At 35.3% G+C, this 116334-nt stretch overlaps 8 protein-coding genes across 25 annotated transcripts; 4 read left to right on the top strand and 4 right to left on the bottom strand.

Annotated features, from left to right (window-relative positions):
* Positions 1-1704: 1704 nt before the first annotated feature.
* LOC112515616 (cyclin-dependent protein kinase inhibitor SMR6-like) lies at positions 1705-2028 on the bottom strand. Its single transcript, XM_025122517.1, has one exon. The coding sequence runs from the start codon at positions 2026-2028 to the stop codon at positions 1705-1707; it is 324 nt and encodes a 107-aa protein (XP_024978285.1).
* A 13183-nt stretch (positions 2029-15211) lies between these two features.
* On the top strand, positions 15212-38609 carry LOC112515368 (titin). The gene is made up of 25 exons (XM_025122147.1): positions 15212-15331; positions 17386-18408; positions 19072-19908; positions 21367-21993; positions 22759-23289; positions 23408-23569; positions 26528-26917; positions 27035-27382; positions 27518-27910; positions 28017-28406; positions 28524-28916; positions 29034-29486; positions 29573-30070; positions 30167-30247; positions 30556-30831; positions 30920-31045; positions 31125-31640; positions 32442-32591; positions 33996-34268; positions 34371-34484; positions 34569-35702; positions 35805-35984; positions 36064-36243; positions 36467-36736; positions 37531-38609. The coding sequence occupies exons 1-25, from the start codon at positions 15290-15292 to the stop codon at positions 38350-38352; spliced, it is 10209 nt and encodes a 3402-aa protein (XP_024977915.1). The 5' UTR covers positions 15212-15289; the 3' UTR covers positions 38353-38609.
* Positions 38610-42821: 4212 nt separating this feature from the next.
* LOC112515914 (oleosin 16.4 kDa-like) lies at positions 42822-43498 on the top strand. Its single transcript, XM_025122888.1, has one exon. It carries the CDS (start codon positions 42833-42835, stop codon positions 43370-43372), a length of 540 nt encoding a protein of 179 aa, XP_024978656.1. The 5' UTR covers positions 42822-42832; the 3' UTR covers positions 43373-43498.
* Positions 43499-44761: 1263 nt separating this feature from the next.
* LOC112515519 (protein ANTHESIS POMOTING FACTOR 1) lies at positions 44762-56161 on the bottom strand. The gene is made up of 10 exons (XM_025122392.1): positions 55993-56161; positions 53034-53134; positions 51918-52027; positions 51770-51836; positions 50420-50519; positions 48611-48727; positions 48056-48193; positions 47827-47908; positions 47135-47184; positions 44762-45106 (listed from the first exon to the last, which is right to left on the bottom strand). Exons 1-10 carry the CDS (start codon positions 56068-56070, stop codon positions 44945-44947), a joined length of 1005 nt encoding a protein of 334 aa, XP_024978160.1. The 5' UTR covers positions 56071-56161; the 3' UTR covers positions 44762-44944.
* Positions 56162-57711: 1550 nt separating this feature from the next.
* Positions 57712-73942, top strand: LOC112515247 (protein RST1). Of its 8 annotated transcripts, none has more exons than XM_025121938.1 (26): positions 57712-58142; positions 58533-58814; positions 59022-59105; positions 59257-59524; positions 59976-60211; positions 60661-60844; positions 60956-61149; positions 61245-61345; positions 61732-61807; positions 62101-62232; positions 62313-62394; positions 62609-62681; positions 63050-63218; positions 63387-63517; positions 63614-63705; positions 64347-64438; positions 64517-64732; positions 64838-64915; positions 66196-66378; positions 66983-67876; positions 67980-68258; positions 69789-70451; positions 70950-71100; positions 72021-72139; positions 73299-73339; positions 73417-73463. In XM_025121938.1, the coding sequence occupies exons 1-26, from the start codon at positions 57750-57752 to the stop codon at positions 73418-73420; spliced, it is 5217 nt and encodes a 1738-aa protein (XP_024977706.1). In that variant the 5' UTR covers positions 57712-57749; the 3' UTR covers positions 73421-73463. The 8 variants fall into 8 exon arrangements, with proteins under 8 accessions (XP_024977706.1, XP_024977705.1, XP_024977709.1 ...); XM_025121943.1 differs by having other exon boundaries at positions 58130-58142; positions 58533-58577; positions 58703-58814; positions 73299-73942; XM_025121937.1 differs by having other exon boundaries at positions 73299-73942.
* Positions 73943-76224: 2282 nt separating this feature from the next.
* On the bottom strand, positions 76225-90742 carry LOC112515249 (zinc finger CCCH domain-containing protein 41-like). 9 transcript variants are annotated; one of them, XR_003069501.1, is made up of 6 exons: positions 90568-90736; positions 85660-86565; positions 82232-83431; positions 81659-82009; positions 76801-77232; positions 76225-76488 (listed from the first exon to the last, which is right to left on the bottom strand). XR_003069501.1 is itself a non-coding variant. In XM_025121949.1 (6 exons), the coding sequence occupies exons 2-6, from the start codon at positions 86440-86442 to the stop codon at positions 76861-76863; spliced, it is 2628 nt and encodes an 875-aa protein (XP_024977717.1). In that variant the 5' UTR covers positions 86443-86565; positions 90568-90736; the 3' UTR covers positions 76495-76860. The 9 variants fall into 9 exon arrangements, 7 of the variants coding, with proteins under 7 accessions (XP_024977717.1, XP_024977718.1, XP_024977716.1 ...); XR_003069500.1 differs by lacking the exon at positions 76225-76488 and adding an exon at positions 76495-76701; XM_025121949.1 differs by lacking the exon at positions 76225-76488 and having other exon boundaries at positions 76495-77232; positions 82232-83055; positions 83134-83431.
* A 2975-nt stretch (positions 90743-93717) lies between these two features.
* LOC112515906 lies at positions 93718-99535 on the top strand. 3 transcript variants are annotated; one of them, XM_025122876.1, is made up of 6 exons: positions 93718-93958; positions 94084-94221; positions 96753-96842; positions 96954-97183; positions 97996-98043; positions 99210-99535. In XM_025122876.1, exons 1-6 carry the CDS (start codon positions 93871-93873, stop codon positions 99411-99413), a joined length of 798 nt encoding a protein of 265 aa, XP_024978644.1. In that variant the 5' UTR covers positions 93718-93870; the 3' UTR covers positions 99414-99535. The 3 variants fall into 3 exon arrangements, with proteins under 3 accessions (XP_024978644.1, XP_024978645.1, XP_024978643.1); XM_025122877.1 differs by having other exon boundaries at positions 93736-93958; positions 94090-94221; XM_025122875.1 differs by having other exon boundaries at positions 93742-93991.
* Positions 99536-105540: 6005 nt separating this feature from the next.
* Positions 105541-112551, bottom strand: LOC112515444 (cysteine-rich receptor-like protein kinase 42). Its single transcript, XM_025122273.1, has 6 exons — positions 111654-112551; positions 108969-109082; positions 108073-108423; positions 107177-107411; positions 106728-106872; positions 105541-106151 (listed from the first exon to the last, which is right to left on the bottom strand). The coding sequence occupies exons 1-6, from the start codon at positions 112486-112488 to the stop codon at positions 105780-105782; spliced, it is 2052 nt and encodes a 683-aa protein (XP_024978041.1). The 5' UTR covers positions 112489-112551; the 3' UTR covers positions 105541-105779.
* Positions 112552-116334: the final 3783 nt, after the last annotated feature.

The following is a 116334-nucleotide window of genomic DNA, read 5'->3' on the forward strand; positions in this document are numbered from 1 at the left end:
TATATTATAATTTAATTTAAGTTTAATAATAAAACAATTTATTTTTGGTTTAATATTATAAATTTTACAAAAATAATAATTAAGTATTCTGTTAGAATTTAATGATTATACTAATTATATTTTAGATTTTTATATTTAAAATGAGATGTTTATCCTGTATTTGATTGTGTTTATCTACAGTTAGTTACATGAATTCAGATATGGGATGAAATCGGATAGGAATGAAATCGTTTAGGGATGAACAGGTTTAAGAGTTTTTAAGAGTTTTAGCCAAATGTTTTATAAGATAGTATAGATATAACCCCTGAATTGTTAAAAGTTGAAAGAAATCTTGTTTGATAATTTTTTTTTGTATCTTAATGGTTCTAAAACATTTTGAATGATTTTGTATCATAGGTCTCCCTTAACCTTTCAGCACCCTAATTCAATTGTAAATAATTACCGAACAATTATATTTCATTTTATACTATATCATGAGAGTCTCTTAATCATTTTGACCACTTAATTTCTCTGCACCAAACCATTCAGTAATTGCAAACAACCCCTAAAACTTTTTTATTGAGAACCAAAAAAAATTATAAAAACTTTTAAAAATAATGATCATATGCGATTTCGTATGATTTTTTTCCATATAAAACTATGATTTTTAATATTGATAAATATATATATATATATATATATTTGTTTCACATGTATTTATTTCATAATATTTAATCTTTTAAATCTGTTTGTCCAACAAAAAATACCCATAATTTTTTTTTATAGTGTGAATTGGATACATATGAAGTAAACATAGTGTGAAACAAATATACATTTATTAAATACATTTAATGTTAGTCTTAAATGATAAAAAACTATATCAAACAATATTTCAAGATAAAAATTCGTACAATATATTATAATATATTAATTATACCGTACGATATAATTAATTTTTTAAAAATATTATTAGAATATTATATGTGTCGTCAATAACACTCCATGAACATAATTTCAACGATTGTTTATTTCTATCTATATCATTCTGGAACTTTCAAATTAAGAAGTGTTTTCAAATAAAGATGTCATAAAATATACAATTTTACTCAACAATTATTTTCATTAAAAATAATTTGACACATTCAACAAAAACGTTCAAATAGTTTTAAATAAAACATAGGATAAATCAAATAGTAAAGATTTAGAGGGTGTTTGGGATTGATTATTTGCAACGAAAACTTATGTTTTTCTACCAAAGTGTTTATCAATTTATTATAAGTTAGAATGGTTTAACTTTTTAAAAAAAAATTTATTACCAGTTTGACACAGGCTTATTGTTTATCTAAATACTCAAAAATGCTTATTATCAATGATCCACGAAAATAAGTCAATAAGTTGTTTTTATAAGCAATCCCAAACATCTCAAATTGATGGAAGCATAAATTCAAAAATTAAAAGAACATATACAACTAAAATTACTGGAGCATGAATCGTGAATCACAAAGCATATAAGATTTCAATGACTATTGGATTGAAGCAAAAAAACCCTAAACTACGATACCTATTTCATCGGTAATCATATATATGTATTTGTACAACTCTAAATCTAGACTATTAAACCCTAAAATGAAAATCAAAATCGAGAAGAAACTAATCTAAGTAATCGAAATATGAAATTTAAGAAATCAGAATAACAAGAGAAATTATAGAATAATGTAAACAAACTCAATTAGCTTTTCCAGTATTAGGAAAGATTTTAAAAAACGAATCAATATCAGGCGAAGTGAAAAACTCCCTGTTTCCATTATTGTGACACGTAGACACCGGCCGGCGTTTCCTCGGCGGCGGCGGACACGGCAATACTTCCGGTATCCTCGATTGATTCGACGTCGGAGTTGTTGAACCGGAGTTGGACGTTTCATCATCTTCTTCATTAGAAATTTTGGTAGATATAGGTTTCAGAGGAGCACGTAAGGTGATTCCAGCAATCATCCATTTTTTACCTTCCATAGATTCTGAATCTGCTTGATGCTTTTTCGAGAATCCCATAACTAGAAACAGAATCAATGAAACTTTGGAATCTAAATCAAGTGAAGGAATCAGACTTTTGGGAGGAGATTAGAAGCCAGATAGGGAAAGGAACACAGGAATATGAGGATATACGCTCAATTTGATGCTTTGAATGGAGGCGGCAAAAGATGGAAGAGAGAGAAAGATGATGAATGTATATATATATATATATTATATGAGAAATCAGCGAATCGCTTTGGATGCTTTCTGGGTGTATAATTGGGGGCAGAATTTTGGGCTGCCCGTTAAAATTCGGGCAGGGGGCAGCATGAAATTCGAGTAAAATTTTTAGTTTTCGCGCCAATATTTGATAACGGCTCTTTTTCCCGCCATCAAGTTTTGCAGTTTGGGCTTTCTAATTGGGCTGAGCCACTAAAAGTATTTGGGCCCATTAGTACTCCATCGAATCTATCGTACGTCATTTCGAATATAAAACAAAAAGTAAATTATAATTTTAGTTTATCTGGTTTAAAGGCTGTTTGGTAGTTATTGAATGATTTGGGGCAAAATGATTAAGTTGTCAGGATGATTAAGAGGCTCTCATGATAGTACAAAATGAAATATAATTGTTTGGTAATTATTCCCAATGAAATTAGAGCACTGAATTGTTAAGGGATACCTTTATCCAAATCATTCAAAGAATTATAGAACATTAAGAGACAAAAAGTTTTTTTTTTGTTAAAACAAGATTCACCTCTTAACAATTCAGAAGTTGCATGTTAATGGAACTATTAAGATGTAAACAAACAACTTAGGGGTTGTTTGGCAGTTACTGAATGGTTTGGTACAGAATAATTAGGTGGTCAGAATGATTAAGAGGCTCTCATGATGTGCAAAATGAAATATAATTTAATAATTGTTTACAATGAAATTAAGGCGCTGAATGGTTAAGGGAAACCCATGATGCAAAATCATTCAGAGAATTTTAGAACCATTAAGAGATAGATTTTTTTTGCCAAACAAGATTCACCATTTAACGATTCAGAGACTATTTCTTAATGAAACTATTAAAAGGTAAACAAATAACTTAGTCTATGATTACGATTTTTGTCTCCTGTGGTTTATAATTTTTTATTATTTTCATCCTTATCATTTAAATCTTCTTGTTGTTTTTGTTATTATGGTTTACTGTTCATTTCTATTTTAGTCCATCGTATTTAAAACGAAAATCGATATTTGTTGCAAACTGTAGGCACAAAAACGTAAATTCAAAACAACAAGGACAAAGTTTGCAACTTTTAACAAATCATAGTGACGAAAAACGTAATTTAGTCAAAACTAGAAGTAAATTACGATTTCCGTCCATGTAGGATTAACATTTCTATTCTCGTCCATATGGTTTAAAAATCACAATTTTCATTCATATAGTTTGTAATTTATCGTTATTTTCGTTCATAGACTGATTTTCTACCTATAAGTACAAGGCACCAGAACAACCAAGAAGTGTAAGTCATAGGAACTGAAACTATAATAAATTGTAATTATAATAACAAAAATAGCAATTAATTACAAAACATACGAACAAAAACTGTAATTTATAAACCATATGGACAAAAATCGAAATTATTAACAGATCACATGGATTAAAGCTAATAGTTCTAAATTTTCTCATGTTTTTTTTTTTTTGGTGAATATCACTTGCATCTCTCTTCCAAACAAGGTATAAATATTTCATTGAAATATGACCTTTTTTACTCTAATTTATACGTTTTTTCTATCAGTAATTATTAGAACAGCTGATAACATCGATTTTGAACACAGAGGGTTTTCAAATTTATCTTAGAGTATTACATGTTTCGGCCTCTGGTTATATGTTTTCAACAGTCTTTGTTTCTTTTTGAAAATTCAACTGATCGTATCCATGTGGTTGCATTAAGAACTCAACTCATTATAAAAATGCAACCATATAGACACGATCTGTTGAAATTTTAAAAAGCGAAAATGACCGTAAAAAACATATGCATTTTTGCAATGAGTTGAGTTCTTAAAAAGTATAATTTTTTTTATGTATGAAAGATGCACCTAAACCTTGAGGGATGCTTCGGAGTATTAGAAAATACTAGGAACATCAACAAAAAAAAACTTAAAAACTCTTTGAGACGATGGAATTCAGCTAAAAACACATCAAACTACTGTACCGACCTTTAATCCACTTTAAAGGTGCACCCGCTGGATAAAAATTATGAGTCCATCACTGTCTGGTACGTCTTGAGATGATATATATTTGCACAAATACACGAGGGTTTGAGTTTGATAGAGGTAGTGTAGAGTTATAATGCCTTAGGAGTCTTTATGGACTAGGGAAGGACTAAGAAATTTTTAAACAGTGGCGCCATTTGACTATAAGAAAAAAATATAAGAAATCTTTTTTCAAATCGTGACACCATTTGACTATAAGAAACAAATATACATAATTTTTTTTCAAATGATGGTATCATTTGACTAAGAAAATGACACTAACACGATTCAAACTTAGGTCTTGAGTGGAACAAAAGTCTTGCAAACCAACTCTACCAAGTAAAACTTGTTCTCATTGTGATTTTAAAATACATACAATAAATTAATACAGTTGCACCTTTCATGAACCTAATCTTTTTTACCCTTCGATAGAGAAATAATACGGTGCCACGTGCCACCATGACCACTATATTAAGTCCGTCCCTGTTATAAACACTAGGCTATTAATCAACAACATAATGGGTCATTATTGTAACTGTTACGTCTCTCTCACACGATGCTTTTGAGACAAGAAAATGAGGACGATTCGATAGTTGTTGATTACAAACCATTTTGCACAAACACGTTATAACAAATAAATTTATAAGTAATTTTGGGTTTCGATAAATCATAAATATAATTATTATTAAAACAAGGATCCAAAAAGGGGGTCATATGGCATGTGAATTGGTTGGGTTGTTTAAACCAAGGAGCATGGAGAGGCTATGGGATGTTAGTATCCAAATGGTAACATGTGGATCCTTTGCCTATCTCCATCACATGCATGGTTTTTGTCTTCTTATACGATCATCAACCAAAGGCTAGTTTAAATACACAGACAGAGCACATAGGTGGCTTTACCATTTAGCTTAGGGAAATTGACAAAAATAGTTAATGGAGTTGTTTGTTTACCTCTTAATAGTTTCATTAAGAGATAATATTTGAATATTTAAGAGGTGAATTTTGTTTGACAAAAAAAAAAGCCAGTCTCTTAATGGTTCCAAAACCTTCTGAATGATTTTGTATCATGTGCCTCTCTTAACCATTCAACACCATAATTTAATGGTAAACAATTACCGAATAATTATATTTCATTTTACACTATATCATGAGAGTCTCTCAATCATTCTGACAACTTAATTATTTTGTACCAAATCATTTAACAATTGTCAAATAACCCCTAAATCAAGTCGTTTATAGTCATTTTAGGACCGAATTTCACTTTATAGGCAATCTTGTTGATCTACATGAGCTGCAGAAAGAGAAAAACGCACTTCTTTTGTAGCTTGCATATGGTCATTAGCTGACGAACATACAAGCGTTATATACCAAAAAAGCAAGCTACAAGAACCAAAAAGACTAAGGGGTTGTTTGTTTATCTCTTAATAATTTCCTTATGAGACAACGTCTAAATCGTTAAGAGGTGAATCTTGTTTGAAAAAAAAAAATCTACGTCTTAATAGTTTTAAAACTCTCTGTATCCTGAATCTCTCTTAACCATTAAACTCCCTAATTTCATTGTAAACAATTATCAAACAATTATATTTCATTTTTCATTATATCATGAGAGTCTCTTAATCATTCTACACCAAATCATTCAGCAACTGTCAAACAACCCCTAAGACATCCATGACGTCCAAGTGCGCATTTATTGTCGTAATAATGAAGAACATGAAATAAAGTTGAAAACTACAATTCACAGTTGCTTCTTAGCTCTACAAAGAGAGTATATGTGTGACTTTCAGTCATAAGTGAGTGAAGATATTGATGATCCTACTAAATCATATTCGATTCATACATAAAACTTAGAGTAGATTTAGCTAATGATCTATAGAGACAGGGAGACGAGTAATTTGGGTTCGAGCAAAGACGAAGCTGAGGGCAGTGTTCGGGCGTGGGGTAGAGAGAAGAGAGGGAGGAGATCGACGGTTGGCTATTCTAAATAGGCATGAGAATGGCACGGGGACCTCAAATCTCAATCCCCATCCCCGATGACTTATCTCTATCCCCGTCTCCGTCTCATCCCTGCCGGGGAATATAATCACATCCTCATCCCAACGGGGAAACAAAATTTTTTTTCCCCGTTTATGTAAGTTATTTTAAATGAAATATGTGAGAGACCATACATGTTTTAATCTCAAACATTTTCAATAAACCTAAAACCAAAATAAATTTAATTTAATACAAAAAAAACTACAACATCATATAATTAATAATGTAAAACCAAAAAAAAAAATCAATTTAATCCAAAAAAAACCTAAAGTCACATGTACCAAAATATATTAAGTAATATAAAACCATATCGAGTAATACACAAAACTTATCGAATAATTGTATTTTGACTTAACATCCAAAATATTACCTATAAATGTCCAAAAAATAACAATTTTAGATTATAAACCTAGTTAGTAAATAGAAAATTATAAATTACCGCTATTAGTTGAAATAAATAATATACATATACAAATATATAATTTATTAATTAATATATATACGGATAAGGGGCGGAGCGGTGAGTACGATACCCATCCCTGGTTTGAGATAAACGGGGATCCCCATCCTCGTCTCCGACCGGGGTGGATGAACCGGGTTCCCGACGAATCGGGGTCCATTCCTGCCTAATTCCAAGGCTGATAAACACAAGGGTAAGAGCAATAATGGTATATTTTGGCTCCAATGGTGAAGGGGGAAGCGATAACAATACCTAAACCTAAAGACTAACATACCTAACATTCATATTGGTAATGATACCTAATTCCTAAACCTAACTCATAAACCAAATAATAGGCTTACAAGTATCATACGGATTCCCATTCCACCTTATTATCAACTACATACTCATCGTGATTTCAAACAACACACCACCAAATGCCACAAAGTATTTTCGTTATGTAAATTAGAGTACTGGAAAAGATGGATTCTAAACTCATCAACAAGTTTTAACGATAGACATTAAAATAATTGAATGGTTTTTGTATATCTGATTAATCGATATCAATAACTGTTTCATTCAGTTCTTTTTGTTATTTCAGCTTTTGAATGCAAAAATGAACGTAAAACCACAATACAAAGAATGGGGTTTCAAGTGTAACATACGACTCAATGACATGAACAAAAGCCATTGGGACACATCATAAACAATTAACCTTTTTGACTGTCGGGTTTAACTTAATTTTGAATGCAACTTTTTTTTTTTCCTTTCAAAAATGCAATATTTCTATCTTGATTTGTCAAACCCAATTTTGTTTTGTTCGTTAAGTAAACGTCACATAAAGATCTATAACATTATCTTTAGTCAGTAAGTTTTCTTATGTTATTTAGATTAACGAATATTTGAAACATTTGATGAAATGTTTTTACTAAATTATACATCTAATCAGCTAAAACACCCGAGGGATAAGACTTGAGATCACGTGAGAACAACCTGTTTTCGTAAAATCCGTGAGAGTTGAGACCACTTTTTTACACTTGAAACTTCACAGTAAAAAGCTGTTAAGGCAATCTTCACAGTGTTTTTGTTGTGAATGTTCGACTTTCTTTTACCTTCACAGTGTTTCACTATGAAGTTTCAAGTGTAAAAAAAATGATCTCACGGATCTCATGAAAACAAGTTCGTCTAAACTGAACCCAACCCTTAAAGATAAAGTAATATAAGATTTTTACTTTTCTTAAAGAATAAATATATCAGATTAATCAAAGTACTGACTTTATGGTATCCTAAACAAAGTTTGAAAATATCCCGTTTTCTAAAGAAGAAAAGGGTATTTATAATATTGGGGTTTCAGGAGTTGCTATACCTACGTCATTTTCACTTACATACCACTTATTTTTTATCCTGTATCTTACTCACATACCCTCATAACAAAGTATGAATCAAATACACTTTATCATTCTATGTTAAATAACTAAAATCCAAATAACAGTAAGTGATTAGAAACCTGTTTGTTTTGAATTGTATACTGCAAAATCCAAATCAATACGTTAAGTCAGAGATTAGCCTCCCAAACCACGACTCTCTATATGCATTATTGATTGTACATATAATGCTTAAACATCAACATCAAAAATGACATATTATCTGTTCTCCGTCCAATTTGAAATTTATATTTTGCTTTTCTAGGTTGTAAATTGTAATTAGTACCTAAAAATAATTTTTTTCTTAAAAAAAAAAGACTTGTAAACCTAGATTTAATAGAATAAAACTTTTGTCCTATCTCAGTAACTCACTAATGCATATTTAGGGGTTGTTTACTAAATATTTATCCGAGTAAATGCTTATCAAGTAACATTACTTTGCCGGATAAATATGGTAAGTACGAAGAATCTTATCTGATAAGAGTAAAGGAAAGTACCAAGAGTCTTACCCGGTAAGTGAGAACGATAATTCTTACAACGGTTAGCGCTTACCCAGTAAATTGTTGCATTTGATATCATTTTGGTGAATTAAAATCTTACCCTGTAAGTAAGTGATAATGTTGAATTTTACCGATAAACACTTACTGGGATAAGTGTTTGGTAAACAACTCTTTAGTATCTCCATGAGATTTTTAATTTTACTTTAGAAAAAGAAATCAAAATTCAACGAAGCATATAGTTGGGTCCCTAATTGAAAGGATAAATTGTTTTGGTAATATCAACATATTTATGCTTATTCATTAAGACAACGAGGTTCAAACTAAATCTTGATGATATGGGACCTAAGAGCAGCCGTCCAATATCCACCCAACCCAATTCTGCTTTTCATTTTGTATTTTTCTCAACAAAACAAAATGGGATGATGCATCTACAACTTTAAGATTTGTAATTCCAAATCTATTAATATAAAACTTATCCTAAAAGAATATAAATTAATTGGACAAATTACATGAAAAAATAACGTATTTTAACTTAATTCCTATTTTGGTAACGTACTCTCAAAACTTTCATTTTGGTATCTAAGATGTAAAGTTGTAACCATTTAAGTACCCGGGTAAATGGTTGAAGATTAATTTTAGATTAAAAAATCCATGTTATTAACCACGTCATAAAATAATACTGAATTGGATACCATATCACTCGCCATATCATCATGATAACCGGTTAATGCTTCAACCGATTACCCGAGTACTTAAATGTTTAAAACTTTATATCTTAGATGCCAAAATGAAAGTTTTAAAAGTTCTTTACTTAAAATAGAAATCAAATTAAAATCCGTTACTTTTTCATGCAATTTATTCAAATTAATTAAAAAAAATTATATTTATTTATTGTTTTCAAGAATCTATGACATGGTTGTATACGCTTGTCCTTTACAACGAATGATATAAATACATGTATATTGATATTTAGTTTAAACCATCACAACAAAATCTATAGCACATGAGGTTTACTGGCATCACTTATTAGACTCTTAGAAATTAGAATGGTTTATTTCATACAATAAGTGCTCTTAAATAAGAGAACATGCCATCGTTATTATTTTTTTTTTGTAACTGTGAGTGTTTAGACCAGTTTATCTATTTGTACATTGGCTAATTTTATAAGATCCTTATAAAGACTTGAAGTGGTCTGTGAAGGAACCTCAAATGTCCAAACTTTATTGTCAGTTGAGCTAATTCATCAGGGTTAAAAGTTTTTTTCTTAGATCAAACTAAGAAGTCGTTTACTAAATGTTCACCCGGTAAATGCTTAACTGATGATCTTAACCAATAAAAGTGATGATAAGGATGAAGAGTCATACCCAGTAAATGAAAGTGACGACTTTTACCTAGTAAGCGATTACTAGCTAAATTGTTGTATACAATACGGATTGATGGACTATAATCTTATTCAATAAAGTAAATTACAGCGTCGGATCTTACCGGTAAACGTTTGGGTAACGGCCCAAAAGTTGGATCAATCTAAAGCAAGAAAGGAAGAGTCAAATGCAAAGCATAACATGAGGTTCTTATGAGACCAACCATTTTTTGTGAAACCATAAGACATATCATAATGGTTTTATGTGTTTTTCCTATGAATATTATGTTTTTCATATGAAAGTTCGGTGAATTTTTTTACTACAAATGTCAAACATTTTGTTGTAACGTTTGATGAGATAAAAAGGCTTATAATGCGTCTTATAAATCTCATGGGAACTATCTTATCTCACATAATTCCAAGAGGCTATTTGGTTGAGTTTTCATTAAGTTCTATATGAATAAAGTTGTTTGTGTAGATTAATCTGTTTATATAGATTGATAAAGTTCTTTTGTTAGATGGAAATAACGTGTTTCTTAATTGGAGGGATAGGTTTGGAAAAAAAAACTTGTCTTTCTATATAAAATTCTCTCTTAGAAGCTTACTGAATAAACTACTTTCTATATCATTAAGCAACTACCAAACAATCATATATAACTAACCGAATAAGCTGTAAGTCCCATTAAACTCATTAACCTGCTAACAAACGAGTCCTAAGTCTATTTATATATAAATGACACACCTTCGTTACTCTCTAGGAGGCATCCATCTCAAATAAACTACCCACCTTGCGGTCTATATGTGTGTGTGTATAAATTGAGATCCGATGAGAAGAGAAGTTATTATGAGAAACGTAAGAAGAAATCTCCACAATTGGATCAATCATAATTAAGAGTTAACACTAATAAAGTGCACTAAGATACACCCGATTAATTACCTTCTAAAATGTCATTTATGGGTGGACATAAGATTAAAAAGATCAAGGATTCAATTTTTTTATATTTTTCACCATAACTTCATTTCTCACCGATCCATGGCCAATATGCATATTAGAATGAGATGCACCAAAATACACCAAATCAATCTCCGTATCAAAATTTTATTAATAGATGAATTTAAAATTAAAAACAATCAATGATAGATCGTTTCTTATACGTCTCACCTTAATTCTCCTTCCCACACAATCCTATACCTATAAATTAATATTCTGAAGGGCATATAATAAAACACAATAATACTAGGAACAGAATGTTTGACACTGTGTAACGTGTCTCAATCGTTGAAAGGATTTGGTGGAGGCCACGTCATTCAAAAGTGGGCCATATGGACCATCCAATCAACAGAAGGGGCGGCGAACAAGGACAATAAAACTTTAGCCTTGGGTCGGTCTACGTATGCATCCATGTGTGCCTACATTATTGACCCCATCATCTCAATTTCATGGCCTTTCGCACCTCTTTTCCATCCTAATTTCATAAATCTTCATCGTATTTAATAACTTAAATAATGTTTTCTTTCATTATGTTTAGGGACATTCCAATTTTTTTATACTTTATTAATGATTTGAACCTAAATATGATAATAATAGAGAATATATGTTAAAAACAAAAATGGGCTAAACCTAAAACAATTAACAATCTGAAATTAAACCTAAACCATTAATGATTTGAACCTAAATATGATAATAATAGAGAATATATGTTAAAAACAAAAATGGGCTAAACCTAAAACAATTAACAATCTGAAATTAAACCTAAACCATTAATGATTTGAACCTAAAACCAAACAATTAATTGTTTAAATCTAAATAATTTCGGTTATAGTTTTACACAGGTTGATAAAATGACCCTAAACACATGTAAATTTGACTTATCCAAAATATCACATTTAACATGCTAAAGGATGACCTATGCTTAATCATTTAGTTCCTTAATACATCCAATCAAACACCCTTAAACCCTAATATTGAGACGATACAACCATTTTCTAATGTTTTTATTAAGATTTTAAATATACATATTGTTTAAGAATAAAAAACTGATTAATGATTTAAGGGGTTGTTTGGTTGAGTTTCTATTAAATCTTATGTGGATAAAGCTATCTGTATAAACTTAGATGATTTTTGTTTGGTAAAGTTTTTCATAAATGAAAGAAACATTTTTTTAATAGAAGGGACATATTTCAAAAAAAAATAGTTTTCTACGTAAAGTTTTTTTTTTAAAGCTTACCGAATAAGTCATTTTATATATTATTAAGTCACTAACAAATAGTTACATATAACTAACCAAATAAGTTATGAATCATATTAAACACATTAAATTACTAATAAAGAGAGCTTATTGTAATAGAACTAAACGTTGTATTAATTTTGAAAAAGAACAAAAATACAAAGTTATACTATTCCATTCATCAATCTCTTAATTTCGTGACTCAGAAAAAGCATCTGCCACCTCTTGAAATGAATAACAAATACCAATTAATCACCTACCACCTGTATTCTTTAATGTTAAACCAATGAGAACTTGATCTCCCCCTACCCCACCCACATAAAAATAAGCATAGAAATGGGCTTGGATTAAATCCATATTGTACAATAGTATACGGTGTCGTTTTAAATCCATAATTGTACAATAGTATACAGGCCCCCCCACACAAAAAAGCATGGAAACGAGCTTGAATTAAATTCATACTATACAACACGACGTGTTGTAAATGCATATAGGACAACCTCAAATCTTAATAAAAAAGCGTGTAAATGGGCCTGGATTAAATTGATGCTACGACGATCATTTAAAAATTTATAGTACAAAAAACCCCATGATGTTGGTGTTCTTTTAAAGGTCGTTATGTCCACCATTAAGTTACGCCCCTACAACCAATTCATATCGTCATGCTCTTAAGGTTTCGACAACTTTTAGGAACCATAGGTAGGGGCGAACCTATGAAGACCCCAACAGGGTCTTGTACATCTGCTCAACCAATTTTTGCAAGTAGAATTTTTTTGGGGATTGAAAATTGCACATGCTAAATTTTAAGGGGTGTTATGGGATATTAGAGTATTCAAGGGACATCAACCAAATTCCTTTAAAATCAACCAAAAAACAGAAAAAATCATTTGAAATTAACCAAAAAACAAAAAAAAAAAAAAATCCTTTGACATTAACCAAAAAACTCTAAAAAGATCTCTTGTTATCAACCAAAAATCTTTCAAAGTTGTGCAATGCGGCTAAAAATACATTGGACGACTTTGCAGGCCTTTGATCGATCTTAAAGGTGCAATGCCTCAACAAAAATCACATATCAGCACCAAAGGGCCTTTGGCCTAACGGCATCGTAGTCTTTAGCCTCTTAGGAAGTCAAGGATTCAAACCTCACCGAATGTGATGATTTGTTGCATTTGTCGTATATAAATATTATATAGTTAAAAAAAATCACATATCCGCTGCTAACTGTGGGTGTTTGGACTAACTTGTACGTGTCTCAACTGATCTCACAGGGGCCTAACGATAACAATCAAGAAAATCTCTAATGACCTAACGACCTATGGAAAGGATCCCCAATACCTACCATTTAACATTTATTTATCGGTTAAGTAAACTACTATGCTATTATTCTAAGAAAAGTTCAGATAGCAAGTTACTTTATGTAGTCTTATTTCTATCATACTCTTCCGACACTAAGTTTCAATCTATAGTAATAAAAATTATGTTTATCCTAAAAAAAAATCCTAAATATCATTATGGTTGTTTTTTGACCAATTAGGCAGCTGATCAATGGCACACCCAACCACAATAATTCGATAATTCTTTTTATAGATAAGATGATGTTATGGACCACGGAAAGCAACTTTATGTTGACATTTCACTAACTTTGTATCATTGACAATAATACCCAAGTGCCACTAGTGATTAGCTACAAATTTTGCTCATGGAGAATTGTGGCAAAAATGTGCTAGATGCCACGATAAGCAGCACGTGATGAGGGTTTAAATCTGTTTGTTAGTAGAAACGAAGAAAATCTGATGATCGATAAAACTGAACAAATGGTCTTAAAAATTACCTCTAAGAGATGAAGCTGTAGTAATATCTGTTAGAGTCCTACATCAGCTAGATTTTGATCTTTCTATTTTAATATATTTGAACCTTCCTTCTCCTTAAGGGCTCCTATTTAGAAAGTAATTCGATATGGTCAACATATTTTCACATGGTATTAGAGTTAAGTTCTAACATTGAGACATTTTTGCCTGTTTGGCCTCCGTTGGAGGGCATCTGTTATAGTCCCAAATTGACTAGAGGACCTTCCTACTTTAAAATATTTGAATCTTCCTTCTATGTAAGGACTCCTATTAAGCATAAATTTGATGGAGGTCCACAATATTTTCACATGGTATTAAAGCAAGGTCTAATTTTGGGACATTTACGTGTGTCTAGCCTCCTTTGGAGGGCATATATTAAAGTCCTACATCGGCTAGACTTTAAGTTTTCTACTTCAATATATGTGAGAACTTCCTCTCTCTTCTCAAAATGCACATTTGTAGAGGAATCTGATGGGGTTAAACATATTTTCACAATATCCATGCATTCTTGAGGAAGTTCCAAATACTTTCACATGGTATCAGAACCAAGATCTATCAGAACCAATATCTAGCTCTAGTCCTATGGACATTTGTCCCCCCCCCCCCCCCCCTCCCCTCTTTCATTGAAGGGTGCTTGCTAAAGCCTGATACCGATTGTCGGCTAGACTTTCAAGGGCTCTTTTGGAGAGAAATCTGATGGGGTTCCACATACTCTCACAATCTCCGTGCATTTCAGATCGAGTTCCAAATATTCACACATGATATCAGATTCAAGGTCTACCTCTGAACAAAGTCTCATTTCATCTAAACTTAGATTTTTCTACTTAAATATATGTTAAGACTTCCCTTCTTTCTGCACCGGCGCATTTGGAGAGAAAAATCCGATGAGTGACGGGGTTCCACATATTTTCATAATCTCCATAGATTTTATGATCAAACAATATGAATTATTAACCACTTGAATTAAAAATCTGAGAGGGTTGTATTAGCCTGTCTGAGCATGTGAGCACCATGGGGTACCAGGCCTACTCAAAAAATGTACTAAAAGCAATGTCCAAGTGGCATTTTTGTCATTTACTTCCCACTTTAACATCATGTTCAATCAAGGGACCATATTGTGTTAGATATATATAGCATCCAGTTTTGAAAGTTGAAGGCATCTCAAAAACTAAAGTTTACCAAAACTTTCAAGTCATCATCTCACAGAATTAACTGTGAGACTCTATATGAGCTATGGCAACCGAAATCGATATTCCAGTGTCTGTATCCTCAAAGGTAATTGATCATCCCCTCTATATACTAATTAATTTGTTTTATTTGGTGTGTGCATGTTTTATTTGGTGTGTGCATCACTAGTGATAATTCTCGAGCTTGATCTTAATAATTCTCAACTCGATCTCGAACATAAAATTAAAACTCGTTTAACTTAAAAAGCCGAGCTTCATAACACCAATGTTCGACTCGGCTCGTTCTAAAACTTGATTAGATTTTTTGATTCAAGTCAAGCAGAGCAATTAGAGCACACTTTTTTTTCGAGCCAACACATGCCCATATGTTCATAAATCATACTATAAAAATATAAAAATCATTGACCTCGAGCCAATAAATGAGTTAATCGATCGCGATTGCGAGCCCATAAACGAAGATCAAGTTCGAGCTCGATAATTTAGAAGATATTCAAGCTCCAGGTTGATCCCTACTTTGAAAAAGTTATTCGAGCTCGATAATTTAGAAGATATTCAAGCTTCAAGTCGATCCCTACTTTGAAAAAGTTATTCGAGCTCGAGCCAGAGCCTAGTATTATATTTTTGAGCTGAGCTTGAATAACCTACTACTCGACTCGACTTGGATCGTTTACACCCCTATGCATAACTAGTTATATATCTATGGTTTAGCTTCATCATTAAAGAAAACAAAACTTTAGCATAATGAGGTATAATTTGGGGATTTGATTTACCTAAATTTGCCAGAGACTGATCATAGCAAAGTAACATGGAGATTTCATATCTACTGAAAGCCTCCATGATAGAGAGGTCAGGTCTGCGTACATCTCACCCTCCCAGATCACATCTTCTGGTGGGATATACTGGGCTTGTTTGGTTTGAAAGCCTACATGATATAATTCGATTCCATAGAAAGATCGGGAATTTCTTTAGGAAGAAACTTTTAGAGTTACAATTAATATGTGGCATGATAAGACTGATAGTGAAGTACATAAGTTTAAATTGCTTCAAAGGGGAACTGAAGCTGAAAATATTGACTCTGGAGTCCGGATTTCCATATCTAAGAAGACACCAACTAATTTCAACATATGTACCTACCTACGGGAAAAAGTTCACTTAAAAACGGTAAATATTTTGAGAGCCGTGAGAACCAACTATTCATAATAAATATACATAGAATATCATGCATAATATTCATCATGAATATTGATCAATGATATTCATCATGAAACACAAAAGCAGCAGGATCTACGCGATCTTACCCCTACAAGCTTAGATGACTTTTTGTGGCTTAAAGGACTTGGTTGTTGTCACGCATTGTGATTACCTTATGCATGCAAACCAAACCAAACCAGTAAATCTCACTCAAAAGTAAGGTCCCAGCCACACACGCCCCGGGGGGCGGTGGATGTATGGAGACCTGACCTCTACCCCAAAGAGTAGAGCGGTTGTTTCTGTGAAGAACACGGCTTATGCAAGAGGGTGATATAACAGGTACAATGGAGAAAGACTAGCACATGGTGAATATAGAACGAGAAAATATAGAAAAAAGATTGTTTTCCGGGAAAGTTGATTCCTCAAGTATTCCTATCTAAGTTTTAGGTATGCAAAGTGACATTTGAACCGCCAAACGCACCACATCTAGTAACATACTAATTCAAAAAGTTTACTCAGCAACAAATTCATTGCAAAGCATGACTGCTTCTCTAAGTTCAGAATAAAAGCCTCTCAAAACACTAATATTCTCCATATGATTTATGAGTTCATGATTGGTACATATGCAGAAATGGCTCTATATTGATTTCCTTGTTATAGAAACATAGGGTCGCAAATGAAAAACTGAGGAACATCCTGGGAACGTTTCATCAGGACAGTATGCACTTATGCATACAAGTAATTTGTATGCAATTTTCCCGGTATGCACATGTGCATAAAAACCAAGAAACAACTTTAATTACTTGTATGTAAATGTGCATACCGTCCACATGAATCGTTTTAGGTGCTCCTCAGTTTTTCATTTTTTTGGGGTTTTCCCTTGAACCTCCCTTCAGAAACATATATGCATTATAGTTTATTCTGATGTAAGCATGCTTGATTTTCCTGCAGAAAGGTGAAAGGGAAGATGATGCATTTTCAAGTGAATTTTTGGACGGAAAAGTTACCGAACATCCTGGAAACAGAGTGAAGCAACTTGAATCTGGGCCTAATCAACCCTTAGAAACTAGCAGCCATGTGGCAGAAACTGTAAATACACAACTAGGATCTGATAAACGGACCGATGATGAGGGTGGAATTTTTTTCCAAGCACTCTCAGTTCCCATGGTCAACACACCAGACAGTTGCGAGACTACCACAACGGAAGATCAGGAAGACATAAGGACGACTAAGATTGAAACCTTCACAGAAGAGAACCCAAATGATGATGAACGAGTTGCAGTTATTGCCTCTGAAGAGACAGAAGATCACAATGTGGTGGAAGCAGTTTCTGCTCAAACCGAAGGGTCTATTGATCATATTCATGGTTTGATCAAGGGCTCGGACAAGGATATAGAAGAAGTAACGGAGTTCTGCAATAAAGATGAAAGCACGGGTGGTTCCTCAAATGCAAAAACAGATGCAGGTAAAGAAGAGAAGGAAGGTAAGGAACCTGAAATTGTTAAAACTAAAGAAAATGTTGAGAAAGATGATGAAGAAATTAGACCAAGCGTTGAAACAGTGGAAAAAACAGAGTATGAGGGGTTGCAGGATGGCATTATCTCTGATGTTTGTGTCTCGACACAAACAAAGCCCAAACACGGGATTACAGAAGATGAAAAAAAGAATGATGATGGTCAAATGAAGAGTGAAAAAAAGGGCTCAGAGAAGGCTGAATCTGAAGGATTAGAAGTTTCGTACAGCATGGCACCAAGTAAGAAAGAAATAGCAAGCGAAGATGAAGATCAAGAAAAGGAATATGTTCTCAACGTGTTAGAACACGAACAAGGTAATGGGGATGATGTTACAGGCTCACACGATGCAACCGGTGAGGATATAAAAGAAACAGCAGTCAGTCAACATGCAACCACAGTGGCCTATGTCAAGGAGCAGGATCTGAATGAAACAGATAACAAATCAGTTGATGCTCAAGAGGTAATTCTTGTTCAGTTTAACTATTCCAAAAGCCTTTACCGAGTACATCATTTGAGCTAAAAGTTGCAATGCTAAATTATCAAGCAACTGTTCTTTGCTACAGAATCTCTGAACTCTTTATAGTGTTTGATAAATTAGAAAGTGCATAAACCACAAGGGTTATGGCGTAGTGGTTGAGGTCCTAGGGGATGTTGAGTATCCCATCTGCCCAGGGTTCGATTCCAGGTGTACACAACAATTGTGGTCACTGAGTTTAGCAATGCTGATTTCTTGCAGTTACAGTTTGCCGGGATTAGTCCAAGCATAGCCTGGGACACCCTTCCAAAAGAAATTAGGAAGTGCATAGACGGCTCACTCCCTAACAGTTGGGAAAATCTCAAATAACAGAAAATAAAATGCCCCACAAGAGATCCAAACAAGATAGATTACAAGATCTATAGGACATAGCAAAAGAGCATCCTCAAATAGAGACACAACTTGATATAATGAAGAAGAAACCATTTATAACAATTGCTGCTAACAATTCTTAGATGAAGAACAAAAGAGTGAAGCTGCCACAAAGATTGTTATCAGAAACTTTGAGCCTATTTGGCTATTCATACTAGTTATAATATATTTTCTTTCATTCTTTCCCTTACACTGAAGATATATTTTTCCATATAGGCAAGTGAGCAGAGTGAGAATGAAGGAAGAGACAGAAGTGAACAAAAGCCCATGGAAAGTATCAACAAAATTGTACCCTCCTGTTCAGAAACTGAGCAAGAAGAACAAACTGAAGTGATCAGGCCAATTGTTGAAATAGATGAGGAAGCAATAACAATTTTAAACAAAGATGATGATCAAGAAAAGGGACAAGAGGTCAACATGTCAGAAAAAAGCCAATATGAGGATACCATTACAAGTTCACAAGACGTGACATTTGGAGGCTTACAAAGAAAGAACCACTATAGTGAAAGCATTGAACCTGAACTTGTTGAAACTAAGGAAATTATAGAGAAGGATACTCAAGAAATCGAAGATAATGTCGAGACACTAGAGAAAACAGAGAGGTTGATACATGCCATCCCCACTGATGTTTTCATCTCAACACAAACAGAACCAGAAGAAAAAACTCCCAAAAATGAAGAGAAAAATGATGAAGAGGTTATTGGGAGTGATGATGATAAAAAAAAGAAGTCTGAAAGCCTCATGGTTATGGAACTATGTGAAGAACTTGAATCTGAAGAAGTGTCCAACCTTTCGGATAATTCTTGTATGGTGTCGAATGAGAATGTAATAGCGAGCAAAGAAGATCAAGATAAACTTTACGTGTCAGGAAAAGGCCAAGGTGGCAGTGATGATGTTACAAGTTCACAAAATGCATCCAGCGAGTATATAAAAGAAACAACAACCGGTCAGCATGCTACCACACCAGCTTATTTCGAGGAGGGGCGGGATCTGAATGTAACGCCTAAAGATATCGTCAAGGAAGGAGACGATAGAACAATTGATCCTCAAGAGGTAATCCATGTCCAACCTAAGTAATCTCTTAATTACTCCAAAAGGTTTTACTTGTACATCATTCTAGCTGAACCTGCAATGCTTTAAATCATTAAGCAATGCGAAAATATTGTTCTCTACTACAGAATCCCCCAACATTTGATGCTTATGAGAAATTAGTAAGTGCATATGTGGTCGCACTTTATCATCATTGGAAAATCTTGAACAACTGTATACATGGAAATTAACAAAAATTGTTGTTTCAGCCTTTTACATTTACCTCTTAGCTATTTCTCTCCCAAAATTTCCAAAAAGTCACTATCTCCACAAGTAGCAACTCAACTTGCGGAGGGGTCAAAATGTAAAATAAAATAAAATCTGAACATGGTCCGCAAGTACAGGGACCAAATCTGTAAATTAGTTCAAATACTTCCACAAGTAGCGGAAGTGCTACTTGTGGACCCTGAAATAATTTACAGATTTGGTCCCTGTACTTGCGGACCATGTTTCAGATTTTTTTTACATTTTGACCCCTCCACAAGTTGAGTTGCTACTTGCGGAGGTAGTGACTTTTTGGAAATTTTGGGAGAGAAATAGCTAAGAGGTAAATTTGTCCGGCCAAAACGGCTATTTTTGTTAAACAAAATAATATCTGGACATACTAAAAGGATCTAAACAAAATAAAATACACAATATCTAGACATGCTAAAAGGATCTACAAATAGAAAAGCAACTTGGTTTATTCCCTTGAACATGTAGTAGAGATGGTAAAAACTTCAAATTTTTCTATTCACAACTTTTGTTTCTGGTGGTTGGGAAGGGGAAGGAGATATAAGATGGCAAGAGCAAGGTTTAGAATGTCAATCTAGGGGTAGTGAAGTGAGTTCAAAAGTTCCATACAAAACAAATTATTCTATTTTCACTTTTTATTGGTAATTTACTAGTTCTATGTTTAATCTATAAGACCATATTGTGATTCTCATGCAAAGTTTGACATCAAATCCTCTTGTTCAACATTTAGTTCCCATTATTGAGGGAAAAAAATGCCTGATGCACATGTGATACCAATCTAAAATAGGGGTTGGGTAACGGTGAGAATGGAAAGTTACGGTGAGAGGGGTAAGAAGGGATGTGGTGCACCAAGATGCACTGGACCAATTTCCGTATCAAGCACAATTCATGGGATGGGGGTGAGATTAAAAGTGATCAAGGGTCCAGATCTCTTCTTACGCTACTCACCTTAACTCTTATTCTCACACGATCCTTCGTCTCTAAAATAATGTTCATAAAAGTGTATATGCTTAAAAAAAGCCAAGTTATTTAGAAGAATAATTGCAACTGACAATTTTTGAAGAAAAAAGAATGAAAAAAAGCTACCACAAATATTGTTTTCACAAGCTTTAAGCTTATTCATATATGTTATTGTTTCTTTTATTTCGTTATTCCCATATACTGAAAATATATGCTTTTTAAATATAGGAAAGCGAGCAATGCGAAAATGAAGCAAAGGACAAAACAGAACAAAAACAGGGAGAAAGTGTCAACAAAATTGTACACTCAAGTTCAGAAATTGAGCAAAAGGATGATACCGAAGAAATCAAACCAAGTGACAAAAAACTGGAGCAACAAGGATTGTTGCATGTTATCACTGCTGATACTAGCAACTCAACACAAACAGAATCTCATGTAGGAAGTGCAGAACATGAAGAAAATAATGGAGAGACTATTGAATGTGATGATGGTCAAACAAAGAAGTCTAGAAGCCCCATGGTTGAAGCATGTATAGAGACTGTCCCAGAAAAGGCGAATGAATATGAAGAAGGGCTACTACATTCAAACAGTTCCAGTATGGTGCTGAATGAGAATGAAATAGTGAGCAAAGATGAATATCAAGAAAAGGAACAAGAGTTTTACGTGTCAGAAAAAGGACAACATGGTGGGGATGATGTTACAAGCTCACAGAATGCATCCAGTGAGGATATAAAAGAAATGGTTGGTCGACATGGTACCAAAGTGGCTTATCTCGAGGAGGTGCAGGGTCTGAATGCAATGGCTAAAGATATCCTTAAGGAAGAAGCAAAGGATAGAACAATTAATCCTCAAGAGGTAATTCATATCCGACCTAAGTAATCTCTAACTACTCCAAATGGTTCTACTTGTGCATCATTCCAGCTAAAACTTGCAATGCTTTAATCAAGTTATGTGGAAATAACGGTATCTACTACGGAATCCTTCAACATCTAATGTGTATGAGAAATTAGTAATTGTATAAGTAATCACATTCCAATATAGTTGAATAGGGTTAGGTTTAGGGGAAAACAGTAAAAAAAATGTAAAACTGAGGACACCCTGGTAACGATTCATTTGGACATTAAGTAATTTGTAAGTAATTTTTCCGGTATCCACATGTGCATAACATGCACACGTGCATAAAAACCAAGAACCAACTTCAATTACTTGTATGCACATGTGAATACCATCCAAATAAATGGTTACTAGGGTGTTCCTCAATTTTTCATTTTTTTGGGGTTTTCCCCTGAACCTCCCTCTAGTTGAATAATATTGGAACAACCATATGTCCTTTACTTTATAAGGGCTCTAAACAAGCCAAAATACACAATATCTAGACCTAATTAAAGCATCTATGAATAGAGATAACTTCCATGGTAAGCAATATGTTATATTGAGTTCTAATCCTTGCTAGTTCTTTGTTTAATTCATTAGAGTATAAGTTATGCACAATTTTAATCTCAAATGCTCTTCTTGTCCAATATTTGGTTTCCACTGTTGAGAAAATAAATGGCCAAAGCACATGCCATGTCTATCTACAATGATTGTTCACCCATACACTCAAATAATACTTTTTCATAGGCAAGTGAGCAATATGAGAATGAAGCAAGTGGCGAAAGAGAACAAAAGCCCGAGAAAAACTCTTGTTTAGAAACTGAGCAAGAGGAATATGCCAAAGAAATCAAACCAAGTGTCGAGACAGAGGTAAAAGAGGAACAAGAGGGATTGATGCAAATAGAAACTCAGGTAGAATCTCAACAAGAGGCTACAGAGCATGAAGAAAAGAATGACGAAGAGGTTATAGAGAGTGATGATGGTCCAAAGAAGAAGTCCAACAATCCCTCGACCGAGGAAGTATGTAAAGAGATTGATGCTGGGAAGGTTGAATATGAAGGGGTAGAACTTTTTGATAATTCCAGTGTGAAGCTAAAGGCAATAGCAACTTTAAGCAAAGACGAGGATCGAGAAAAGGAACAAGAGCTCAACATTGAACAAGAAAAGAGCATTTCTGGTGAATTACAGGCACAAGTTGAAAAGGAACTGCAAGAAGATTTAGGAGGCCATCAATTAGAGGACTCAAAATCTGAGAATCCATGTACTACTGAACAAAATGTAAGAACACATCAACTAATACACATCAAGTTACTTAGGAAGCATTAGTTTTCCTATTTGAAATAATTTGATTAAACAAGATCATTTAGCTTATTTGCTAAATTTGTTTCACTCGTAGATTTTGGAGGAAGTTGGGGAGAAGACAACTATGAAGTCGGAGGAGATCACCAAACAAGCTTTTCAAGAAAGCCAAATCGACACAAACAAGGAAATAGAGGCAAAATTAGATGTTGAAAATCAAACCGACGAAAGAGAAAATGCAAGTGAGATGAAAGATGAGGTCATCCTCACTGAAAAGGTTAGTTGGAAATACAAACTAACTTGAATCCACATTTTTTTTCCTTTAATAAGAAATAGCTTGAATTTCTTGTACTTTAGATTATTCATTAATATACTTAAGAATAATGTTAACCAGATATCATTGGAGCTTGGACAACCTATGGAACAAAATACCGAGGCATGTCAAACTACAACCATGAGTGAAAAGATAGAAGAAGAGATCGCAGAAAAGGTTGAAGATTTGTCCCTTGGCAGTAAAGATGATACATATGACAATACTATTACAGAAGAAAAAAGCTTTCTGGATGGAAGAACAACGGAGATTGAAATCTCTACATTTGAGCATGAGCTTGTAGCGGAGAAGACCACTATAAAGCCAGAGGAGATCACCGTACAAGCTTTTCAAGATAGCCAAAGCGGGGCAAACAAAGAAATTAAAGCTAAATTAGAGGCCGAAAATCAAGTTGACAAAAGAGAAGATGGAAGTGAAATGAAAGATGAGGTCGTTGTGGCTGAAAAGGTTAGTTGGAAATGCAAACCAACTTAAATCGACTTTCTTTTTCCTTTAACAATAAATAGCTTGAATTTCTTGTACATTAGGTTATTCATTAATATACTCTAAGAAACATGTTAACCAGATGTCATCTGAGCTTGGACAACCTATGGAACAAAATGTTGAAGAGATCCAAGCGTGTCAAACTCCAACCATGAGTGAAAAGACAGAAGAATTGATCGCAAAAAATGATGAAGATTTGTCCCATGGTAATATCGAGGATACAAATGCCAATACTACTATAGAAGAAAAAGGCTTTCTCGATGGAAGTACAAGGGAGATTGAAATCTCCACATTAGAGCACGAGCCTGTCGGAGAAAAAAACGGTGGTCTGGATGAAGCATCGAAGAAAAAATACACAGATCTAAATGAAGCAACAGCAGCAGAACTTCAAGAAGATTTCATACCCTCCAAATCACCAAGAACTTCAACAGAAGACACTCCAAATCCAGTGAAGTCAAAAGCAGAAAGTGAAAATTTGCCAATAGATCTTGACTCTGACTCTGAAGTAGAAATCCCTAGAGTGGTTCCCAAGTCAGAAGATTCAAACCTGAAAGAAGAGTGCGTTATTTCAGCAACAGAAACATCTGTGGATGAAGAAAAAGGAACTGTAACGAAAGAAATTTCAAGTGATGAGGTCAGACAGAAAATGCCCTTACAGTTCACATCTTTTTCTTGCATTTCTTTTGTCTATATGAGTTAACATGGACTTTTTTGAAGCAGATATCATATCCAGATCCAATAGCTGAAAACCCTGAGGTGACAGAAGTAAGAGTAGATGCCCAGATAGGTCAAGATGATTTACAAGCTGCAGAAGATTTCGATTGCGATTCAAAAACATCTTCCACTATACAAGCATTAAAAATGGACATGAAGGAAAGTGCTGAGAAGAGTGTCAGAATCAGTGAAGAGGTAAAAAATGATGGTGTAGATGAAGCTCCAAAGCAAGAGAGAATTCCATCTCAAGAAGATGCTACAACATTAGAACCTCAAGTTAACTTGTCAAACATAGAATCTACTTATCCATCAGAAAGTGACAAAAAAGTTGACGAGGATGATTTCTATGCAACTCATGAGCGGAAGAGCATAGATGCATTAGGACAGGAAAAGAGCATTTATGGTGCATTGCAGGCACGAGTTGAAAAGGAACTGCAAGAAGATTTAGGAGACCATGAATCGGAGGACTCCAAATCTGAGCATCCATGTACTACCGAACAAGATGTGAGAATACATCAACTCATACACATCAAGTTACTTGGGAAGCATCAGTTTTCCTACTTGAAATAATTTGATTAAACACAATCATTTAGTCATTCGCTAAATTTATTTCACTTGTAGATTTTGGAGGAAGTTGGGGAGAAGACACCTACGAAGCCGGAGGAGATCACCAAGCAAGTTTTTCAAAAAAGTCAAAGTGAGATAAACAAGGAACTAGAAGCCAAATTGGATGCCGAAAATCAAGATGATGGAAGAGAATATAGAAGTGAGATTAAAGATGACATCGTCCTGTCTGAAAGGGTCAGTTGGAAAAACAAGCTAACTTAAATCAACTTTCTTTTTTGTTTAATAATAAATAGAAGGAGGATCAAACGAGAACAATAACTAAATACGAGAATACGAAAACGATCAAATCGCGTGCAAAATCACATGTGATTTTATATTAACGGGCAAAAGGTGTGCGGGGGACTTTGGCCGCGACTTCATATCGCGGGGCAAAGTCGCGTGAATAACATGTGAATTTGTACGTGATACTAGTGTAAAATCACATGTGATTCGACCGTTTTCTTATTCTCTTATTTAGGTACCGTTCTCGTTTGAACATGAGTCATAATAAATATAGCTCAACTTTCTAGTACATTTGATCTTTTTAATTAATATACTCGATAAAACATGTTGACCAGATGTCATCGGAACTTGGACAGCCTATGGAACAAAATGTTGAGGAGATCCAAGCATGTCGAACTACAACAATGAGTGAAAAGACAAAAGATGAGATCATAGAAAAGGATGAAGATTTGTCCCTTGGCAGTATAGATGATACAGATGACAATATTATTATTAAAGAAAAAAGCTTTCTCGATGGAAGAACAAGGGAGATTGAAATCTCTACATTAGAGCATGAGCCTGTTGAGGAGAAGACCACTATAAAGCCGGAGGAGATCACCATACAAGCTTTTCAAGAAATCCGAAGCGAGACAAACAAGGAAATCGAAGCCAAAATAGATGCCGAAAATCAAGCTGACGAAAGGGAAGATAGAAGTGAGATGAAAGATGAGGTTGTCCCGACTGAAAATGTTAGTTGGAAATACAAACTAACTTTAATGGAATTCCTTTTCCTTTAATAATAAATAGCTTGAATTGTACTTTAGATTATTCATTAATATACTCAAGAAACTTGTTAACCAGATGTCATCGGAGCTTGGACAACCTATGGAACAAGATATTGAGGAGATCCAGGCATGTCGAACTACAACCATTAGTGAAAAGATAGCAGATGAGATCGCAAAAACGGATGAAGATTTTTCCCTTGGCAGTAAAGATGATAAAGATGACAATACTATTAAAGAAGAAAAAATATTTCTCGATGGAAGAACAAGGGAGATTGAAATCTCTGCATTAGAGCATGAGCCTGTTGAGGAGAAGACCACTATAAATTCAGAGATCACCAAGCAAGCTTTTCATGAAAGCAAAAGTGAGACAACCAACGAAATAGAAGCCAAATTAGATGTTGAAAATCAAGCTGACAAAAGAGAAGATAGAAGTGAGATGAAAGATGAGGTCGTCCTAACGAAAAAGGTTAGTTGGAAATACAATCTAACTTAAATTGAATCTCTTTTTCCTTTAATAATAAATAGCTTGAATTTCTTGTACTTTAGATTATTCATTAATATACTCAAGAAACACGTTAACCAGATGTCATCAGAGCTTGGACAACCTATGGAACAAAATGTTGAGATCCAGGCATGTCAAACTACAACCATGAGTGAAAAGGTAGAAGATGAGATCGCACAAAAGGTTGAAGATTTGTCCCTAGGCAGTGTAGAGGATACAAATGACAATGCTATTAAAGAAGAAAAAATCTTTCTTGATGGAAGAACAAGGGAGATTGAAATCTTTGCATTAGAACATGAGCCTATTGGGGAGAAGACCACTATAAAGCCAGAGGAGATCACCAAACATGTTTTTCAAGAAAACCAAAGCGAGACAAACAAGGATATAGAAGACAAATTAGAGACCGAAAGAAGTGAGATGAAAGATGAGGTTGTCTTGACGGAAAAGGATAGTTGGAAATACAAACTAATTTATATCGACTTTATTTTTCCTTTAATAGTAAATAGCTTGAATTTCTTGTACTTTAGATTATTCATTAATATACTCAAGAATCGTGTTTACCAGGTGTCATCGGAGTATGGACAACCTATGGAACAAAATGTTGAAGAGATCCAGGCATGTCAAACGACAACCATGAGTGAAAGGATAGAAGATGAGATTGCAAAGAAGGATGCAGATTTGTCCCAAGGCAGTATAGATGATACAAATGACAATACTATTAAAGAAGAAGAAAAAATTCTCAATGGAAGAACAAAGGAAATTGAAATCTCTGCATTAGAGCATGAGCCTGTTGGGGAAAAGACCACTATAAAGTCAGAGGAGATCAGCAAACAAGCTTTTCAAGAAAGCCAAAGCGCGACAAACAAGGTAATAGAAGTCAAATTAGACGTTGAAAATCAAGCTGACGAAAGAGAAGATAGAAGTGAGATGAAAGATGAGATCGTCCTACCTGAAAAGGTTTGTAGAAAATATAAATCAACTTTCTTTTTCCTTTAATAATAAATAGCTTGAAATTCTTGTACTTTAGATTATAATTAATATACTCAAGAAACATGTTAACCAGATGTCATCGGAGCTTGGACAACCTATGGAACAAAATGTTGAGATCCATGAATGTCAAACTACAACCATTAGTGAAAAGATAGCAGATGAGATCGCAGAAAAGGATGAAGATTTGTCCCTTGGCGGTAAAGATGATAAAGATGACAATGCTATTAAAGAAGAAAAAAGCTTTCTCGATGAAAGAACAAAAGAGATTGAAATCTCAACATTAGAGCATGAGCCTGTTGGGGAGAAGACCACTATAAAGCCGGAGGAGATCGCCATACAAGCTTTTCATGAAAGCCAAAGCGAGACAAACAAGGGAGTAGAAGCCAAATTAGATGCCGAAAATCAAACTGATGGAAGAGAAGATAGAAGTTGGATGAAAGATGAGGTCGTCCTGATTGAAAAGGTTAGTTGGAAATACAAAGTAAATTAAAGCGACTTTCATTTTCCTTTAATAATAAATAGCTTGAATTACTGGTACTTTACATTATTCATTAATATACTCAACAAACATGTTAACCAGATGTCATCGGAGCTTGGACAACCTACGGTACAAAATATTCAGGAGATCGAGGCATGTCGAACTACAACCATGAGTGAAAAGATAGAAGATGAGATCGTAGAAAAGGATGAAGATTTGTCCCTTGGCAGTACAGAGGATACAAATGACAATACTATTAAAGAAGAAAAAAACTTCCTCAATGGAAGAACAAGGGAGATTGAAATCTTTGTATTAGACCAAAAGCCTGTTGGGGAGAAAACCAAGATGAAGCCGGAGGAGATCACCAAACTAGCTTTTCAAGAAAGCCAAAGCGAGACAAACAAAGAAATAGAAGCCCAATTAGATGCTGAAAATCAAGCCGACGAAAGAGAAGATGCAAGTGAGGTGAAAGATGAGGTCGTCTTGACTGAAAAGGTTAGTTGGATATACAAACTAACTTAAATCGACTTTCTTTTTCCTTTAATAAAAAATAGCTTGAATTTATTGTACATTAAATTATTCATTAATATGCTCAAGAAACATGTTAACCAGATGTCATTGGAGTTTGGACAACCTATGGAACAAAATGTTGAAGATTTGTCCCATGGTAGTATAGAGGATACAAATGACAATACTACTATAGAAGAAAAAAGCTTTCTCGATGGAAGAGCAAGGGAGATTGAAATCTCCGCATTAGAGCACGAGCCAGTCGAAGAAAAAAACGGTGGTCTTGATGAAGTATCAAAACAAAAATACACAGATCTAAATGAAGCAACAACAGCAGAACTTCAAGAAGATTTCATACCCTCCAGATCACCAAGAACTTCCACAGAAAGTGAAAATTTGCCAATAGAAGATCTTGACTCTGTCTCTGAAGTAGAAATCCCTAGAGTGGTTCCCAAGTCAGAAGATTCAGACCTGAAAGAAGAGTGTGTTATTTCAGCAACAGCAACATCTATGGATGAAGAAAAAGGAACTGTAACGAAAGAAATTTCTAGTGACGAGGTCAGACAGAAACTGTCGTTACAGTTCACATCTTTTTTCTTGCATTTCTTTTGTCTATATATGTTAACATGAACTTTTTGAAGCAGATATCATATTCAGATCCAGTAGCTGTTGAAAACTCTGAGGTGACCGAAGTAAGAGTAGATGCCCAGATAGCAAAAGAAGATCTACGGGCTGCAGAAGATATCAATTGTGAGTCAAAAGCTTCTTCCAGTATACAAGCATTAAAAATGGAACTGAAAGAAGGTGTTGAAAAGAGTGTTAGAATCAGTGGAGAGATAAAGAAGGATGGTGTAGATGAAGCCCCAAAGCAAGAAAGTATTCCAACTTTAGAAGATGCTGCAACATTAGAACCTCAAGTTAACTTGTCAAACATAGAATCTACTTATCCATCAGAAAGTGACAAGTCACCCACGTGGGCTCTTGAATTTGTTTGTGATGTACAAACCCCTGAAGTAGTTACTGATTCAAAAGAGTCAAAAGTGGCAGAAGAGCGCATTGTCTTAGCAACAGCCGAGCATACGGATGAAAACAATGGAGAGGAAGAACAGGAAATCAAAACTAATGAAATTTCAAGTGCAGAGGTCAGGAGAAATTCGAGTGTTTGAAGTTAACACGTCTTCTTTATCTTGTATATCTCGCCTAACGAACTGAACATACTTTTACATTGTTGCAAACAGAAAAAGGAACAGATAACGGAAAGCAATCAAGTTGTAGAACACCCTTCAATGATGTGTCCTAGTGCAATTCTTATTGAAGAGGTCTATAAGCAAATAAAGAACTATCGTCATTCCTTTAAGCTACCAACGAAATGACTCTTTCTAATTTAATGCAGAGCCTTTAGGAAGGTTCAGGGGGAAACCCCCAAAAAAACGAAAAATTAAGGAACGCCCCGATGACCATCTATCTGGACGGTATGCACATGTGCATACCGGACAAGTTGTTTACAAATTACTTTTATGCACATGTGAATACTGTCCAGATGAACAGTTACCAGGGTGTTCCTCAGTTTTTCATTTTTTTGCGATTTTCCTCTGGTTATCTAATTCGTTGTTTTTTCGCAATATAGAGTCTTGAACTATATGGAGAGCTCAAACCCACATCTGAATTGATGATTGATGAAGACCAAGTTGATGAAACAAAGCCTCAACCAGAACAATCAGTCATCACCTCTGAAAACATCATGAAGTACCAGACTTTGGAATCCAAGTTGGAGCATACGAGTGAAAAAGATTTGAATAGAAGCTGGGATATGGAAGAGAATGTTACACTCACACCTGAAAATCAGATTAACAGCACAGAAGATCAAAATGAGACAATGAAGAATGTCATCTTGAAGGAAAATGTAAGTCAAAAATAGCACTCAACTATGACTTATGTTCACCAGGTAATCCAAAACTTCTGCTTACATACCAATATTATGAGTTGAACAGGTTGTTGTGGAGAGAGAAAAAGAAGAGGGAAGAACTGAAGTCAAAGAACAGGATTCTGAGGAAGATGATTGTCCGAAAGAAATCGAGAATACATCAACGTCAAATCTAAAGGAATTAGCCAATGAGGTCAGAGATCACAAGAAGAATATTAATATCAAATCATCTTCATTATTCATATATTAAGATGAAAATTATTGTCTGACAGATAGAAGATTCAAAGCCGATACCAATTGAAGTAAAAGCAGAAAGCCAAAGAGAACTCAAAAATATACCAGAAAATCTCAGTTGTCTGTCAAAAGCATCTTCCACCATAGAAGAAGTAAAAGATGACAGCATAGATGAAGCATCAAGGTCCGAAAGAGTTCCAATTCTGGAAGATGCCAAGGCATTAGAACTTCAAGTCAACTTACCAGAAATAGAATCTATCATTACTCCCTCAAATGACCAAGATGGCATGAAACTAAGAGAAGGCATAGAAACTATTGAACAACAAGGTGTACTCGTTTCTCAGTTAACAGACAGAGAGATCTTAGAAGAAGAAGCCACTGAGAACAGGAAAGAAGCACCTAATCATGAGTTTGAGAAAGAAGAAAAGGATGATGAACAGATATCTGAAATACAAACTCCTGAAGCAATTTCCAAAATGGAGGTGAAGGAAGAGTATCTAGGAGCAACAAACGACTCATGCAAAACACTTACAGGTGGATTATCAAGTGAGAAGGTAAAAGGTTGACACCCGTGAACAAACAATTCTTTAAGCCTAATTCTCTCTTTTATTAATTCGATTTGATATCATTAAAGAAGATATAACTCAGATTCAGGTGGACAAGGGCACTCACAAGGACTTTATCGTAACCAAAGTTGTTAAAGGCTCAAGGCGCACTTAGGCGCAAAGGGCTCCCGGGGCCTAGGCGCAAGGCGCGGGCCTCAGGAATGCGAGGCGCATCTTATCAGTATATATACACACACAGTTACACACAACTCAAATATGTAGCAAGTACAAGCCTCCAATGCAGCTACCAACAAAACTTTGATAGATTAGAGGCTGAAGGGTTTAAAGCATGAGCCATGAAGGAGAAGTTTTAAGGTCTGGGTATTTATAGAGAAGGAGGCTTGAAGTTCTAAGGAATGGGTATTTAATAATAGGGTTTGACTTATGTCATCTATTTGATAACTCTTCTATTAAGAAGTCTAGGAGATGAGAACATGAGAAAACTTATTTAATCTTAGGGTTTAACTAGGTATTTATTAACTCTTTATGAGGTGCCCTTAGGCCCACAAGGCGCCTCAAGCAAGGCACAGTGGATTAGTGAGCCTCGTGAATACACCGAGCCTCGACTTGAAAAAAGTCCAAGACCTTGAGCCTCAGAGCCTAGGCGCACCTCAGGCGCACTTTTAACAACTATGATTGTAACAGACTCCATTTGCATAGGGGAGGTTCATGATGATAAAGTCTTTGATGAATACTCTTCTATAATTACTCCTGATGAAGTCAGAAAGCTAAGTCTTGTTTATAATGCAGTTATTGGATGAACTTAAAGAGATTGATGCCAAAGAAGATACTGAATTAATAGTTAGCGGAGAAGAGAAGGCTGCTGAAGATTCTTACCAAGATGCAGTTGCAGAAGTGACAGCAATCTCGCAAACAGAAGAGGTAAGAGCAGTAATTGAGGTACAGATTCAAGGAAAGACATGCATTAATTGTCAAATAAACTTAATTTTATCCTTTTTGAATCCGCACTCAATAGAAGGGGAAGGGAAATTGCATTTAATCTGACATGTATCTAGCATGAGGGTATTGAGTAAGGTATACAGAGAAAGGAAAAACTATAAACAAGAAATCTGTAAAGTAAAGGTTGCTCTCATTATATACAAAACTGCTGTATTTTGCCAGAAGCCAAAAAGTTTAAGCAAATAACATCATTTCTGGGACTAACAGAGATGGAGAAAATGTCATCTCTGATGTCGATTATAAATTGATCTGTGGACCCCCACTGATGCATCATTACTCGTCCTACCACCACTATAAATTTCAAGTCATTGTCAACTGATATGATTATCAGGTTAGAACATATTAACCGTCTCAACAAGCCACCAATTTAACATAGATTTTTCTTAGAGCATAAGAAGAGAAAAAAATGGGTAGCCATATTAAAGGACATCAAAATTTACAGAACTGTAACTTCATTTATGATCATAGTTGTTAAACGCCCAAGGCGCACTTAGGCGTAAAGGGTCCCGGGGCCTAGGCGTGAGGCATGAAGCGCATGCCTCAGGAATGTGAGGCACGTCATGAAAAAAGTATATATATATATATACACACACACAGTTATACACAACTCAAATATGTAGCAAGTACTCCAGTGCAACCAACAGTACTTTGATAGAGGCAGAAAGGGAGAGGGGTTTAGCGTGAGCCATGAGGGAGAAGTTTTAGAGGCCCGGGTATTTATTGAGAAAGAGCCTTGAAGTTATAAGAACTGGGTATTTAATATCAGGGTTTGACTTATGTCATCAATTTAATAACTTCCTTTAAGAAGTCTACAAGGCAAGAAGATGAGAAAACTTATTTAATATTGGGGCTTGACTTGGTATTTAATAACTCTGTATGAGGCGCGCATAGGCCCTCAACCAAAGCGTAAGGCTTTAGTGAGCCTCGTGAATATGCCTAGCCTCGACTTTAAAAAAGCCCAAGACCTTGAGCCTTATGAGCTTCAGAACCTAGGCACGCCTCATGCGCACTTTTAACAACTACGTTTATGATATGAAGTGTATCTTTTCTTTAACAAATTTTCTGGTATGGGGGACGTGCACAGAAGTTACACTTTAATCAAGGAAATAAGGGGAGATGAACAGAACTAGATCATGACATAATTTACCACCACCATTATTCTGTGATTAAGGACTCCCTATGCTGATAAGAAAATGTTAAGACCCAACCTAATTTAATGCAGCTTTATCACATAAGTTTTCAGCTCTGTCCTTTATAATGACATTTAGATTATTACATGCAAATGGACATTCTGCCTTCATCGATTGATCATCTAGATTTTGGTGATTGTGTTCCATGTGATAGAAACTTGTGTCCATGGTACCACCTGAAGAACTTACATCTCCAACAACTGAAGACCGAACAAATGACCTAGTAGCGGGAACGGATAAGACAAAGGTTGAGCACAGCAGCATAAGCAACAAGGATTGGAATCCGGAAGAGTTTACCGAAACTTTATTAGAAGACCAAAGAAGTGTAGAAAAATATATCGAGGAAGAAGGGCAAGATAACTTTGGTGTTGAAAATAAGGAAGCAAAAAGTGGAAATGAGGTAGTGGAAGATGTTCTTGTTAACGAGGTCAGCCACAAATAAATCAGTCGTACAAGTGATTTTTTCTTATATTAGCTTAGAACAATTTTGGTCCTAAGTTGGCATATTAAATCATCCCCTAATTTACAGGTTCTTCTGGAAGCTGAGAAGGCCAAGGAAAGTAAAAGCATCAAAGATAACATCAACAAGGAAGTTAGCTGCATACCAAACCAATTGACATCAGCCACAGATGAAGTTTGCCAGGTTCAGATTGAACTTTAAAAGATTATACCACTCAATAATCTGCTTTTCCCTAGAATTTACTCACAAAAAGTTCTCATTGAACAGATTAAAAGGTTAAATTCAATTCCCAATGAACTTCTTGAGGCAAAAGGTTCGGTTGAAGATATTGGAGATCCAAAATTAATGGCTGAAAACCACAACTTAAAGGCTGAAACATTCACCATCATGAAAGAACCAACTGAAGATATGAAGCAAGATGTTGAGAACACCAGCGAAACTGTTGCCTCAGAATTTGAAAGATTGGAGAATATGGTGACAGAAGAAAAGTTGATAGAAGCAAATGCAAACAAGGAAAAAGAAACACTAGATGAGCCACAGGCAGATGACCCTGCAAAAATCATGTCTGATTCAATATCGAGTTCGACAGAGCAAGACAAAGAAGTTAGATCTGAGGAGAGCAGTGGCCATGGTGATATGCACAAACTTGAAGTAGAGCCAACTGAAGTTGATGAAATAGTTGCTGACGGTAAAGAAGTTTCTGCAATGTTGACAGAAAATCTTCAGGAAGCTTCCCCCGAGATGATTCCAGTGAAACATGACCCAGAAACTGCAACCATCATTGAGAAGATTGAAGAGATCAAAGATAAAGATGAAACTCTTGTGGACATGGATTTTTCGACAAGTACTAAAGAGGTAGCATGTCTGTCAAATGAAAAGACAAGAGAGCTTCAAGTTTCCACATTGAATACTGAAATAGACGGAGGCAAACAGGATGGTACTGGTGATATGCTGAACAAGGAAAGAGAAGCAGTACAAACACACGAACATATATCCGATATTAAATTTGTTGATCCTCCATTGAATGTTGAGATCAGGGAGCAAGAAGAACTCATGCACTGTGGTTCACAAGAACCATCAGAAGACAATGCTTTGCTATCACAGAATGACAAGAAAATTGTAGATTTGCTTGTTCAACCATCAGTACAGACAGAAATCATACAAAGCGTAGATAAAAGATTTGAGGAGGCTCCTGCAATAGATGAACAAAAGCATGAGAACGATCTCGATACAGCCAAAGCAAGAATTGTTGACGTAGTGAGCAGTGCAGAAAGTCCAAGAATTGAACAACAGCATCTCGACACAAAAGAAGCAACAGTGGAACCCATTAACCAGGAAAATCAAAGTGAGCAGAAAAAAGAAGCAGATGAAAACATACAGAGCGATATTCCAATTGAAAAGGTCTGATAGAAGAAAATATCTTCTCATGCACCTTATTCACCTTGGTAACCCATTAACTCTTTATTCCTATATTTTCATTCTTTTCTGGTTTCCTAAATGTAGGTGCCAAAGCAGACTACAGCAGACACAGAAATTGCAGATGAATTTCTGGTAATGCCAGTGGCTAAAGAAGAAGAAGAAAAGTCGAACCACCTGCAAAATTATTCGAGGGAAGAAGAGCATTATGGAAAGAGGACATATCAAGATCTTGAAGCTGTAACGGAACCATCCCAAACCGATAAGGTCAGGACCACAACCAAACACACACACATTTATTTTTTTTATTCCTCTTTCTCTTAACAAAATATTATCAATCATACAGTTGTCTGATAAAGTGAAAAAGGCTGAATCAATAGACATCCAAGAAGAGACCATGGCTGGAGGCAATCTTCATAAGGAAGAGACAGAGAAAAGAACAAACATCACAGAGGCAACACTCGATTTACATCATGGAGAACAGGGTGATGAAACATGTTCAGAAGCTGCAATTCCAATTGAAGATGTAAGCACTTTTCTTCCACATCATGCTGTATGCTCAGTTCTGCTTTCAATTTATTTATCCTGAAAAGTCCTGGGGGATGTGGTGAAATATCTCATCTGCCCAGGGTTCGATTCCAGGTGTACACAACAATTGTGGCCACTGAGTTTATGAAGGCTGATTTCTTGCAGTCATAATTTGCCAGGACACTTCCAAAAAAAATTCATATATGTTACTCTTCAAACAGGTGAAAAATTCAGGTGTGGAGTTGAAAGGTGACATGGATGTGCCAGTTCCTAAGTGTGCTTCAACAAGGAATCCTGAAGTTAGAAGTGCAATCCTTGAGGTTCTATCTGTCATGGATGCAACAGCTGACAAAGCAGGTTATAACAGAGATCCAAATGATAAGACAGCTGAAGCACATGTGGCAGAAAAAGGAGTTCTAAAGGAAGACGTTCATCTCGATTCGACATGTAACAGAAGCAAAACCACAGACAAGATTTCTGTAATGAATCAGGTAACATCACCACCAACGGAATATTCAAAAAAAACAAGACTAATAAGATAGACAAGGGCATAGAATATGAGAATCAACCTCTAGAGTATAATATCCCACATTGGTTGGGAGGGGAACAAAGGTTTCTTTATAAGAAATTTGATACCTCCTCTATCAGACGCGTTTTAAAAACTATGAGTCCAGGTGTGTGGACAAAGAGGACAATATCTGGTATGGGAACCGGACTGGTGTGCCAGCGAGGAGGTTGGGCTCCCAAAGGGGGTGGATTGTAATATCCCACATTGGTTGGGAAGGGGAACAAAGGTTGCCTTATAAGAAACTTTATACCTCCTCTATCAGACGCGTTTTAAAAACCGTGAGCCCAAGTGTGTGGACAATGTGTGTGGACAAAGCAGACAATATCTGGTATGGTTGGCTTGGGATGTTACACGGAGGTTGGCCTAGCGATTCACAGAGCTACTTAATGAGCCATGAAGTACTAGGTCTCATGTTCTAATCCGTCTAGGTGCTACCAACTCCAGTCTGTGCCACACACCTCAGCCAGAAGATCAGAAAGTTGCCCGATTCATGTGGAGGGGATGCTTCATATGGCTCCCATGAAGTAGTTGACAAAGATCAGTAGAAGAATCGGCAGCATAAGCAAAAACAAAAGGAAGTTAACATGCAAAAAGAAAAAAAAAAGAGTAACATTAAAATTGAAGAAGAGCAGATACAGGAATGCAAGCAAAAATACATTGTTACAACAAAAATAGAAATTATCCATTAGCACAACTAATACTGATAATGTTTCGCAGGAACCTGTCAATCTCCCTCTAACAAAGGAAAGAAGTATGGAACTTGATGCACCTGTGACGCCTGCTACTGCAGCTAGAGAGGACATGGAGATTTCAAAAGAATATGTAACAGATGACCTTGTGAAAATAAGCCAGATTCAACCGGAACTACAAAAATATGAAGTTTCAGCTAGTGCTGTGGATAAGCAGTTACCAGATAAACCATATCAAAATGAGAGCATGGAGAGCAAGCTCTTAACTGGAAATATAGATGCATCACATGAGCAAAGGGAACCAAATGCAAAATCACTGACTGCTAAGGCAAAAAACTTGAAAGCCACCGACGCTTCGGGTACTGAACCACAATGCAGCATTGAAATTGTCAAAGAAGAGAAGAAAATAAGTGATGAAAAAGAGAAGTCTGAGACACCAGAGGCAGCTAGGATTGTGTTCACTGACATATTGCATGAATCAACACAAGGGAACTCACAAGTGGCTGAAAACTTAATGTTAAGAACCAGATCAAGAACAGACAAAGAGGATGAAGCTTTGACAAAAGATCAGCAAGTAGACAAAGAAGAAACTGGTGACAACAGAGAAAAAACGGAGGACGAGGATGAAGCTGAAGAAGATGACGAAGATAATCAAAAGATGGGCTCATGCTCTGATGCTCCGGTTATGATAGAAGCATCAAAAGACATGGATGTTAAGGTTCATAAGAAATCTCATAATATACTTTCAGGTGTTGGCTCAAAGGTCAAGCATTCAATTGCCAAGGTGAAGAAAGCAATAACCGGTAAGTCTTCTCATCCAAAACCACCGTCACCAAAAGAGAGAGATTAAGTGATTACTCGGCGAAACAGATCAGTGTGTAAATTTCTCAAGGAAGAATAACGCAAATGTGATAAATGGTTCAGAAGGAACTCGCCAACTAGTTATATCACGTAGTTGAGAAATGTGAGCAAAAGCTAGATGCAGTATTATTTTGCATGTATTAATTGTGTGTTTGAGTGAAATGTATGAAATAACTCAGTTACATCTATTTAGTATTTTGTTAATTAGGTTTCCATAGAACTTATGAAATGGCATTCTTTCTCACTCTCTCTCTCTCTCTCTTTAATGCAAACATACACCTTCATGCGCAGTTCAATTTGAACAACAATATAATTTTCCTTCACTAAAATACTAGCATTCTTTGAGTTGATCTCAATAAGAAAATAAAGTTCACCCTGCATATCATAAGAGCAACTCCCTCCATCCCAATTAGAGTTCACTTTTGATTTCAAAAATTCATCTATTCAAAGTAAAAATCTGACCATTGATGTGGTTGTCTTTTAGCTCTGTAAATCGTTCTACCTCAATATTCTGTATAGTTTGTATAATTATGGTTCTTTCTGTATAAGACTATAAGTCTATAACCACATAATTATACATATTTTTTGAAGTATGTTTGACACTTTAAGTCAAGAATCAAAACCAGACTCTAGTTTTGCAATGGAGTTAGCATAATTCACTAGGTAGTAAACCGTTAAACTAGCTGAATCGTATATAATACTTTTTGAACTTCATACCAATTCAATGCAGACATGATAACTCACAGATCAAGAAGGACAGCAAAATGATAATCTAAACACTGCCATTACAAAATCTTCAGTGACTATTGCTGATTGCTGAGAGAGAATCAAGTATGAATTGAACATTTTGAAACTAACCAACTTAAACATCAAACACAACGAATTATATCCTTGCATGGATCATTTCCTAAGAGGATTTGAAGATTCACACTCGAAACAAACACAATTGTAACGGATTATGATTAAGATACTGATTTTCGACTCTGATACTAATATTTAAAATCTAGATGTGTAGTAGATCAACGTTAAAACATGGAGATAACTGTATGTAATTATGTGGTACGGGAGAAACTTACAGAGAGATTGATCAGAGGAATGTCAGATTTCTGAGGAATCAATATACGATTGATAGCTTAGGGTTGATCAGATCACAAACCAACTTCATCAAATTTATGTATGAGAGCTTGATGGGAAGTTCGCGTTTTGCTATTTAAGCCCAAAATCGTCTGCCTCCAAAAAGTTCTTTGGTTTACGGTTGTGTTTGGATATTTGCTAAAACGATTTTCTGTTTTCATTTTTTGAAATTTTTTGTATTAAACCAATCAAATTTAAATAACCAGGTTCTGTTTACTAAATGCTTACCCGAGTAAGTATTTACCAGGTCATTTTATTTTACCGGATGAATATGACAAGGGCTAATAATCATACCCAGTAAGAGCGAAGACAATAATCGAGAGTCTTATCGGGTAAGTGAGGACGATGACCCTTATCATGGTTAGCGTTTATCCGAATAAATTGTTGCATATGATGCGTTTTTAGTAAATAAAATCTAACCCGATAAATAAACGATAGTGTTGAATTTTACCGGTAAGTGCTTACCGGGTAAGTGTTTAGGTAATCAGCCACTTAGTATTAAGGGGCTGTTTATCAACACTTACCGGGTCACTAACCATACTGGATAAGCATGGCTATAACCGATAATCTTACCCAATAAGAGGTATGACAATAACCGAGATTCTTACCCGGTTAAGGCTTACCGGGTAAGAAACGCTTACAAACAATACATTTTGATGACAAAGAATGTTACCCAATAAGATAAGAGTGCGTGACGACTCTTGCCGGTGAGCATCCGGTAAAAAGCCCTTAAGATATTGTTTAAATTCTATTTATATAAGATTAGAAATCAAAACTAAAGTAAATTACGTTTTACTCTTTCGATTTTATTAAAAACTGTGATTTTTCGTTCCTATAGTTTAAAATTTATTATTTTCATTCCTACAATTTATAATTCATTGACAATTTATTGTTTTTGAAGAATTGATCCTTTTTAAGGCATCTCCAAAGCAAACACTAAAAAATAACACTAGAAACACCAAAAACACTAAAAATGGTGGGAAAAACTAAAAAAATATACTTCAACCATTTATTAAAAATCATTTTTAATATTATAATAATAATAATAAACATATTAATATATTAAACTTTTAATGTATATAATATATAGAGAGAGGGAAAAGATCAAACGAGAACGGTACATATTTAAAAGAACACAAAAGACGGTTGAATCACATGTAATTTTACACTAACCTCACATAAAAAATCATATGTGGTTCAGGCGACCTTACTCGTCGACATGAAAACACAGTTACAAGTCGTCCGGACACTTTTTTTTATATATAATCACACGTGATTTATACATTTTTCGTATTTTCTTAAATATGTATTTTTCTCGTTTGACACTACCTCTATATATATATATATATATATATATATATATATATATAATATTATAGAAACATAAGATTATGTTAATACATATTTAAAGTGGCCTATTTTATTAACCTAAATATAGAGATCAATATTTTTTACTTTTATTTTTTTATAGTATTTTAATGTTAAGTTAAAGATAATTATAATTTACATGTTTAATAAATTCTTTAGAATTTCTTCTACAATATGAAAAGTTAAAAATATCAAAAAAATTATATTTAACTTCAATAATATTTGTTTCATTATAAAATTTTAAATTATTAATTATATAATTAAATATTCAACACATTAATAAAATATATTTTTCTAAAATATTATATCAACAAAATATAAAATATTTAATGTCAAAGTGTCAATTAAAAAAAACCTTGTATAAATAGTATACATTATTTAATAGAAAAAATAATTATATTTTACAATTTTGACGGGTCATTTTCGTCATAAATCCATAATTATAGGGCCAAGTGCGAATTCAATTACATCGACTTAAATGTCATGTATACCCCGAGAAAAAAAAAAACCAGCACACTGGTCTAAAGACTAAAGGGATGGCAAAACAGTCCAAACACTGCGAAACTTGGACTCCAAGAGCATCATGCTGAGTCACTGAGTGATAAGACGCGTGTCATCACTAGCTTTAGTCTCATATATTTGGAGTAAATTACGGTTTTAGTCCATATGGATTTAAATTTTTGCCAATTTTATCCTTATATTCTAAAAATGACAAATTGCATGAAAAAATAACGTGTTTTAACTTGATTCATATTTTGGGTAACATACTTTCAAAACTTTCATTTTGGTACATAATTTAAACATTTAAGTATCCGAGTAACCGGTTGAAACATTAACCGATTATCATAATGATGTGGCGAGTGATGTGGTATGCAACACAAGATTATTTGCTAACGTGATATGAATTTTTTTAAATCTAAAATTAGTCTTTAATCGGTTACCCGAGTACTTAATGTTTAAAATTTTACATCTTAGCTATCAAAATGAAAGTTTTAAAAATATGTTATACAAAATATTAATCAAGTTAAATTACGTTGTTTTTCATGCAATTTACCCTTGCAGAAATTATAATATTTGTGCTCATATTTTACAATTCATTGCATTTTCATCTTTATAATTTATTATTTATTTATTGTTTCTGTTTTTATAGTTTGCAAAATTTTACTACTTTAATCCCTTATACTAGGGGTGTTCAAAAACCTGACCAACTCGATCAACCCGAAGCAACCCAATGTCTAATCAAGTTGTAAAATTGTCAAACCGTATGTATCGGGTTGATATTGGGTTAATATTATTTGAACTCAACCCAACCCAATGAACTCGATATCCTTTTATTTATTGGATTCAATATTATTGTTGAATTTCTATTAATATATATATTAGACAATTACACTATCATGTATGCTCTTCATATACACATATTTTCAATTTATTCGCATCTCGTATATATGTTCAGTAACTGTGAACATATATATATAAATTGAGAAAATTAACTGAATGTGTGATGTACGTAAATGGATAAGTTGTATCAAATATTTGATGATAAAAAAAGAAATTACGAGTAAAGAAATTACATATTTAAAGTTATAATAATATTTTGATGTACCAAAATATCAACCCGACCAACCCGTCAATCCGTACGGGTTGGGTTGGGTTGCACTTTGGTTTGGTTTGAGTTGGGCTAAGATTTTTTAAACCGCAAACATTGAGTTGGGTTGTTCAAATATCTTCAACACGATCAACCCAACCCATGAGCAACCCTTACATTATACCATAAAAAATAGTTTAAGGACGAAAAATAACATAAACTGGAAACCATAGGGATAAAAATGACAATTTCTAAAATATAGTGACGAAAGTCGTAATTTTTAATAAACCATGAAGGACTAAAATCGTAATCTACTCAAATATTTATAACCATCACCACCCCTTTGACCTTCCTCGCTAAGCTTTCACCATTTTCATCAATGGCGACTCACGAACGTCCAGCGAACCTGGTCCAAATCCACACCACCCAACTCCGCCATGATCAGGGCGGCGCTAGGTCCCTCATCCTTTCGCAAGGTCCATCCAAGGGAAAAATCTTGACCGTGATGGCCTTGTTGCCTGTTGGTGGGATCTTACTTGGACTTGCCGGAATAACCCTCGCCGGCACCATGATCGGGCTTGCTTTGGCCACCCCAGTGTTCGTAATCTTAAGTCCGGTGATTATTCCGGCTGCACTCACCGTCGGTCTTGCAGTCGCCGGATTTCTGACCTCCGGGACGTTCTGGTTGACGGGGCTGAGCTCGTTATCGTTCTTGGTGAATTGTGTGCGTCAGGCGACCGGGCGGCTGCCGGAAAAAATGGAGAATGTGAAGGGTCGGATGCAGGATATGGCGGTTTTTACGGGGAAGAAGACGAAGGAGGTGGGTCAAAAGATCAAGAACAAGGCTCATGAGGTGGGACCAGAAGGTCAAGGTCAAAGTCAAAGTCAAAGTCAAGGTAGTGGAAAACTTGAGAAGTAAAAGGGGTTTAATTATGGTGATAATAGAGTGAGGGTAGAATGGTACTTTGCACTTTGATGCTTTAAAAATAGTACTATATTTGAAACAAATATTTCTCACAAAATTGTTGTTAGTATTTTTGTTAATTTATTAGTCATGTTTTCAAAGTCTTTCATTATAAAAAAATTCAAAAACACAATAAACCTGAAATTAAAAGCTAAAAACTAATAAAAATGACAGTAACAAGATTCAATTGAGTCCGAAGGAAAGAAAAGTCTTGCAAAACAGCTTTGGAAACTTATGTTTTCATTATAATTTAAAAATATATATGATGACATGTAACAAATTGATACAGTGATACTTTTCACAACCATATATTTTTACACTATGACAATAGAGCGAAATGGTGGCACAGGCCATCGTATGGTTTGAATTGGGTCCGTCCCTGCTGGATGGGCCAAAATCGGTTTTGTTCCAAAATTTTCCTTTTGTAATCGGTCCCGGTTTTATTAAAAACACTCCACTGTTCTTCATATGCTAAGTGGGTCCCTAGAACCGGTCCCAGCCACCTCTAATGGGCCGTCCATTTTTTTCAAAAATCAATTTTAAATACATAAAAAAATGTTTGTTTAAAGATTTTTTAGACGAATTATCATGGGTTCAACGCATCAGCTACTGTGATATTGGTGTATCATATGAGGGTGACATTAACATAGATTACGCATTACCTTAGTGAAACATTAATCAGTTATCATGCTGATGTGACGAATTATGTGGTGTCTAACTTAGTACTAAGATATCAATGTTGATATCACTTGCCACATCAACATGATAACCGGTTAATACTTCAACAGATTACCCGAGTACTTAAATGTTTAAAATTTTACATCTTAGGTACCAAAATAAAGGGTTGTTTGGATCATGGAAATTGAAAGGAATTGAAATGTCCAATCATTTGACCAAATTCCAAATAGAGTGTTTGGTTCATGGAATAAGACTATTGAATCCTTTCAATTCCAGTCGATTCCTTCACGCACAGATTTTTCAATTCCATGGCAATATGCTAGGATTTCAATTATTTCCTACAGATTCCTTCCCTAATCCAATTTCATGCAACCAAACACAATCACAAGACATGGTCAAATTCCATCAGATTCCATTCCATTCCCTTAAAGTCAAATTCATTTGATGAATTCCAATTCCATCGAATTCCATTCTACGAACCAAACGTCCCCTAATAGTTTTGAAAGTAAGTTACTCAAAATAAGAATCAAGTTATAAATACGTTACTTTTTCATGCAATTTGCACATTATTGTCTTGACCTGTCCTGACTTTGACTCTTTCACAGTGTATGATAGTTTGACCATCTCCAAGTTCAATGATGGAAATGGCCAAAATTATTTTTCTTTGCTGAAAGGAAAATGCAGAACAATGATATATGTTTGAATATACATACAAAATGGCAAAAAGATGTGGCAAATTCCCCTAAAATGCATCCTCCACTTTTAATTCTGCAGTTGTTATATTGGGTTCAAATGGAAGTGGATCAGGGGGAGAAAACGATCCAAAACTGCCGTAAAAAATGTAACTTCTCAGAATTTGTCTTTGGTGAATTCCATATTTCCAGCAGCTGAATTTGGATCTTTGGGTATCCAGAATGTGAGGATCCCCATAGAAGCAGCAGCAAACATGACACGACGAGGCGCCCATTTCAAGCACGACGCGACGCCTATGTGGCTGTCCCAACTCGCAACCTGTCACAAGCATATTTCAATAACAAGATTAAATATAGTAACATCTAAACCAAACCAAAGCAAAGCAAAGCAACACGGAGGTGGGGTTTGGGAACGATAAGATGAATCAGAGGTGGACCTAGAAAAAATTTCAAATGGTGGCACCATTTGACCATAAAAAAAAGATAGAATTTTTTAACAAAATTATGATGGCTTAGTTGTTTGTATTTTCAAGGAAAAGGCCCGGGTTCGGTTCTTGTATATCTGTCTTGGTCCAAATTTATTTTTAAAACAAAAGGTATAAGAAAGAAACCCAATTAAAAGCTAAAAACATTTATTTTGACACCAAAGAGATTCGAACCTCATGCTCCATTGAAAGCAAGACTTTAATCATGCTTCACAAACCAATTTAGGGGTTGTTTGGTTGGCTTTCCATCAAGTCTTGTATGGATAAATTGTCTCTGTATATTAATGTCTACAGAGATTGGGAGGGTTTTCTCATAATAGATGGAAGAAGCACGTTTTTTTTATTGGGAGGGACATGTCTGGAAAAAAACTTGGTTTTATGCATAAAGTTCTCCCTAAAAGCTTACTAGTAAGTCTATTTCTATATCATTAAGCCACTACCAAACAATTATATATAGCTGACCGAATAAGCGGAGTCTCATTAAACTCATGCCCTTAACTAGCTTAAATTTGTGTCATAAATTTAGTTTTATGAAAAAAATAAGGGCACGCAACGGAACATTACGGTGGCACCCTTTAGGACCATAATTTTCTTTTCACTAAGACGGAGCCAAAGACGAAGCCATTAAGCGGTTGCCCGTGCCACCGTATGGCTTTAAGTAGGTTCACCCCTAAGATGTATGTAGACCTGACCTCTACTCCCAAAAGTAGACCGGTTGTTTTCGTGAAAATCCAGGGCTTATAAAAAGTGTAAGAAAGTGAGATATGATAAAGTTTTTAATGCAGTTTAAGAATGAGCAATAACATACAAATAGAAATGGGGACAAGACGAGCAAAACCAATTTATGGAAACTACACACCCAGGGTCTAACTTACTAACCCCTTACATCCCCCACCCCTCTCCAGCTACCTACCTCCCGTCTACAGTTTGGTGATACAAAAACCCACTTGTATGTCATTTTTAACTAAACCGTACTCTTTATGATTAATTTTTGTTTTATTTTATATTATGCTAATTATTGTGTCCCGCTTGGAAATTTTTCTGGATCCGCCTCTAGTAGGGCAGCGAGGTTTGAGTGAATAGAATTTACCCAAGGAGTTTGTCTTACATAGTAGTGTCTAGAACCCTATGGGCTCGCAATACAGGCGGATCCAAAAAAAAAATCAAGTAGGGGCACAATTTGACTAATAAAAAATATCTATCTTTTTCCATAACGATATTAGTATAGATCTATTGATTGTTTCCTTGTCCTTACATAGAAAAGACCCATGTTCAAGTCCGGTTTACATACATTTTTAAAAACACGAGGTATATAAATCTAATAACAAATTTTAAGCTAAAAAACAACAAACTTGAGAATTGGGGGACTCAAACCTAGGCCTTTTGTACAAAGGCAGGAGCATTTACCATCTTAGCCATTAAAGTCTTGTGTTAACATTTCAGTTTAAAAAACTATATGGTGGCATCCTTCAGAAATGTAATTTTTTTCCCTTACGACAGAACCATGAAGATGTGGCCCGTGCCACCGTATCTATCCATGTGGGTCCGCCCTTGGCTCGCAATCATTTGTTCTATATTGGCTTTTGCTACTCTAATCTCATTCAGGTTCAACTTAGCATCCCCAAGGCCCAACTAGGTTTGCACATAAGGTTGTTATATGCAATTTGGTAACAACCTCCATTTGAGATGGATTGTGCGACCTCTGGGAAATATATTACCCCTCTAGTTATTGACCATAACATGGGTCAATAATCCTCAGAAAAACAGTGGGCAGGGTGGCATGTGTAAACCGTAAGTGGGCAGTCGTGTTACTAATGGAAGATTATTTGAAAATCAAATTGGAATTTGAAATTTTGTAATACCTTACTCCTGGTGGGGATGCTCCAAGCATTCAACGTTCCATCTCCAGAGCCTGAAAGGTAATATAAGCAGAGAAATCAATTTTGATATTAAGCTGTAATTACAAATATAACCTTATAAGATTCTTCTTCCTTTCACTGCCTCAAGAACCAAATATGAAGCAGATGCAAGACCATATGGGGAAATAAGGGAAACAGAAAACTTCTGTCTACCCTAGAGACAGTATGACATGCAATGGTTTCCAAGATAATGAAGTCATTATTAGTTCCACTCGTGTTCACTTGTGGGTTTGGTACACGAACTGTACAGGATGGGTGAGAGTGAAGTAGACGGTCCGTGGGTGAAAGAATTTAAAAAGGTTTTAGGGTTTTAATTTGACATGGGTGGTATAGTAATTTACCAATTCTGTCCAAGCTCCCAGATTTTTGTTCCACCTATTTTGGTGGGTCAGAAAAAATGCATTTTTGTCCCACTCAGGTCCTGTCATGTGCCCATCTAATGTCGTGCCAAACATGGAACAAGTTTTTGTATTGTCTTACCAAAGGGTCATTGGCACGACGGTACCCGCATTACAGTACAGCCCAACCTCTAAGGAGCTCAAGGGTTCAACCCTCACAAAAAGTACGGAGTGTGAGTGAGTATTTGCCGTATATAAATATTATATACTTCGAAAAACTAATGCAAGAGAATATACCTGAAACCACGTATTGGCCATCAGGCGTAAATGTAGCCTCAATTGTTGTGTTTGGAGAAGCGTCCACACTAAATCCACATCTCTGCCAAAAAAAAGTTGATAAATAAAGATGCATAAATGACAACCTAGAAAAAGCAGCAAATGAAGTGCTGAGGTCCAGCATTGCCAGATCTAAAATGACGGCCAAAGTTAACATCAGATAAGTGGGCAGGTCACAGCCACAACTAACCTTCTCACCATTATATGCATCTAGAACATAGATGTTGTTACTTTTGGTGGTTAGAAGCATCGATTTACCATCATTGCTGAACTTTATGTCCCAAATCTCAGCCATATCTCCCCCTACCAAAAAGGTGTCAAATGGGCCCTATACGAATCACAGGGATCATATTCAGTGGTAAGAATGAAAAGTATGAGGAGCCGTTTACCAAATGCTTAACCGGTAAGTGCTTACCGGGTCACTTACCTTATGGATGAACATGGAAACTATCAAGAATCTTACCCGGTAAGAGAGATGGCAAAGAACAAAGAGGTCTTACCCGGTAAGTGAGTATGACGATTCTTACCCAGTTAGCGCTACCGGGTAAATTATTGCATACGTTGTCATTTTGATTGACTAGAATTTTAACCGTTAAGGCAAGCAAGAATGTTAAATCCTACTGGTAAGCGCTTACCTGCGTAAGCGTTTGGGTAAACGGCCCCTTAATGTATGCTTTTTTATAAGTTTATTACAAGAGTGTTCTTTTTTCTCGCTTTTGTTTCCTTCAAGAATTTAGATCAGAACCTTATCATACGAACGTGAATCAAATAATTTGATAGCACCTCCTTCCATTGATACTGCAAAGACAAGACCTTGTTGGTCATAAGCAACTGTAGGCCTACCTCGTAGACGTAAAATTCCCTGAAAAGTGAAGCGGTAAGCATAGATCTATTTCAGAAAGATATATGATTAATCACTGGAAAAATGTAGATATTGCCTAATATTCTTCAGTCTGCACACTGGTTACCATGTTCATCATAATTTTGTATTCGACTATACATCTTCTACAATGCATATATTTTGAGAAATAGTGAGCTTTGAGTAAGAAATAAACGAAAAACAGGACCAACAAATTTAAATTTGCTTTGAAATGGACCTGCAAACAGGTCAAGCTGACATGACTTCACTTAATTGTCCGTTAAATGGAAGAGCAGGCTTTTCTAATAAAGCTAACAGGTACCAAGCTCATATACTAGCAATGGCGTAACTAGAGGCGTAAACGAGTCAAGCTTTTAACGAGCTACTCGAGCTCGAGATCGTTTATCTCGAGCTCGAGTCGATCTTGAACACGAAATAGAACTCGTTTAAAGCTTCATAAAACAGATGTTCAACTCGACTCTTTTAAAAGCTCGATTAAATTTTTCGAGCCGAGCCATTCGAGCGTATACTTTTTCGAGTCAAACATACTCATATATTCATAAATAATAGAATAAAAATATAAAAATAATCAACCTTGAGCCAATAAACGAGTCAATCGATCACGAGACGAGCCCACAAACGAGCATCGGGCTCGATAACTCAAAAAATATTTGAGCTCAAGCTTGAGCCCTACATTGAAAAAGTTATTCGAGCTCGAGCTCGAGCCTGGTGTAACTTTTTCGAGCCGAGCTCAAATAATCTACTACTCGACTCGGCTCGTCTAGGCGTGACTTGGTTCCAGTTGTCACCAGAACACATGTAAGAATCTCGGCCAACAATATGTGAGTTGAATAAGTCAAAAACCTTATTCATTCAATCATGAAATACCTATAGGTAACAACTTGTTTAGAAAGGGTTACAGCTCAAGATGCCCATTGATCATAGATACTGATCATAATAAACTATGATATAATCTAATCTATAACACCTTATTTAGCAAATATTCGGAAATCAATTACATGCCAACACCCCCCCCCCCTCTTCAAGTTGGATCATAGATATTCATCATGTTAACAGAGTTGCACAAGAACCGGTCTAGTTATAGCCTGGTCAATGCAGTGAAAAGCCCGGTCAACAAGGTCAAAACTGAACCCGGACCGGTGGTCTGGCCTGGTCGGCTTAGAATCAACCACATCTGAACATGACACGGGAAAAGGCTAGATGATTGATCATAATGGTCATGCACGCTCTAATACCATGTGAGTAAAATAAGTTAAATCTTATTATTCAATTATAAAAAAAAAACCTATTGGCTACAACTTGTTTATAAAGGCAGCAGAAGGCTATCCAGGAGAATCCCTAAGAATAAGAAAAACATTCGTTACAGAATGATGAGTAGACCAAGATAGCAGATTATGATCTAATTTAATTGCAACAGCTTATTCAGCAAATGAGCAAATATTCAGACATTAATTACGCACCAACAAATAATGAAAAAGAAAATATAATAAAATAAACAAGATGAATCATCTATGTGGTGAATTATCCTTGCTTTGCATCTCACAACTCCATCTTTTTGTTTTCTGTTTTTTTAATGACCATAGTATATGGCGCCTTTTGTCCAACTCTCCACAAGGCCCATGTGAAGTGCCCCTCCATGACTTCATTTTAATCTATAGAAGTTTAAACACCAACCTGACAGGCATTCACACGAAGATCCCATATCCTAACAGTGTGATCAAGAGAACCGGACATGAAACTGTCATCTACCGGAGACGTACACAGGGAGACAACCCTACAGACAAAGCAAGACAAGAATTAAAAGGTTATGCTTGACATCACACTTTTACAAGTCAACAAAGAGAAGGTTCAGATAACGGAAAGCTGTGATCAACACTGATCATGATTTGCTTGAGCAGAACTAATTTACACCATGCAAGACTATGAGATGACAAGTTGAGGAAAGAGAATTTTCTTTAGGGTGCGTTTGGAACAGTGCACAGACAAGACAGAATAGGATCGCTGTTCCATGATTGGTAATACTTTTATGTGGAACGGACAAGAATAGAATCCCCACCCCCACCCCGTGGAACAAGGTGGAACAAGATGGAAGAGACCTATATTTTACCAATATAACCTCAAAATAAAACCTAATTCTCTTCTAAAACATCAAATACGCCTCACTCTTTACATTTTACTCATTTTGTCTTTAATTTTATTTATTGTATTTTATGCTATTTAAAATTTCACTTTATTGTCCTCAAAATATATTTTTATACGGTTTCTATATTTTGATTAACTTATTTAATTTATTTAATATTAATAAAAAATAATATAGAGAAGATATATACTAAAAATTGGAAACTACATGAGCTTTTTATTTTGGTGTCATTTTAATCGTCTTGACGAAAATTTTCTAATGTTCATTTTATTATAACTTAATAAATTACATAACAACTAATCAAAACATATAAAAGATATAAACAACTCATTAGGGGTAATTGGTCATTTTATCTGGTATGTCTTGTCCAATTTTATCTTACCAAAGGTTGAGCAGTTGTTCTGTCTTGTTCTCCTATCTTGTCTGGATACCAAACGCACCCTTATGGAACAACCTCGTATTTGAAATCATCGAGATTTGTAGCCTAGAGGATCATTGATAATACAAGCTCAGTTTAAAGTATAAAACAATGACATATGCTATCACAAGACTCTAGCTTTGACAGCAGTTGTTCCTAGGCCTTCCCAATTACCATGATGCACTAGCTTGTCATCACGATAAAGCAATCACTGTCAGATATCATGAAAGATTAGCTCATTCTTCCATGAGGATAAATGTATGATGAAACTAGAGTTAATCATTCATCTAGTTCCAACATGCTCCAAGCCAGAAGTAGAAGCCATATACTGAGAAGAATGCAAATTTGTAAAACCCTTCTTCATAATCTAATTCACTAATTTGACCATCAAGATCTGACCCGTCAAACCGTATACATTTTCAGACTATCATGTGCCTGTAATAACATCAAGTTGATAAAGTCTAACCTTTCTTTATGCCCCTTGAAGTAACGAAGGCAACGATTGTCATACATGGACAGATAACGCAGAGACTCTGTAAAGAAAAACGGAATATTGTAATTTTCATCATTGCAAATTAGAAAAATTGCAAGTAACTTCATAACAGGACGCTTACCTGCACCTGAATCCAAATTGTGTGTTGAAGAGCATATGACAGAACTAGGGTGGTGGGTAAAGCATATACGATCAGCACCATGTTTCTTATGATGTGTAGTTTTCAGTAACCTGAAGTTCAGATGATGAGTAGATGGAAGAAAATTCTAGCAATCAACTAGTCAGATTTTTACAAGCAGCATCTTTTATAACCTAATCTTAAGTAAAACAGACGGACTCATCAAATTAGTCATTGCAAACAACCAAGAAAGAGATTAATACAACTATACATTACTAAGATAAGGTTTATAAGGATGAGATGATTCCATACAGTCTCTATGAACATATCATAATATACTGAACCAATTTATAGATGATAAAGACAAACTATGCATCATGTAAACCACATTGGTACTTGAAGCCTACTTTGGAGAGTAAGGGTAACAACCAATAGAGTAGACGCCTAGTATACCTAAAAGATGTATTTAAAATTTATAAACATGTATTTTTTAAAAATTTAAGCCCTTTTAGCTGTATGTAGTATAACCTTAATATATTTTGTGACCTCTCCAATCAAGTGTGAGAGCTCAATGCTTAAAGTTCATGATTACGGTTATTAAGGTCCTTCAAGCCAGAATTACACAAGTACTATCAAGGAACTGACCGACTATACTAAATTTTTAAAAGAATCTGCAGGAAGGACGATCATAAACCAAATATAACAGAGAGACAAGGGTTACAGCTCAGGACAAGATTTACTACCATATGCTGCAGATATACTCTCAGAAAGTCAGAAGGCAATCCCAGAAAAGAGGAGCAAACAGATTCGGTATCCTAGAAAATTAGTACAGGCTGCAGGTGACTTTTAAGGCTTTAAATGCAAGGTAATTCTGGACTCCTGATGCACAAAGGATGGCACAAAACTCTAAAACATATTTCATTAAGGTGATTCACAAATAAAATTAAAGGCTCACATTTCTATGTTGGTAAAACATAATATCACACCATGCCAATGACCAGAAAAGAACATGGTTGTAAGTAAACAAATAAACAAGAAGGCCATATACTGACTACATTATGCTTTACTTCAAGATATTCAATAAGCAATCTGCCAAAAATCTCGATGAAGAATACGCACTTGCCATTTGCTATGTCATATAGCCGTACAAAATCATCCTCCCCCGATGTTACCAATAAATCCGCAGTACGATGGAAATCAAGCGCATTTATCTTTCCTACCTGAAACAGTTCTATGTGTCATAATAAAAGCAAAAGAGAAAATTAGCATTTTAAATCATGAAAATGCACAAAGTAACAAATTCTTCAAGTAAATTGCTAAAGATTCTCATCATGGCGCCAGGTCTCACATGTAAAACTCCCTACAATACAATGACATCTTCCTTGTACATCACTACACAAGCAAAGTATAACAGCATGTTTGGTTGCTAATGTATGACAACAAATAGCCATTCTCTGCCTTCTTTTATGCCTCTTCTAATAAAAGTCATTCCTTCTTTTTTTGAATCCAAAGGTCCACATGAATAACCAATCTACATTCATTCAATTTTCACAATTTTTTTCTTCATTTGAAATGTCCCATATTCTTCGAATTACATTTATTCTTGTGTGGATAGTAACCAAACCATCTCAACTACAAACATCTCAGGCACATGTTGCCTCTTGGCAACTTAATAATATTTGGGTTAACGAAGTATATCTAGCCCCAAATTTAGCTAATAAACCTGCTATTTGACTTGGTAGAATTTCATTGACACATGTATGACAGTTTCATCCCCTTGTATGTCAAGCATCAGTCTTTCCACATGGTATGATTCTACCAAGACATAAACAAGCAGCATCCTTCAACACTAAACATTCAGATATATCAGAACACCTTCATGCCCTCCTTCCGTCACGAAATCATCCATATGCATCACTTCGCTTAAAATATCCTTTAGATTTACGTATTTCTCTGTGGTCTTAACATGGAGACAACATAACCTTTGGCCCATACATCCATGAGTAGCATATCCGAATGTACTTTTGACCATATACTCAACTAAGACCAAGATGAAAAGGCCTAAGGCCTATCTTTCATGTATACCAATAATCCCTACTCATGCAGACTCTTCTTTGAAAGGTCATCTTAAATTGCATCATGCATGGACATTGAATAAAATTTCTCTTGTTCATGTGAAACCCCAACATTTGGACGAAATATCATCCTTTCTATTTTAAATTACTTACCTGTGTGCTCTAGAACTTTCAAAATAATGTTATCTAATTATACGCTTGTAAGTCCAATTTTAACATCACCCTCATATGATACACCGATATCACAGTAGCTGATGCGTTGAACCCATGATAATTCATTCATTATTTAAGTTTAAAATAGCATTGTTGTTCCGACAAGTTATCAATTTTCATCTCCCACTGTGTGTTCTCTTAGAGTTAGGAATATAAAAGGTAAATCATAAGTTTGAGTTCCTATGCGATTAAAAGTCTTTCGCTAGTTGGCTGATTGTCGGCTGCTGTGCAAACATGTCCTTGGCAACCAATACAAGGATCGAGTATTGCTTATCCTATGATAAGAGAGTACAAGCCTTGCGCTTTTATGCTTTAATCCTTCATGGAGGAACGATTTAGATATGACAGAAGACAAGTTCTTGAGACCAACATTGCTATATGGGGCCGAGTGTTGGGCGGTAAAGAAGTCGCTTGAAAGGAAGTTAGAGTGACATAAATGAGGATGCTCAGGTGGACTTGTGGCCAAACATACAAATGAGGTCTTCCAAAGGAAGTTGGAGGTAGCGTCTACCACAAATAGTTGAGAAAAGGAATATTGTTGTCCTTTGGGCATGTTTGTAGACGATATTTGTTGTCACCGGTAAGGATGATAAAGAGTGTTATGATTGAGGGGGTGACGGGGGCAGGCCGAGTAGGATGTGGATGAACAACTAAGACCGGACATGGCAACTATAGCCATTTATGAAGACATGACCTTAGATAGGAGTTTATGGAGGCATAGAATTAGGGTAGCAGATTTTATGCAAGGACCTATGGTTATTGTGGTAGCAGTAGGGTGGGGGGAAGGTTAAAGGCAAGTTTGCCGGAAATGTCAGTCCTATGGTAGGTAGGTGGGTAACCATGAGCAGTGGTTGTCCTGAATGAAAGTTTTGTCAGGAAGAGGTCGTTTGGGTCACTTATGTGTTCTTAGGTTGCTTGTGTTGAGCGTGCTCGTTCTAAGCATATTTCATGGTATTGGACTGTCGTACCTGCTCTGTTTGATTAATCTTATGGCATGACATTGACTTGGTCTACTTGTTTAAGCATGCCACATGTTGTTTAAGGTGTACTTCGCTTCCCCGGATTGCTACCATGCTTTTTTTCAGTTCTCCTTAGGTTTTTCTCGTTTTTTATTAGTCCCTCTCTTCACACAAAATTCTTTCTCACAAAATTTTTCACGCACAGGGGTCTTTATGGATACAGCCTATTTACTCTCAGCTTAGAGGATAGGCTGCTTATATCTTACCCTCCCCATACTACACTTCGTGTGGGACTTATTGGGTTAGTTTGGTTTTGTTACTATTCCCTTGTGTACATCAAATACAGGTATAAACCACTTCAAGATAAACAGGTATTTTAGGGTAAAGCAAAGCTCCGTTATAGAGATGATACTACATTCTAACGTTTGAGGATTGAACTAAATAAGGATTGTATAGCAATTATCAAGGTACGTTTGAAAGTGGGATCTCATGGCGTGGAAATGCAATATAACAAAAATAACTTAGAGAATTGAACTAAATAAGGTCCACTTCTCCAATTCCATGTTCCCAACAGCAACCTCAATGGCAGTCTTATACGACTTCACTGAATACGTCAACTGTTTGCGCCTAAACAGAAGCAAGATCACCATCATTCCAACGGCTGCTCACATTGCGATCATAACATGGACTTACATTATAACATTCCATCAATGTTTTTAATTCCGTGCTTGTTTATTCTCAATTATCTTTACATGCAATAAACTGTACCGATAATCTTCTGTTCATGTATACATATATTAAATAGGGAACAATGAAATTGTGAGCACTCACGAAATCTGAAAACAGTGCCCCAATTGACATACTGCGGATGATTTCATCATCGAGCTCCGACACCGATGTGTTCCTCATCGTAAAATCAACGGAGAAATCGTAGAGAAATCCTTCAATGTTCGGTCTTCCTTGAGGTGAACATGCTAGGTTTTTGGCTCAGGGTTTAGAGAATTTTTGCTCGAGGTGTAAATATGGTATATATGCCGGGTATCTGGATCCGGGTCTAGTTTCAATTGGGCTGTAAATTTAAAATTTCCTCCAAATTTTGAGATTTCAACAACTTTTATTTTGGGTTGTTCATACACTAACTAAATCTCCATTCGTCCAGAGTAAATATCCACAATGAAAATGATATACAGTTTTAGAAATATGTAATTATTACATCTTTTAAATAAATAACTGACATTTTTATCTTTGATAATAAATAGACAGACTTTTTTCATCTCATGATTATGGGTTAAATAGAAAAGTAAAAACTTGTGTAGTGAAAGTGGATATGTATTTTGGGATAGTAGAAGTAGGACGTTCTTTGATGTTATTTCTACTTTGATCATTTGACTCGTAGTCTTTACTTTTGTACAACATTGTATTTTAGAGGTTCTAATGTTATCTTATCGTAAAACAACGACCATCATAATACGACCAAAGGTTCCACTTAATGGGTCACATTCAAGTAATTTTCAATGTGTATCGAAAGTACTCTATAAGGGTGTTTTCAGGTATTTAGGCTCCATGTTGCAAATAGGGTGAGGTCGAGGAAACACGTCACATGAAGATATTGATCGCTAAATTAGGGGATTGTCGTGGGAGTGCTCCATGACAAGGAGGTCCTTCTAAACTTGAAGTAATTATTTTTACAAGATAGTCATTAAAACTGATTATATTGTATTAGTCGAAGTGTTGGACAATAAGAAAAACCCTATGAGAGGAAAATGCAAGAACAAGGATGATTAACTTGATAAGTGGTCATGTTAGGTTTGATAGGATACCAAACAAGGCATATCGGGAGGTGTTAGGAGTTGCACACATCACATATAAGCCGAAAGAGATGAGACAGTGGTTTGGTTACGTTCGTAAGAATCAAATTTGCGATTCCAGTGAGGAAAAGAAAATGTGTGATGCCCAATGGGGGCCATGGGATGATGAACTGAAGTTGAACATGTCAACTCTAGACATTTATGATGACATGAGTTATGATACGATTTACCGCATACGCATGACTAGGATAGAATACCACAAACGGAAATTATTGTGAACTAACCACCTGAATTAAACATTAAATGTTGAAATAGTCTGAAAGAAAACTTTAGTAAAAAACAAAAAGACTAAGAGGAAATGTTTTCAAAGTACAAGGACCAAAAGTGTGCATGACTGAAAGGACTAAAAGGAAATGTTTTAAAAGTATAAGGACCAAAAGCGTGCATAACTGAAAAAGGACTAAAAGGAAATGTTTTCAAAGTATAAGGACCAAAAGCGTGCATAACTGAAAAAGGACCAAAAGGAAATGTTTTCAAAGTATAAGGACCAAAAGTGTGCATAACTGAAAAAGGACTAAAAGGAAATGTTTTAAAAGTATAAGGACCAAAAGTGTGCATATCTGTATGTTTAAGGACGATTAGTGAAATTTACTGGTCTTAGCCGGGTCTTTGTTTTTCCGGATCCTTCTACCCCATAAATTTATCCACTTTCAAGTATGTTTACCGTCGTTTTCCATCAACGCCACCTTTGTTTCACCGGTGAACTCTCGATCAAGAACGATGGATTCGTTTCATCATCTCCTAGAGAGGACTCGGCTACCTCAGCCATCACTCCAGAAACTTGCGGTTGTCTCCATATTCGAAAAGCTCCGATTACCAACTACACTCAATGGACCCGAATTCGACCCGGGAATGCAGGCCGTTGCTCAATGTCTGAACTCAAATTCGCCGGCGGTTGTCGACCAATCGGTCCGAGAGCTTTGCCTTTTTGTAAAGGACTCCAAATTGGAGGTTTCTCGGGGGTTGTTGGAACTCCAGTCAGCCCTCGAAGGCTCTGATTCGCGCTTTGTTAACGTGTTCGTCAAAGCTATAGGGTTTATTGTTCAATTAGGGTTCCAGAATGACAATGTTTCATTTCGCTTCCATTCTTCTGAGGCTCATCCGTTTGTTAAGGTGACGTTGAACAAATTATACAATATGTGTCTGGGAACTCAATTTTAGCTTTCTAATTTGAACAACAGCTCACCATGTTCAAATTAAACACATATCTGAAGTCCAGAGTATACCTCATGCATTCGCAGAGCGTTAACTAATGAGGTGTCATAGGCAGGTGATCAATTGGTGTAAAAAATTTCATACCTGGAGTGTGTAGCTAAATTTCAATACCAACTTAATTGTTAAAGTTTGTACTGCCTTTTTGTCGATTAACTAGAACAATTGGAATACCATCATTAAAAGGGGCAATATCATAACCGATTTCCATTAATGAGGTGTCATAAAAGTTCACACATATTGCTTTTAAACTGTAAACTCATATAATGTGTTGACATTGATGGTTGGCAGGTTCTTTCTTGCGGAACAGAGGTTCAATCCGAGCTAGTGCGACAGGTGCTTATATTTATTATGCAGAACAGGCCGTTGGGAATGGAGGGAATTTGTGAATTCTTAAGACCCTTCTTAAATTTTTTGGTTATACAAACGTCATCTTCAGCGACAATGTCTTCATTGGCAAGGAACCTTTTATCCTCGATATCATCGCTATGTTGTTCATTTCCTTTGGATGCAATTCCTGTTTTCAAGTTGTTGATGGGATGCTGTAAATATATGCAATGCAACAGTGCAGAAGTAAGTGAATATGGAAGCTTATAGAAAACTTTTCTGTAATTTTTGACTCATCAATTTCCAAGCCATGGAAATGGTTATGAAGTCTCCAAATGTATCTTTACTATTGGAGAGAGATATCTTCTTCAACTTATTAGGTTTTCTCTTTTGTCCATTTATATAACCACCCAGTGTGCATGCTAACTTTCTCCATGATGGTGCCTTTTCTAGGATCTGACTAATGTTTCTTATCTCATGGAGACTATCGTGGATGCATTTATTGCGGTTTTGAGCCACCTGGCTAGTACAGGGATGGTATGTCGATTGATTGTATTACGATATATACATGTGTGTGTTTGTGTTTGCATCTTAAAATGTTATTATTACTTAAAGAGGGATTATTGAGTTTGGTTACCAGTGAAAGTTATATAACATTTTTTTTGTTTGGCTTAATCTCGACTGGCAGCGGATTCATGATGCACAATTATGCGGAGCAGAACTTTTAGAGATGATCGTTTCCACTATTCACAAGTATTCTGGTGGGGAAGAGTGCATATTTGACATGTCAAGGCGCTTAATAGTTGTGCAGTCAGAGCTTGGCTTGAAATTTATACCTGAAGCATCATCTGTGATGTTGTCTTTGTTTTTTAGCCTCATTCAGTCAGAGATGGAACACATACAGTTATCAATATTGAAATTGGTTCTCATTCTTATGAAGTGGAAAAACAGCAACGGTAAATTCGTTCAGCTCTCCTTGATTTACTCATAGCTTCTTTCTAATTTCATTTTTGCGTCATATTGTGACTTCAGTACCTCTTTTTATTTGCCAAAAGAGACACAGTAGGCTGGATCATTGTCTGTTTTGATATTTGATGTGTTCTTCATCATAAATACTCTTAACACCTCTAGAAGAATTCATATATATATATATATATATATATATATGATATGGCCATATCTGCATATATGCACACAAATAAGTAGAAATTATAATGACATACCTGTTTGTGAGTATTTTAGAACTCACAGAAGTTGTATTATGCACGTGATTGGAAAAAAAGTGATTGTCAATGGACATCCTGATCTTGTTTATGTTCTTTAGGCTTCCCCTGAATCACCTCAGCTACACAATACATCATCATTGACTAGTTCTTTCTTTGGCTGATATTGATTCTGCACCTGCAGAGAATATCGTCGATGTGCATGAAGAGATTTTATTTGTTTTTCCCACCATCAACCTCATGTCATCTCCGTCCAGATATGTTAAAGAAGCAGCATCTGAGTTGCTTATTATGTTACGAAGGCTCTCTGCGTATTTATTGGTTAATCCAATAAATGAGTTGCTCATGGAAGAGAGATTTCCACGAATCGGCAGATTGGAAGACATCATATTTCGGGTCTTCCATCATTTGTGGTTTCAGGTGGAGTTTCGAGTGTCTTATTACTGAAAACTACATCTTCTTTCCAACATATTTAGAGTGCTCTTATATATTTGGAAAGTGGCTAGCATATTTCTGTTAACTTGTTATTTCTACTGGTACAGTTTTTTTTTGGTAGTGTGAAGTTGAGTTATTCTTAACAACTATCTGGCTGATTCAATAAGTTAGCTAAAATCAAGAGAGTCGGTGTTTTTAACTTGAAAGTATGGTCAACTTATTGGATCACTAAATTAGCTACATCAGCATCTGTGTCAGTGAAACAAAGTGGGACATTGTTATTGTTAAAATTGCTGCATGCATTCATACTTTGTTAGTGATAATTTTACTTTCTTCAAACACAATATCTTAATTTCCCATGCTGCAGTTCTCCTCCATCATGCTGGCATGGGTAAAACATGCGAGTATGTAACCATGAACTTCTATATTTTCAGGATCAAACTTCTTCTTCTGGTTCTTTCTATCTACATTGGGTATCCAATGGCAATAAAAATGTCAAAGAAAAGCAGCATCCACTGAAAAGTTGGACGACCTTAGTAACAGGGTATTGTCAAAGGATGGTTGAAATACAAAAGTCAAGCCTTCCTAGGTCTCAGTCCCAGGAGATATTTCTACGTGGTAAACAATTGCTTTTCCCTGTCTTTGATAGCTACTCGTACATGATGCAATGTATCAACCATGAGCAGTTAGATATCTTCCTCTAAGTAACAAGCTGTTCCTCTACTGCAGAAATTCCGCCTTTACTTGCTGCAATTGCCAGTGTTCTCATTTTGCATCCTACATTAGGGAATTCTGCAGTAGATCTCCTGGCTCTTATTGGCAATATGGATCCCAAACTTGGTGTTCCACTATTTCTAGTAATTTTATTTTACCTTAACATATTCTCTGGTAAATCTGAAGAAACCGACTTCCAAGACATATTGGTAAGCCACTAAAGCTCTATCAGGTGCAGATCTTATTAGCCTTTCTCCTTTATGCTCAGTTGTTACTGTTTCTAATCTTATAGCAATTGCTGCAGCTAAAACTTTTAAGAATGCTTCCCTTACTTGTGTCACATCCTGCAATGGTACCGCTCATAGTCCAGACAATCTTGCCAATGCTTCAGAAGGATGCAAATCCGTAAGTTGTCCATGCATTTGTTCTTTCTTTATTCTATTCATGTACATGAATCTACATGATTGTTGCATTGTAATTATATAAAATTCATATATAAATTTTGTGTCACTATCTGTACACAGAATCTCAGTCAAATCCGTATTTGCCTATATGCAATACTTGAAACTCACCGATGGTTGCCAATGCATGAATGATATTGCTGCTTTCTTCCAATCTGCTTGCACAACCACAATTAGATATATAACTCTTGGGGAAAAGATAATCTTTTCAAAATTAAGTCGAGACCTGTGGCTCCAATGGTCCAACCCGAATGGCTGTCAATTTTTCTGACATCATTTATTACTGTCTTCTGGTTTAATAAATATTTTACTTGACTTGTTGTGTTCCAGAGTGTTATATGCTACTGCTTTGCGTCTGCTTTGCAAGACCTGGGAGATCAATGACCGAATTTTTGGAAGTTTGCAGGTATGAATTTTGTTGTGCTTATTTCCGGTACCTGTTTTGATGTAGCTCTTATCGAAATTTGGCGGTCATAGTCTCATATGGTGAAAAGCTCTTTCATCTATTTTTTCCTTCACCATTCGATTTATATGTTTAGTCCTTAATTTTTCAGATGGCATATTAAAGCACAATTCATGCATGTAGAATATCATAATTTTGGTTGAAGTTTGTGAAATAATTAAATTCAAATACTCCATTTCGCTTACATTGTTTGACCATATCATTTCACTATTTACTTTCTTCTATCTATTTGGAAGGGTTTATTACTTCCAGAAGCTTTCACCCAGTTCAAATGGGAGAGAAGTATTAGTATAAGCATGGCTGTTAGCATCTGGGATGTTTGCAAAAAGAATCCTGACAGGGGTGTAGACATTATCTTGTCTGTTGAGGTATGAATTTGTATGAAATAATTTCTCCCTGATTTTTCCAAAGCATCTTATGCTCTCTATATTTCTCATCTAACTAACAGGCATGCATTAAGAGCACAGATGCTACAATTAAAGCTCTTGGTGTTCAAAGCCTTGCCCTTCTTTGTGAAGCTGATGTGATTGGTAAGACCTAGTTGATGCATGAATGGATATCTTGCGTCCATGATGTAATAATGCTTAGATGTAATCGAGTATCAGTAATGCAATTGATGATGTGTTTTTCTTAGAAGTAGCATTTTGATCATTGTTGCTGATAACAGAAGTAATGTTGATATTCAAATTTGTGATGATTTTAAATTGCCCGATTATTGAATTTTTTTGTCAAAACATTATTCAGATTTTTATACTGCTTGGAGTGTTATAGCAAAGCATGTTCGGAGCTACTCCACTGACCCGGTTATTGCAAATAGGTAAGTCCTAATGACTTTGTTTGCATCATGTGTTCAGATTCTGTTTTCAACTATAATGATATAAAACTAACATCTTCTAAGGTGCTGGAAAATCTGATACTTGCACATTTAGTAAAAAGAATCTGGCACGATTCTCAATTGCACAAGCATAATCCGAAATTATCTTAAAAGAACATACGTTCCTGATATGGCAATGTTATCACATTGCTCGTTTTTTTAGTTAATTATGTCATGAGCTAAGACAACCATAATGATTCATAATGCCCTTCTTTGCAAAAATCTAGACCTGTCACAGAAATTAGAAGTATGACTAACTGTGTAATATTATAAAACTGCTCTAATATTTCTCAATATTGATCTTTGGACAGCGCATGCCTGATTTTAAGATGGGGTGCAATGGATGCTGAGTCATATTCAGAAAATGCCACGGGTGTGTTGCAGATACTATGGGAAGTTGCCACATCAAGACATCCTTGTCATGGGTTATCATGGGCAAATGCTAGAGCATCTGCTTTTGAGGCATTAACTCAATATCAGGTATGATTTTTATTTGGTCTTGAAGACGTCAATGTTGCACTTTTATGCCAGAATGCCTCATTTACCCTATTTGACTACCTCTTAAGGATAAAGCAGTCCTTTACTACTCTAGATCTAGTGTTGTCTGAGTTGTTGCTCTTTTCCTTTGAACCATGTGGGATCTCTTAGGTACCTCATATCCACCAATTCATTCCAGATTTCAGGGAGAAGAACATAGAGATGCTTGTTTCTGAGACCGACCCCAAAGTTCTTGAGGCCATGGAGAGATTTGAAGCAAAGATGATAACACACGAACACATGTTAGGAAACTTTTTCCTTTGAGTTTCTTTCACACCCAACTGTTTGCGACTACATATCATGTTTTGAGATATATTCTTTGTGTGGTTTTTTCCCAGTACGAGGCGGAGACTGGTGAAGGAGAAAAGAGTGCCTGCCAACAAGATTGAGAAATTACTAGATGTCTTTCCTCGGGTTATTGGCATTTCAGGTACAATCCTTTAGTTCAGTGCTCATATTTTATGAGGTAGTGATAGCTTCTTTGGCTTCCATTGGCCATTGTGTTAAGGATATATGCAATACTAACTTGTCTTTTGGTTTATATAACTGACTGCTTAATTGCTTGATGCCCAAGTTTGGTGGTGATTCAGATGCCGTTATTATCCAGAAGGGTCCATGCATTGTACAAATATTTATAACATAAGTTCAGAATAGACAAAGCATGGGTGTAATGGAGTGCCCCTGATAAAATTAAGACAATCTTTATATAGAGAATTGTCCTGGAAATATGTTTCTGGTGTGGGAATGTGTCTATGTTAGATTTATCTGTTCCCCTGTTATATACAGGGTATGGAAAGTGTAATTCTCAAATCTCATGCCATCTAAGACATGATCGTAGCTTATTCTACAACAATTCATTGTCAAACAATTTTGAACTATTGCATCTCTAGGTGCATATTTATTGATTAAATATCTAGTCCATATCCATACCATGTCTAACTTTGGTATGTTCATGCATCTTGGAGAGTCCATATAACAAGATTCATAATTATGTTCATGAATAAAATGAGCACACTGTGTGGGTGTGTATGCATGCAGCCTGTATGCTTGAGCATATCTTTCCATTTGCAGGAATTAATAGTAAAGCAGGAGAACTACCAGGTGCAGCTCTATTTCACCTTTCTTTTAGTGTGAAAGATGAAAATAACCAAGGAGCATCAAAGGTAAAGCATGTAGTACAGTCTTGTGTCCTGTCATCATTAGAGCTTTACCATGTTACATCTGAAATCTTTAGTTTACAGGTTTTGCACGATCTACATGCCAGATACGAGAATGCGTTAGTGGAGATAGCTGGGTCACTACAGCTCTCAAGGAATATTATTGTTGCACTTCTTTCACTGCAATCCTGGAAACCATTCATGCAACGTTGGCTGCGGGCTTGCATACCGTTATTAGATGTTAAGGCATCCACCACTTTGATGGATACAACTTCCAAGGCAGCGGATGATATTCTGAAGGTTCAGTATCTCTTTTGTTTTTGGGTCACAGTGGTGCTTTGTTACCCTAGTTTTCAAATGGTATTTCTGTATGTTTTAATTCCAGTTGTAACAATTTTTATGCAGTGTATGAGACAAAAGGCTGATAAATCTATCCCTAGATCTGCTGAGAATATTGGGCTAGCTGTGGGTGCACTTTGTTTGGTAAGTACTACCATGCTTTGCTCATAATTGAAGATGCCACTTCCTTTTATTTTCTTGAAATGGTAAAAGAATTATATTAATACTGAAATTTTAGTACATACTAAGACAGTATGAAACAACCAATCCCCATACAACGGATAACATTGACAATCAACATGACTAGCAATTGTCTAACTAGAAATACATTGGACAACTGAGAAACAAGTGATTGGGGCTAACTGAAGCTAAAACTATTCACTGAAAACTGAATGCACCTTAGACCAGTTAAAAGTTCTAAAATTCTACCTGACTAAACAAGACAAATGAACATAAAAAACACAAAAAAAAAATCCTAGCCAACCAACTCCACCCACTGCTCCACCAAACATGGGAACTGCAAACCTGACACCCAACTGGAAATTAGTCTGCAAAGACAAACCCGATCGCTGCAAAACCATCAACTTGCCACCAGTGTTTCTGCCTAAGTCTAACCATCAACTCATGAAGCACATCAGAACCAAACTGCATAGCAAAAAACCTTACTGAGATTAAAATGAAATCTATCTCTGAAACCTCACAAAAAACTGAACTTATTCCGATGACTCTAAACAGCAGCGGGCGAATTTTGACAGCGGATGAGGTGGCCGATGCTGATGATAAAAGCCTGAAAAATGTTGTGGCAACGAAATGACTGGAGAAATGACCTGTGGTGATTAGCCGATGAACACTACCTGAAATGACTCTGATATAACAGTAGCCTGAACAACCTGAAAACACCAAAAACTTTAGATCCACTGCATGAAAACCATTCACCAGAAACCCATTGCCTGGCTGGAGGAATGAATATTCAGTGATGGAACCACCGTCCCATGGACTGGAGAAAATTCTCCTGGCAAAAACACTGCCTGTCCTGAAGCACTGCTTGATGTGAACAAAAATCTTAAAATAACTTTGATCTGAAGGAGCAAAAATGGGGGATCTGAAAGAAATAGGTGAGAAAATGGAAGGCCCTCAATACTGCTACCTGAAGGCTGTTGGCCAAAGGCAATTATGCACCAAGAATACGAAGAGTCTTTTTTAATGTGGATTTTAGAGAGGGAAGGGAGAAAGAGATATAAGAGTATGTTGGTTTCCTGTTGTGCCACTTTGTTTTTGGTCTTTGCCACAATTAGGCGTACTGCTCTGCCTATCTGAACAAAATTACTATCTTTCTACCCAACCTTGGCTCTCCTTACTAGGTAGTTCTTAATAAGCATATTATTACTGCTGGTCATTATTTGTTCGGCATTGTGTTTTGCCAGGTCCTTCCCCCATCTGCTCATGCTACAAAAGCAAGTGCCTCAAAGTTTCTGCTGAGTTGGTTATTCCAGCATGAACATGAATATCGCCAGTGGTCAGCTGCAATTTCTCTTGGAGTCATCTCAAGTTGCTTGCACGTGACTGATCACAAACAAAAATTCCAAAACATCAATGCACTCATTGAGGTACTAATACCCGCATTTGTTTCTATTTACGAGGATTTGTCTAGAGTAACCCCTGTTTGGTTGAGTTTCAGATGTTCCCATATGATGTAGGCCATATAACTATCCTGTAGTACCGACTACATCTTTTCGATATACACCTCCCAGAAAAACTGCTCTGTTAATTACATGTCAAGCAGTTATTGAACCACAAACATACACACTTGATATTATTTTGTACACATTTATATTGCTTACACATGTGTTTGAAATGTTATTGTGAACATAGCTTGAAATATTCTATAGATGTTTCTACACCAAAATATGGTGAGAAATTAAGGTCCTACCTTTAGTCCCTGGTGTGCTATAAGCCTCTTCTTTGTTATACTTATCATCTAGTCCAGTGTATCTATATATGAAAGTTGACTTGTATAAAGCCAATCTTCTTGAGCCAATACTTTCATCTAGTGAAGTGAAATTCTCTATATGGTTGAGAGAATATTTTAAATGATAAGTTATCAACGTTCATGTTTTTAATTTGAGTTTCCGTTGTAAAATGCCTACAGAAAAAGCCTTAGCGAGCATGACATGTTATTGGCTACATTTCTGACCTGATTTCTTTTTTGAGGTTGCATGTACGAGCAGAAGCACTCTTGTAAGAGGGGCTTGTGGAGTTGCTTTAGGTTATTCATGTCAAGATCTTCTCACACGTTTTACGGTTGGAGATGACTCCCATTTGGACAAAGAAGTTCACGAGATGCAGGAAACTGACTTACTTGGAAAGGTTGTTAGGACCTTATGTCGGTTAATAGATCAATATGCTCAATCTTCGACAACCACTCTCCAAAGTCTATCTGAATACTTCCCACAGCTACCAAATACTACTGATCCAGATATTGCTTTAAGCTCTTCTGGTAAAAGTTCTGATTACTTGGAGGAAGATATATGGGGTGTTTCAGGACTTGTCATGGGTTTAGGAAGTTCTGTTACCGCAATATACAGATCTGGGTGTATCGATGCGATTAAGAAGATAAAACACCTAATTCTATCATGGATTCCTCTTGAGAATCCCTTGGAAGAAAACTCTGGTATGAATGGGAACTTGGAACTAGTTTTATCCATGGGGGCTTGTCTTGCGCTTCCATTTGTAGTGTCTTTTTCCCAGAAAGCAGAACTGATTGTTGGTGCTGAACTCGAATATCTTGTGAGTGGCTATTGTGAACTTATCAACAAACTGCTTTCTACAAAAAGTTCCGGGGCTTTCTGCCAGAGCTTGTTGATGGCATCTTGCGTTGGAGCAGGAAACCTTCTTGGCTGCATTTTAAATGAAGGGGTGCATTCATTGGATGCTAAGTCTGTTAAGGATTTACTAGATATGTTCAAGAAAATCTACTCTAATCCTCATCCTCCTCTTATGCATTTGGGTGCAATGCTTGGAGTTGTAAATGCACTAGGAGCAGGGGCTGGGACCTTGTTTCTGCACTGCCCCTTAGCCTTCTCTCGGTCTATTTCTGAACAGAAGGTAATTCTGCACTTATAATTGGTTATTCAGCATTGATGGTGTATGAGTTGCATGTTTGTAGTTCTGTATAACTGAACTCTATTGCTAACTTGTTTCCCAACAGGAATCTTCTTACATTACCGGTCCTCTATTCTCTAGTGCTGTTATGGAGCTCAGTTTGACATCATTAATACAAGAAATCTTTCTTGTTGCCCAATATTCTGATGATGACCAACTGCAACAGTATGCAGCTTGGGCAGTTTCATTTCTTAGACATTACATCTGGTCCAGTGATCTCCACAATGAGGACAGAGCAAAACCAAATTCTGCATCTCAAAGCTTCCCCGATGATAGCATAGTCATGAAACTGAGCCTGTGGTTGATGAATCTAAACTACTCTGGGGTGCGTGACTCACTACTATATTACTTTAAAGCACTCTTTCTGTTCCTAAAGTATTTGTATACTGTAGCCAGTAAGCGAATGATGACTAACCATGACAATCTTATCAGAAACCTGCTAAACACAACTGTTTTTACCTAGGTTATTTGCATTCTGAACTTCTTTTTTTCTATATTATACAGTTGTTAACCTACAACTAGTTTGGGACCTCATAATTGTTGAGGAATAAACTCAAAACTGTCATATTTTCTAGGTGACTTATAAATGAGAAGTTGAAGGGACAAACGTTGGTCAATCTGAGTGTATCACCTATGAAGTAAAAGGTTTTAAGTCTAGTTTCCAATGGTGAAGGTTTGAAGTAATTTGTAGTTTTCCATAATAAGTTATGAGAGTTTTAGTAACCAAGGTTGTTAAAGGCTCAAGGTGCACTTAGGCGCAAAGGGGTCCAGGGGCCTAGGCGCAAGGCACAGGCGTGAGGCGCATCTTACAAAAAATATATACATATATATATACACACACACAGAGTTATGCACAACTCAAATGTGTAGCAAGTACTCCAGTACAACAACCAACAATACTTCAATAGAGGCAAAAGGGAGAAGGGTCTAAGCATGGGTATTTATAGAGAAAGAGGCTTGAAGTTATAAGAACTTGGTATATAATATTAGGGTTTGACTTATGTCATCTATAACTCTTTTTTAAGAAGCCTAGGAGATAAGAAAGATGAGAAAACTTATTTAATATTGGGGTTTGACTTGGTATTTAATAACTCTTTATGAGACGCGCCTAGACCTACAAGGCGCCTCAGCCAAGGTGCAGGGCCTTAGTGAGCCTCGTGAATACGCCTAGCCTCGACTTTAAAAAATCCCTAGACCTTGAGCCTTATGAGCCTCATAGCCTAGGCGCACTTTTAACAACTATAGTCAGGACCAAATGCTGCTGCTAGAATTCTGTTTTTATATTATATTATGCTTAATACGTAAGAGAGAAGAATATATGTTCAAGAACTAAAAGAAAGACTTCTCTTCTATGGAAATCACTCTGGTTTGTCATAAACTCAATTTAAGCCATAACTGTTCTTGTTATCAAGATTAGTGAAGTAATTAGCTTTATTTGACATTGAAGAAGTATTTACCTTCCTCAATGTCTTCCCTATTTAATAGTGTTACTACTCCCTCTGTGCCACAATAAGTCTCAACATTTCTATTTTAGTTTGTCCCAAAATAAATGTCACTTTTCAGTTTTACCCTTAATTATGAGATGCAAAAAAAATTCCAATACTCTATTATTAAGGGTAAATTTATCATATAGTTAATTAAAAAGTGTAAAGTTGCACATTTCTAAATCTGTGTCTTTTCCATAGTGAATATGGACGGAGGGAGTATTTAGTTGACATATGTTTGTCTTTGGGATAAGGTAATAAGGTTTGAACATATATTAATGCTCAAAACATTAGTTTCAACAGTTCGCTTGACAGACTAACACTTTCTAATCGACATTTAGTTTTTCCTTTTAACGCATGTTCGTCATCAGGCTGCTGCCAGTTCACATGTTAACACAGTTGCCGCTGTTTTGCGATGCCTCACCCATGCTCCAAGGCTGCCACAGCTTGATTGGGGGTCAATCATTAGAAGGTGCATGAGATATGAGGATCAAGTTGCTCATATGTTACAAGAAGATTCTGATCATAAGAAAGGAAAACTGAGGGAGGAATGTTTAGTATTCTCTTTGGTCCATGGCAGCAACTTCAATGCTTTGCTCACCTTCCTTGATGAACTGTTCGACCTCTCCAGGTTCAAGATGCTTGAAATGAATCTGCAGTTGTGCATCCTTTCTCACCTGCCACAGATGTTAAAAATATTCTCGGGGTCTAGGCTTGAAAAGATATTTGATGACGTTGCCACCTTCATACAGTCACCAGTTTCGTTTGACCAAATTTATAATCCAGAACAGAAAAGCCTACTACGAACATCATGCTGGAAGGGTCTTCATATGTGTTTCGATGAAGCTTCTCTCGATTCTGAAAAACTTATACCCAACTTCGAGAATTGCATGGAGGTGCTCTTTTCTTTGTTGCCACAAGTTTCAGGGTTAAAGTCGTTAGAAATGAACAGGAATTATGAAGGGGAGGAGTGGTCTGAGGCAGTAAGATGTCTAGGGAAGGTTCGTTGGGATTGGTTATCACATTGTTTGCAGGTAATGCATCTTTCCTTCTTGGATATTCACATGGAATCTTGGCTCGTATTGAATCTTTATCATATCTGCCTTTCTCTCTTCATCACACTTTTCCCAATTTGGGGGTCTGCATGCCAGCTGCTCCACTCTTTGGGTAGAAGTGTTGTCTTCCTACATCTCATCCTCCCCATACCCCACAACAGGTGGGATATATTGGGTTCGTTTGGATTCGTTTATTTGATGGATTGCCTAGTAAGCCTAACATTGTAGACGTTGGTAATAATTGCTATTCTTTTTTTTCTTTTTTTGACGAAAGTTCAGCTTAATTAAGTTGGGGAAAAACTGTTCAATTTTTAGATTTCCCTTAGCATCGACAACAATGGTGTGTTATTAATCATTATCTTTTGCTGAAGATCACATGCACTAGTCTGTCTTGTTGTTGGTACTTGTACTAACATTGTTGCACATCTAAACAGCTTCACTATCTTAACTTTGTCCAGTAACTGTTACCATCCACAGATTTCAGAGAGTAGTTTCAATCAGGGAAGCCATCAGTTTTTGGAAGCAAAGAAAAAGGTCATAGCTAGAGCAAGACTGGTGCAGACTGGTTCTATTCCATTGCTTGAACTGTCAAAACTGAAACCTTACATACTGAACACCAGATCTGAAGGTCAGTACGTTATTTTAATGTGTATATATGTATGGTATAATCTCTCTCTCTCTCTGTATATATATATATATATATATAGACATGGTATAACCTGTGAAATCTCACATGAAGAATAAATCCTGTTGGCGCTTTCTTCCATAGGCTATAGGGTGATTTTGTACAGGGAGAAGACTTGGACAAACTCTATTTGTGTAGTATTATATATATGTGTGTGTGTGTATATATATATACCCCTGCCTTCCAAAAATAAAAATAAATGTCCATATTTTTATTTTAGTTTATCCTAAAATAAGTGGTCATCTCCTCCTTGACCCTACTTTCCATTGGGATTTACCGGGTCCGTTTGGTTTTGTCCCAAAATAGGTGTCCACTTTCAAAAGTGTCTACCTTTCAATTCTACCCTTAATTATAAGATTGAGAAATTCATTACTCCCTCTATTATTAAGGGTAAAATGGTCATTTAGTTGATGAAAAAGTGTAATAGTTACACATCTCTAAAACTGTGCCTTTTTCATTGTGGATATTTATTTTGGGACAGAGGGAGTATGTGGATACCAGAATTTGTGGAATCCCATGCGGTGAGTAGTGCTCATGGAAGAGGTCCATGTAGGTCCCATACACGGAGATCATCTGTGGACACTATTGATCTTGTGGAATTTTGCAAATACTATTTTCCCTATTATATTTGTTTTAATGTGGTACTAAAGAGAAGGTACCAAAGGGTCAATGCCCAACGGTAACCGGGTTTCACTAGTAGATCTCAACCTCCTTGGAAGACAAGGGTTAAAGCCTCATTAAAGATGAGTGTGAGTGAGTTTTGCCATATATAAATATTATATACTTAAGAAATTAGGAGCGGATGGTGTTACTTATCAATAAATGGAGTTGGTCTTGTCAGTAATTTTTCTATAAAATTGCAGGTATATGGGACGTTCTGGTGGAAGTAGTAATGGCTTTGCAAGATGCTGAAGGAAGTATCAAACGACAATGGCTTGTGGATGCAGCAGAAATTAGCTGTGTGACTAGTTACCYTTCAACGGTAATTACATGTTTCCTTATCATGAGCAGTTTGATAGCACAAACAAAACCGAACCCCTTTTTAGGTTTGTTGGGTAAACCTTCCATCTCTCCTTTTGCCATTGACTGTTTTAGGTCACAAAGATAAAGACGTTATTCAGGAAATTTCTTGAGAGTGTAGATTTTAAGAGATCAAATCACTTTAAAAGTTGTATAGACATGAGAAAAATGAGTTTCAAATGGACATTTACCTTTTCTTGCTCTTGACGCTTGATATGGAGGCATTGGTTCTTTCCAATGGCATGATCTTGGATAGGAGTTCTTGGAAGCGGCAGATTAGGGTAGTTGATTGCAAGCAAGAATGCCGTTGGGTGGGAGTGGGTTGGGGCAAGGGTCGAGAGGGTCTTCAGAAAAGTTGCTGGTTTTTGTTGTTAGAAATAGGCAATTTTCTTCCATGTGTTTTTTAGCTTTGATAGGTTCTTTGCGTTTATTCTTTTTACATATATATATGGCCTATATTTGTGCAATATAGTAATTTTTCTTATTCTTTTTCGTAAGTTGGGGTTCTTTTCGGGTGCGTTTGGTACGCAGGCAGGACTCGACATGCGAGAGTGAGGTAGGCGGATGAGAGATTTGTGGAAGGTTTTAATTCGACTTAGGTAGCTTAGTAATTTACCAAGCTTGTCTCATATCCCTGATTTTTGTTCCACCTACTGTACTTGGGACATAAAAAATGCATTTTTATGTCTCATTCACTCCTTTCCAGTGCAGTCTAATTGTCGCATTCAACAATAATTTTTTGTTCTATCATGTTCTGTCTGCATAAGGCCCGGGATTTTCGGGCCTGGGCCTTCCAAGGCCGTTTTCAATGAGAAAAATAAGGCCCGGGTTTTTTAGGCCTGAACCGGGCTTTGGGGTTGAAACAGGGCCTGATCGGGCTTTTGCATGTCTGCCCCTAAATTTTCGGTAGGCCTGGGTTTCGGGTTTGGGCTTTTTTGTGCATCTTTGATCTCATGTACCAAAGACATCTTTTGGAAACAAACTCTGTCAGGACAAATGTAAGTTCTGTGTACATCTTATGCCTCATCCTTACCTCCGGGGAGGTATATACTGTGTTTGTGTGGTTTTGTTTGGTTTTTAGAGTATGTCATCTATTTTCTGAGCTGCATTTTCATTTGCAGGCTATGCAGTTTATGAGTTTGCTATGTGGTTGCTCGTCCAAGTATATGCCTTTTTTGATCGTTAACCCTCATACTATATTGAGTGACCTACCCGTAACCCTTAGTTCTCTACTGTTAGATGACGGTAACTGGGGTGTAGTGGCTGAACCGGTGGTTTCGCTCATGTGGACTTCAACCAACCGTATTCACGATTGGGTTACAAACAACGTGAACGGCTTTTCTAACCAACAGTTGTTTGATGAATCAGAGAGAGAAATCAATGTGTTTCTGTTGAAAGTGATGCATCATACTTGTGTTGCTTTGAAACACCATTTGCCTCCTGAAAAGCAGCTTTTGCTTGCCAATATGATTCTTCCCTAAAACTTGTGCTGCTGCTGGATCAAGGCTTCAGAGTAGAAAATTCTGTATCTATTCACTAATGAATGGTGGGGTAAGTTACGCCACTCTCTTTTAAATAGGCATCTATTCACTTTGAATGGTAGGGTAAGTTAAAAGTTTAAACCACTCGTTTTTAGATAGATAATGGGTAAATTTGCATTTTCTGAAGGCATTTTTGTTTGGTTCGTATTTTTTGTTATAATTTGATGGTCCACAATGCAAAATCTTATGTTTTATGACATTTCTTGAGTCAACAATTAACGCTTATTTAGACGTTAATACTTCTACCGTCCCAAAACATGTGTATTTAACCAGAAGGGTGATATCTGATTGGTTTGAGCTTGGGCTCCAAATATCAAAAGTGTCTAGAGGTCTCAGGTTCAAATCTAAGGAGAAATAAAAATCCCGTTGTGGTGAGGGAGGTTCAAATGCAGTGATTCTGGGCTACTCGCATAGCAGGTGGTCGCCCTGATTAGTCGGCTCGCATAGCGGGTTGGATATTCAGGTTAATACAAAAAAAATAAGTGTATTTTAAAATTTTAGTTTATCCCAAAATAAGTGTTTACTTTTCAAAAGTAATGTCTATCTTCCTATTCTACCCTTAATTATGGGATGGAGAGAATTTCTCTATATAACCAAAGGTAAACTTGTTATTTTGTTAATTAAAAAGTGTAATACTTCATCGTCTTAGAACTGTGTACAATTTTTTATCGTGGATATTTATTTTAGGATGGAAAAAGTAATAGTTTTTTGAAAATGTAGACCTTAAAATGTGGTTTTTTGAAAGTTTGTTGTAAATTGTTTAAAAGTATTATGTTATTTTTCATTTGGTTTATTTATAAAATAAGTAACAAATTATTGACAGCAACATTATATAAAGGGCTGTTTGGTAGTTGTTGAATGGTTTGGTGTAAAATGATTAAAAGGCTTTCATGATATAATGCAAAATGAAATATAATTGTTTGGTAATCGTTTAAATGAAATTAGGGTGTTGAATAGTTTAGGGAGACCCAAGATACAAAATCATTCAGAGAATTTTAGAACCATTAAGAGGTAAAGAAACAACCTTTTAAGTGTTATTTAGTTGAATGACATTCATGACCTATCGAAATATTTTTGGACATTTTTTTCTTATTGAAGTATATATATTTATACACGGTAGGCCTGGGTTTCGGGCATATAGTTTACAAGTCATTTGAATTTTACTTCTTAATACTTAAAAGTAGTATTGGTCCAAGGGATGAAAATAGAAATGAATTACAAACCATAAGGATCAAAACCAAAACTTTGAAATCGTAAGGATGAAATTTGCAATTTTTAACAAACAACAGGGAACGAGAACGTAATTTACACTTTCACTAGAAGAAGACCCTGGTTCAATGACCCTCGCGATTCTTACTAACATTTGCAGATAAACAGCTTCTCAGTGGTCAAAACCGGCATTTTATATGAAATTAGGGGTTGTTTAGCAAACATTTACTGGGTAAGATGCTACTTCAAGAGTCACCATCCTTGTCTACTTTAGCAGGTAACATTCCCAGCCATCAAAATAGATTATTGGTAAATGTCTCTTACCTGGTAAGTATTAACCGGATAAGAGTCTTCCTTCACTAGGCAAGATTCTCGATCTTATTATACCTCTTACCGGGTAAGATTCTCGGTCCTTGTCGTGAAGTGAGGGACACCCGGTAAGCGCAGTAAACGGCCTCTTAATCTTGGGTTCTTGGTTGCCATCAAGGAAGTTAGAACAGTAACAAGAGTTTGTATCGGGTCGAGTTTTCAGCCTCTTAAAAGAATGGCATTTATAATGAATGGAACACCAAAAAAACAAGTATTTCAGGTCATACTCTTTAAAAGAAACTCCTTGCATTGGCAGTAATCCATGACAAAAAGCTCATTTACCATTTCTTAATAAGCTGCAGCTAAATCCAAGTGCTCGTACGAGCTGCAGGTTGTAGCCACCTTGTAAAATCATGGTGTTTCTTCGACAATCAACTGAAAGATCAGAGTGAGAGAAATATAAAAAGGAGTAACTTATGATTTTCATTCCTCTTATCTAGAAATTGCGATTTTCATCCTTATGGTCTATAATTTATTGTTATTTTCGTATCTTAATTAGTTCATACTTTTAAGTATAAGGGACCAAAATAGTAAATAGTTGTAAACCATAGAGACAGAAATAACAATAAATTGTAACCCACAAGGACCGAAACAGCAATAAATTACAAACCATAAGAACGAAAATTGCAATTTCTAAACCACAAAAATGAAAAATGCAGATTTTTAACAAATCATAGTGACGGAAAATGTAATTTACTCTAAAGAACCAACGTTTGTACTCTACAGAACCAATACATTTGGTACACAGGCGAGACAATACAAAAAAGTTATGTTTGACACGATATTAGACTAGGACACAACCACCTCATAGATAGGTCTCAACGCACCACATAGGCTTGAATATCAAGACTTACTTTTTTTGATCTGATTTTGACATAAAATGATCCCCGTTGCTATATACAAACAAATTTATATCAAAATCAAGTTAATCATACATTAAAAATGTAAAAAGTAACTGTACATTTAGCATGTCCCTCAGCAGGCCTAAATAGGGCAAATACGTCCCTTTTTTGTCCCATCAAAATATATAGAACAAAATTCAAGGAAATAAAAGATAAAATTATCAAATTACTAAACAATCAAATCAGAACTCAACCCTAAAACCTTATTTACCCATCTACCTCGATCTCAACCGTCTAATCTAGTCCTGTCTACCTCAATCTCAACCTCAACCGTCTAATCCAGTCTTCATCTGCATACCAAACACATCCTCAATTTACATACAACAAACGACGAGACCTCTAAATACGCAGCATTTAAGTTTTATGAAAATAAAAATTAAAAGATAATTGAAGTTATTTAAAACGAATTTAACTTACAAATCCTAAGACCCAGAAAAATGACAACAAACTAAATCCAACAAATTATCCCAACAGGCAGTCTATCAAGAATTACCCTTTACAAACTGCGAGCACAAGAAAACAAGACAAAATTGAGCAATTGCTAATCCAACTGTAACTTATATATAGAAGAAAAGTTTTAAGTACTTGATTATACCATTTACCTCACTGTACACCGGCCATCGTCGATCGTTAACCGAACCCGAGTATAGACTTACTCGATTTTACTTCACCACAATCTCCCTTCCGTTTTTTTCAGATTCTCCGTTTCCGGAAGGCTCCTGGGGAGTCGTTTTAGAAGTTTCAACCACGGGTTTGGTAGAAGAATCATAACTCGCTTTAGAAGTTGGCGAAGGAGTTTCTCTACTGACATCTTTGTTGGAATTTAGCCATACAAATTGCAAGTTGTGACCTTTCCATGATTTACCGTTTATAAATGCCTTTTCAGCTGCGTGACGGGTTGTGAAATATATCCGAGCTGAAGCTTTGGATGTTTTCGGGAGGACGGCGTTGCCTTCGGTGGTGGGGTCCACGTCCTCTAATTGCACCTTTGAAAGGTCGCCATATGGTGAAAAGTGTTCCTTCAACACAGGAGCCTGCATAACCACAGCCATCAGATTTCACCACCACTCCACATGTTTAAAACAAAACCTTGAATACAAGAAATATGAAAAGAGCATTTCACGTGGCATAGTGACCCAAACCAAAGGTATCCAGACCTGTCCTCTACCCAAACCAAACAAACCCAGTATAGCTCACTCAGGATCCTAGGGGCGGGGCGCCTCGAGGGGGGGATGTACCCACACTTGCCCTCTACCCAAAAGCGAAGAGCGGTTTTTTCTGTTAGACCCCGGGCTTGTGCAAAAGTGTGAGCGGAAAAGAAAAAAGAGAACCAATATTTATACTCTCTCCATCCCAAGGTAGGGTCAGAGCGGTTGTTTTTGTCAGACCCGGAAGATAGGGTTTAAGAGGATAAGATATAGACATATACGCAGACCTTACCTCTGTCCCACAAGAAGCGGTTGTTTTTGTCAGAAGCGGTTGTTTTTGTCAGACTCGTTTGATTGGTTTGAGCTCGATAATATTCATATTCTTATTGTATGATATATGAGTAGCACGTATGGCTCGAAAAATTGGATGCTCGAATGACTCGACACGAAAATTTTCAATCTAGTTACTGAACGACCCGAGTCAAACATTGGTTTTATGAAGCTCAGCTTGTTGATTTCAACGAGTCTTATTTTTGTGTTCAAGATCAACTCGAGCTCAAGTAGCTCGCTAAAAGCTCGAATCGTTAACACCCCTACTCTAGCCTCCCATCACCTTACCACCAATAACATTCTTACTATGGGCAACAAGCCTAGTAGGGTCGACATTCCTATAGGTGTGGAACATATACTAGGGTCAACACTCCCCTCGCATAAATTCAAAGCACAACCCCAATTACTACCTGCATCCTCTCTCTATTACATCCATGCATCACACTCTCCCTCTTCCCGGATGATAAATATTGATGGCGCACATATATAGTCCACGGGATCACCAATCAACCAACATCTACTAGCATTCAATATCAGTTTATCGTTTTTTGCCACTCACTTTTAACAATATTTTTTGCAAATTTCCCTCGATATTTCAAACATCCACTAGGCTAACACACGACTACAAGTCTATTTGTCAAGCTTCTAAATGATTAGCCACAGTATACACTGTTATAACTGAAATGTCTAATGTCTACTGTCTACATTCCAAGTTCAAACATGGTTTTAAGCGGATGGAAGCACCCTAATAGGCTAATAATCATGTTCAAAGCAAGTAGGGAGCAATTCAGACCAATGAGTCAAACATCAATATACCCAACACAAAACAAAATTTTAGACAGAGATAAATCTCCATTGAATGTTGTCAAGTTGGAGCCTGTTAGAGTCCCACATCGGCTAGACTTGGACCATTTCTCCTTAAGGGCTCTTTTGGAGAATGATCTAGGGGTCTCACATGGTATCAAAGCCAATGTCTGCCACCCTAGGGACCCAACCCGACACACTGGCCAACCCCCTCTCGACACTTTTGGCAATCTGTGTCCATCTAGCCTCCTTTGAAGGGGCGTTTTTTAGTCCCGCATTGGCTAGACTTGGACTATTTCTCCTGCATCTATGTTCGAACCTCCCCTTTCTCCTCAAGGTCTCTTTTGAAGAGTGATCTAGGGGGTTCCACACATATTCTCACAGATCCCATTTATTCCAAGCAAAGGGGATTCATCCAAATGTCGATAAGTCTACATCTGGAACGTTCTCATACCAGCACAATGAGAACTTCACAAGTAGTACACTAGTACCAACCACCTTTTTTTATCACAAACAAACTACTCCCTCGATCCCATAATAAATATCACAACGAAAATGGGGCACAATTTAGGCATGTGTAATTAATACACTTTTTAATTAACTAAATGACAAATTTACCCTTTATAATAAAGGAAATAATGCATTTCACCATCTTACAGTTAAAGGAAGAATTGGAAAGTAGACACTTATTTTGGACAAACTATAAAAAATGTAGATATTTATATTGGGACGGAAAGAATAGCAATCAACTTACGTGTTTGGTAAGCTGACGAAAATTTGATTCTTGACAAAGTGCATAACTGCTTCGTTATCACAATACACTATCAAACAGACACGGAATCAGCAGTGCAGAACCCAATGTTGTACCAAAGTCAGTCATAAGTTGAACATGTAGCTCGAAACTAAGATTATGGTCTTTTCGAATGATAACCCACAATGGAATTGAGACACGGCCCAGACTTCTGGGGGGTGATGACCTGTGGCATCACTTGAGCAAGATCAAGGAGCAGAGTCCACAAGTAAATGGGGCGTAGAAGCTCGTATCGGTCGAGCAAAGACGAAAGTTGGTCATAGTGATCCGAGAGTCCACCAGAAAAACAAAGGAATGTCTTTATGACATTATATTTACCCCGAAACAAAGACATAATACATTCAGATCTCTTGTTGAAGGGACAAACTAGCAAAAGTATCATGTTCTACTACGAAGGGAAATACATGAATCAACTAGTTGCACTCATGTAGAAAGATCATCTTTGGCTACTAACTATCACCATGAGATAGTTCAATTTCTCAACTAGTCCTTCCAGAATCATCAAGAAACTCAGGATCATATGTGGAAAGATGGATATTTTCTATCGAAAAATATTCTACCTAAATGTCAAGCATACGAACCTGAGCCTAGATATCAAGATCATAGAAAACAAGAATATGCCTGTATCTCTTATTTTCTTGATTGACAAATAGAATTTTCAGAAGATAATCATCAATGACACTCCAATTTTTTGTCATAGAGGGCAGCCAAAAAATTTGCATAGTAAGAATAATGAAAGTTTAAAGGATGTTGTCATTAGCTATTTACGAAGATTGGAGAATAATTTATTGGACTGTAAGTTCCTGCACATGAGATGTGTTGTGCTCGCATTATTAATCTAGTTGTAAAAGGTGACTTAAATAAGCATGGCTGCTCTATTACAAATGTTCATGCAAATGATTAGATATGACACAATCACCAGCAAGGCTTGAAAAATTCAAAACTTGATGAGACACTACTTTTAAGGTCCTAGAGACGTCTCGGAAGTTGGAAAATACGGTAATTTTTTTGAGAAAAGTGATCGTACATATAAACAAGATATGGAAGGTACTTGTGCAGTTCAAGTTCATAACTAATGACAAGACATGAGAAACTTAGGGGCCGTTTGGTTTGATGGAATGGTTTTGAGGGATTTGGATTTCATAGAAGGATTTGGAAGTGGAGGGATTTGGATTTCGAAGGATTTGGAATCTTTGGTATGTTTGGTTTGTAAGATTTGGAATGGAATTGAATTCCATTTTTTATAAATAATTTATAAAAACAAATTATAAATAAAAAATAAAAATAATTAAATTACCTTTTTATTAGTTGATTATTACTAAACAAATGTTTTTAACATATTTTAAAACATTGTTACACACAAATCCTACGAAATCTCACGAAATACCAACAACCCCCACCGGATTTCTAAATCCCATATTTGTGGGATTTCAATTAAATCCTGGGATTTCAAATAAACAATCCTTCAAACCAAACATGAGATTGGAATGGAATTGAATTCCAAATCCCTCCAAATCCTATACAATCCTACAAACCAAACGGAACCTTAGCAACTATATTTGGAGATCTTTTGTCAATTAGCCTACTTATTTGTGATAAATAATTCAATATAATACTCGGTGCTTCCAAAAACGTGTATACATGGTAGCAAAGCCAACATACCTAGGTACAAACCCTGACCTCAACGAAAAAAGCATGGCAACCTTGTTGCCAAACTCCACCATTATGTGTCATAGCACCAAATAAAGTCGAGCCATATCGCTGCCAATTGAGCCCTACCATCATCACCAAGGTCCAATTTCTACTCACATCCTAGATATTTGTGGTGCTTTTGGTACCCTATAGATCACTGTCCGTGACTGGCACTACTTCTGATTGTTGCATGATTTTACACCAAGTAACATATTAAATCCTATTTCCTAGAGTTCTAACATTGATGCAAAGATTTTGCAAAAAGAGAGACCAGTGGCAAAAGTTCCACGGAAAACCGAATAAATTCTGATAAGTAAGAAAGGTAACATGAGTGATAACTTTCTGACGAGGCTACTTCAAGTGCACATGAAATTTATAGCATCAAACTAATTAAGTGTCTAGTGAACAAGCTCAACCTAGAGAAGTCCACCCCACCTCTTGATGGATGAGAGGTGAGGGGTTAGAGCCTGCAAAAATTAAATATACATTTATTCGTTGCGAAACAAGAATAACATAAATTGCAATGATGATCGTGCGAACACTCATGTGGCATTCTTGTGAGGTATACAGCCATCCTGTATGTATATGTGTGTGTGTTACTAGAAAAATCATATTACCATGCATTTTTCAACAATTTGGAAAAATAAAACGAAGGAACATGTGATGGAAGCTTACTTCAGCAAGACCATCTGGTAGAGGTGGGATGATCTTAAATGCAGTTGGGCGATTATCCAATTTGAATCGATTGGTGACAACAGTTGATCCAACATGTGCCATTGGAAGTAGTGATGATTTCAAGCTTGAAGATTCTTGAGGTTCTGAAGCAAGAGTTGTTCTGGAATTTTGCAGCCCAAAGGGATCGATAGATTTGCTGCTATTAGCTAAGACTTCATCTTGTGGTGATGGTAGAACGGTATGATGATCACTGGAACTAGGGGTTCCAGCCTTTGTAGAATCAGATAAAAACCCCAATTTCTGTTTTTTAGCAACCTGTTCGGGTGATACTTCACCTTTTAGACCTGTAGCCTGCAGAAAAGAGGAATCCCATGTAATTAACAAATTATAATATGGTTTATGAAATCTAGCACTTATACAAGTGGTTGGTTGAATCGGTTGTGGGACTCTGGAATGAGAGCCTAACAAGCAACATGAACAATACTTTTTCATGAGACGAAGATGACAACTCCATTAAATCAATTTTTTTAAGTCGATGTAAAGATACCAAAATGAAGGGATATGGGCATATACTTGTTTCTCAAGTTTATCCAGCTTGCGCCGGAAGTCATTCCTTTTCTGGTCAAGCATTTCTTGTTTTTTGCGTAGTTCCTCCTTTAAGACCTCTAAACTCTCCAGCTTCTTTTGCAAAGGTGGGGGTACTTTTGCACCATTAGCAACCACAGGCTTTGGTTGATCTGAAGCAGACACAGGGACAGGAGTATTGATGCCATTATGGGATGCCGATCGGGGGTCATCTTTTCTCTTGTAAGCAACAGAAATATATGGTGAGACTGTAGAAACCGTCTGTCCATGGGGAGGTAAGGACATGTTATGGCCACCAATTGTCTCCACATCCGGTATATTATCACGATTAGCCCACCATAGCTTAATAAAGCGATTACCCATTACAGCATCAGGTGCTAAAAGAGCAGCTTCTGCTTCTTCTCTTTTAGAGAACTGAACAAAAGCACGCTCACTATTTAAAGGAATATAAATATTGATAACCTCCCCAAATTTTCGAAAATGTGAAAGTAGGGACTCCCTTCTGTTATTCTGCTGAGGAATGCCATTGACAAATAATGTACGTTGTGCCTTTTGCGAAGGCCTACGGAGCATCCGTCCATTTCCACTCTGCATTTTCAGAGACGAATCTGAATTGTTCCGCTTCTGGTGATGAGGATCCTGGGCGCTATTTGGTGGAACCGGCGATCCCGTCATCTCACTGTGCATGAAATCGGAAGGACTTGCTTTTGAAACCATATCGTCTCTCATTTCTGTTCTTTTTTTTGTACTGCTGATTCTACCTCGTAAAGAACTTGTAGTCAGAGATCCTACGGCAGTCCCACCGATGCTTCCTGCAAGTTCATTATCAGACCCATCAGACAGACCAACCCGGTGATCACCAGATAGACCAGGATCCAACAAAGAATCACTTTTTCCAACATTTGGCTGACTTATAGACTGAGGCCTAGTTGATGCATGCGAATCATTTCCCCATAGAGGCTGATCAGGATCATAAAAATCAGCGGCAGCAGCAGAATCAGTGAAGGTACCACTTGCATCCAATCCATTGTTAACCATTTCACATTTGATATTTTTACCATGTGAACTTCTGCTGTTCGACAATGTACTCGTTGCGACACTAGTTGCAGGTGAAGGTCCTATCCCAAGTGGTGCTATTGATAGATTTGCACTCGCCAGTGATACGGGGAGATTGAACTGTGAGAGGCTCTGTAGGTAGAAATAAACATACGTAAGGTCAAAAATATGCCTGCTGAGTGTGAGATGATAAGCAGGGAAGCAGGAAGTAGGAAATCCCAAAGACCAATCTGCATACTAAAAGTTAAATGTGCATATCATGCAAAATTCATCGTTTAAAAGCCATCAGTTAGCAAGAAGGCTATTACCTGTTTGGTAAGAATTCTTCATTTGTTGATTCATGCAATTTACATGAAGAAACAGTCACGAGGATTTTGCAAAGATGATTTTGCAGGCAAAACTTAATGTAAAAAATACATATCTTCTATCTCAGCAAACAGTCATGAGTTCTCAAAGAGACCATAAGGACAGATACACGCATTAAAGTGGACTCTCTAAGAGTTGGTATTCCATATATTCCAATGTGTACTGCATAGGATATTTGCATCTATAATTTTGATACACATTGACCAAATTACTACCTCTATTCCATACAACCTATGCTGTTACTGCGGTCAAATTACAAAATATCGGTCAGGACCGATATTCGATATATCGATTATATCAGCGATATATCGATTATATCGGCAATATATCGGTGATATATCGGTCCAAAATAGCGGTTAATATAATATTTCTTAGAATTATATGCATCCATAAACATATCATATGCATTAATTAGAGTTTAGAAATATAGTTTCAAAATTAAAACATCACATAAATTGATAAGCAAGTCTCACAAAACAAAATAGGAAAAGCGTTCAAAAACGAGTTAATCGCAAGGAATAGGTTCGGCATCCGAGTCAACATCATCTAATACGTTCACTTCTTTGTTTAGGTTAGCTTCCCAATCTTCCCCTTCATCTCCAACATATGTGACCAAATAAAGAGCCCAAAAAAGTGAAAAACTAAGCCCAACATGTAATAAGAAAAGCCCAAACATTTGTCTTATAGAAAATCGGTATATCGGACCGATTTTTCCATCAATAAAAAAAGGTAAATATTGGCGATATTATCGGAACCGATATTCTGACCGATATTTCACCACCGAATTTCCCACCCGAGTCCGATATCCGATATATCGCGATTTTAACAGCATAGCATACAACGAGTCAGCACATCCTCATTAAATGTTCCCACATGAAGTGATGCCTTTCCTGCGTGAAAATGTCTTCCTATTTATTACTCCTTGCGTCCCAAATTAACTGTCACACAGTTCTAGGAATGTGTAATTATTACACTTTTTAATTAACAAAAGAATAATTCTAACCTTAATTATAGAGAGATGAATTTTCTCCATCTCATAATTAAGAGTAGAATGGAAAAGTAAACATTTACTTTTGAAAGTGGACACTTATTTTGGGACAAACTAAAATCGTAATGTAGACATTTATTTTGGGACGGAGGGAGTATTATGTACTAGCTAAAAAAATCATGCAAGTGAGAAAGCAAAAAGCTTGACAAAAAACTCCACCATCAAATAAAGCCTTAAAGAAATAAACGCCGCTTCCGTGAGGTTAGGTAAAATAAGAGAGCTGGAGGAAGGATAATTATGCACTCTCCTTTTCCATCTTTCATCTATCGCAATTATGTTTCCACATTCACAAAAATATGCTTATTCATAAAAATCATCTTTTGCCTCTCTTTTTTAAGTATATAATATTTATACACGGCAAATAAATTCACACACCCTCCTCGCCTTTGGTGAGGTTTGAACCCCCAATCAAAGGCCCTTTGGTAACATCACATACCGTTTATCCAATGTAAACCCACCTAAGCAGTAAAAATGTGTCCATGGATATGGATGCCCGATATGAGTACATCCGAGTTTGGAAAATACTGAAACAATGGCTATAAGGGTGCATTTTATACATGTAATATAACTACGTGGATTGTGTATGTGATATTCACATATATGATTATATGCTACGATAACATCAACGGTAAGACAAAAATATCCAAAAATAAAGTACAAAAATAAGAATCTAAGATGTTAAATGTCTTGATGAAAAGTTAAGCAGGGTGCATATAATTTATTCTCAAGACAGGCACAATTCTTGATGTAGTTGATTCCTGTAAACATATATATACCTCATGTCCTCATCAAATGGTCTTTCAGCAAATAGCTATTACCTGATTGCATCCGTAATCTATCTTATTAAAGAATTGTCTAACATAACAATGCAAGAAAACTGGATCTCCAAAATAGTAACAAGTAAAACTTGCATCTGCGGCATATTAAGGTATATAACATAACATACCTGAACATCTTCTACGACAATACGATTCACACCATGCTCCATTGGGCACATGTCGCCTCTTAGGCAAAAACCTTGTTCCTCAAAATCCCTACACCGTTGTCGTGAATGTCCCATGTTCAGAGGACTCATAGCTGGTCTGAATGTTCCTTGTAATCCAAGGGGATGGAGCATATCCAAACCACCATTTGGCATTCCTGGAACCAACCCAAATGCACTCCAGGATGGACCACAGGAGTTTGAAACAGTTGGCAAACCCCTCCCCGCAAAAAGACTATGAGGAACAGATCCTTGTTGAACTATGTGAGAAGCAATATCAATAGAGCTGAATCTAGGATCACGTTGATTCCAAAAACCAGAGTCCCTTCCTCTACCCCTAACTGCACCAGGGTCCCCAGAAAATGGTTGGTTTACCCTAATTTTCTGGTTCAAATCTAAAGGTCCTCGAGAAAATTGAGTAAACCCAGGGCGTTTTTGGTCAAATTTCGCAGATATATCTTTCTCCAGAGGATTAAAACTATACTTTTTCCATGTTTCATTGGACTGAGAACCAGTTTCCCCAAAAAGATGCCCATTTTGAAAAGGTTTACTTCCCCTTCTATATGGCTTTGTAAATACTTGTTCCATAGCATCATCCTCCAACGACTGAGACCTTGCATCCTCTCTTCTACGATGCTTATGGTTGCGATCATCATCATCCTCATCACTAATTTCTTTATCATCAGGATGACTTTTGTATACAGAAGGTGACATGCCTGGTTCTTGGGCTGAAACTCTAAGCTCCATTATATGCCTCTGAATAAGGATAGCCAAGAAGATTTTAAGAGCTTACGAGTTCCAAAATGTTCGTAGAAGAGACAATTAAACCACTGGAGCAACCTGAAATATATGTATCATCAAAAGAAGATGCTGCAAAAAGATATGAAGTTTAAGCACATGAAATCAAATCTTAGGTTAAAATTGGGTTTTTTTTAAATACCATCAATCGTATTATGAACAAACTTACTCGAATATCTGTCCTATATGCAAGAGAGATGCTACACCAAAGAGTTTTGATGAAGGCTTAGATTTTTTTTGTTCTTGTTTTATGTGGGTGAGTGTTCTGACATAAAAACCCAGGAAATAGAAAACTAAATGAAGGATGCAATTTGGCATATGGAAGGCTAGGCCATTGAAAAGAACATGCTGATGATGGTCATAAATGAAAATATCACTAAGCCAGTGAACATATATGCTTAGCTATAAACACAGAAATAGGGATCCACTTAATTGTTTAGTTTACTCAGAAATGGCAAATTGTAAGCTTAGATTTCCTAGGAACGATCATACAGCAAAGAATCTGGTTACAAGCATGCAACAAAAACATGATTGTTCACATGCTGAAAAATGAGATGTAAGCAGGCCTTGCCTAGTCCAAGATTCTAACTTCTAAATGACCAGGTGACTGCACAAATTCTTAGAACTTGGTTCACTTCTCAAATACTGTAAATATGACGGACAGAGCCGACAGAAATGTTGAAATAATTCCATTCAAAGTTCTAGAACCCGAGAGAAACATTGTTTCAACTACTGGTATACTGGTAGGTCTTCTAAACAGTAGGGCTTAGTACGAAGACTGAAAATGGGAACGAGCGGAGAGACTTCTTTGATCTTCTGGGAATAAGAGTTTAGTCAGGTAGAAATATCTAAATAGTCTTTATGAACCCCCACCAGGTACTTTAGTCCAACTCCTATAGTTTAATCAAACAACAATTAAACCTTCTGAAATTTACAAACACCCACCTCATTCACGTAATTGTTCTAATAAGGAGGTTCAAAGATGAAGAAAGTTGATGTCAAAGAAGGCTAGAGGTTGGCAAGAGTTGAGAGTACCGTTTCAACAAGTTACGATAATCCGTTATGCTAGTTGCAAGATCTAGAAAGCTGAGTTACTTATTAGTCCGTTCGCCAATAACTCCTTTTGCTTTCTCCATCATAAGTTATTCCAATGAAACCATTGAATTATTCTTGGCAAAATAAAGCAAGCCCGTATTAACGTTTGGTATCAGTATTCAGTAATGATGAGACATGTAAATGAATGGACATACCAAATAGGTAGCCTTGTACAGAAGAACATCCAAGAATCTTATTCATGTCAGCAAGTGCTAAAGGTTAGCTTTGATTTCTAATGGCTTTCATTTTTAGCCTACACCAACTAGTTTGAGAAAGACATGATATAGCATTTGGGTTTATCATTTTTTACTGCATTATGCTAAAACATATAATCGTATTATTTTACATATTTGAGTTTCATCTTTCGACTTTCAAGAAGTCTAAGAACCTTAGCCTGGAGGAAGTTAAGAGGGATGGAGAGAGCCAGCAGCTGCTTGTTTTCCAAAGAAAGATATACACTTCGACTTCCTATTAAACCTCTAGGGTTCAAACTATAAACCAATTGGCAAAGAGTAGTCTAACCTAGATCATGTATGTGATAACTAGTTCCAACACATCCCTTGATGTAGAGCCACCTCTGAGGCATACACATGGACATATAATTCCAGTGCACGGAATTTGTCTATGGGTCATTGGGCCAGCATGCATGGTCATCAATAGCGTGATTCACGTCACATATCTAGATCTCATTTTAGTGAATTGTGAATCATGAACTGTAACGAATGACAAGACTCACTTCAAGATTTCTCAAAAACAATTGTGGAAACATAAATCCAACAATGAAAGTATACCTGTGCATTAATTAATAAAAATAGGATCATGGGGCCCAAGTGGTAAGGCATCCACGAATCCAGTCTCACTTTAATCACTTATAAGTTTTTTGACTGATGTATCTGTCAAGCGGTCATCGTATTATTATTGCAGTAAGAAAATCAAACTTAATTCTTCTTTAGATTATTTTACATCATTGAAATGGGAAATGCCCTACCGTTGAGTGCGGTTTGAACTATTGATTTACGTAATTGGAAGTAACCAATTTAAAAGTACTGTGAATTTCTAAGGTTGATGGAAAAAAACAAAAAATATAAAAAAGGAAAAGAAAAGAAAAGAGAGTACACAAAGGCAACTTGATATCTGGGATCCTCAACGGGGTTAAAAGTAAAAGAGAATGGAAGATAACTCTCTTTCAAGAGGATTCACGGCATGTCAAGCCCTGGGAGTGAAAAAAGGTATGTCTGTTAAGTTCGGCCACTGCAGGCTGACAAGAGATGTTGGGAAACCCTCAATAGAGTCCCTACCACAAATATGGTGATGAATCTTGTTCCGACATTCTCGCTTCCGCTTTGTCCACTACCATCCAAAACTAGCTGTCACCCCACCAATAGTAGGAGATGTAAATAATACGAACTTCGCAATCTTAAAGAATTAGGCATATGATTCAATTCACCGATACAGTGCGATTATACAAGATTCTGTTTAATTATTGATTCAATAGGTTATAGTTCATTATACGAATTTTATAATTTTTTGACAACATATAATATTCTTGTGAATAAACCTATTTGAGTACCATATTGAACCTCAACTACCCTATCACAAGTTCACGACTACTAGGATGGGATGTGAGTTGTTGGTAATACATACTTCGCAATTATAAAGAATCACGCGGTTCTGCAGCGTCCTCCAACTYGCTGTCCGCTCCCCTTCACTTTCTTTGCTAGACGGGAAGATGCGAATCTTGAAGGCCTTCCCACCACGCGAAGTTCAAACCATATGATTTAATTCACCGATACAGAGCAATTTATACAAGATTCTGTTTAATTACTGATCCAATACGTTACATTTCATAATACGAATCTTATAATTTTGACAACATATAATATGCATGTGAATAAACCTATTACAATACCATATTGGACCTCAACTACCCTATCACAAGTTCACGACTACTAGGATGCGATGCCAGTTACTGGTACTATAAGGGATACATCTCAAAAGCCGATGAGCGGAGAGCGGAGTACCCATTATTTATATATACTCATCTTACGAATTATATTTCCCAATGCACGGTCAATGGTCTAGGCGCATTCTAGTTATAAAAGCTCAAGGTTCATAAACAAAAACTTTTGTTGAATTTAAGCAGGCTAGGAGATCAGGGAGGTTGATGTTAGAATTAATGTTTGACCTGTTTCAACATATGATTTGTAAAACCTCTCTAAAAAGAAGGCTTCCAAGCCCACAAGTGCAAAATGAACTGCAAGAATCAGTTTGAGCCACATAAGCTGCTCCAGCAGTCTTGTGGTCCGATAATCATGCACCTATAGAAGAAATATTAAAGACCTAGGATATATTTTACCATCTGCACAAGCCAGATTGTAAAAACACAACTTTTATGGTATGACTTGAAAATTTCTATTGTAGTTGCTCCTATATTCACTTATCCTAAATAGATTTCTTAACGCCCACTCAATGTTCAGATGCCAAAAGCCTAGTCATTAAACATCAAACGAGACTTCAAACCCCTGTGCTGATTATTTTCCCAAAGTTAAACATAAAATGGAGTACAGAGATTGCATGTCAAAAGAACTTGAAATTGAACTGCATAAGCGAACACGATTCCCATGCCCAACACTTCACAGACATCATACATCTCAGGCGAAAGCTATTGCAGAAAAAACTACAGAAAATCCAGTCCTAAGAGAGGTCGAATGATCACACACAAGAGAAAAAACTCTAAAACAAGTCAAATTTAAATAGGAACTCCGAAGACTTTGAAAACTTCAGATTATAAACCCTCAAACCTAAACCACAAACAAATAATATATCGAACTACAAAGTCTCACATACAGCAATTACGAACTAGCATTGAATTGGATCAAATCAATCGATCACATAGAGTTCAAAATCAATCAATGATTAAACATCATACCAAAATCACATAGAGATATAAAAAATTACGAGACGGCGTAAGAAAATAACCTCGGTCAATAGAATTCCGGTATTAGGGTTACGATTCTGCGTCTGTAAATATCATATGTATTTCATTCGAGCTCCCTCTTCGTCTCAAAAATGGCGGAGGGCACGTTTTACTTGTGTGTTTATGTGTATATATATGTATGTATCGCTTTCTCTCTCTTTCTAACCTCCCTTCTGCACTTTCTCTCCTTAGAGGACGCAGGAAAGGTTTTACAGAAGTAATGATGTGGAATGGATATGAAAATTATGCTGTGGGAAATTTACAAATCAAACCCTCGAACTTTCCAATAAATCCAAATTTGTACAGATTTTTATTTATTTTATACATGTAGCCCCTTAGACCATCTCAAAATATTCTTCAAAGCTTTCTCCAAAATGAAAAAAATATGGAAGAAACGAAATTTTCCAAATTTGAGTAAAAGGCTGTTTGACAATTATTGAATGGTTTGGTGCAAAATGATTAAGTGGTCATAATGATTAAGAGACTCTCATGATATAGTGCAAAATGAAATATAATTGTTTGGTAATTGTGTATAATGAAATTAGGGCTCTTAATGGTCAAGGAGATCAAAGATACAAAATCATTCAGAGGGTTTTAGAACCATTAAGAGGCAGTTTTTTTTTTTGCCAAACAAGATTCATCTCTTAACGATTCAGATGTTGCCTCTTAATATTTTTATTAAGAAACAGTCTCTATTGTTAAGAGATGAATCTTGTTTGGCAAAAAAATCTGCTTATAAATAGTACCAAAACCCTTTGAAGATTTTGTATCATATGTCTCTCTTAACCATTCAGCCCCCTAATTTTATTGTAAACAATTATATTTCATTTTGCATTGTATCATTGGAGCCTCTTAATCATTCTGGTCACTTAATCATTATACACCAAACCATTTAATAATTGTTAAACATGCCCTAACTCTTCACAGGTGATTGCTTAGGAAATATTTTTTTCCCTACCAATGAGAATTCTTGAAATTTAATTTTTTTTTAAATATTTTATTGATTGTCAAGGCTTTAAGCAATTAAGACCCGTACATAAATATTTCACACACACACACACACACATATATATATATATATATATAGCTAATAATCCCATAATTTGAATTACCTATATGTGCATATAGCCCAGAACGTGAGTGATTCACGTATACATATAGCCAAAACCCCATGTGTAATTAGAAAACAATAGATGTTTTAATACAATGAAGTATTCACATGTGCATGTAGTCCATAAAATTCGTATATGTGTTTGAAAAAGAACAATGATTTTTAATATGACAAATCATTCACATGTGCATACAACCTAGAAACCTCGCATGTGAATTATAAAATTAATTGAATATGGTCACTCATGCACTTGTGCATAAAACCTATAAAATAGAACAAATGATGTCACGTTGAATCATAAACCAGTAAACTCGTAAGTCGTATAAGAAAATATGGTCACTTATGCATATGTGTATATGAGCCTCATCGAGTAGGTAGAGATTTGCAGGCTTAATTGTCAACGATAGCCTATGTAGATACGAAAAAAAAAACTCGAGGGTTTATTTTCCCAAATCTTTGCTATCAATGTGAAGCATATGAAACGTTGTTATGAATATGGTAACGAATTACGTGAACATTTCTTTTGAGGTTTTAAATACTAAATTGATTGCGTAATTTGGAAATTCCCCAAAATTATGGAAATCTTATTAGGTTTAAATTCTCACCTGTGATTAAAATGTACGAAGACACGTTTTGATTTAAAAATAATATTATTTATGTTATCCATTTAATTAAAATTAATCAGTAGTTGCTAGGGTGTTTTTTGGTTTTCGTTTTTTGTAACTGTACTGTTGAAATTTATGAGTTATAATTTTTCTATCTAAATATTATATCGGATAAACTAGATTATTATCAGCCATTATGATTATCAGATATATTATCGTTATTTGTAGTTAATATTATTATGACTGTTATCATATACAAATCAAGATATAAATTTAAAAAAATATCATGAAAAATGTAAGTTTGTAATCTTTTATTATTTATAATCCAAAATCAAAAGCAGATTATGCGAACCGAAGAGATTTTAAAAATGGATGGAATTGGATCGTATTACATTATTGATACCAAAAATTATCTGATTTCAAAATTCTCGAATTTCAATTCCTCATATTTTATCATATTTAAAAACATGGGCAAAATTGCATGAAATAGTAACGTACTTTAATTTGATTCATATTATCGGTAACGTACTTTTAGAACTTCTATTTTTTGTACCTAAGATGTAAAATTTTAAACATTTAAGTACTCGGGTAACCGGTTGAAGCATTAACCGGTTATCATGCTGATGTGGTATATAACTCAATATTATTTGCTGACGTGGTTAGAGAAATGATTTTTTTTAATCTAAAATTAGTTTTTTTTTAATCTAAATTTAGTCTTCAATCAGTTACACGGATACTTAAATGTTTAAAACTTTACATTTTAGGTACCAAAAAATGGAAGTTCTGAAAGTACTTTACAAAAAATAGGAATCAAGTTAAAATACGTTATTACCTTACCGGATGCGTATGGTAAGAACCAAGATCTTACTCGGTAAAAACAAAGACAATGACCGCGAGCCTTACTCGGTAAGTGAGAGCAACAACTCTTACGATGCTTAGCGCTTACATGGTAAATTGTTACATACGATACTGTTCACAAAATTGACCATAAATCCATAATAGAGTAAATTATGTTTTTAGTCGCTATAGTTTATTAAGTTTAGAGATTTTCATCTTTGTAGTTTAAAAATTCCAGTTTTTGTCTTTATGACCTGTAATTCATTGTTGTTTTCGTTCTTATGATTTACAATTTGTTACTGTTTCAATCCTTATGGTTTACAAGTTTTACAGTTTTGGTCCCTTATATTATAAGGTAGGAATTAGTTTAGGAATGAAAAAAGCAATAAATTATAAATCAAGGGGACAAAAATTGCAGTTTCTAGACCACAGGGACGAAAATAATAATTATTACAAACCAAAGGGACAAAATCGCAATTTATTTCAAAGTGAATACCGGCAGGGATTAATACGTCCAAAATGAGCATAATTTAGGGACTTTACTTGTAATTTTCGAAAGCACAAGGACCAACTCCGTAATTCACTCTGGTTAGTTGTTCAGCCACAGTTCGATTATTTTCTGCCGGCACTTCCCAAACATACGCCGCTATACAAGTAACCGGCTTCAACGATTCTATGTGTTTTGAAGATGACTCGATGATGCACACAATCGCAGTAATTTGTTCTTAGCTGTGCTCTGTTTTTACAAAAGGATGGCGCAAACTATAGGATTTATTCGGCTAATTAGGGTTAGAACAACGACATCAATCGCATCAGTTCTTCCTCCTCCCAGAATTCCTCGTAAGACATTAGTTTCTGTTGTGTATACGTATAGTATGTTATTGAGCATTAAATTATAACGGATTTGAAGTTTTTTTTTTTGTTAATTTAATAGAATGATCAGCTGTTCTGTCTAATTGTTGCAGTTTCAGGAAAATTTGAACCGTTTAAGAGCTTGACGAGGGGTTTTGAATCACCAGCTGGACGATACACTCGTCCCTTGATCCTGGATTGGAAATTATGTGTGCGGAGATATTTTCATATGACGAAATCGTATAATTTAGGTCAGTTGGATTATTTATTTTATACGCATTGAATCGATATTGGCTAGAAGGTGATACGTGTTCATGGAGGTTCTGATCTGTGAAGTACTGAAGTTTAATTAGGTTAATTTTAATATAAATGAGTAAATGACACAACCTTTGTACTATATGCCGACATCTGATGCTTGTGCACTAGATTTTTTTTAACATCAGAATTGTTGTAATCTGTACTTCTGAATCATCTGTAGTAATCATATCTACTGGCCGGGAAAATGCTGTATATCACCAAGACACCAAGGCTAAATATTGTAGGAATTAGCAGTGCTATATAACCATCAGCATGTGTATTTGTAATATGATGTTTGTGAAGTAGACATTGCTTTATACACCAGTTATCTTTATAGATTCAACGTTTTAAACCTTGTAATTTCCAAATTCAAACTTCATATTGGACATATCATATAGAATCTTTCATTCTTATGATACTATATAGTATATGCATACTACAGCCCCAGGTGGTGAAGAGCCGACATCGAGGTGCCAAACCTTCCACCGTTTGTAGCACTCATAGCTATGTCCCTAACTCGAATTAGAGGCTTTCAATTAGACGAGTCAAATAGCAATGATTTGAAGCACTTCTCTTTCTGGAGAGTTCCTTAGAGAGAGTTGTGCTCTCGTGCTAGGGAAAGGTCCTCTCAGACAAAATTGTTTCAAGCACCAACAGAACCGGGACGGAGGAGGCGAGGTTACCCGAAAGATGGCACTGCGATAAGACCCCATACTTAGAGCTAACGTCATATAACCCAATTGTATAATTAATTTTCTACCAAATATGATCCAAATATCTTGTATATAATCAAGGGGAAATCACCAAAATGACCATTATGCGTATATGTAATTAATAAAATGACCATTTTTTCACGTGTTTGTCAAAATGATCGGTACTTTTGCTAAAGTATTTCGCCAGTTTGGAGGATTGCTTACATTGGTCTCACTTGTCATAAAAGAATAAAGATTCCTCCATGCATTTAGCCAATTTAGGAGGTTTTTGGTGAATTTGGAAAATTTGACCTCTTCTTGACTTTTAATGACAAGTGGACCAATGTAAGGAATTCGCCAACCTAACGAAATCTGTGGTCATTTTGGCAAATACGTGAAAAAGTGGTCATTTTGTTAATCACGTTATGTTTACATGTCATTTTGGTGATTTCCCCTATACTTGATCGTGGGTACGAGTCTTTTCTAAAACATCATTGTCAAATTTGAAGTTAAAAATACCTTATTTCACCTTCACAAGTCAAACGCAACTCTTCATTCAGAACAGATGTAGTACAGCTTAATGACACTGTTATCTTAAAACTCAAGAGCAGAGACCTCCACAACTGAGTTAAATTTCCTTGATATGGATATGTCCCAACTTTATATAACATCATGCTGGAGCTGATTGTTGACTTGTTCGAGAGAAGCAAGGATGTGATGACTCTAATTTGATTGCAAGGTCATCTAGTTGATGCTTGTAGTTGTTAAGTTACTTGGTTATTGGAGCTTGCTGTTCTTTTTGCAAGAATTGTCTGACAGAATGTAGGATTCTGCTGTTATGTGATCTCAAGGCTGGAAGTGGTTGCTGATGCTTTTTGATGAGCAACTATTTACACGTGCAGTAGAGACTAGAACCTGTTATTTTATTAATTGTTTAGTTTACGGTGTGTATTAGGGCCGTTCATATCTTTTTGGAGGACCCATTACTTGTACCAAGATTATTGATCCACTGAAAGAGTAATAAATAGAAAAAGATATGAAAGTTCATACCACGTACTATATTAAAAGTCCTACAAATTAAAACAAAACTGTCTTAAAGTGACTAAGGAGCCGTTTACCCAAACACTTACCCGGTAAATTCAACACTATCACTTACTTACCGAGTAAGATTTTAGTCCAAAAAATGGCATCATATGCAACAATTTACCATGTAAGTGCTAACAGTGGTAAGAGTCATCGCCCTCACTTACTGGGTAAGACTCTCGGTCCTTGCCTTCGCTCTTACCAGGTAAGATTTTTGGTCCTACCATATTCATTCGGTAAGGTAATGTGACTTGGTAAACGCTTACCCGAGTAAGCATTTGGTAAATGGCTCCTAAATAACATATGAAGTTCACTTAAATATAATCATTCTTCCAACATTCTTTGAAAGCGGGAATCAATAATCGTCAAAGAGGCTAAAACTAAAACATTATAATTCGACCCCAAAACTTTGGGGGCACTGTTCTATATCGCACATTGAAACACCCTCAGGCACGGCCATGGTGTGTCTAGATGATAATATCCTTCATATTTGATTATAAACCTTTAGCATCAGTTTACCGTGTTCCCTACTGGGTTTGTTTGCTTTGGTTTGTTTTAGCATCAGTTCACCCTGCTGTCTGGGTTTCAAACTTTTTCTTGCTAAATATGATGTTGGCCTAAGCTTCTCATATTTATGAATTGAATGTTAGTTTTGGTGGAATTGAAGGTTGATCTGTTCTAACTGGCTGCTACATATATGGGATAATCAGGACATGAATTTAGCATGGGAAGACTATTAGGTGTATCAGCTGTACTAGGATCTTTCCTCCTTCGGCCACGCTTTGCACATTGTATGGATGGTAAGTAAGGATGCTTCATGAATTCTAACCATTTGCCTGTTACTTAGTTCTATGAATTTAGCAGATCTGAATGGGTTTATACTTCTAAAACTATGATATTTGATGTTGAAGGCTATGCCAGTTCAGCAGATGATCATAGCATGGGAATGTTGGGTAAATCAGAGACTGATGATAATCCACACAGTTTCATGATTTTTGCCAAGAAGCTGATGGTGCCTATTGCTCTCCTCTTAATTGTGTGGATGAACTGGAACTATCCTGTTGTTCTTGGAGTTAAAGTGATACTCACTCTTCTCAGCACAAAGCCAAGCCCTTTCTCGGTTTACGTATTCATCGAACAGGTCAGGATGGATCACAACTTAATCTGTTGCATACTTGAGTTATTGCATGAAAGGCTGCATTTGAAATGTAATTGAATAAGAATTTTGAAAGCATCTATGTTACCGCAAATTTGGGTATTTGGCACACTTTCATATCCAATGGGTAACTCTGAATATGTCCTGTGATTCTTAATAATAATGACTGCTTGTCGGTTCAGTCCAATATAAGTTTCATGACTGTAAAAGTTGTGTTGAAAAACACAAATTCATATCGATATCCATTTATTCATTAGACGAAGGATCGTGTGAGAATAGGAGTTAAGGAGAAAAGTGTAAGAAGGGATTTGAACCCTTATCACTTTTAATCCCAAAACAATCCATGACTTGCGCTTTAGAAGGGAATTCATCTAGTGTATCTCATCAGTGTTGATCTAATGGTTTTCTTCAATTAGGATTGATACAAGGGTGGAGATCCCTTCTTACCCTTCTCAGCATAACTTTCATTCCCACCGGAACACAGCCCTTAGTTAATAATGTTGACGAAGGTCAGTTTGCCCAACATAAGCTAGCTTATGAGCTATGTTTGGTAATTTTTCAACATGTCTTTTTAGGTCATTTTACATTTGTCATCCAACTTATTAGCTAGTTTTTACCAAATGTGACTACTTTATCAGCTAACTTTTCAGCCAACAACTAGCTTATCAGTTAGTTTGCCAAACATACCCTAAGAAACGCTAGTGAGTCATGCATTCTTTGGTATCAGATCAATAGTTTGCTTGTGCCGATATATATGTGATGTTACTTTAACTTTTTCTTCTCTCTCAATATTTCAGTTGCAGCAACAATACAGAGGCCAGCATCCCTTCTTACACAAATTCAAGGTCGGTGTTTCTGTACTTGCTACTCTTCGGATTAAATAGAATATAACCGAAAACATATGTTTCTGCATCGGGGTAATTACAAAGATGACCATTTGACATGGGACCTACCATAAAATGACCTCATTTTTCGAAACTTTTACGAAATGACCACACATTTCACAAATCAACTTCGCGCAATCCACCTTAATTCCGTGAAATCCATTTATTCACCATATTTTCAGCAAATCCACTGATAATTTGATAAGTATTTTTTAGTGAGTCATCATTGATAATGGATTTCACGAAATTGTTTTGTGAAATGCATGGTCATTTCATTTAATTTTCGAAAAATGGGGTCATTTTGTGGTAGGTTCCATGTCAAATGGGCCATTTTTGCTATTATCCCTTCCGCATCTTCATGTTCTTTTAAGTATATAATATTTATTTACGGAAAATACACACACTTCTCACCTTTTGCCTTGTGTTGAGGTTTGAACCTTAGACCTCCAGGGTCCCTACCACAAAATGAGCCCAAAAGCATTCGGTTATTGGCCTAGACCGAATAACCTGTATTTTCAGCAAACCCTAGACCTCAAGGGAACCCGAAAACGAACCGTTTAACCCGAATAACCCGAAACCGTTAATACCCAAATCTCATTCGATCCGGGTGGGTTATTTGGTTTCGGTTATATTTGACACCCCTATCCAGGGAGGCTATGATTTACCAAATACCCGGATGCCATTAGGCCACTAACCCTTTGGTTGCATCTACTAATTGCCTGTAAATACTGCACTTACATCCCTCTTGGGTTGCACCATCAATCTACTATCTGTCAGCTACCAAGTTTATATATAATCCGTTTTCCGATATATACATATATAGATAATCGTGTGAGAATAGGAGTTAAGGTGAGAAGAGTGATAAGGGAACTGGACCCTTGGATCACTTTAATCTCGCCCCCACCCCCACCCCCACCCCATAAATTGCACTTCTCATGGGAATTCATCTGGTGCATCTCATTAGAGTTGATTTTCAATCAGGATTGATCCAATGGGTGGAGATTCCTTCTTACCCTTCTCACTGGACCCAGCTCTCTCTCTCTCTCTCTATATATATATATATATATATATATATATCAGTGCTAAGGCCATCAATCCGCTTTCCTAATGTGTCAATCATTATACAGTCTTCATATGCAAAAAAGGTCGAAGTAGAGGATTACACAGTCTTCTGCATAGCTAAGATCGAAATGGGAGATCAGAAGTACACCCTTCTTGGAATTCTGGGTGGCTGGTGGGTTTTCGAACTGACTTCTTTGCGGAGTGCCCTTTCTGGATTTAGGAGCAGAACTCTAGAAATACTAGAAACTGCTGTAAGTAGTGATGTTTAGCGATTATCTTGTTATTATTAAGAACTTTCTATTTCTTTGCTAATCTCGACTTAATTTAGTGTTCAGATACTATGTGCATTATGGTATTGATAAATCTAGATCTAGATTGTTTGCCCCCTTTTTACATATATGGAATCACGCTAAACAGGTTAAAGCGCGTTCCGGGTGAGCGCCGGCTGAAAGTAGTTGTTTACCAAGTGTTATGTTACCAATAAAATATCGTTATCATCTTGTGTCGACCCTGTAAGTGAATTAATAATGCTGAACAGGTAGGTGCTTAGTCAACACCATCACTCAGGGACCATTTGCCAAACACTTACTTGGTAAGCGCTTACCAAATCGGGTAAACATGGCAAGAACCGAAAATCTTATCCGGTAAGAGCAATAGCAAGGACCGAGAGTCTTACCCGGTTAGCGCTTATTGGGTTAATTGCCGTTTTTATGGACTAAAATCTTTTCTTACCCGTGATAGTGTCGAATCTTACACGTAAACACTTACCGGGTAAGTGCTTGGGTAAACGGCTCCTAATAAAATCTTAAATTAATTAGGTGATGCTGACCAAATCAACAACAGGTCAGCACTAGCCACTAGGTAGCATTTTCACCAAAACAATATATCTATTCTTTGAAATAGATGTAAGATCAACATACATTTTACCCTTTTCAAACCTTATTGATTTATATAAGATTTTTTTTTTTTTTTGCTTTGGCATGTAAATATAGAATGGTAGCATCTTCAGTTCTTCATAAAGCCAGTATGTCTATTTTTGAAATAGACGTAAAATCTGTATACATTTTATCTTTTTCAGATCTTATTTACTTATATAAGATTTATTGATTATTTTTGTTTGATTTTGTAAAGAGATAAATGTATAATGATAGCATCTTTCAAAGTGGATCTTTAATGCTACAAGCTAAAATTTGAATGGAGCTAATGATAAAAGAATTGACCAACAAGTATTCTTTACACATTGCCTTTCAAAGAATACTTGAGGGTAAAGAATACTTGAGTATCAAATCTTTTATCAATTAATCATTACCCTTTTTCATAGAAAAATTGATTATAATGGTGAATTTAATCAACTAAATTCATTTGTTAGCCTTTACGATCGATGTTTTATGTATTTATATAAAGATTGATTATTAAAATGAAAAAGAAAATCTTTGCACATATGTGTAAGGATTTTTACGCATAGGCATGGCAACGGGGTGGGGAAGATTTTTTTTGGGGGGGGGGGGGTTAGTAACAGTCCCCGGCCCCGGCCTCGGTTTTTAGTAACAGCCTTGTGGCCCGGGCCCCAGCGGGTATGGGGATTAACATCTCATTCCCGGTCAAACCCTATGAAAAATATCCATTAGTTTGAGTCTATCGGGGATCCTCGGGACCCGTTTTAGCAAGGAAACCCCATTCGGGTCAGATGAATCATGTTCCCTACTGGGTCGGGGCAAATCACCATCCTTACTTACGTAGAAATCTAAATTATTACACAAGGATTTTTATGCAAAAATCTGAATTCTTACGTAAAATTTTGAATCCTTGCAAAAATTTGAATTTTTACGCAAAAAAATCCTTTTTGAATATGAAAATAGAGTTCATGCAAATGCGTAAGACGTTTACGTAAACTCTGAATGAAATGAGAATTTAATTGAAAGAAGTGGCTAAAAAGTGAGGTTGGTTAAAAAGATTGACTATTTTGATCAATTCCCCTTTTTACAACCCACCTGATTAAACATTTTAAATATATAATGGTAGCATAGTTAACGTTTTTGTTATTTAATTTTTCTTTAATATCTTGTTTGTATTAACATACTATATTATTAAGGATTTATTTTAATTATGTAATAAAATGTTACAATTGACTAATTTTTCAAGATATATTTTTTAGTTATGTTATATTTTTCATCTATCTTATCAACTAGTTTTTATCAAACGTGATTTTTCATCAGCTAGTTTGCCAAACATAGTCATTTTAACTGAAAATTGACCAATATAAGCCAATTTCTCCAACCAAATTCATTTTTAGCCATTTTTTCAATCAAATTCCTATTTTATGTAGAGTTTACACAAATGTCTTAACGTATTTGCGTAAAACTTATATTCAGTGGTTGTTTGTTTATTTCTTAATAGTTTCATTAAAAGGCAACATCTGAAACTTTAAGAGGTTAATCTTGTTTGACAATTTTTTTTTTGCTTCTTAATGGTTCAAAAAACTCTGAATGATTTCATGAGTCTACCTTAAACATTCAGCGTCCTAATTTTATTTTGCACTATATCATGAGGGCCTTTTAATCATTCTGACCACTTAATCATTCTGTACTAAAACATTAACAACAGAGAAACAACCATTAAAAGTAAAATTGGTTAAGAAGATTAGCGATTTTGTTGAATTTTCCCTTTTTAAAAACCGAAAAAAGACAACCACCCAACATTGGCGGCAAACCGAGAATTGATTTCTGGAATTAATTTAAAAAGGTGACGTGGGCGGTGAAGTTGATAACATACCATTTGAAATTTGATCGATAGTGACCCAAACCAAATATTTATTTTGATAGACCATTTTACCCTTTCAATTTAAATATAATTTTTAAACATGTCGTATTCTGATTTTTTTTTATTAAATATGATTTTTATTAGTTTATTTAAGAAAAAAACCAAAAAAGTTATAACCATTGAAGACACATTTTATTGTCCCCCATGTATAATACTTGGACCCTGGGTTTTTCTGTTGTTTAAGAATTATTATTTTAAATATTTAATTAAGAGCAAACTGTATTAAAAAGTAACGTATTTTAACTTAATTTTTATTTTGGGTAACGTATTTTTAAAACTTTCATTTTGATACCCAAGATGTAAAGTTTTAAACATTTAAGTGTCCGGGTAACCGGTTGAAGCATTAACCGGTTATCATGCTGATGTGGCAAGTGATGTGGTGTCTAACTCAGTATTATTTGCTGACGTGGTTAGTGACATGAAATTTTTTTGATCTAAAATTAGTCTCAACTGGTTACTCGAATACTTAAATGTTTAAAACTTTACATCTTAGTTACTAAAATGGAAGTTCTGAAAGAACGTTAGCCAAAATAGAGAATCAAGTTAAAGTACGTTGTTTTTTTTCCATACAATTTGCTCTCTAAATAGCTATAATTCTTACGTGGATTAGATTTTGACTAATTTATCTCTCTCTCTCTCTCTCTCTCTCTCTCTATATATATATATATATATATATATATATATATATATTTTTTTTTTTAAATTAGGTCTTGATTGCGGACGAGGATCAGGCTTTGACCAGAAAATAAACCAAGGACGGGATGTTAATCAGGCCAGGGGCTGTTACTAAAAAACGGGGCGGGGGCCAGGGATTACAAAACCGCTCCATCCTCGCCTCATTGCCATGCTTACGTCATAACTTTCATTCTTACCGTTAGATTTTTAGTTATGAAGTGAATACTGATATTAAACAAGACAGTATAACTTAGAAGAGAAAGACATGGTTGCATATATATATATCAAAAGGGATATGATAATAAATAAAGTGGTCCATGATACATAGATGACATGCCAACTCAATTAATTAATTAATGCAATTAATTGCCTTTTTTTTTCTCATTTCATATCAATCATTTTCCCTCAACCAACAAAATTTGTATTGATTTTGGATCATTTGAGAACATTTGTAAGGAATCTTAATATTTATATCAATTTTAAATTGTTTTTTTTTTCTTCTTCTAAATATTAATTTAACAAAAGGGTATATTAGTCTTTTTATGTTAGAAAATCGGTTACACGGTCACATGTGATTTGTTACAAGTTAAATTCTGGTGTATAAATAAGGTATTGATCTTGTACTGTTTTTCTTTATTCAATGAAATCAGAATAAAACTACTGATTAATATACTAATTAATAGTAGTTAAACCACAAGGGTGGTGAATGACTGGTTTGAGCTTAAACCCTAAAGGTTAAAAGTGTCTCGAAGTCTCAGGTTCAAAGCGAAAGAGAAATAAAATTTATCTTGTGGCCACGGAGGTTTAAATGTGGTGACTCCGGGCTATCCGGAAAGCAGATGGTCGACCTATGATTAGTTGCTCGCATAGCAGGTTGGGTATACAGGTTAATAAAAAAAATTAATAGTTATCGTAAGATAATCATACCATTGCAATTGATCGAGTTCTCCTCATAAAAATATCAGATATCTATTAAATTTTTGTATGATAAGGGTAACTTCAATCATTCCTCCATAATTTGTTCAAAATAAAGAAAAAACAGTTAAAAAAAACCTCAAAAAATTACTTTCCACTCTAACAACTTCTTCATCTTCAAGATTACAACGATAACCACAAGGGTGGTGTTCAATTGGTTTAAGCGTGGACTCTAGATCAAAAGTAATTGGAGGTATCAGGTTCGAATCAAATGAGGAATAAAAATTCCCTTGTGGCAATGGATGTTCAATTTTTCTTATTACAACAATGTACTATAAAAATTTTACTCGTTATAGCATTGAGTAACCTTTTAAATTAAATTTACTCATTATAATAGGTTTCTTTGTCACCTTATCGTCCATGGAGGCTGTCTATATGTACGATAATGCTGACATGCCATTTCTTATTACAACATTGTACTTTCAAAATTACTTTATTATAACATCACCAATTTCTATTACAGTATTGTATTTTTAATTTTAATATTTTCTTATCATTTAATACATTGTAAATTCAATCAAATATGTTTATTAAAAATTATAATATAAAAAATTAAACATGTTTATAAAAAATCACTATTTCATAAATATTCATAAAAAACAATGTTTAAATTGTACACATGTTAATTTCTGATATTATAATTTTTATGAATATTTTTATTAAAAATATTATATTCAGCATTTTATTAAAATTTCAGGTCAATAAAATGATAAATTTATGATAATTAATTTAGAATAATATAGTCACGGGAGACTCTCGTTTGACTCTAATTACTTCACAATATCTGTCCTGATTTAAAAAACAATAATATTAAAAAAAATCTATTTTATTATTATTATTATTATTATTATTAATTTAGAATATTTTCTGTAAGTAATAATCACACCAATATCTATACTATACTAGAAGGGTACTCGCGCAATGCAGCGAGTTATATTTCGATTTTAATGTTCTATTCTATTTTTTGTCTCTATTGATGTTATAATACGTTTTTATGTGTTTTCACGAAAGTAAAATGATTTTATTTTTGAATGAAAATATCATAAAAGTTTGAAAAAAATATATATATCAATGTTAATATCAAATCAACTATTTAAAAGTTCACATTTTTAATGTAATTTCTTTAATTTATTTTTTTAATTATAATTTAATTTAAGTTTAATAATGAAATAATTTATTTTTGGTTTAATAATATAATATTTTACAGAGATAACAATTAAGTATTTTGTTAGAACTCAATGATTATCCTAATTATATTTTAGATTTTTAATGTTTAAAATGAGATGTTTATCCTGTATTTGATTATGTTTATCTGCAGTTAGTTATACGAATTCAGATATAGAGTTTTAATAAATTATACTTACGCACAATCTACTTGTAATATTGAGTTTTAAGTAACATGCATTAATAAACAGTACTTTATGCATAAAAATGGTTTTTAAGAGTTTTTGTCAAATGCTTTATAATATAGTATTACTAACTGCAGATAAACATAATCAAATAGAGGATAAACATCTTATTTTAAAATATAAAAAAACTAAAATATAATTAGGTAATTATTGAGTTCTAATAAAATAATTAATTATTATTTTTATTAAAAAATTAYATTATAAAACCAAATATAAATTACTTCGTTATTAAACATAAATTAAATTATAATAWAAAAATTAAATTAAAAGATTACACAAAAAAGGATAAATTTTAAATAGTTAATTTCATACTGATATCGATATATTTTTATCAAATTTTTATGATAATTTCAATTTATATTTTATTCAAAAATAAAAACATTATCGTTTTTTCAAAATTGAGATAAATAATAAAACAAAATATTAAAATCAAGATGTATTTCATCATATTACACAGTTACCATTCTAGTTTGCCTATAAGCCTTTTGTTTGTTTGCATAAAGAAAACCGATTACAATTCCAAAAAAACATACCAAAACTTTTTAATTGCTTAATTTCTGAATAAAATTCGCAAAACTATCCTTAAAAATTAAATTATAATACTAAATATTTCCAAAAAAATTAGAGAAAAATTGTGAACCTAAACTTTGCTGTAAAATATGCACAAATTCCTCCCAAAACCCTGCCCAACATTTACCATTTTCAGTTCAAACCATGGCCTAAACAAACCCGAATCCTGTGGATCGACGAAACACGCTAACTTGAGCTCGTTTCATTGATTCTTAACGGCCACTCCGAGCTCGGAGTCGTGGAAGAACGTGACGTGGTGGTATACGATATCCCCATCTTGGTCATTGGGCTAGATGTCGAGGAGCTGCTTAGCCCTTGAGACACGAGGGCCCGTGCGTTTAAAAACGGCGGTTGATGTGGGACCGGGATTTCTCGATCTTCGCCTTTTGTAGTCAAGTACTCGATCACCTCCGTCATTGATGGCCGTAAAGTTGCCGATGCTTGTGTGCATAAAAGCCCGATTTGCAGCACTTCTAATGCTTCGTGTTCTGGGAAATTGCCATCGAGCAACGGATCGATTGCTTCGGCAACGACGCCTTCTTTGTATAGCTTCCAAACCTGTATAGAACAAAGGTGGTAAACACGATGCATTATAGCTTAGGGTGTGCAGAAAGTCATTTGATCCAATTAGATCCAATAGACCCTAATTCGATAGTTAATCATAATTAGATCGGATTTGATCCAAAAATTTCAACATCAACCACAAGGATCGTGCCTGATTGGTTTGAGCTTGGCTCCAAAGGTCAAAAGTACCAGGAGGTCCTAGGTTCAAAGCCAAAGAGAAATAAAAATCCCCTGTGACCACGGAGGTTCAAATGCGGTGACTTTAGGCTATCTGCAAAGCAGGTGATCGCCCTGGGATTAGTCGGCTCGCATAGCGGGTCGGATATCCAGGTTAATAAAAAAAATCAACATCCATATTAGATCAGTTGGTCCAATCCAACCATATTGGATTGGTTTGTTCGGTGTTAATTGAATTGGATCAACCGACAACATTGATCATTTGATGGATGATTGGATAGGATCGGATCCACCAAAATCCGTCGTGTTTCAACCTTTGAACACCCTTATTCCTGCTTGTCCCGTTCAAAGATGAACAAAGAGATTAGAAAAATGTACGGGTGTCGAGCTTACCGTTTGTAAAAGCGAACCCGCGTCTTCTATGAAGGCGTTATTTCTTTTGCCACATGCGATTTCGAGAACCACGACTCCAAAACTAAAAACATCAGCCTTTTCCGTAAGTTGTCCACGGACTATGTATTCCGGTGCCATATACCCTCTGAAATGATGCAAAAAATAGCGAATTATTTTCTTTCCGAACCATCGTGCTACCAAAAAAAGGGTATTTTTTCGGACGCTTGCTTAAAAACAATGGTTTGCAACAAAAAACTACAAATCATGAACCGAAAATGAATGGGTAATGAGGAATTTTCAAACAAAAATCACACGTAACGAGCCCAATATTTCCCGAATGAGAATCGTTTTGATGATTCTTATTCGTATTTTGGGATGTAGGCAGATCTGTCCTTTGCTTAAACAGATATTTTCAAACCAAGACGCGTGAAATCGAGATATTTGCTTACAAGGTTCCAGCAATGCCGGTGGTGAGATGACTCCGATCGGCCCCAAAAGTCCTCACGAGGCCGAAATCCGCGATCTTTGGAGAAAAATCTTCGTCTAGAAGAATATTGCTGCTCTTGATGTCTCTATGGATGATTCTTACATGACACCCTCCATGAAGGTAAGCCAGACCTTCTGCTGTTCCAAGAATCACCCCCATCCTCTGCTTCCAGCTCAGAATCTGTGTTCTATCGTTTTCTGCAACCGTTAAAACGATTTCCGTCATATCAAAAATCGCAACATGTCTCTCCGTCAATCGGTCCCAAAAACCCATTTATGATAGATTCATCGATATATAATGGGTAACTAAAAGTTTGGACGCTGACACGATAGGATTGAATCGGACAGGACAGGACAGGACAGAACTGGAGAGAGTGAGGTAGGCGCGTGAAGAACTTCACCAAGGTTTTAGGGTTTTAATTTGACAAGGGTATTTTGGTAATTTACCAATCTTATATCATTATCCATCATTTTGTACCACCTATTTTGGTTGGACAGAAAAACTGCATTTTTGTCCCACTCCGATCCTGTCTTGTCCCAGTCTACTGTCGCATCAAAAGTGAAACAAGTTTTATCTCCAAAATCGAATAATTCCTCCGTCCCAAAATAAATGTCTACATTTCTATTTTAGTTTGCTCCCAATTAAGTCTCTATTTCAAAAAAGGGTATTTTTTTCCAGTTCTACCCTTTATAAACTCGTTACTCCTTCTATTATCAAGGGTAAAATAGTCATTTAATTAATAAAAAAAAAGAGTAATAAATACACATTTCTAAATCTATATGTTTTTTTTCATTGTGCACATTTATTTTGAGAGAGAGAGAACTATTAAAGTAGGTAAGAGGAGGAAACAAAAATTACCGAAAAGAAAACGATCGAGGCTCTTGTTTGGAACGAACTCATAGACTAAAAGACTTTCGGGCCCTTCGATACTGCAAGCCAAAAGCTTGACGAGATTTTTATGTTCGATTGCACTAATCAAGTTGACCTCGTTAAAAAAATCATCGACCCATTGTCTCGTGGTGAAAAACAATCGTTTTACAGCAACAACATCTCCGTTAGGAAGCGTCCCTTTGTAGACCGAACCCGCTCCTCCTTGGCCTAATTTATTAGAGACATCAAAGTAGTTTGTTGCTTTCTCGAGTGTTTCGTACTTGAACTTCAGTCCTGCCTTATTGTACGAATTCGATAGCAGTCCCATGTTTTTCCGCTCTGTCAACGAAAGTCAATTTCGGTTATTCGAGTCAAATGCATCATTTAGTAGTTAATTTTTTAATTTTTAAATCACTACTCCCTCCGTCCCAAAAATAAATGACTACAAAGAAAAATGACACAGTTTTAGAAAACTGTAATTATTACACTTTTTAACTGACAAAAAAAAAGCATCCCTTTATTAGAGAGAGAGATCTTATAATTAAGGGTTAAATAAAAAAGTAGACATTTACTTTTTAAAAGTGGACAGAGATACCCAAAATAGTAATGTAACCATTTATTTTGAGACTGTGGGAGTAAATAACAATTTTACCCTTTATAATAAAGAGATTAATAAATTTAGCCATCTCATAATTAAGGGTAGAATTGGAAAAATGGGTATTTACTTTTGAAAGTGGACACATATTTTGAGACAGAAAGAGTATATAATATTTATATACCACAGATACTCATACACATTCTTCGGTTGGGCTCTACCAGTAACCTGGGTCCCACTAGACCAACAGGCCTTTGGTTCGTTTGTGAATATTAAGATTGAGGTTTACCTTGTTTAAGCTTTGATATTCTTATATATGCTGCATAACTAGCAAAACCAGAGATCATAAGGAAAGCAACTGCAGCCAAGACAACAGCTACTTTGGCTCCTGGACTAGAAAGCCCTGCAAAAAATTGGAGAACTAAATGTTAAAATTACCATTATACCCCTCCATCAATATAACAAAAATGAAATATTATGCACACACCTAAATCAAACAAGCCGTGTATAAACCAGGAAATTAATGGGGTGGGGCCACGTTGGATGGGACTCGGGAGAGAGAAGCATATGGCTATATAGGACTGGGGGAGAAACCATGTAAGATGGGGGTGAAAATAGAAAATTTAAGCTAGTCAACAAAAGTTTTTGGTTTTTGACTAGGGGCCTTTCCCCCGGTGCTTAAAGACCGGATCCGCCCCTACGTGTATCGATATATCCCATCAGAAGGTGGGGTCCAGAGGTGTGGGTGAGGGTGAGATGTAAGTAGACGAGACCTTTTAACTCCAAAAAAAAAATATAGTTTCCAAGAAATAATATCTCAAAAACAAAAAAACTACTTTCAACTATTACAGTTTCTCCATTTTAGAAAATACAATTTATTTATCATCATTAAATATAAATAATATTAAAAAAGTAAATTGGTGAGCTCGTTATAAGTACAAAATTGTTGACTACCAATAATTTCCACCGTGGGAATTAGAAGTTACTGGGATTGGTTCTTTGGGCTTGGCTATTGGAGTTGGATGTAATTTTTTTTAAAATATTTTTTTACAAAAATTATAAAATAATTGTTGGAGATATCCTTAAAATTCAAAACACCATTAAATTATATAAAAAAACAACTCATATTATTGATTTTAAAATGCATTTTTTATATGCCAAATTGGAATACCAGACACCCTAAAAAAGGCATAAAAAAAGTGGACCAAAGCCAAAAAGTCAACAAAATAACTTGGAAATGTCTTCCAAGTAGGTGACTTAGAAAGCACCCAAATTCATTGAATAATGATCCCAACTAATACCAATATAATAAGACAAGATGAGCTCATTTTGAGCAACCCAAAAGAGGTTTGACTTTTAAAGGTCAAATGTATTAGAGTTATATAAGTTCCAATTTTCACAATCAATTTTCTTTTTTTGAATAAAAATTGTTTTTTACGTTAAACCGTGACGACATACTACGATAATAAGCGTTTTCGGAACAAAAATCCGGAACATACCGAAGTCGATTTTGAATGTCATAACGTTTGACTTTTGAAAAAAGGAAGCAATCTAGAAAAGGAGTCAAAATAGATAAAAGTCAAAGTTAAGAGAAGCCATTATATTTGAAAAATGCACAATTTTGAGAATCTTATCAAAGAAAAAGACTTGAATCAACAAATGTTTTTAAAATTATATATATAACAATTTAAAGAAAATATATTAAAGACTGAATTATGCTTTCGGTCCCTGTAGTATGTCAAAAATTACGACTAACATCCCTATACATTATTATGGTCCCTTTAACCAACGGAGTTAACAAAATCCGTTAACCCAACTGACTCAAAAGGTATTTGATCTTTTACGCCTATCTTTTTTGTCTTTTTCCTATTATAAAATATATTATATAATCTAATCCGATATCTTTTTTATGTTATATATACAAATATATACACACACCACACGTGTAAAAGCACCAAAATGCTTCCCGAGTTAATCGGGTTAACAAATTTTTGTTAACTCTGTTAATGAAAGAGACCACGACCCTATAAAATTGAATACCACAGGGACCATATCCGTAATTAAATAGAGTATAGGGACGTTATCCGTAATCCTTGACATACCACAAGGACCAAAAGCATACAAGGATGAGCCATAACCTAACTCCAATGACCATAAGATGAGAAACATAATCATATTTAATTTATTTATTATTAAATACCATTTTCGGCATTGGGCAACAAAATTGAAAAGGGTTTCCAGATCATTTAACAAGGACTTGATCATTAGACCAAAAAACACATAGATTGACAAAAAATGCATCCATTGGTTGAATAGGTGAGCATTTGGGCATTGGGATCACAAAAAGATTGAAAATGGTTTCCAAATGATTCAGAAACTTGATCATTAGATCCAAAAAAAAAACACAAATTAACAAGAAATGCTTCCAAGAATTCAAGAAAGATGCCCAGATGACATAAAAGAACGAAGAACATGAATATGAACCAAATAATGGCCAAAAAGATGGATTTTGCAGGATTTAGATGATCATGGGGATTCACTAAAGAAAACCCAGAAAGGTAAGGTAATCATGTAGAGAAGAAAGTAAGTGAAATACCAGAATTACCCCTATCTGCTAGAGGATCAGTATTCATAAACCATGCCCTCTGACAATAAAAACTAAAAATTCAACCTTGATGAAAAAGATGGATTTTGCATGATTTAGATTGTATGGAATCACCAAAGAGAATCAAGAAAGGTAAAATGATCATATGAAGAAGAAAGTACGTGGAATACCAGAATTACCCCTATCTGCTAAAGGTAAAGGATCATAATTCATAAAAACATGCCCAGATAACAAAAACAATGAAGAACATGAATATGAACTAAAAATTGATCAAAAAGACAGATTTTGCAGGATTCAAATGATTATATGGATTCACCAAAGAGAACCCAGAAAGATAAAATGATCATATGGAGAAAGTAAGTGAATTACCAGAATTACCCCCATCTGCTAGAGAGTCATTATTGAAGAATTTCTGTGTAGAATACCTCAAAAAACATCCAGCATTCATACTCCTTCCTTCTCTACTTGGCAAACAACGTCTAGCTTCAGTTTTTGCTTTATTCAAACAAACCCTACATTCTTCATTACTCAAACTCTCCCAACATTGAGCCAATCCATAAACACCCCTCAATTCCAAAACCCCAAATCCATTATCCCTTAATGCAATTTCAGTAAGATTTTCAACCAAATCACCAACAGTCCTCTGAAATTCCAAAACCCCACCTTGGAAATCACTCCAACTATTGTTCCCCAAGCTCGAATTACAATTTCGAGTATCCATGGCTGAATCTGTAGCTTCATGGTAAAAGCTGTAATTATCATAACGAATAAAACATCCATCGAGAAAGTACCGACCGGAGGTTCTGGGGAGGCAATTGGGGACGGCGGTACGGCTGACGGCGTAGCAAACAAGGCAATCGGTGCGGGAAAGATCACGGTGGCATTGGATTAATGCGAAAAAAGGAGGTAAAGAAGCATCGGTGATGTTTGCAACAGCGAAGTTGTTATTGGAATTGTTGAGATTACTTGAAAGTCCTTCCATTGCTTGTACGAATGTTGGGATGAAACTCGACGTCGTCGCACGGCCGGTGCCACATGAGAGATTACCGGCGACGGTGACCCGGGGATCGGAATCGGCGGTGAAAAATGAGAGATTGAGGGAAAAATAGAGTACCCATGTGAAGAAATTGGGAGGAAATTGCGTATGTTTGTTGGGAAATCGATTGAGAGGTTGTATTTCAGATCTTGATTCTCCTGCTGCCATGTTTGATTTGGGGATTGTTGTTCATGTGGGTGGGTTTTTGGAATGTATAAAAGGGGATGAAGAAGGTGAAAAAAGTGAGAATTGTGGGAGGGGAGTCAAAGGTTTAGAGCCGATTTCACACGGTTTTTTCTCTCTCTCTCTCTCTCTCTCTCTCCTGTGCATCAAACAAAGCAGTCGATCAGGTATGATTCTTCACTGTTTTTTTGGCTTTGAAAAATGGCCGACTTTTTTGTTTTGTTTTATTTTACTAAGAATTAAAAATATAAAAATATTATATATTATAATTTAAAATATATAAATATAGTGATGTTTTCAAGTGTTTTATGGGGGAAATGATATTTAGATAAAAAAGTTGATTATCTGGTTATCGGCAATCTCAATTGATCCATTACAGAAGCTGTCTTCAAGGGCATTTTTTTGTCTCGTTCACTTACTAAGGCTAGTGGGTGTGGCGTTATCCTTTTAGGTGTTTTTAGCGTACCGTAGAAAAGGCTAAAAAGTGGGTGTGGTCGGTTTGGGTCGGTTCTAAATCGGTTTAGGTTCCAAATCAATCTTTTTAAAATCGGGCTACTTAATTCCGGTCTTAGTCCTGATAAAAAATCCTATGACTGATCCTAGACCCGGTAACCGTTCCCAACCTTAGGCTCTACTTGGTTTTTAATTTTTTTAACAAAAGTGTATACGTATTTTTATAATAACAATCTTTAAAAAATAACATTGAAGTATACTTTAAATAATACATTTACTTGAAAAATCTTAAATTTTTTTGAATTAAATTTTTTGAAAATCTTGTAAAAACACTCGAAAATATAATTAAAAAATCTTGAAAAACTTATAATGTGGTTTATAAAACCTTTAACAAATAGAAAAATTGGTTTAGAGTGAAACTCGTCTTGAAATTCCATAAAATCTGTAACTGGTTTCAAACCGTTAGCCCTTTCGAATACTCACATGGTCTTTGCAACATCTTGTCGATTACTCATTCTTGAATTGAACAAGGATTAAAGCAGCTTTTGTTTAACTTTGATATTTTACTTTATATGTCAGATATTTTGTTCTTTTTTCTAAATTATATCAGTATTATTATTTAACTAGGTTCTAAGTAAATATAAAAGTGTTTCCTAACACATATATTGTAACAAGGGCAAATTGCATGAAGAATTAGCGTAAACTTTAACTTGATTTATATTTTTTGTAACGTACTTTCGAAACTTTCATTTTTGTATCTAAGATGTAAAGTTTTAAACATTTAAGTACTCGGGTAACCTATTGAAGCATAAATCGGTTACCATGCTGATGTTTCGAGTGATGGGATGAAATTGGGTTGGATAGCAAATAATATTGAGTTAGATACCGCATCACTTGACACATGAGCATGGTAACCGGTTAATGTTTCAACCGGTTGCCCGAGTACTTAAATGTTTAAAACTTTACATCTTATATACCAAAAAAAAAAGTTTTGAAAACACGTTACATAAAATAGAAATCAAATTAAAGTACGTTACATTTTTATGCAATTTATCCTTATAACAATTGTTTTTAAATAGTCTTCATTCATAAAACGGAAGACAAAAAATTGTACCATCTAAACGAGTTAGATAACATATTAAAATTGATTAATATTAAAATAAATAATTTTTAAAACGAGTTAAAATGGGTAGGTTAAGGTTGACCTGTCACGAGTTTTTTTTCAAAATTTTAATTTCATAGATAATTAGTTTATTAAATAATACAGAACAAAAGTAGTTTTGACGAACCTGTTATTTTTGTCGAGCGGATGCACCTTTAAGTTTTATCAGTGGTGCACAAAGTCATCAGATGCATGTGTTTTTAGCCAAATTCCACTATTTCGAGAGATTCTTTAAGATTTTTGATTGATATCAAATGATTTTTATGTTTTTGCTTTATTTTGAAAGATATTTTTTATTTTTCTGGATGATTTTGAGATTTTTTTTTTAATTTTTCTATCAACGTTTCTTGCATTTTCTAATATCTCAAACACTGCTCAAAGTTCAACAGAAAGACTTCTGATGCCCCCAAAAAGATCTACTTGGAATTTAACAGATTTGCACCTTTTGTGAGGTTTGAATCTTTGCCCTCCTAAGAAGCCAAAGACTTACATACCACAATGCCAAAGGCCCTTTGGTTATAATAAATATTTTTTAGTTCTATAATAACATAAATCGCACAACTATAACTATAAGGGTGGTACCCCATTGGTTTAAGTTTGAGCTTCAAAGGCGAATAATACCTGGAGGTCCCGGTCTGAATCCAATGAGAAATAATAAAAAATTCTTATGGCCACGAAGATTCAATACGATGACTCATGGCTATACGTAGAACAGGTGTGCCTCAAAATTGATCTACTCGTATAACGAGTTGGATATTTAGATTAATAAAAAAAATTACGCAAGAGCTAAAACAAAATCCTATTAGGTTATTAATTAGGACACCATGGGATTAGCAGTTATAATCACGATGGGAAATCATGCGGGCCGCATCCAATGTGTTCCCTACGGTATCATTGGTACTTTGACAAGTGACACGTGTATTATTCAAATATAACAATTTCAAATCATTCATATAAAAACAAATCAATTTATTTTATTTTCATTTTTAAACAATAAAAGAGCTGTCACAAAATATATTTCAAATATATATTTATATTATATTATAAATCATTTGATAAAAAAATTTAAAAACCAATTTTTTATATATAAAATATTGTTTATTGATATAGAATGTGTATGAGTACATCTTATTAAAGTTTTATATTGAATTCGTGTAACTAACTACAGATTAATATAATTAAATACATGATAAACATCATTTTAAATATAAAAAATCTAAAATATAATTATGAAAATTATTGAATTCTAACATAATATTTAGTTATTATCTAAAGAAAATTATTTTATTAAACCAAAAATAAATTAATTTGTTTTTAAACTTCAATTAAATTATAATAAAAAATTGAATTAAAGAAATTACACAAAAATAAACTTTTAAATAGTTAATTTGATACTAACATCGATTATTTTTTTCAAAATTTTAAAATATGTTTCATTCAAAAATAAAAATAATTTTTTTTCTCAAAACCATATAAAATTGCATTATAACATCGATAAAGCTAAATATAAAATGAAACATTAAAATCAAATTGTATCTCGCTGCATTGCACGAGTAGTCTTATAGTAATCATTTAAATCGTTTTATTTTAAAATATTATGTATTTTATAATTATGTTTAAAATGCATTAGATCATTTTAAAACGATGTTTTTATAATAACTTACTTTTTGTACTTCTTTTTCTTGACATATAACTTCCAATTCACCAAATTAGGAATTTAAATAAAAATCAATTATAACAGTTCTTATGAGAACCATCTTATGTAGGTCTCATGTATTTTACTTAGGCAAATTGTATGAAAAAATAACGTACTTTAATTTGTGCTATAGTTTTACACAAATTGATGAAAATGCCATAAACATATATAAAATAGGGCCCCAAAATTTTAGATGTCATGTTCAAAATCCCACATTTAACATGCTAAGGGACGGCCATGATCTCAACAATTATGTTATTTTAAAAAAAATTGGAGATTTGCAAGAAGAAGGAGGAGAAGAAAAATTGCTCCAACAACTTTGCTAAATGTTTATTTAAAATAGAAAAAAAAAACGAGAGAGAACAAAAAAATCTCCAAATTTAATAAAACATAAATAAAATATACCATACATGTTGGAGTTGGTCTTATCATACACTTTTTTATGTTAACGAAATTTTGATGCTCACAGTTTTTTTTTTTTTTTTTTTTTTTTTTTTTTTTTTTTTTTTTTTTTTTTTTT

This window comes from Cynara cardunculus (genome assembly GCF_001531365.2).
Source record: "Cynara cardunculus var. scolymus isolate 2C chromosome LG 7, CcrdV1, whole genome shotgun sequence".
NCBI lineage: Eukaryota > Viridiplantae > Streptophyta > Magnoliopsida > Asterales > Asteraceae > Cynara > Cynara cardunculus.

Coding starts and splice junctions, on each gene's coding strand:
- LOC112515249 (XM_025121947.1), bottom strand. CDS start 86,442: ATGGAGCTTAGAGTTTCAGCCCAAGAACCAGGCATGTCACCTTCTGTA. Junction 82,010..82,231: donor TGGATAAACTTGAGAAACAA/GTATATGCCCAT, acceptor TCTTTTCTGCAG/GCTACAGGTCTAAAAGGTGA. Junction 77,233..81,658: donor TACCAGATGGTCTTGCTGAA/GTAAGCTTCCAT, acceptor GTGGTTATGCAG/GCTCCTGTGTTGAAGGAACA.
- LOC112515616 (XM_025122517.1), bottom strand. CDS start 2,028: ATGGGATTCTCGAAAAAGCATCAAGCAGATTCAGAATCTATGGAAGGT.
- LOC112515519 (XM_025122392.1), bottom strand. CDS start 56,070: ATGAGGAACACATCGGTGTCGGAGCTCGATGATGAAATCATCCGCAGT. Junction 53,135..55,992: donor GGGCACTGTTTTCAGATTTC/GTGAGTGCTCAC, acceptor GAACTGTTTCAG/GTAGGAAAGATAAATGCGCT. Junction 48,728..50,419: donor TTCGTGTGAATGCCTGTCAG/GTTGGTGTTTAA, acceptor TTCACTTTTCAG/GGAATTTTACGTCTACGAGG.
- LOC112515444 (XM_025122273.1), bottom strand. CDS start 112,488: ATGGCAGCAGGAGAATCAAGATCTGAAATACAACCTCTCAATCGATTT. Junction 108,424..108,968: donor AATATCAAAGCTTAAACAAG/GTAAACCTCAAT, acceptor TTTCGTTGACAG/AGCGGAAAAACATGGGACTG. Junction 107,412..108,072: donor CCTCGATCGTTTTCTTTTCG/GTAATTTTTGTT, acceptor TAACGGTTGCAG/AAAACGATAGAACACAGATT.
- LOC112515368 (XM_025122147.1), top strand. CDS start 15,290: ATGGCAACCGAAATCGATATTCCAGTGTCTGTATCCTCAAAG. Junction 30,071..30,166: donor ATGAAATTTCAAGTGCAGAG/GTCAGGAGAAAT, acceptor TGTTGCAAACAG/AAAAAGGAACAGATAACGGA. Junction 35,703..35,804: donor GCGATATTCCAATTGAAAAG/GTCTGATAGAAG, acceptor TCCTAAATGTAG/GTGCCAAAGCAGACTACAGC.
- LOC112515906 (XM_025122875.1), top strand. CDS start 93,871: ATGGCGCAAACTATAGGATTTATTCGGCTAATTAGGGTTAGAACAACG. Junction 94,222..96,752: donor GACGAAATCGTATAATTTAG/GTCAGTTGGATT, acceptor TGGGATAATCAG/GACATGAATTTAGCATGGGA. Junction 97,184..97,995: donor TTTACGTATTCATCGAACAG/GTCAGGATGGAT, acceptor TCAATATTTCAG/TTGCAGCAACAATACAGAGG.
- LOC112515914 (XM_025122888.1), top strand. CDS start 42,833: ATGGCGACTCACGAACGTCCAGCGAACCTGGTCCAAATCCACACCACC.